At 35.9% G+C, this 110,440-nt stretch overlaps 2 protein-coding genes across 2 annotated transcripts; both read left to right on the top strand.

Annotated features, from left to right (window-relative positions):
* The first annotated feature begins 38,863 nt into the window (after positions 1-38,863).
* Positions 38,864-85,871, top strand: LOC142335970 (putative Na(+)/H(+) antiporter nhx-9). The gene is made up of 6 exons (XM_075384393.1): positions 38,864-39,282; positions 47,751-47,936; positions 55,227-55,463; positions 56,137-57,351; positions 73,888-74,073; positions 84,723-85,871. Exons 1-6 carry the CDS (start codon positions 39,210-39,212, stop codon positions 85,664-85,666), a joined length of 2,841 nt encoding a protein of 946 aa, XP_075240508.1. The 5' UTR covers positions 38,864-39,209; the 3' UTR covers positions 85,667-85,871.
* Positions 85,872-89,008: 3,137 nt separating this feature from the next.
* LOC142335971 (uncharacterized) lies at positions 89,009-90,609 on the top strand. Its single transcript, XM_075384394.1, has one exon. It carries the CDS (start codon positions 89,081-89,083, stop codon positions 90,521-90,523), a length of 1,443 nt encoding a protein of 480 aa, XP_075240509.1. The 5' UTR covers positions 89,009-89,080; the 3' UTR covers positions 90,524-90,609.
* The last annotated feature ends 19,831 nt before the right edge of the window (positions 90,610-110,440 follow it).

Raw genomic sequence — 110,440 nt, forward strand, 5'->3', positions numbered from 1 at the left:
TGAACATAGGGGCTGATATGAAAATCGATCTATTCCAGCAGGACAGCCTAACAGAAAAGTAAACGAATGTTCTCATAAATCACGGTGTGGAACAAATCATTGTTGAAGCAACCCGAATTTGTGAGAAATCATCTACTCTGGTTGAGCATAAAATATAACAGAAAATTGTTTTTGAGTTGCGAAGTTATTCCAATTACTATAACCGATTACTACGCTACATCCGTCACCACGCCCTATGTAGTTTGCAGCAATCGGCCGAGGTTGCAAAAGCAACTCATTGGTTTTTTCCAAAATGAATCTGACCATAGCAGAAAGTTGCTTGATCTAGAAAGACACCTTTCTAGCATAGAGTATTATAATGTGCCAAAATTTGACATGGAATCTCTCAAAAATGTTCTTGTGTATGTCATCCAGGGTTATACAACAATAAAAACAATATTTTCTCGTATAAAAAAGTAATTTGGTTTGATAAAGAAGTTCAGCGAGCAATATAAAAAATATAGTAAATTCAAAAATTCATGAAAACAACCAAAATTCTTTCCGGAGTTCAAAAAAACCTTGGAAGTGGTCAACAGGCTAGTCGCTAATAAGAAACGCCAGTATAATAACAATTTCATCAAAAGTCAATATCTTTCGAGACATCAACGCAATAACCGGTGACCAGGTAGAGAGCGAGCAAATATCACTTCGGGTCAAAGGTGGTGCTACTGTTGATGAAGGTGGCACCGTAGCCGATTTGTTCAATGAGTATTTCACGACCATTGCTGGCAATAAACTAGAAAAATCTGATCAGCCTTGAAGGAATTTAGTTTCTCACCAGACGTATATTCAATGTTTTTTTCCAGTGGGGGATGAAGAGGAAGAGAAAATAGTTTACGCATTTAATCCTAATAAATCAACTGGATTCGACGGTATCTCTGTAAAGAAAATAAAGAAATTTATGCTTCCGGTAGTTTTGCCAACTTAAGTAGACTAATAAGTAGGTCATTTTTCCTAGAAATATTTCCAGATTGTCTCACAGAAGCACGAGTAACTCCGCTTTTCAAAAAAAGCTCAATGTTTGAGGTGAGCGGTTATCGACCAGATTCAATCTTGCCTGTTAGTAGCAAAGTTTTCGAATGAGCTATGTATACCGGACTGTATAGCTATATGAACAAAAAACTCAATGAAAAACAATTCGGTTTTCGAACTAGATTTAGTACAGTATTGGCAATTGCAGAGATAGTTGGGAAAAAACTACGATTTAACATGTCGATCAAGCCGTTTTGTTTTTTCCATAACTTTAATAAAGCATTCGATACCGTTTATCATGATTTGATGATTGAGAAACTGGAAAACTATGGTGTAAGGGGAGTCATTTTGAGTTGGTTTTGCAGTTATTTCTTTAACCGGTAACAGACGGTGTTCATCAATGGAGCCCTTTTAGATTTCAAAGTTATCACAAATGTTGTGCTACAAGGGTCAATAGTCGGCCCCGTCCTTTCCATTATATATACGAACGACTTTTTTTTTCATAGTTGCAAATATTTGGACATGTAGATCTTTGCGGATGATACAACACCTATGTACTCTTCTCAATTTTAAGATGACAGATGCATTGGTTCTGACATTATTTGCTTGCACAACTGGATCACTTGTAATCATTTATATTTGAATGTTAAGAAATCTGAACTGAAGTGGTTCTGTCAACCACTGACGGATTTTAGGCTTCGAAAGGAAAGGTTCAAAATCTCAGATTCTGTGAAGTATCTGGGATTTCATTACAAAAAAAACGTTTCTTTTGACGTTCATGTTGATAAGGTTGCAAAAACGTTTGCCAAATTATATGTTTGCATTGGCAAGAATCAGGAAGTTTTTGAGTAGAAACTTTCTCATTTTTATTACGGTTCCTTTATCGATACGTTTGTTGGATATAGTCGTTTAATCTATGGAAGTACACAATCTTCTAAGTTAAGTCGTATCTATATTCCGGAGAGAAAACTCCTTAAAAAGTTTTCAGGAAAAAGAGAGATAATGATTCCTATCTTTCCTCAGAATCTGCTATCCCAGGTGTAATAGATTTATAAATTTTGGAATTATTGAAATTTGTTTTGAAATCGTTCAGCGCTTAATTACCTCCTTGGTATCCGAATAGCCTTTATCAGCGTGATGTGAAAGATTGCATTGCTACCAATAGCGTCTCATCTGACCTCTTCATGAAACCATGCCTGAATAAAATTTCAGATAAGAATTCGTTGACCTGGAGAGAATGCGTTCTGTTGAGTTTCTTATTAGTAATGGATTTATTGTTGATCCTGTTTGCGAGTCCAAACATCATTAAAACGTTCCGCAGATCATCTCAAGGTTTTGTTATTAAAAGAAAATTGTTGGATGCCTTGTTCTAGTATGAGTTTTGATTTCTTTCTTTCTTTCTTTCTTTTTACTAGCCTTATCTTTAACTATTGTGGGGCTTCTAGCTTCTGTGGGACTACTGCCCAGAGGAGCTCCTTTTCTACTGCTTTCGTATTTTTTAATGCACAAAAAATGTATAATGTATATCACCAGAATAAATATAATTTCTGCTTCTTCTTCTTCTCCTAAATGATCTAGCAACACGTTCACGTACATTTGGGCTTACCGTACGCTGATCAGAGAGTGGCAATACCAAAATCCGTCTGAGAATGTTTTCCGTCTTTCAAAAAAAACTCAGCTATAAATACTGTGGGAAATTAGCAAACACTGTACAATTTCATGTAAGAACTTGAAAAGAATTTTTCCAGCTGGTGATTGGAAGGCAAACATAATATTCGTCAAATCTGATGAAAAAATACATGTTGTTTTTGATAGGCGATTTCCAATGACAGAAAATTCAAAAATTTATACTCTTTTTTGTGTTGAGAGATTTTGGTTCACCAAACTATTGCGCTCTAAGTATGCAAAAGTGAAATGCTGTTTTTTGCTACACTACATTACGTTTTTGTTGGCTGCACTACATTACTTATTCAAATCATTTAATGTTAAAAATTTTGACTATCTTTCAAAAAACGATCCACAAAATACAATTTTGCAACCAGCTCGAAGATCAACCCTTCTAAGCCAATTAATTCTGTAAAATCAGTCTCGGAAACCCATCAATCGGTGCCTGTGTACACTTTCATATAACAGAATTAAAAAGAAGTGAATTAAAAACTTCACCCAGTAAGATTTTCAAACATTTAAAAAGAACATATCTGCTATCTGTGTAATATGAAAGAACGTATAACACATACTGCAAAAATTATCCTATGCAGATGAACAATGACTTGCTGCTGTGATTTTGGTTAGTGTTTGTGGTGAAATAGAGAAACAGGAAAAGCAAGTGGGGCCTCTTTCATAAGCTTAGTTTGACCATAAGCCTGAAAAACCATTAGATACTGCTCAACCGCCTTCAGGCAGACTGATAGAGGATGAAATTTTGACACTTTTGTTTTTGCAGAAACCAACAACCTCTTGATCATAGGAAGCAATTTTGAAAACGAGCGAGATTAATCTTAGTTCAAATCACTGAAATGACCTCAAAGTTCGGTTGCTTAGACTTTTTCACTGATCCTTGCGGCAATCTGGTTGAGAAGTACGTTGTATTCTTATATAGCATTTTAATACGCGAGAAACCAACGCGTGCGGCTGAGGAGCGTAAAAGATATACGCCCACTAATCATTAAGGGGGCAGACTGGAATAATGCGAAAGTATCAATTGAATTTTTTTGGTAAGCTTCGGATTAATTTCTTTTGAATTTGATGTTTCGTCTCCAAGCAAACAAAAATTCAACAGTTTAAAAATCCGGGAAAACAAAATACGCAATTCGGGCGCGATCCAGAGATAAGTGTTCGGCTGAAAACAGTCAGTGGAAATCAACATGATATGTGTTAAACTTTTGAATATTCTTATTCCACATGAGAAAAGGGCTCTGACCGACCCAATGGACGAAGCAGTGAGCCCACGCTATCAAACATCAATTTAAATTTAACCGAAATCCCATTGTATAAAAACGGGTCTTTCCATTATAGCCCCACAACCAAATAAATGTGAACTTGCCATAATAGGGAGCTACAATTTCGTGGATAGCTATAATGAGAGACTTGCGTTACGCAGGATATTAAATCTTATCTTCATCGGAATGTTTATAGCACGTGTTCCAGGAAAGTTTTTTGTAGTACGTTTTTCAGAAGGCCATGCTCCTCCCACGAAGATGCAGGAAAACAAGAGCAGACGTAAACCTTTTTTTATGGGAAATTCCAAATTTCAAGGCTAATATTTTACGATTCCAAGTCCAAGAAAACTGTTAGAATCTTTTTTGTTTAAATGCTAGAGTATTTGCTAATAAAATTAACGCCCACAAATATTTAACTCAATATTAACAGCCAAAAGCCCCTTTGTTTTGAATTCAAGGCCAGAGTTCTCATCAGTGCTAGTAGATTTGTTTCTGCATTGGCTCAGCAGTTGCAGACATGTTTTCCACCCTGACTCAAAAAAGCAAAAGTTACAATAAAAAATACAACCAGGAATATCTAGTTGTATAAATTTTTTATTAGCTAAGAAGTTGCAATCATCGTTTTATATTAAACGAAAGAATCTCTCATTCACACAACAATTCAGCAGCAAAGTGTATGATCTCTAGAGCTTAAACAAACCAATTTCTCAGCACTCTACCCTCAAAAACTCCGCAAATGAACTCTATTTCCCTTTATATGATTTAGCTGCAACATTTCCACCTCAGGTATATACACGCTAAAAAAATTGGCATCTATAAACAGCTCCATAAAAATAACTACTGCCTCAGCACGTGTCACGTTTCAATGATTGGCAAGTCAATGTTTCACTTTACTCATCAGAATTTGGCCACACTCATCGTACTGATAGCTATAGTAGTTCTACTTTGCAAATCATCCTATTTTGTGTTTACAATTTTCCATCCAACTCTAAAGCTAAATTCATTATGGACCTAAATAAGTTTCTGGAAGAAATCTCTGAAAATATTGTCTGGACTTAGTGGCTGATATGAAAATCGATCTACTCAAGCAGGACAGCCTAACAGAAAAGTAAACGAATGTTCTCATAAATCACGGTGTGGAACAAATCATTGTTGAAGCAACCCGAATATGTGAGAAATCATCTACTCTGGTTGAGCATAAAACATAACTTAAAATTGTTTTTGAGTTGCGAAGTTATTCCAATTACTATAACCGATTACTATGCTACATCCGTCACCACGCCCTATGTAGTTTGCAGCAATCGACCGAGGTTGCAAAAGCAACTCATTGGTTTTTTCCAAAATGAATCTGACCATAGCAGAGAGTTGCTTGATCTCGAAAGACACCTTTCTAGCATAGAGTATTATAATATGCCAAAATTTGACATGGAATCTCTCAAAAATGTTCTTGTGTATGTCATCCAGGGTTATACAACAATTAAAACAATATTTTCTTGAATAAAAAATTAATTTGGTTTGATAAAGAAGTTCAGCGAGCAATATAAAAAATATAGTAAATTCAAAAATTCAGGAAAACAACCAAAATTCTTTGCGGAGTTCAAAAAAACCTTGGAAGTGGTCAACAGGCTAGTCACTAATAAGAAACGCCAGTATTATAACAATTTCATCAAAAGTCAATATCTTTCGAGACATCAACGCAATAACCGGTAACCGGGTAGAGAGCGAGCAAAAATAACTTCGGGTCAAAGGTGGTGCTACTGTTGATGAAGGTGGCACCTTGGCCGATTTGTTCAATGAGTATTTCACGACCATTGCTGGCAATAAACTAGAACAATCTGATCAGCCTTGGAGGAAATTTAGTTTTTCACCAGACGTATAATTAATATTTTTTCCAGTGGCTGATGAAGAGGAAGACAAAATAGTTTACGCATTTAATCCTAATAAATCAACTGGATTCGACGGTATCTCTGCAAAGATAATAACGAAATTTATGCTTCCGGTGGTTTTGCCAACTTAAGTAGACTAATAAGTAGGACATTTTTCCTAGAAATATTTCCAGATTGTCTCACAGAAGCACGCGTAACTCCGCTTTTCGAAAAAAGCTCAATGTTTGAGGTGAGCGGTTATCGACCAGATTCAATCTTGCCTGTTAGTAGCAAAGTTTTCGAATGAGCTATGTATACCGGACTGTATAGCTATATGAACAAAAGATTCAATGAAAAACAATTCGGTTTTCGAGCTAGATTTAGTACAGTATTGGCAATTGCAGAGATAGTTGGGAAAAAAGTACGATTTAACATGTCGATCAAGCCGTTTTGTTTTTTCCATAACTTTAGTAAAGCATTCGATACCGTTTATCATGATTTGATGATTGAGAAACTGGAAAACTATGGTGTAAGGGGAGTCATTTTGAGTTGGTTTTGCAGTTATTTTTTTAACCGGTAACAGACAGTGTTCATCAATGGAGACCTCTTAGATTACAAAGTTATCACAAATGTTGTGCTACAAGGGTCAATAGTCGGCCCCGTCCTTTCCATTATATATACGAACGCCTTTTTTTCATAGTTGCAAATATTTGGACATGTAGATCTTTGCGGATGATACAACACCTTTGTACTCTTCTCAATTTTAGGATGACAGATGCATTGGTTCTGACATTGTTTGCTTGCACAACTGGATCACTTGTAATCATTTATATTTGAATGTTAAGAAATCTGAACTCAAGTGGTTCTGTAAACCACTGACGGATTTTAGGCTTCAAAAGGAAAGGTTCAAAATCTCAGATTCTGTGAAGTATCTGGGACTTCATTACAACAAAAACGTTTCTTTTGACGTTCATGTTGGTAAGGTTGCAAAAACGTTTGGTAAATCATATGTTTGCATTGGCAAGAATCAGGAAGTTTTTGAGTAGAAACTTTCTCATTTTTATTACGGTTCCTTTATCGAACCGTTTGTTGGATATAGTCGTTTAATCTATGGATGTACACAATCTTCTAATTTAAGTCGTATCTATATTCCGGAGAAAAAACTCTTTAAGGAGTTTTCAGGAAAAAGAGAGATAATGATTCCTACCTTTCCTCAGAATCTGCTATCCCAGGTGTATACGATTTATAAATTCTGGAATTATTGAAATATGTTTGAAATCGTTCAACGCTTAATTACGTACTTGGTATCCGAATAGCCTTTATCAGCGTGACGTGAAAGATTGCATTGCTACCAGGAGCGTCTCATCTGACCTCTTTAAGAACCCATGCCTGAATAAAGCTTCAGATAAGAATTCGTTGACCTGGAGAGAATGCGTTCTTTTGAGTTTCTTATTAGTAATGGATTTATTGTTGATCCTGTTTGCTAGTCCAAAAATCATTTGAACGTTCCGCAGATCATCTCAAGGTTTTGTTATTAAAAAAAATTGTTGGATGCCTTGTTCTAGTATGAGTTTTGATTTCTTTCTTTCTTTCTTTCTTTTTACTAGCCTTATCTTTAACTATTGTGGGGTTTCTAGCTTCTGTGGGACTACTGCCCAGAGGAGCTCCTTTTCTACTGCTTTCGTATTTCTTAATGCACAAAAAAATGTAAAATGTATATCACCAGAATAAATATAATTTCTTCTTCTTCTTCTCCTAAATGATCTAGCAACACGTTCACGTACATTTGGGCTTACGGTACGCTGATCAGAGAGTGGCAATACCAAAATCCGTGTGAGAATGCTTTCCGTTTTTCAATAAAAAACTCAGCTATAAATACTGTGGGAAATCAGCAAACATTGTACAATTTCAAGTAAGAACTTGAAAAGAATTTTTCCAGCTGGTGATTTGAAGGCAAACAGAAAATTCGTCAAATCTGATGAAAAAAATACATGTTGTTTTTGATAGGAGATTTCCAATGACAGAAAACTCAAAAATTTATACTCTTTTTTGTGTTGAGAGATTTTGGTTCACCAAACTATTGCGCTCTAAGTATGCAAAGTGAAATGCTGTTTTTTGCTACACTACATTACGTTTTTGTTGGCTGCACTACATTACTTATTCAAACCATTTAATGTTAAAAACGTTGACTATCTTTCAAAAACGCTGAAAGTTTTCCGATGAAAACAGTCAGTGGAAAACAACATTATATGTGTTAAACTTTTGAATATTCTTATTCCAAATGAGAAAAAGGGCTCTGACCGACCCAATGGACGAAGCAGTGAACCCACACTATCAAACATCAATTTAAATTTAACCCGAAATCGAATTGTAAAAAAACGGTTCTTTCAATTATAGCCCCACAACCAAATCAATGTGAACTTGCCATAATAGGGAGCTACAATTTCGTGGACAGCTATAATGAGAGACTTGCGTTACGCAGGATATTAAATCTTATCTTCATCGGAATGTTTATATCACGTATTCCACGAATGTTTTTTTTTGTAGTACGTGTTTCAGAAGGCCATGCTCCTCCCACAAAGATGCTGGAAAACAAGAGCAGACTTTAACTTCTTATTGCAAGTTCCAAATTTCAAGTCAAAGAAAGCTGCTAAAAAAACTTTTTTGTTCAAACGCTAGAGTATAATCAATTTGTTTATAAAATTAATGTCCGCAAATATTTAAATGAATATTAACAGCCACAAGCCCCTTTGTTTTGAATTCAAGTCCAGAGTTCTCATCGGTGCTAGTAGATTTGTTTCTGCATTGGCTAAGCAGTTGCAGACGTGTTTTCCAATATGAACTAATAAGGCAAAGTGTACAAACAAATACGACAAGAAATCTCTAGTTTAAAACTTTTTGATAAGCTAAAAAGCTGCAGCCATCCTATGATAATCAAGAAAAGAATCTCTCTATCACACATCGCTTTAGCAGCAAAGTGCATAACCTCTAGCGCTTAAGCAAGCCATTTTTTCAGCATTCTACCCTCAAAAACTCCGCAAATCAACTCTATTTTTAATATTATTTAGCTGCAACATTTCCACCACAGGTGTATATACGCAAAAAAAATGGTATCTATCAACAACTCCTTTAAAACAACTACTGCCTCAATACTTTAATTTCCTGAAAAAATAACCAACGCAATTTTAGAGGGAAACCATAGGTAAGATACCGTCAGTAGGTAAGATACCGTCTTAAAAACCATCAGTTGAACTTGACGTGAACTGTGTGAAACTTTTGAAGGGGAAAAGAGCTTTGGCCGACCCAATGGACGAAAAAGTGAATCTCCACTATCAAACATCAATTTCAATTTTCCTCAAAAACGCATTTTTGTAAACGGGTGTTTCCCATTATAGCCCCACACCCCAATCATGGAAAACATATTATAAGGCGCTATAACTTCGTGAGGGCTATAATGAGAAAGACTTGCATTACGTAGGATAGTAAATCTTATCTTCATACGAATGTTTATAGCATCTGAGATTTTTTGGACCTTTTTTCAGAGGTTCTTGTTGCTAAAAACTTCACAGATCATCTTCCAGGCTTTACTGCTACTCCCAAGATGATGCAAGAAAAAAAGCAGACATAACTTACTTATTGAAAATGCCGAATTTCAATGTTGATATTTTACATTTTCAAGTCAAATAAAATTGCTAAAAAACTGCTTTGTTTGAACGCTGGGTATAACCTATCACAGTGAACCCACACTATCAAACATCAATTTAAATTTACCTCGAAATCGCATTGTATATAAACGGGTTTTTCCATTGTAGCCCCAAAACCAAATAAAGGTGAACATGTCATAATAAGGAGCTATATTTTGGTGAATGGCTATAATGAGAGACTGGCGTTACGCAGGATAGTACAGCTTATCCTCATCGGAATGTTTATAGCGTCCGAGTATTTTTGGTCCTGTGTTTGAGATTTTTGTTGCTAAGTACTTTATGGTACGTATTCCAGAGTGCCCTGTTTCTCCCATAAAGACGGAGGAAAACGAAAGCAGACGTAATTTACTTATTAAAAATTCCGAATTTGAATGTTGATATTTTCCAATTTCCCGTGAAATAAAACTGCTAAAAACTGCTTTGTTTGAATGCTGAGTATACACTATTTGCTGCTAAAATTAACACCCACAAATATTCTGCTGAATATTAACACCCACAAGCCCCTTCAAGGCCAGAACTCTCATCATTGCTAGTAGATTTGTTTCTGCTTTGGCTCAGCAGTTGCAGACATGTATTCCAACCTAACCCAAAAAAAGCAAAAGTTACAAACAAATACAACCAGGAATATCTAGTTTTAAAAACTTTTTATTAGCTAAGAAGTTGCAATCATCGTTTTATATTAAACGAAAGAATCTCTCAATCAGACAGCAATTCAGCAGCCAAATTTTATAATCTCTAGAGTTTAAAAAAACCAATTTCTCAGCACTCTACCCTCAAAAAATCTGCAAATCAATTCTATTTTCTTTTTTATTATTTAGCTGCAACATTTCCACCACAGGTGAATATACGCTAAAACAATTGTTGGTATATATCAACAACTCCATTGAACCAACCACTGCCTCAGTTCTTTAATTGCCCCAAAAAATAACCAACGCAGTTTCTGAGGAAATCCAGATATATAGTTTCCGTTAACAACCGTCAGTTGAGCTTGACGTGAGTTCTGTTAAAATTTGAAGAGGAAAAGGGCTTTGGCCGACCCAATGGACGAAACAGTGAACACCCACTTACAAACATCAATTTCCATTTACTTCAAAAACGCATTTTTTGAACGGGTCTTTCCCATTTTATCCCCACACTCCAATCATGGTAAACATATTATAAGGCGCTATAAATTCGTGAGGGCTAAAATGAGAAAGACTTGCATTACGTAGGATAGTAAATCTTATCTTCAAACGAATGTTTATAGCATCTAAAATTTTTTGAACGTTTTTCAGAGATTCTTGTTGCCAAATACTTCACAGATCATCTTCCAGGCTTTACTGCTACTCCCAAGATGATGCAAGAAAAAAAGCAGACATAACTTACTTATTGAAAATGCCGAATTTCAATGTTGATATTTTACATTTTCAAGTCAAATAAAACTGCTAAAAAACTGCTTTGTTTGAACGCTGGGTATAACCTATCACAGTGAACCCACACTATCAAACATCAATTTAAATTTACCTCTAAATCGCATTGTATATAAACGGGTTTTTCCATTGTAGCCCCAAAACCAAATAAAGGTGAACATGTCATAATAAGGAGCTATATTTTGGTGAATGGCTATAATGAGAGACTGGCGTTACGCAGGATAGTACAGCTTATCCTCATCGGAATGTTTATAGCGTCCGAGTATTTTTGGTCCTGTGTTTGAGATTTTTGTTGCTAAGTACTTTATGGTACGTATTCCAGAGTGCCCTGTTTCTCCCATAAAGACGGAGGAAAACGAAAGCAGACGTAATTTACTTATTAAAAATTCCGAATTTGAATGTTGATATTTTCCAATTTCCCGTGAAATAAAACTGCTAAAAACTGCTTTGTTTGAATGCTGAGTATACACTATTTGCTGCTAAAATTAACACCCACAAATATTCTGCTGAATATTAACACCCACAAGCCCCTTCAAGGCCAGAACTCTCATCATTGCTAGTAGATTTGTTTCTGCTTTGGCTCAGCAGTTGCAGACATGTATTCCAACCTAACCCAAAAAAAGCAAAAGTTACAAACAAATACAACCAGGAATATCTAGTTTTAAAAACTTTTTATTAGCTAAGAAGTTGCAATCATCGTTTTATATTAAACGAAAGAATCTCTCAATCAGACAGCGATTCAGCAGCCAAATTTTATAATCTCTAGAGTTTAAAAAAACCAATTTCTCAGCACTCTACCCTCAAAAAATCTGCAAATCAATTCTATTTTCTTTTTTATTATTTAGCTGCAACATTTCCACCACAGGTGAATATACGCTAAAACAATTGTTGGTATATATCAACAACTCCATTGAACCAACCACTCCCTCAGTTCTTTAATTTCCCCAAAAAATAACCAACGCAGTTTCTGAGGAAATCCAGATATATAGTTTCCGTTAACAACCGTCAGTTGAGCTTGACGTGAGTTCTGTTAAAATTTGAAGAGGAAAAGGGCTTTGGCCGACCCAATGGACGAAACAGTGAACACCCACTTACAAACATCAATTTCCATTTACTTCAAAAACGCATTTTTTGAACGGGTCTTTCCCATTTTATCCCCACACTCCAATCATGGTAAACATATTATAAGGCGCTAAAAATTCGTGAGGGCTAAAATGAGAAAGACTTGCATTACGTAGGATAGTAAATCTTATCTTCAAACGAATGTTTATAGCATCTAAAATTTTTTGAACGTTTTTCAGAGATTCTTGTTGCCAAATACTTCACAGATCATCTTCCAGGCTTTACTGCTACTCCCAAGATGATGCAAGAAAAAAAGCAGACATAACTTACTTATTGAAAATGCCGAATTTCAATGTTGATATTTTACATTTTCAAGTCAAATAAAACTGCTAAAAAACTGCTTTGTTTGAACGCTGGGTATAACCTATCACAGTGAACCCACACTATCAAACATCAATTTAAATTTACCTCGAAATCGCATTGTATATAAACGGGTTTTTCCATTGTAGCCCCAAAACCAAATAAAGGTGAACATGTCATAATAAGGAGCTATATTTTGGTGAATGGCTATAATGAGAGACTGGCGTTACGCAGGATAGTACAGCTTAGCCTCATCGGAATGTTTATAGCGTCCGAGTATTTTTGGTCCTGTGTTTGAGATTTTTGTTGCTAAGTAATTTATGGTACGTGTTCCAGAGTGCCCTGTTTCTCCCATAAAGACGCAGGAAAACGAAAGCAGACGTAACTTACTTAGTAAAAATTCCGAATTTGAATGTTGACTTTTATCAATTTCCCGTCAAATAAAACTGCTAAAAACTGCTTTGTTTGAACGCTGAGTATACACTATTTGCTGCTAAAATTAACACCCACAAATATTCTGCTGAATATTAACACCCACAATCTCCTTTGCTTTGCCTTCAAGGCCAGAGCTCTCATCAGTGCTACTAGTTTTGTTTCTGCATTGGCTCAGCAGTTGCAGACATGTATTCCAAACTGACCCAAAAAAAGCAAAAGTTACAAACAAATACAACCAGGAACATCTAGTTGTAAAAAGTTTTTATTAGCTAAGAAGTTGCAATCATCGTTTTATATTAAACAAAAGAGTCTCTCAATCACACAACGATTCAGCGACAAAGTGTATAATCTTTAGAGCTTAAACAAACCAATTTCTCAGCACTCTACCCTCAAAAAATCCGCAAATAAACTCTATTTTCTTTTATATTATTTAGCTGCAACATTTCCACCACAGGTGAATATACGCCAAAACAATTGTTGGTATATATCAACAACTCCATTAAACCAACCACTGTCTCAGCTCTTTAATTGCCCCAAAAAATAACCAACGCAATTTCTGAGGAAATCCAGAGATATAGTTTCCGTTAAAAACCGTCAGTTGAGCTTGACGTGAATTCTGTTAAAATTTGAAGGGGAAAAGGGCTTTGGCCGACCCAATGGACGAAACAGTGAACACCCACTTACAAACATCAATTTCCATTTACCTCAAATTGCATTTTTTAAACGGGTCTTTCCCATTATATCCCCACACTCCATTCATGGTAAACATATTATAAGGCGTTATAACTTCTTGAGGGCTATAATGAGAAAGACTTGCATTACGTAGGATAGTAAATCTTATCTTCATACAAATATTCATAGCATCTGAAACTTTTTGAACGTTTTTCAGAGATTCTTGTTGCTAAGTACTTCACAGATCATCTTCCAGACTTTACTGCTACTCCCAAGAAGATGCAGGAAAAAAAGCAGACATAACTTACTTATTGAAAATTCTGAATTTCAATGTTGATATTTTACAATTTCACGTCAAATAAAACTGCTAAAAAACTGCTTTGTTTGAACGCTGGGTATAAACTATCACAGTGAACCCACACTATCAAACATAAATTTAAATTTACCTCGAAATCGCATTGTATATAAACGGGTTTTTCCATTATAGCCCCAAAACCAAATAAAGGTGAACATGCCATAAGGAGCTATATTTTGGTGGATGGCTATAATGAGAGACTTGCGTTACGCAGGATAGTACAGCTTATCCTCATCGGAATGTTTATAGCGTCCGAGTATTTTTTGTCCTGTGTTTGAGATTTTTGTTGCTAAGTACTTTATGGTACGTGTTCCAGAGTGCCCTGTTTCTCCCATAAAGATGCAGAAAAACAAAAGCAGACGTAACTTACTTATTAAAAATTCCGAATTGGAATGTTGATATTTTACAATTTTCCGTAAAAAAAAACTGCTAAAAACTGCTTTGTTTGAACGCTGAGTATATACTATTTGCTGCTAAAATTAACACCCACAAATATTCTGCTGAATATTAACACCCACAAGCCCCTTTGCTTTGCCTTCAAGGCCAGAGCTCTCATCAGTGCTAGTAGATTTGCTTCTGCATTGGCTCAGCAGTTGCAGACATGTATTCCAACCTGACCCGAAAAAATCAAAATTTCCAAACAAATACGACGAAAAATATCTGTATGTAAAAACTTCTTTTTGCTAAGAAGTTGCAGCCTTCGTTTTTTATTAAAGGAAAAAATCTCTCAATCACACACCAAATCAGAATCAAAACTTATAAGATGGAAAACACGAGCAGACCTAAATTACTTATTAAAAATCCCAAATTTCAATGTTGACATTTTCTAAATTTTTGTCAAATAAAGATTACATTTTCACGCCAAAGAGAACTTCTAAAACCTGCTTCGTTTAAACGCTAATGTATACATTATATGCTGCCAAAAATAACACCCACAAGCGCCTTTGCTTTGATGTCAAGTCCAGAGTTCTTATCAGTGCTAGCAGTTTTTGCATTGGCTAAGCAGTTGCAAAAATTTATTTTAATTTCAACCTCAAACAAAACAAGAAACTAATTTTTTTTCAATCGCACACCCATTTCGCAGCAAATAGTGTATGTTTTCTAGCGCTTAAAAAACCAATTTCTCAGCACTCTATCCTCAAAAATCCCGCAAATCATCTCTACTTCCCCTTCTAACTTTTAGCTGCAACGTTTCCACCAATGGGGTATACGCTAAAAAATCTGCATCTATCAACAACTCCAAAACACCAACTACTGCTCCAGCACCTGTATCATTTCAATGATAAGGCAAATCAACGCTTCACGTTACCGATAACATATCAGAATCTAGCCACAAATCCCGTGACATTCAGTTTTGAGAAATAGAATTTTGAGAATAATCTCACAGAGTTATGCACAAAGCCATTTCTTTCCGTAGTTACAACAAAGGACGCTGAAAATTTTAAGTTTAGAAGACTGTTTATCCAGAGTAGAAGAAAGCTGCAACAATTTTGATTCCTAAATCATCTAGCGAGACATTCTTGTACCATCGGTCTTTGCTTGCGTCGATCAAAGAGGTGCAACAACAAAAACGATTCGAGGTGATGTCCTGTTGTCCAATCAGCTGACGCAAAGCAAGCATAGGAGAAGACCTCCCGTCTCTCAATACAATTATACGCCATAAATGCTGTGGGCAACCAGCAAACTTTGTCCGCTTTTAGGTAAGAACTTGAAAAGTATATCTCTTGCTGGTGATTGGAAGGCAAACAAACATTTCGTCGAATCTGATGAAGAAAATCAGGTTGATATTGGTAGCAGATTTTCTAATGACAGAAAATACAAAAATCTACACTCTATTGGATTACCAAACTATTGCGCTTTAAGTATGCAAAAGTGAAATGCTGTTTTTTGGCTACACTAAATCACGTTTTTGCTGGCTATATTACATTACTTATTCTAATCATTTATTGTTGAAAAATGTTGACTGGTTATTTTAAAAGTGACCCACAAAAAGAGAAATTTGCAACCAATTTGAAGATCAATCCTTCCATGCCAATTAACTTTAAAAAATCATTCTCGGAAATCTATCAATCGTCACCTGTATACACGTTCATATAACCAAATTACAAAAAAGTGAATTACAAACTGCACATATTAAGATTTCCAAAGATTTAAAAAGAAAATATCAGCTATTTGTGTAACATTAGAGAACATATAACACATACTGGATTAATTTTCTTATGAAGAGAGACAATTACTTGGTGCTAGGACTTCAATTAGTGTCTATGTCGAACTAGAGAAGAAGGGAAAACTTGGTGGGGCCTCGTTCATAATCTAAAGTTGAGCAACAGCTTAAAAAAATTATTAAATACTGTTCAGCCATGCCATATTTGAAAACGAGTGAAACCAATCTTACGTCATCAGCTTACGTCATTTCAATCAGCTTACGTCATTTCGGCGCTTAGTCTTTTTCGCGGATCTTTGCGGCGATCTGTTTGAGAACTATAAGTTGTATTCTTATCTGGAATCTTAATACGCGAGAAACTAACGCCTGCACCTGAGGAGCGTAAAAGATATACGCGCATTAATCACTTAGGGAGCAGAATGGAAAAATGCGAATGCACCAGTTGATTTTTTTTGTTAAGCTACGGATTATTTTGACTGGAAAATGGCTCTGATTAACTCGATGGAAGAAACAGTGAACCCCCACTAACAAACATGAATTTAAACTTACCTGAAAAATGCATTGTACTGAAATGGGTCTTTCCCATTATATTCCTACAACCAAATTATGATGAACATGCCAAAATAAGGAGCTATAATTTTTTGGGGGGCTATAATGAGAGACTTGCGTTACGTAGGATAGTAAATCTCATCTTCATCCGAATGTTTATAGCGTCCGAGTATTTTAAAACTGTTTTTCTAAATTTAAGTTCAGCTGAAAAACGCATTGTACTTAAATGGGTCGTTTCATTATAGCCCCACAACAAAATCATGGTGAACACCCCATAATAAGGAGCTATAACATCGTGGGGGATATAATGAGCGACTTGCGTTACGTAGGAGAGTAAATCTTATCTTCATCGAAATGTTTATATCATCAGAGTATTTTGTGGTATTTTCTTTCAGAGATTTTTGTTGATAAATAATTCATAGTACGTGTTGCAGACAGACCTGCTCCTCACATGAAGATGGAGGAAAACAAGAGCAGACGCAACCTACTTGTTACAAATCCCGAATTTCAATGTTGGTGTTTTACAATTTCAAGTCAAAGAATACTGCTAAAAATCTGTTTTATTTAAACGCTTGTGTATACACTATTTGCTCCTAAAAATAAAACCAACAAGTTTTCTGCTGAATACTAACACCCACAAGCCCCTTTGCTTTGAATTCAAAACCAGAGTTCTCATCAGTGCTAGTTGATTTGTTTCTGATTTGGCTAAACAGTTGCGGACATTTATTTTATTTTCAACCGTCAACAAATCAAAAAGCCAAATTTGCGAATAAATACGACGAGTGGCTTCTAGTTGTCAAAACTTTTTCATTAGCTAAGAAGATTCAGCCATCATTTCATATTCAAGGTAAAATTCTCTCGATCGCACACCCATTTAGCATCAAAAAGTGTATATTCTCTAGCGCTTCAACGAGTCAATTTCTCAGAGTTCTACCCTCAAAAATCCCGCAAATCATCTTTACTTCCCCTTTCAACTTTTAGCTGCAACATTTCCATTATTACTCGGAAATCATACAAATCATATATGACCTAGTATGATTACAAGGAAAAAAATTTTTTTGTTCTTATAGAATGGCTGCAATGATCCTGTTTTTCTGGTGTCAGTTGTTTAGGCCGTATTAAATTAAGCTTATTAGTATAAAGTTTGATATTTTGTATGATCCTTGTATGACTACTAGGAAATCATACAAATCATATTTGACCTAGTATGATTACTAGGAATCATATATGACCTAGTATGACTACTACGAAATTTGTATGATGAGCAACCCGGGGGAGAATGCTTTCCGTCTCTCACTACAAATTTCCGCCATAACTGCTGTGGACAATCAGCAAACACTGTACACATTTAGTTTAGAAAATAAAAATTATTTTTCCTGCTGGTGATTGGAAGGCAACCAAAAATGTCGTCGAATCTGATGAAGAACTCAGGTTGGTTTTGGTGACAGATTTTCCAATGACAGAAAAAACAAAAACGTGTACTCTTCCTTGTGTTAACAGATATTGGATCAGCAAACTATTCTGCTCTAAGTACGCAGAAGTGAAATGCTATTATTTGGCTACACTACATTACGTTTTTGGTGGCTACATTAGATTACTTTTTCAAATCATTTAATGTTGAAAACTGTTGACTAGGTTTCAAAAAACGATCTTTAAAATACAATTTTGCAACCAGCTCGAAGATCAACCCTTCCATGCCAATTAATTCTGTAAAATCTTTCTCGGAAACCTATCAATCGGTGCCTGTATGCACGTTCATTTAACAGAATTACAAAAAAGTGAATTACAAAATTCACATATAAAGGTTTTCAAAGATTAAAAAAGAACATATCAGCTATTTGTAAAATCATTCTCGAAAATTTCGGCACCCGTATACACGTTAAAACAACAAAATTACAAAAAAAATGAAAGACAAACTTCACACAAGAAGATTTTCAAAGATTAAGAAGGAACATATCAGCTATTTGTGTAACATTAGAGAAGAGATAACATACTGGAGCAATTTTCTTATGCAGAGAAACAATTAGTTGGTGCTAGGATTTCGGTTAATATCTAAGTTAAACAAAAAAGAAGGGAAATCTGGAGGGACCTCGTTCATAAGCTTAAGTTGAGTGTAAGCTCAAAAAATAATTAAACACCGTTCAGCTGCCTTTTCAGTTGCAAGTGCTAATTGTTCTTTAATAGAATTAAAAGACATTTCTTGTTTCTCTAAATGATTTTTTAGATATCTTAATTAGATCTCTAAGACGATGACATCACTGATCATGAGTAAGAACAAATTTGCCATAAATATGTACCTATCAAACTCAGGATGTGAGTTCTTTTAGAATTTTTGGAAGTGAAAGTAAAGAAATTGTTACTGTTTGACTTTAAAAAAGTGATATGCTTGTTTGTTTCATTTTTTATATCGTGTAATCAGTTTTTGTTGATTGATTGTTATATATATTAAATCCTGAAAAAAATGTTTAAGGTTGCCAGATAATTGTAGACAAGCTTTACGTGATTTGTTTATGTTCTCAAACAAACAACCAAAATTTCAACTCTTAAATGATCATTTTGTTTCCAGGCCAATTAGCGTTCAGCTAAAGCCTTTTCAAATTCCGTCGAAATTTTGTTTCCAGGCCAATTAGTGTTCAGCTAAAGCCTTTTCCAATTCCGTCAATGTTGAGACAAATCTAATTCATAATGGCTAAAACAATATTTTTTTCCAAGTTTAGTAGTAACCTGTTTCAATTTGACTGTAATGTAAATTTTGTTGAATAGTTTCTATCAGTTTGTCTATCTTTTTCTAGCTTTAATGGGCGACATCTTTTATGCTGAGCATGATACAGCGCGCAGGGCATTGCCTTTAATACAAGATCCCAGTTTGGATTGTGAAGTCATTTTTCAGTTGCAAAGGCTTTTTATTCTCTAAAAAATTGAAAATTTGTTTCCTGGAGTTTTGTCTATCTGAAATTTTGTATATCTTGTTCTGATGTCTCGGAAGATGACGTAATTGATCAAGAATGAAAATAATTTTGCTATTATTGTGTACTTATTTCATTAATGGCCTGAGTTTTTTTTCGAAATTTCAGAAGTGAAAGTGGAAAAATTGGCACTAATTCAGTTCGAAGTAGTGATATGTTTGTTTGTTTGTATATTTATATAGTGTGTTCAGTTTTTGATAATTGATTTTTATTTAATTTAGATTCTGAAATGAAACTGTTCCGGGGTGATCAATATTTAGAGACAAAGTTTTTATTGTTTGCTTGTGTTCTCAGGCCAAAGACCACAATTTCAACTCTTAGAAAAACTACTTGTTTCCAAGCCTTTTAGTGTTCAGCTGAAGCTATTTCAAATTCTGTCAAATTTTGCTGTTCAATTCAAAGATCCGCTACAGCAAGTATGAGATAGAGTAGTTATATATAGAGTAATTTATTGTATTAAAAGCGATTTTCAATACAAATCTATTTTAAAATGACTAAATTGAAATGTTATTTCTCAAGTTTAGAAGTAGCCTGTTTCAATTTGACTGTAAGGTAAATTAAATAAGTTCTATCAGATGGTCTATATTTTTCCGGCTTTCTTGGGCGCCATATGTTGTGCTGAGCATGATGCAATGCGCAGTACGTTGACTTTAATAGATGATTCCATTATGGATTGTAAAGTCAATTTTAAGTTGCAAGTGTTATTCATTCTTTAATAGAACAAAAAATTGTTTTTGTGTATTTGTCTTTATGAACTTTTGAATATATTGTTTAGATGTCTCAGACAGTGACATAATTATAAATGAGCGGTAATAAATTTGTTTTAAATATCCACTTATCTCATTCAAGGTGTGAGTTTTTTTTTAGACTTTTGGGAAGTGAATGTACAAAAATTGGTACTGTTTCAGTTTAAAATAGTGATGTGCTTGTTTGTTTGAGTTTTTAGATAGTGTGTTCAGTTTTTGCTTATCGATTTTTGTATAGTTTGAATCCTAAAAATGTTTATTTTTGCCAGATAATTGTACACAAGCTGTATATGATTTTCTTGTGTTCTCAGGCCAACAACAACAATTTCAACTTGGAAAAAAAAACATTTTGTTTCCATGCCATCTGGTGTTCAGTTAAAGTCTTTTTAAAAAGCTTCAAAAAATGCTGTTCAATAAAAAAAATCCACCACAATAAGTATAAGAGACTGTGGACTCTTCCTTTACTGTATTGACCGGTAATATCAAGGCAAATCTAATTGAAAAATGACAAAAAGAAGTATGATTATTTAGTAGTCCGTTTCAATAGGACTGTAATGAATTTTTTTGAAAAGTTTCTATCAGATTGTCCATGGTTTTCCAGCTTTCAAGGGCGCCATGTTTTATGCTGAGCATAAAACAGCGCGCAGTGGTTTTTCTTTAATACATGATTCAAATTTGGATTGTAAAGTCAAATTTCAGTTGCAAGTCTTTTTTTTAATCAGTAGTATTAAAAGATGTTTCTTGTGTCTTTGCAAATTTGAAATTTTGGTTATCTTTTTTAGATGTCTCAAACGATGACAAAATTGATCATGACTGAAAAAATTTGCTATTAATTTGTACTTATCTCAATAAAGGTGTGAGTTCTTTTAGAATTTTGGGAACTGAAGGTGGAAAAATTGGCACTGTTCAGTTTGAAGTAGTGATATGCTTGCTTTTTTGAGTTTTTAAATAGTGTGTTCAGTTTTTGTGAATTAATTTTTATGTAGTTTGGTTTCTAAAATAAAATTGCTTAAAGTTGCCAGATAATTTTAGACAAATTTTTTTCCAGATTTTATTGTGCAATGTTTTTTGCTGCGCATAATTGAGCGCGCAGTGCTATGTCATTAAAAAATAGTTCCAGTTCGGATTGTAAGATCATTTTTCAGTTGCAATTACTATTTGTTCTTTAAAAGAATTAAAAGTTGTTTCCTGTGCATTTGTCTTTACGAATATTTGAATATCTTGTTTAGATGTCTCAGACGATGAAAAAATTGATCATGAGTGAGAACAATATTACTATAAAAAAGATTTTGTCTTATTCAAGATGTGAGTTGTTTTAGAATTCTGGGAAGTGAATGCAAAAAAATTGGTGCTGTATCAGAATAAAGTAGTGATTTGCTTGCCTAATAGAGTTTTTAGATCGTGTGTTCAGCTTTGTAAATTGGTTTTTACATAGAATGAGTCCTAAAATAAAATTTTTATTGCTCCACATAATTGTAGACAAGCGTTATATAACTTTTTTTGGTGTTCTCAAGCCAACCACCACAATGTCAACTCTTAAAAAACATTTTGTTTCGATGCCATTTAGTGTTCAGCTAAAGCCTTTTTAAATTGAGTCAAAAAGTGCTGTTCAATCAAAAGATCCAGCACAGCAAGTATAAGAGACTGTGGACTCTTCTTTTTCTATATTGACCTGCAATGTCAAGGCAAACCTAATTGAAAATGACTAAAACAATATTTTATTTTTCAAATTTGGAAGTAACCTGTTTCAATTTGACTGTAATGAATTTTATTGAATAGTTTCTATCAGTATGTCTAAAATAAAGTACAAAAAAAATTGCTATTAATTTGTACTTTATTTCAATAAATGTGTGTTCTTTTAGAATTTTTGGAATTGAAGGTGGAAAAATTGCTTTTTTGAGTTTTTAAATAGTGTGCTCACTTTTTGTGAATTAATTTTTATGTAGTTTGGTTTCTAAAATAAAATTGTTTAAAGTTGCCAGATAATTTTAGATAGATTTTTTAGATTCTTTAAAAAATAGTTCCAGTTTGGATTGTAAGATCACTTTTCAGTTGCAATTACTTTGTTCTTTAAAAGAATTAAAAGTTGTTTCCTGTGCATTTGGCTTTACCAATATTTGAATATCTTGTTTAGATGTCTCAGACGATGAAATAATTGATCATGAGTGAGAATAATATTATCATCAAAATGATTTTATCTGATTCAAGATGTGAGTTGTTTTAGTATTTTGGGAAGTGAATGCAAAAAAATTTGGTATTGTTTCAGTATAAAGTAGTGATTTGCTTGCCTAATAGAGTTTTTAGATCGTGTGTTCAGCTTTGTAACTTGATTTTTAAATAGAATGAGTCCTAAAAAAAAAATTTTTATTGCTCCACATAATTGTAGACAAGCGTTATATGACTTTTTTGTGTGTTCTCAAGCCAGCCACCACAATGTCAACTTTAAAAAAACATTTTGTTTATATAGCATTTAGTGTTCAGCTAAAGCCTTCTTAAATTGGGTAAAAAAATGCTTTTCAATCAAAAGATCCAGCACAGCAAGTATAGGAGACTGTGGACTCTTCCTGTTCTATATTGACCTGCAATGTCAAGGCAAATCTAATTTAAAATGACTACAACATTTTTTTTTCAAATTTAGAAGTAACCTGTTTCAATTTGACTGTAATTAATTTAATTGAATATCTTCTATCAGAATGTCTATCATTTTTTAGTTTTCTGGGGCGCCATTTTTTATGATGTGCATAATACAGCGCGCAGTGCGCCGCCTGTATTACATGATTCCAGTTTGGATTGTAAAGTCAATTTTCAATTGCAAAGGCTATTTGTTCTTTAATAGAAATAAAATGTTCTTCCTGGATGTTTGTCCATATGAATTTTTTTGTTATATTACTTAGATGTCTCAGACGATGACGTGTTAGAACATGAGCAGAAATAAATTTGCTGTTACATTGTACTTTTCTCATTAAAAGTGTGAGTTCTTTAGAATTATGGGAATTGAAAGTAAAAAAAAGGGTACTGTTTCAGTTTAAAGTAGTGATATGCTTGTTTGAGTTTTTAGGTCGTGTGTTCAGATTTTGCTTATCGATTTTTATATAGTTTAAATCCTAAAAAAATGTTTATTGTCGCCAGATAATTGTGCACAAGCTGTATATGATTTGCTTGTGTTCTCAGGCCAACAACAACAATTTCAACTCTTAAAAAACATTTTGATTCCATGGCATTTAGTGTTCAGCTAAAGCTTTTTCAAATTGCTTTAAAAAATGCTGTTCAATCAAAAAATCCAGCACAGCAAGTATAAGAGACTGTGGACTCTTGATTGATTGTGTTAAACGGTAATTTCAGGTCAATTATATTAAAAGACTAAACTAAAAATTTATTTTTTGAGTTGAGAAGAAGCCTGTTTCAATTTAACTGTAATGTGAATTTTGTTGAAGGGTTTCTATCAGAATGTCTATCTTTTTCTAGCTTTCATGGGCGCCATGTTTTATGCTGAGCATAATACAGAGCACAGTGCGTTGCCTTTATTACATGATTCCAGTTTGGGTTGTAAAGTCAATTTTCAATTGGAAATGCTATTTGTTCTTTATTATATTTAATTCATAAATTTTCAATTGGAAATGCTATTTGTTCTTTATTATATTTAATTCCACAGTTATTCATTAGGCCATTTTTGCCGTATCTACAATGAAGGACGCTGGAAATATTGAGTTCAGTGAAAGCATCGTTTAGAACAAAGAAAAAAGTGGCAAGGTTGTAGTTCCAACGCGATTTTGTTTTACGGTCGAGCAGTGTTCGCGTTAATCAAAGAAAGGCAGTACCCAAATCGATTCAAGAAAATGCCACATGTCCCAATCAACTGACGCCCATTAAGACTTAGCGGCTGATTTTCCGCTCTCGAAACCGACGTTCGCCATATATGCAAAGGGCAATCATCAAAACCTGCATGCTTTTTGGTTAGAATTTTAAACCGTTTTTCCTGTTTGTGATTGCAAAACACAAGAGAAATCCAGTGAAACTGATGAAGACGTAGAGATTGATCCTGGTGGTACATTTTTAATTGACAAAAACAAAGGTACAATATAATCAGAATACTGCTTTTGTTGAAAAGTATTTGATCACCCAACTTCCATTTTTCGAAGTAAGTGAAAAAAAAGAAGTTTCGTCCAAATTTTTAAAATTTCCTTCTTTATCCATGGCGTTCCCAGTAAATTTTGACAATATCAAAGATATTAAGTTGCCAGATAAAATTGAGAAGCACAGTTCTGTTGGTTGAACAGAACAACAAAATTCAACAATTTTTAAAAAAAGTTGTCTTCCAAAATTTCCAAACTAAGCTGGCTCGCATGCAGTGGGATCTGCTGCCCAGCAATTTTATCTCAAAAGATCAGTTTAAAGACACGCATGACAAATGCATTGCTTTTCCAAGCAAATTCTTGTTAGAACTGCTAAGTGGGCATGTATTTCTACGCCCCCATGAGCACATGCTATTTTTTTGCACTTATAACGTTTCAATGAACGGGCATTTTAAAGCGTCACGTTACCTTATAACACATGAGAATCTGGCCACACATCCCCTGACAATGAGCTTTCGTGAGAAAAAATCTGTGAGAAAAACCTAACACAGTTATTCACCAAGGATGGCAAGATTTTGAAGTGTTATAGGTAACGTCACGCGTTAATATGCCCTTTCATTGAAACCTTACAAGTGCAATGCAAGGCAAGTGCTACGAGGCAATAGTTGATGTTATGGAGCTGTTAATAGATTCCAAATTTTTGCGCAAATACAATTGTTGAAAAAATGCTGTAGTTTTACCGTACAATGAGAAATAGAGTTGGTTGGCGGAAGATTCGATGGTAGACTGATGAGAAATGCCTAGTGTAAGCGCTAACGAATATGTTTTAGCTGATAAATTTGCGCGCGATTAACAGATTCTTTTGCTGGAATTTAAACCGATGGATGCAACTTCTTAGCGGTTGCAGAAGTTTTGCCACCAGATTTTCCTTGTCATATTTGTTTGTTACTTTGCTTTTTTGGGTTGGTTCACGCCAAATATGACCTGTTTGCTCTTTCTTGCAACAGTGTTGTGTTCAATTTAAAAGTCCAAATGTAACAATTGTTCTTTCCAAGATGTTACTCTACTATTGCAAGATTTTTTGAGGGCTTACTTTACCTATTGATAAAAATGCTCCCTGAGTGTTAATGCAGATTTTGAATGCTCTATCAGTTAACTAGTCTTTAAAATAATTAATTCAGACTAAAAACACCCAACAGGTTCTAATTTATAAAAAATTTTGTAGCGTTTTTTGTTCCAACTAGGAAGCTGGTGCGATTGACATTTTTTTTCACCTTTCATGGTTGCCATGTTCCATGCTGCATATAATACAGCGCGCAATTTCAGGACAATTCTAATTTTAAACGACTAAGCTAATATTTTATTTTTCGAGTTTATAAGAAGCCTGTTTCAATTTGAATTTAATGTAAATTTTGTTTAATAGTATCCATCAGATTGTCTATTTTTTCCAGCTTTCATGGAGGCCATGTTTTCCTGCGCATAATACAGCTAGGAGTGGATTTTAATAAACGTTTCCAATTTTGAGCATAAAGTTTGTATTTCAGTTGCAAGTGCTATTTGTTCCATAATAGAATTAAAAGATGTTTCTTGTGTGTTTTTTTTAATATGAAGTCTTGGATATCTTGTTTAGATGTCTCAGACGATGACATAATTGATCATGAGTGGGAACAAATTTGCTATTAATTTGTACTTGTCTCATTAAAAGTGTGAGTTCTTTTAGAATTTTGGGAATTGAAAGTGAAAATTGGTTACTGTTTCAGTTTAAAGTAGTGATATGCTTGTTTGTTTAATTTTTTATATCATGTGTTCAGTTTTTGATAATTGATTTTTATTTAATTTTAATTTCTAAGAAAAACTGTTTACCGTTACCAGATATTTTCAGACAATTTTTAATAAATTGTTCGTGGTCTCTGGGCAGCGACGTTAATTTCAACTGGTAATATAAAATACTCTTTTAATCAATAGATGACAACACTGACCAAAAGCTTCATCAAGCATCTTAACTGTCACTGCGAGTATAAGGTGGAAAAAAAGGGTAGAGTTAATAAAAATTCAAAATGAACAGCGACGTGAACAAGTCATTCACTCAAAAGTGTAGCGAAAACCGCAGTTTGCTTGACATGTCCGGGCGAATTGGCCTTGCTAACGCAACTGTAACACCAAACAACTACGAAATTCTTTACTTGAATTAAAAACTACCAACTACAATCGTAGCCAAAGAAACCGTTTTTCTCAACATTTTTGAATATTACCAAAAGTAAAAGTAACAATGATCAAATGACAAGAAATGTGGCTTAACTTTAATAGCTATCAGAAAATCAAAAACAATTTTCGTTTCTGTACCAACGGAAAAAATAAATAACGCGAAAAATTTTTTGTGCATGACAAAACGAAATTTGCCAAATCTCCGCAAGAGGGACAAATAGGGTTAGGACAAATTCGGAATTATCCTAAAAAAAACAAGGCAAAAATTGAAAAATCCGGAATAGGAGTGTTTTAAATAAATTAATAACAGCTGTAAATCTGAGTTGTAAATAGGCTAAATATTGTACAAAAGAAATTTTTTTCTGTTTAATTTTTAAAAATCGTGCCTTAAAATGTTTAAATTGTGGTATCAGACAAATGAAAATACATATTCATTTTACCCTTCAACAATTTCTGAATCAGTTAAACCTGACGATGAACGTAAAGTTCAAAAACGTTTTTTTTAAACATCAGAAGTAATTTTAATTTGACAAACTTTTTTTTACCTTATTTACTTTGTCAATTCTTCAGGAACAGAGCCTAAGGAAGGGCTAACTGCAAAATATTTTCAGTGTTTTAGCTGAAAACTTTCTAACTGCAAAAGTTTTCAGCGTTTTAGCGGTTATGAATTTTGTAAATTTACTGAGATGGTGCATATTTTGGCTGCAAGCTGGCTTCACCACGTTGTAAATAGGCTCCCATATTTATGCGAAAAGCAGTTTTTAGGGGCACTGACTTCAGTTTCTGGATTCTCCTTCAAAAAAACTGAATTAAGAACGCAAGAAATCTTCTTAAGAAGGGCACCTGAGATAAAAGAAAGTTTTGGTAGCTTGGCACGATCTGATAAATAATACGATCTCACGTCACAGGTCAAACAACTACCAATACCAAAGTGTGTTGGATATGATAACGTTCCTGAGATCAAAGACCACTTCAGTGCTATTGTTTACTGCAGACTGAGAGGCACAGAAGACATTTTTCAGGAGCTGCCTAAGCCTGAGATACTAGTGCTAAGCGTAACGAAGCATCTAATTTTGCAGACAAAAAAGAAGACGCAGCCAGATAGGTAATGCGAGCTGCTTCGGGAAGCTGGATTGGAGATTAAGACCCTGGAGACAGTTTTAGGCCATCAATACAATTTAAGAGGGCTGCTCAGGAGAGGAAAAGGCAAGAACTTGGGCAAAAGGCAGAGGAAAGCTAGAGAAGTAGCTCCTGAACAATTGGATTTCTTTGCCCCCTGTCGTTGAAATTCTTCGAGGTAGCATTAGGCGTGAAATAAGGATTCACTCCGCACTGGTTCAAAATAGTCTTAGTGAAAAACTTGATAAACTGTCAGAAAGATCACTGCTGAATGGCTCCCATAGTAATGTTGTGATGATGGATGACGGTGAACTTCCGAAGTTTGTACTTGACATCCTGTCGTTGGGACCTAAACACCCTGGGAGAGATATTTTGAAAGAGGAAAATTTCCTAGCAGATGTTGACAAACTTGTAAGTTAATTACGCAAGAACAAAACGGAGGTTGAGAAGCTTTGTGACATTGAGATGTCCGCAAAATGGTGTTCAAAAAAGATGCGACAAACACCAATGGAGAGGGGCCAAAAAACTGCATGATTACCTAAAAGCCAAGGCTAAACACGCGCGATTAATATAGGGGCAGCAACTCACGCTAAAATAATAGTTCAAATCAAATTTTTGACCTGGGAAAGATAAATAGGGCAATAAACTTTTTGTGCAAAACAAAACGAAATTTGCAAAACCGCCACATGAGGGATACATAGGATAAGGAAAAATTCCGAATTATCCTAGAAATGTAAAAACATGGCCGAAATCGAGAAGTCCGAAAATTGATTAACAGCAGAAAATATGATTTGCAAACAACCTTAATATTGTATAAAAGAAAAAATTTTCGATTTACTTTTAGATATTTCCTAGAAATGTTTAAATTGGTATCAGACAAATCTAAATACATATTCATTTTCTCATTCAACAGTTAGTGAAAAAGTTTTTGAACTGACGATGAACGTGATGTTTGAAAACGTTTAATTTTGATATCAGAAGTAATTTTAATTTGACAAATTGGTTTCTTTTTCATTAACGAAATATAATGGTAGTTACATTTTTCTGCCGTGAATTCAGTCACCCGCTCTATCTCTGTTGGTGAAAATCTGTTGGATCAGGCAGAATGTTGTTTGGATTTGTACGTATTGCAGCAATCAGCAGACAGAGGAGCAGTTTGAAGGGACCAATTTCTTGAAAAATCATGTGGATGACATTATCTGTACGGTTCGTGGTGACCCAGAAAAGTGATTATAATTTGCAAATTCATTATACAAAAACCTGCAATGTACCTTAGAAAAGTGAATATGGAAGGAGACTTGGCTTTTCTTGATATCAACGTAAAATGTGATTACCAAAAGTAATTTCAACTGTCATTGGTATCAAAAACCAACTGACACCGGAATAATACTGAATATTGCGCAGCTGTGCACCACTTCAGTATAAGAAAAATGTGAGTCAAGAAACGGTTCACAGGGTTTTCAATGCAACCTGTAATTGGTTGGCCTTCGATTAGGCGCTTGAAAAGAATAAAACATGCTGGACCAAAAATCAGTATTCAGATGAATGGCTTTCAAAAATAATGAACCAGACTTTAAAAAGAATAATGATTGGCAGTAAAGATCAACTGAAAACAACACCAAAAAAGCATCAAAAAAGCAAGACTAGATCTCATGATAAGCCAAAAATCTTTTTTACAAAATAGAGGCAACCTTACTCAAAACTTTGCAAACAAATTGAAACTATGCAACTTGCAAGTGGTGTTCATAACGTAAAAATTAAGATCATGCCTCCCAACCCTAAAATCCTTTTTTGATAGAGACCTGAAATTCTACGTGCTATATGAGATAAAATGTAATGGCTGCGGATTCTTCTATGTTGCAAATTATACTAAAAACAAAAAACATGGCAAAAATTGAAAAATCCGGAATAGGAGTGTTTTCAAAGAAATTAATAACAGCTGCAAATCTGAGTTGTAAATAGGCTAAATATTGTACAAAAGAAATTTTTTTCTGTTTAATTTTTAAAAATCGTGCCTTAAAATGTTTAAATTGTGGTATCAGACAAATGAAAATACATATTCATTTTATCCTTCAACAATTTCTGAATCAGTTAAACCTGACGATGAACGTAAAGTTCAAAAACGTTTTTTTAAAACATCAGAAGTAATTTTAATTTGACAAACTTTTTTTTACCCTATTTACTTTGTCAATTCTTTAGGAACAGAGCCTAAGGAAGGGCTAACTGCAAAATATTACGCCATCAATAAAATCTGAGAGGGCTGCTCAGTAGAGGATAAGGAAAGAACTTGGGCAAAAGGCAGAGGAAAGCTAGAGAAGTAGCTCCTGAACATTTGGGTTTCTTTGCCCCTTGTCGTTGAGCTTCTTCGTGGTATGTGCTTGCCCCTGCCAAACTCGTTGCTCAGGTATATTTTGATAAAGTCAAACTGATACGAACTCTTTCTTGAAAATCCTAAAAAAGGTCACTACCGCAATTACCGAATTTTAACTTAATTCATTAACAATGATATCATTCCGGTTGTTTTTGAGGTTTTGCGTTCCAAAATTTTTGTGAACAAGTTGCGCACAGTTTTCAATCAAAACTCGAGAAAATAGAAATAAACCGTGCGGAAAAAAGCCGTAAAATGTTCAGGTAAAAACTAGAAGCAGATAGGAATAAATTTAGGGAAAAGGTGTGACCAGAACTGATGCTATTCTTGGTTAGCAGCATTAGGCGTGAAATAAGGAGTCACTGCGCAATGGTTCAAAACAGACTTAATGAAAAACAAATGAACGGTCAGAGAGACCACTGCGGAATGGCTACCATTGTAATGTTGTGATAATGGATAAAATTTTTACTTGACATCCTGTCGTTGGGACCTAAACACCCTGGGAGAGACTTGTTGAAAGAGGTAAAATTTCTTTGCAGATGTTGACAAAATTGTGAATTAGGCAAGAATAAAACGAAGGTTGGGAGGACTTGTGAAATTGAGGTGTCCGCTAAATGGTATTCAAAAAATATGCGCCAAACACCGATGGATAGAGGGGCCAAAAAACTGCATGATTACCTAAAAGCCAAGACTAAACACACGCGATTATTATAGCGGGCAGCAATTCACGCTAAGATAATAGTTCAAATCATATATTTGACCTGGGAAAGATAAATGGGGCAAAAAACTTTTGTGCAAAACAAAACGAATTTTGGAAAATCTTTACATGAGGGATACTAAGGATAGGGGAAGTTTCGGAATTACCCCAGAAATACAAAGACGTGGCCAAAATCGAAATATTCGAAAATTGATAACAGCTGAAAATATGAGGTGCAAACAAGCTAAATATTGTATAAAAGAGAAAATTTTCGATATACTGTTTTAGATAGTTCCTAAAAATGTTTAAATTGGTATCAAACAAATGTAAATACTTATTCATTTCCTCCTTCAACAATTTGTGAAATAATTTTTGACCTGACGATGAACTTAAATTTGAAAAAGTTCCTTATAAATATCAGAAGTATTTTTAATTTGACAAATTGGTTTGTTTTTTCATTAATGAACAAAACGGTAGTTACGTTTTTCTGCCGTGAATTGCAGTCACCCTCTCTGGTGGTGAAAAACTTTAAATGGATCAGTTTCAAGAAATCAATGGAGCACAAGATTAAAATGTGATCAAAAATGAAAAACTAATATAACAGCATTCAACAACTGATGAAGCAGGAGCAAATTAGGGGCAGGATTCATACAATGCTCAGATCAACAGGTTCTCAACAGGCATGGCTTTATGGTCAAGCAAAGGTACATTAAAAAAAATAGATTCCAGCGACCTGTTCTTTCGATACCTGGTAGCAATTATGAAAACTTGAACAGAATTCTGGCACTGTTTTTTGGGAAAATATCAGGCGCAAGCATTGACACCAACAGGCAGGGTGCTAGAAAAGATTTAGAGTTAATCTCTCTTGAAAATAACAAGCAAATAGTATCTCATGAAATAAAATTTGTACGACAACGTGCCATTTGCAGAGGCTATAGAAATTTCTCTAATAGAACTCTAATTAAGCAACCTAGCTCCAGAAATCCTAAGGTCTGCAATGAAAAATCTGTTAAGGCTAGCGATGGCAAATGTTCCTTTTAAATGAGACGGCATCTGGTATCTAAAATCAGATGGTCTAGTTATGGGTGCATCACTGGCTAAAAAACTAGCAGACGTGTGGATGAAATTGTTTGAAATTGTTCGCTTTAAAAACCAGGGCTTAGTGAAATCTCTAGATCTAATCAAAATGGGAATTGCAAAGACTGCCAACGGGGAGTGACTTTCAGACAAAACGGAGTAGAATTTGAGTCATGCACAAATTGGTTTTGTGCAAAATGACAAAAGATAACAAATGAGGAATTCGCCAACATGCAGAATGTTGTTTGGATTTGTATGTATTGCAGCAATCAGCAGACAGAAAAGCAGTTTGAGGGGACCAATTTCTTGAAAAATCATGTGGATGACATTATCTGTACGGTTCGTGGTGACACAGACAAATGATTATAATTTGCAAATTCATTATACAAAAACCTGCAATGTACCTTAGAAAAGTGAATATGGAAGGAGACTTGGCTTTTCTTGATATCAACGTAAAATGTGATTACCAAAAGTAATTTCAACTGTCATTGGTATCAAAAACCAACTGACACCGGAATAATACTGAATATTGCGCAGCTGTGCACCACTTCAGTATAAAAAAAATGTGAGTCAAGGAACGGTTCACATGGTTTCAATGCAACATATAATTGGTTGGCCTTCAATTAGGCGCTTGAAAAGAATAAATTATGCTGCACCAAAAATCAGTATTCAGATGAATGGGCTTCAAAAATAATGAACCAGACTTTAAAAAGAATAATGATTGGCAGTAAAGATCAACTGAAAACAACACCAAAAAAGCATCAAAAAGCAAGACTAGATCTCAAGATCAACCAAAAATCTTTTTACAAAATAGAGGCAACCTTTCGCAAAACATTGCAACCAAATTGAAACAACTATGCAACTTGCAAGTGGTGTTCATAGCGTGAAAATTAAGATCATGCCTCCCCCACCTCAAAATCTACTTTCGATTGAGACCTGAAATTCCACTTGCTATATGAGATAACATGTAACCGCTGCGGATTCATCTATGTTGGGCAGGCAAGCCGACTTGATACCACTAAGTTGTCAGAACTTCAAAAAAGGATTCACCGGTTAGCCAAGATCTTGTTGAATGTAGTGGCTCGACGCATCACATTTAATGGAAAATTCTGGATGACTGTCCCACAGTAGAGAATCTCATGGTTATCGAAGCTATAGACATCAGCAAGTTGAAGCCGAGACTAAACACACGCCATGAATATAGGGGCGGCAACTCACGCTAAAATAATAGTTCAAATCATAATGTTGATCTGGAAAAGATAAAGAGGGCAAAAAACTTTTTCTGCGAAACAAAACGAAATTTTTAAAACCTCCACGTGAGGGATAACTAGGTTTGGGGAAATTCGGAGTTACCCTAGAAATAAAAACGTGGACGAAATCGAAAAATCCGGAAATTGATGACGTCTGAAGATATGAGGTGCAAATATTGTATAAAAGAGAAAATTTTCGATATACTTTTTTGGATAGTTCCTAGAAATGTTTAAATTGGTATCAAACAAATGTAAATACTTATTCATTTCCTCCTTCAACAATTTGTGAAATAATTTTTGACCTGACGATGAATGTAAAATTCGAAAACGTTTATTTTAAATATCAAAAGTATTTTTAATTTGACAAATTGGTTTCTTTTACATCAATGAACTGTAATGGTAGTTACGTATTTATGCCGTGCCATTGAGTCACCCTCTCTCTCCCTGGTGGTGAAAATCTTTAAATGAATTCCTGTGGCAGCTCTTTGTTATCAGTAATAGTGTAACATTTTCTGGAGTCCTAAAAATGAATATAACCAACTAAAACGCAATGACATCTGAGGGTAATGAGGACCAAGTTTTTCTGTAGTACGAACCCAATTACATTTTTTGGCAGTTTTTTTGTGCAAAATGAAGTTTTGGGTATTTCTATTGAAGTCGTAAAAAATTAATTAATCAATATTTTGACGAAACGCTTTCGATCTCATACTGAAGTAATGGCAACGCATTTAGTCATCATAATGCATTAAAGAACTCTTTTTCAGTCTTTGTCCCGATATTAGGAATAGAGACCTCTTTTAGCCCTTGTCGCAATATTATGCATTAAAGACCTCTTTTTCAACGTCTCAATCAGCTTGCCTATCCAAACTATTTGAAGAACTTCTATTTGATTAAGTCTACTAAAATGGCCAATCTCACCTAAATCAATAACTATTCTGTTTTCATTAATATAGATCTGTTGTTTTGGATTCAGTAGCCAAACTTCATAGAATATACAAATATCTCAACCGAAAAGGTCTGACGCAAAAACTGCCTAAGAAAACTTTAGAGCAAACGTTTTGGAGGTACGCTACTCAGTCTTATGGAGCTAAAGATATCAATATGTCAAATTCAGTGGGGAAAATTTTTTGAATGTGTGGGAACTATTGGTGTCACCAAGGGATCTGTATTGGGTCCATTATCGAAATCATTTCAATATGTGGTCTCACCAAAACTGTAAAGGAAAAGTTTCAAATGTGATTAAGTGGAATTAAATGATTGTGATTTTCTATCAGATCAAACCGATCGAAGTCTATTCCAACGGTGCCTTATGGTGCCCAAAAGTGAACTTAGCATTTGTATACAATAGCGAAAACAAAAACGAACCACCTAAGACAAACGGTTCTACGGTAAAACTGTTAGTCTCTCAAAACTACTTAGGTTTTGATAAACTCAACTCAAATAAAGCAATAAGCTCTCTGCTCAATCCGACGTAGTCATCTAGATTTTGCTTGCTTACGAGTGGACTAAATGATTATACCGACTGTAATGCTCCAGTAGTGGCTCCAAGGTTTTAATGCACAACTTATTGTTTATATCAATCTCTAAAGGCAACTATATTATCAATGACAGCTATTTCTTTCAATCAACTGACAACAACAGATTTAAGGAGCAAATCAAAAAGAAAAGAAAGGATAGTCAATATATACACGCAATTCCTTAGGAAACGATTTATGGAGAACGACCCCTGTTCCTGGAGAGTTTGCTGCTTATGTACGAACTGTAACATCCACACAAAGCTCATCTAACTGACGAAGAAGGGTGTGGACCACGCGTGGATGAATTCCAGAAGCCTTCTCTACTACTACTACACACCAAGTGAGTGAATCGAGCAGCTTGTTCCTCAGAACCTACTTGAGAGCAATGTAAGGTTTCTTTATCGAAGCCAAGTTCCTAGTCAATCACATATGAATAGCAGCTGGAGAGGAAATCTTTCAATAAAGTTTCTTTCAATAAACCGCACTCCAGCTCAAATTCAGAGAGACCTGCATTTCATCGAAAACAAGGTTAGCTCGAACAAGATCGAGTTTGCCTTGGACAAATGTGCCAAAGTCACACTCCGTGGTGATGATCACTCCTTCAATCTCCGGTGTAGTGCTGAATAATGAAAACTAAATTAGAGATTTAGGAATCCTAGTGATCTCAGACCTGAAATGGAACACCCACATCAACAAACGGATAGCTAAAGCAAACAGCGTCCTTTTTTACGCCGAAGAAACATTGCCTACAATGTGAGCATGTGAGTTAAAACATGCCTTTACAAATCGCTGATACTGCCAATTCTCCTTTATCGCATTCAATGCATATATTTGTCAAAGTCAAATGTTTCCATCTTGGAGAAGTTTCGAAAGTAGTGAATTGGATCTGCGGAACTGGCTCATGCATTCAACAGATCAGAATGCTGAATATATATACTCCCGCTACCGATGTACATACAGTCGCTAAACTTGTTGCTACTTTCACAGCTCTCAAACGAACCACAAAACAGCATCGAGCTACTACAAACGCAGGATATGTTATCACAATCGAATGAACTGTTCAAATTGCCAAAGACTAGGACAGAAAAAATGCGAAAAGAATTCGTCTTCCGAACATCTCGACTGGCCAACAAAGTAAGCCACTTGATTGATTTCAGCTCATCGACTGGACTCAAGAAACGAATTATACAGCTCCTCTGGAAATTCGTGGAGACGAAATTCAACGAAAACAACACCTGCACCTGGCAGCTCGCATGCGACTGCCAAAACTGCAGAGAAAAGTGGACAATTTTCTAAACTGAATGCATTGGATAAATGCCCTTCAGCTTTGCTGTAAAGACTTTACAACAACAAAAATCCAAAGTGACCTCATTATTCTGTACTAGAATTACTCTGAGGAGTACAGGAAATTGCATTTGGATAATAACTTCTTCTGAGGTTAGTGTAATCCAAGTGGAAAACTGAAAAGTTCAAACTGTAATGCATTATTTGGTTGCAAATCATTGAGAACAATAATCCCTTGGGCCATTTTAGAAAGCCCACCTGCTGAATCAAAAAGGTGCAGGTGAGAGCTGCAAAGCTTGTGCGATATATCGGTTCTGTACCGTACTAGAAAGAAGGACACCTTGATAATTTTACCATGAAAAATAGGTGAGCACGAGTGATCGATATTTAAGATCTTATCGAAGAAATGGATCCCAAAGCTTGCAAAGGGAGGTATAACAGAATTGACTCAGAAGCCGAGATTGGAGATGAGGATTTTTTCTTCTCAGTCAAAAACGCAAAAATGGGTTGATCTACGGCCAGATGTCACCGGAAGGAATAGTTTGGATATTTTGATGTAAAGATTAGATCAACGGAAAATTTCAAAGCGCTCGTGATAGGGAAAAGGCTCCCGATTGAGGAGTTCATCTACATAGAAGGAGGATAAGATCAGAAACTTTTAACTGAACTGAAACAGAGAATTGGAATAATTGATTGCCATTAAATTGGAGGCCAAGAACCAAAGCAATCAATTATTCTTATTTGGCATTATATCATATCTAAGGACAAAAATCAGCTTTGCTCTCCTAAGGAGTTTCATCCTCTGAATTAGAGGATCAAGGACACTTTGGTGGCGTGAAATCATTTTATCGATAGATTTGAACAATACGAAATGCTTTATGAAGATGTTAGGGAAAATTAAGGGAAATGCTTACGGCAATTGGGGGGGGGGGGGGGGGGCTATAATCGCGAAGACTGCAATTTTGATTTTGGCGCTTTGCGTTATTTTCTTCCTGCTATGACTGCCAACATTGTATTTTATAGGGATAACCATCGATGGGAAGAGAAAGGTTTGGTCAGTAAAGTTGTACGCCAGTGTACTTTGTTCTTCGTAAATTCGTGTAAGCAAAGGTTTCCTCGTACAAAGAACCTTAACATATTATAATTTATTTACCAATCTTGTTCAGATCTCGGATCAATCCCACTATAGCTCACAAAGAAATTATAGCCACCCATAATTGTATATTTACGGGCTATAAGTTGAACAAACAGACATCTCTGTAAGATGTGTTCAGAAATCTCTGTAAGATGTTGAGAACCATGTGCGTTGGTAACCGATTTATTAATAGCGTGTGCCTTAAAGTTGAACTTATTTTAAAGAAACAATCAAAAGGGAAACAGGGGGTATGATCCACGCAATAGACGTAATAATGAGCCCCCACTATGAAACATCACAGCAGCGTATTTAATTTTTACCAAAGACGCATTGTATTTTAAACTTGCAGCATTAAGCTAGGCTCTAGTTCAAAAGTGTCAAAAATAAAGTGAAATATTAGGTTGACTCATAACGTTGAAATAAGCAAACGTTTCAAAATCCATTAGACAGATTTAAGAGGTCAAAGTTCATTTTAAAACATGTAGGGAAAATGATGAAGCTTGATAGAAGAGGGATTGACATTCAAATTACCAAGTTAATGCCCAATTGAATGTTTTTGAGGTTTTCGAACATTCGGTTGTTTCAACTTCATGGGAGAGACTATCATATCCCATAAAGTTGAAATAAGCGAACGTTTCAAAAATTGACATCGTTCGAAGCTCAACTTTGATGTAGAAAAAAAGATGGGATATTGATTTATTGGCTGCATATTATTCGCACACCCTGGATGCACGTGCCATATTTTTTATAACGATTTACTTTGTAATGACACGTGCTCCGTAACAGGGGGAGGGGGGTGCATAATGTACTGGGAGAACTGATGAAATTGAGATAAAGGAAAAACATTGGTTCTCAATTGCATTTTGTGACGTTTTTCGAACGTTTATTTCAACTTTATGGGGCAGACTATAAATTGAGTGTTGTGTTCAGTGAGAATTGAGATATGTGGATTATTTTCCTAGATAAGTGGATTATTTCCCTACCTAATACTCATTGACAAAAGAACGCACAAAGTGCAATTTTACATGCTAAGTTGCCTGTTTTTTGCAATTGCGTTTTAAAACTTAGAGGGAGAAAATGTGATAAAAGTGTGATATCGTGACAACTCTTTTTCTTGTGAGATTTAGATGGCGTTGATCAACTTTACATTAGACTACACTCCTTGACAAAATTAAACGCACAAAATGCTGTTTTAACTGCTTGTTTTAGAAGCCATTTTTAGTCAACAAAATTTGAATTTATTTTTTTTATTTCAATCGACGCATAATCATCAGAATTTGAGCAGATCTATTCAAATCTGTTCAACTTGCTCTAGCCTCCATTTTTAAACAGGATTTTGTACTGTGATTTCAACAGCTTTATGAGCAAGTTGAACAGATTTAACGCGTGACTCAAAATACAGCGGTTTATGGAAAACTGACCAGCTTCTATCTTGAATTCTTCTGTAATTTATCAGTTTATCCAAAAAATAGATATGTTCAAATTCTGATGATTATGCGTCGATTGATATAAAATTTAAAAGAAACTGCCTGTTGACTAAAAATGGCGTCTAAAACAGGCAGTTTAGCATGTGAAATAGCATTTTGTACGTTTAATTTTGTCAAGGAGTGTAGTCCAATGTAAAGTTGATCCAGGCCATCCAAATCTCACAAGAAAAAATAATTGTCATGCTATCACTTTTTGATCACTTTTTCTCCCTCTAATTATTAACGAAAATTTGCAAACTCAATCATAGTTGAACAAACGTGAAAATATATCATATTTTGAGACCACTTTCTTGTTACTGTGAAACTTTAGATTGGAATTTCTTGTAAATGGACATTGTGTTTTATCTGAATTTCAAAGCTAGGCGAGAGGACTGGTTTAGGGGATCGGATAAATGACATAAAAATTGTTTTCAAATTGTGATTTTAAGTTGGAGTAATCTTGCATCAAAAGCTGAATTTTTACTTTGTTAAAATAGGGGGTGCTAACTTACTTTTGCCGTTCAGTATATATGACTTGATTCTTGTTCCAGATTCAGAATGGTTGGATATAACTAACAACTACGCATGCTCTGTGTTTCATTTATCTTGCCCCTCAAGTCAAATGCTGTCAACTTAAATTATTTGATGGCTTATGCATGCTCCGACAGCCTCTGTAAAATTTGCCCATGGCATACAGCAATAACATAAGAGAAGTCAGTCAATGACGTGAAAACATTCGAGTTGATTTTTCTGATGCAAGTGATGCTGAAGGAGCTGCAGAATGAGTGATGATACGAGAACAGTCGTTAATCTGTCAAACTTTGGTCTCTATAACTTCTCAGCATTTAAGAAAGGTTGGTTCGAGTACGTTTACTTGTGCAGGATCTGTTGTATATCCATATATGACTTTCAACTTCAATCGTCGTTGCAATTTGATCGCGTTAATTTATAAAGTGTTAAGGAAATTGGAGCAGCAAGCCGCGGACTACGTAGAAACATCAAAAATATAAACAGTGATTGAAACAAGTGGAATATTATATTTTAAAAATGCCGCCCTTTTCCAATACAAAACGCTAGATTGTTTGTTAACTGTAGTAAAATGCGATACAAAAATCCTAACACTCATGACAGGGAAAAAGTTGAAAGCTTGCCATTTTTCTTTTCCAAATGGAATGTATGCGAGGCCGGCTGGTTTTCTTAGTAAAATTTTCACTTTTTGCTTACATATAGTAGAGAAAAACGAGAAACACCATGGCCCTTGAGGCTAATTTTGAGTTTTATGAATACTTCAAATATTTTTAATAGCCGCACAGCGATAGCTGGGGCTATTATTGGCCTTCTCTTGGTTTTTTACAATTCAAAGAATTTGAATTGTATTGGGGCGCTGTCTTTTTTTTTAAGATCTGTTCACACATTTTCATGATTTTTGAAGTCAAATTGGAGTGGTGATTTTGGTCTTGCCGATACAGGAAATGGAGCGAAAAAGCGAGTGGTTTTGCGGCGTGAATTTTTTTCGCTCTAAATTTAAAGTAGAGTAAGAAAACGGTGTTTGAACAAGAATTCGTTTTCTCGCTAGTGGTTTTTTGTTCACATGTGGCAATTTCACTTTGATTTTTACTGGTTTTTTTTCGTTTTTTTTTGGATCGGATTTTTTTCTAAATGGTTTTTCCAATCCATTCACAGCTCATTCTAGGCCTAGTTTTTGTTTGAATTAAATTTTCATTTCTCGCTATTGGTTTTTTGTTCACATGCGGCATTTTGACATTGATTTTCTGTTTTTTTTCTTATTTTTTGATCTGATTTTTTTAAAAATGGTTTTTTCAATTCACTCATAGTCCATTCGTGGTCTAGTTTTTCTGTTTAGTCAATGAAAATTCTTTGAATTGTACGTCAGGACTTGTCCTGCTATGTTTTTTTATTTCGTCGTCATGATTTTTGTTACGACCATATGACGTCACAGCCATTTTTTGTTCATTCGTTCATGCAATTTCAACTGAATTGCATGTGTGACGTCGTTTTTCGCTCTTAGTGGAGCGAATTTTTTTGTTCATGCGCGTGACTAAATTTTTGGTCAAACTTGACTTACCTCACTCTCAAAAATGACTTCCTCACTTTGAAATTGACTTTTTTTTTACTTTAATTCAAAGAGATAAGGTCAAATGGGTGTGTGTCACTCTAAATGAAGGTTATTTGAGAGCAGCTATTAGAGGCAGCAAAAACTTATACAGATTTTTAATCAAAATATAACAGATCAGCCTTCAATGAAAAGACGAATTTTTTTGGTCTGTCTTTTTTATTGTTTTGAGACTGCCGATCTACGAATCTATTGCGGCTATTTTCGGCTATTATATTAATATATATTGCGGCTATTATATTGCGGCTATTATATTAATTATACAGTTTCTTGAAAAAATGTTATGAAAATGTAGAATTATAAGTATCTTCGATTATACAAATTTGATTAAAAATGGAACTTTTCCTTAGTATTCAAAAGATAGAAACTGAAAAACACAACGTTTCTACTTTTAACGGGCTCTTTCTAGTTTTATTACCAAATTTATGATGAGCTGCTCTCAAACGAAGTTTAAAGCAATTATATTAGTCCTGTGGTCTTTCTGCGATTTATTGCTTGGCCAATTTTTTGTCTGGCCCATTTGACTTTTCGTCCTCAAAGACGGGAGAAACAAGTAGCACCCAGCGTGCATTATGTGGCCTTGCTGCTCCCTTAGAGCCTTACGCCATACTAGTCTCATTGCATGCGGCCGGCCGAAACTGTATTTGAAGACAAATTAATGGTGTGAAGGGTGGTTCTGAATCTTGAAGTTTGACTCACACTAAACCCCGCAACCGCTCGCCTCCATCTTTCTCCAGCTGGCGATTTGAACCCCCTAGTTATTTGAGCCCCCTCCCAACCCTACCCCACCCTCATCACTTGGCCTACATCCTCAATGCAGGACCCCCGACTCCACTCTCCCCCACTGATGCTAGCATCCCTAAGCACGAGCTGGATACTACCGAAGCCAACCGCTTGCTGGTCGTTTGATGAGCGTGATTCACTCGACGTTGCTTGCTGTAACCAAAACAAATGTTATCGAACATGAGAATCGAAAAAAAGGATTCAACTTCTTCCGTTTTCTGTGAAATATTGAATGAACTTTTGACATATATTAACATGTTTTCTTCAAATGACTCAAAAATAATGGAATCATCAATTTACAGTGTCGAACTGTGTGAGATAATGAACATACGAAAAGGTCAACATTTCATTAAGAAAATTGCGAAGAAGTTTAATTTCACACTTACTCTGATTTGTCGCAATTTTATTTCTTTGATTGGTGTACAAAGTAAAAAGTTTTTTTAAAGGTAAGGCATAGGCATAGGGATGAAAATGAAAGACAACTTGACAAAATTATCAAGTCTGATTTTATAATTTCTCGTTATTTGGTAATTTATTTTATGAAATTTTAACTGGACCTTGAGTGAAATTTATGGGTAAAGATCTGATCAGTCGAGCATATTTTATATAAGAGAAAATTTAGATGAGAAAAAGACCGGTACTTATCGTTTTGCTACTTCTAGTGTATAAACTGATTGCTGCATTTTCATTGCTCTCGATTGAGAAGCAATTAGTGTAACCGTGGTTTTTTGTGCAATTTTTTTGCTTGACCATTTTTGCGTTTTTCTTCTAGATTAATCTTTGACTTCTCAGGTGACTTGTCACGCACTTCTTGATTTGAAGTGATTTCAGTTGCTCTCACTCCGAAATAAAGTTTGTTGTTCAAACATAACCGATTGTTAGAGATACAATGACTAGGCCCTGATAGCCGAGTTGTTAATGCCTCTGTCGAGGTGATGGGACTCAGGAGGTTGGGGTGTTAGACCTATAGCAGTCTGATGTTTTTGCACCCATAAAGAAAAATTGATGCCAGTGATTGCTCTTTCTGAAACTTTCTGAAACCGCTTTGTTTTGCTAAGTAATTATCAATGCACATGGTCAGTCGTGGTTTTACATATTTTAAAATATCAAATTTAGGGTTTGATTTTTTTCAGTTTTTGTATTAAAGAATGTAAAATCATGGTTGCTCTGGAAAAAGTGCCTGAATTTTACCTTTGCAAAACTGATAGTCAAATGAGTTTTTCCTCTCAGAACAAAGATTAATATTTGACAAGCTTGAAACGTATGATGAAACATCCAGTGTAACGTACAGTCTCGTACAAGCCGTCTTCTTGTTCTACTTGCAAACAGTTGCTACAATCAATTGATCAGCTGGACTGATAGTGACTGTATGCACTTGCGGAAATTTGAGTTCTGTTTTTACCGTTTCTTCAATTTTTGATCCGCTCACTTAATTTTTCAGATACATTTGTAAATGTTTCTAGATTTAGTGTTTTGTTCAGTCAATGAAAAGGCATTTTCAATTAATTGTTATTATGGACTGCATTAAAACTACATCTATTAAGACGACATTCTGTTCTATCCTTAAGAATCGAGCGATTTGGCCCTTTTTGGACTTTTGACGTAAAAAGCGTTGCTTTTTACGTCAAAATATAACTTGGCCAAGATCATGAAGAGTAGTGTAAAGATCATGAAATCTCAACATGCACTTCTATCAACTGTCAGGTTCTACCCTACTTCTGATGTTCAGTATAGATTACTGTCTCTAATTTTTATGGAGAATTTCCACTGTACATGTTTGGACGAGGAATTGGCAAAGAATGAATTGAGGCGATAGTTGTATCGTTTTTGGGGTTGCATCGCAAAAAGTCTTACTATAGGAAAATTTCTGCCATCTGTGTTAAGTATTTAGATCTCTTTGGCAGAAAAAAGAGTTTGAAATTTATATTCTCTCTATGCACCAAAGCACCGGATTTCGTGAGTTGCAATTAATGATATCAATTGAGGTTTGGCATGGCGCCAATGCTTGCAGGACCCTTAATGCCTTGAAGTTATTTTTGATGTTAATATTTTTTTGTAATTGAATTTTTTAGCTGACCTGCAATGACCGCCTCATATAATGGAAACCTATCCCAAGTTAGCTTTTGAAACGGTTACTTCTAGCCATAAGTTAATTATGTGTATGCAAACAACAATTTTTATCTTATGGAAGGATGAGCTCTGCAAAAGTTCTTCTCTTCTGTACTTGGCGGTTAATTGTACGCTCAGTCAATCAATCTTTTGATTATCTTGATTGGCAAAAGCTAAAGAGTGGCGAAACAGTTTTTGTAGAACTTTCCTTGTACATGTTTAACCGTGCCCGATAACTATAGTTCTGCAGAGCAAGAATTAGTTCTCTGCTGTTGCTTTGATTGACAGACGACGTGTAATTAAATTATGACTTTGACCTTTCCAAACGGGAAAAAAGTAGCGCCCAGTGGGCATTAAGTTTCATTAGAGACCCTAAGCTTTAAGAGTATATCAAGTGCGTACAGTGGTGCAGCTGCCGGGAAGGCCTGAATTCAAGATAATAAGTTCATTTTCTGACACCAAAATGGGGCAATTTTTCACGTTTTTGTCATTTTCCGATTTTATCAGTTTTAAATTGAAGTTTGTCAAAATTGATAAAGGTTTTTTTTCAAGACATAATTACTATTTATGGCCATTTTAGGAGCTATAGGGCTTGGTACTGCCAACATAAACTCGCAAAATGATAATAATTTGCAATATTTTTTGAGATTTTGAAAATTTGCAATTTATGAGTTTTCCAGGCTCAGGTGCTATTGGAGGCCCTAAGCTGGCTTTAGTAGTCTCTGAAGTGCTTAGAGTGCTCAACGTGCTGAGAAGGCCTAAATTAAAGGTGAGAAGGTTAATTTCTGTAGTTTTGATTCCAAAAAGGTTCAATTTTTCATCATTTTTTGTTCGCGTTTTTTTGTTGAATACGTATCACAAGAACGTTTTAAGAGCTCATTAAGCCGCCTTGCAAGCCCTAATTGTTATTTCTGTCTGTTTTATGCTCTGTAATTTGGTAATGCAAATTTGAGTTTTTTGTTCTTTCGGGGCCAATGAAGCATTTTTCGAGCTTGAAGTTTGTTTACTGGATGATCTCTACACACGATGGGATCTCACGAAGTATTTTTAAGTGATATAGCTGCTAAATTTGTGGACATTAGTGTCAGGAACTTGAGCAAATTTATGTAGTTCTTGTTAATTTTATAATTGACGTTTTTTCTTATAGTTCTTGCTTCTGTTTGCCTCTTTTGTGCAGCAAGATCTCTGCTAGCATGCATGTAAAATTCTATAAAGATTTTAGCAGGAGACATCTGGTTTCGAAGATTAACATATGAAGAATTGGAAAATTTTGCGATGATTTTTCTTTGTGTTTGACTGAGCTCAAGTACTTGAGGTTGGTGTTGTGTCTGTGCAGGAACTTTAACATTACATTCTGTGTTAAAAATTTTGAAGGTAGAAGCTTTGTTAGATCTTGGTTTCCAACACTTTAGCTTTCAACACCCTGATCCTAAAAGTATATACACTTTGAAAGCTATTATTTCTGTTTCTCTGAATTTCAGATCCTACTTTTATGTTTCTGGCAATACTCAATTTGTCTAATAGTCAGGTACAGTGATTTTTAGTATATCATGAAATTGTTTGGATTGTGTTTCAGGACTTGGCCGGGTGTGTTTAATTGCTCTCAAACGAAGTTTATAGCAATTATATTAGTCCTGTCGGTCCTTTTTTAATGCCATTTTTCGCTTGACCGATTTCTCGTCTGACGCTTTTGACTTTTCGTCCTCAAAAACGAGATAAACAGGTAGCGCCCAGCAGGCATTAAGTGCTCCTAGAGCCTTTCAGCTCTGTTTTAGCTCAAACTGTTTTGGAGACTTAAACTTATGGTGTGAAGGGCGGTTCTTAGAGTTTGAAGACACCCCCACTGTTGACCCCCCCCCCCACTATTGCCCCCATCCCCCCGCCACCACGTTGTTGCACCCACCCCACTGTTGCCAACCCCATCCCTCACCATCAGCCCCCCGGTGCACCCCCAGCCCTTCCCCCGTGGCTACGTTCGAACAACCGATCGCTAAAAACCCGCAATTTTATACTAATTTTCACAATTTTTTCCAAGCTTTATGAAAGTTTGTCATTTTTTGAGATTTTTAGGTTCTAGGTGTCAAGGAGTTTTATAATAGGTTACTGCATAGCTTCTAGTGGTAGTGGAATGGTTTCAGCATTTGAACATCACGAAATATAGCATTTTCTTGACAAAAAGTGCACATTTTTTCAATTTTTTGACATTTATTTTTCATTATTCACGTCTTTCCAGACGCACTGGCCAGAAAACGTCCTTATGGGTTTGATAATAAGTTACTGAACAAATATTGTTTGCCATGGTTTAGTTTTCAATTTTTGAATGACAAACTTTTTATAAAACTTTTTTTTATAAAACTTTCATAGTTTTCAAGTTTTTTGAAAATATTTGTCAGTTTTTAGGTTTCTCTGGCCTCAAAGGCCAAGGAACCTCCTCTAGGGCTTGACGATAGGTTACTGTAAAGTTTCTAATTGTAATGGAATGCTTGTCAAGATTTCAACACCACAAATTTTAGCATTTTTTATTCAAAATTTGCTATTTTCGATATTTTGACCTTTATTGTCTTTATTTAGGTTTTTCAGCCTAACAGAAAATCTCCGTTAGGGTTTGATAATAAGTTACGGGAAAATGTTTTTTAGTCATGGATTAGTTTTCAACTTTTATTATCACAATTTTTAGCAGTTTTTTATGCAACTTGCAATTTTTTACAAGATTTTTGAAGTTTTTTGTCATCTTTAGGCTTATCCAGCCTCAAGAGCCACATACTTTCCTCTACGAATTGATTATAGGCTAATTCATGGCTTCTAAATGTAATGGGATGTTTTTCAAGATTTTTGTATCAGCAATTTTTAAGAAAAAGTTTGCAAATTTTTTTTTAAAGTTTCTTGAATCTTTTTAAATTTCTGTCGTTTTTTCTGGCTCCAGGGTCCTAGGGCTTGATAATAAGCTGTAGCATAGTTTATAGGACTAATGTAATGGGTATCAATCTTTTAATGACTCCAGCTTTTGCAGTTTTTTGATAAATTTTATTTTTTTTTCAAATTTTCGAAACTATTGTCATGTTCCAAATTTATGGTTCTTTATGAGCCAGTGAAACTATTAAAAGCTTGAAATAGGGATAATGGATAATCTTTTGAGTCAATGAATTGGTTTTGAACATTTTAATATCTTGAAATTTTGCAACATTTTAAAATTTGCAATTGTTTTCAAAGTTTTTGACTTTCTGTCCTTTTCCGAGTTTAACGATCATTTCTGGGCAACGAAGCTTTTCAAGTCTTTCAGATAGGTTACTTGATATAACTCCAGAGACAAAAAAATATTTAGAACATTTTCACTGCAAAATCTGGAAGCTTTTTAAAAATTTTTTCAATATTTTGCAAATTTTTAAAATATCAAGTCGAATCAAGCTAGAGCCAGCCTCACTGAACCCTGGCTAGCTACTGACAAAGCCAACCGCTCGCCTGTTGTTTGAGAGCAATTCGCCCGACGTTAATCGGTTATGTTTTTTATTTCGTCGAATAAAAATTTGTTTTTTAAACCTCTTTTTTGCCGCTTTTTCGACATCTTGCTCGAACTCTTTTTGACTTCTCTAGGCTAGTTCCATTCTTTACGCATTCTGCTCAAAGTTCTTTGAAACAGCAGTTGCACAGCAAGGCAATCTAGAGTGAACATAATCAGTATGGAAAAACGAAATCAAAAATAGAAGCGGGATTAACCCATGAAGCTCAATTTTAGATGCCGGCTACTTGAAGTTTGTTCTTTATTACCGGTCTTAATTACCACCTCTAATACTCATTGGTTTTGATGCCCCGTTGTCCTATAATCCTCTCAATAATAAACTGCAATATGTCGGACTGCGAAATGAAACCAAATTAGATCGCGCTTTAAGAATGTTTTACAACAATCTGTATTTCATTTTTTGTTTTTCATTCCCAATCGGGGTTACGGGAATCAATGGCTTGTATTTTTCGGCAATCTGCAGGGTTTGTTTGCAATTAAGACGTTTCGATTATACAAAATCTAATTATAAATAGTAACTGAGGCCTGAATTTGGTTTTTCATGCAGCTTACCATCAATGTGTTGCTTGTTGGCTCTGATTTTTTTTTTTGTAATTATCAGTTTGCGATCAGATTTTTCTGCTTTTTGTGTGTTTCTATGTTTTTGAGTTTTTAAATGTTAAATTTGCCTTTTAATCTTTGCTTCTTTGTAATTGGGTGAATACTTCGACAGTTGGCACTTGCCAACTTGAAACAAGGAATTAGTTGAGGTTAGCGTTTGGTCGCACTTTACATTTCAGGGCAGCATAAGCAAGTGCACCGATACCACCCACAATGGGAATACATCATTCTGAATTTCGACGAGGTGAAGGTGCCGCTGTTGGTTACCATATTTCTTCTGGTAGCTGGAGGCATGAAAACCATTTTCCACTTATCAGGAAAGCTGATCAAAATTGTTCCCGAAAGCTGCTTGCTGGTGATACTTGGTGAGACTTTGTTTATGAACAAACATATGTTTTTGATATGCGAAAAATATGTAATCGAAAGTCTTCGAATGTGCCCTATTTGATTGATACCTTTATTTTAATTACGCTCAAACGCAGTTTGTAACAAGTATTTGTTAGCAAATGAATCTTAGCGGCCCGAGGGACTTAGTGCCCAGACACGAGGGCGCTTGGGCCCGAGTGCTGAGCACCAGGCCCGAGGGGGGCTAAGATTTATGTGCTAACTTATTTAGAGAACCAAAGGGTACGAAGGGGGTTAAACTTTAATTATAATTGAAATTGAGAGTACAGTTTTGCAAATTATTAAACGAGAAGTTTTCGTCACCTTATCTGTAACACCCTATCAGAAACTTATTCACAAACATTTCCAAAGCTAATCAAAAGGTTGCTGGGAAAAGGGGTTGGTGGGGGGGGGAGGGGGTGGGGGTTCGAGAGTATTTGGAGAAGCCTTTTAAAAGTTGTGAATAAGCCAAATGTTTCTGTTTCCAAGGCGAGGCAAGTGCTTTCGTTTCAGGTTTTGATGGGTAATGTCAAAAGTATTAGTGAGTTTGGCCTCACCGCCAAAAATTATGTTTCCTTACTGCAAGCGGGCAGCTAAGTTAGGGCCGCAAAACTTAGCATTCCTTTTTTGCACGTGCCTCCAAGTTTTTAGCGACCAAAAAATTCGTACCCTGGGTTCTCTAATTATAATAGTCCTGTTAAAACGGAATTAACAGGTTGAGCATGGAAGGCATTAAGTTGCTAAGCAGTTCTCTCAGAACCTTACTCCCTAATAATCTCTAAGTATGCGATTTTTGGAAACTTTGAGGTGATATAAGTTCTTGGCGTGAAGGGCGGTTCCCCCATTCCCCTTTTCATCTCACCTCACCCACCCTCTTCAACCTCATTTCCACCCGTAACCCAGCACGTTTGAGGACTCGTGGATTGAAGTGCGGTGCTCCCTCACTCTTTGGTCCCCCTCCCGCCCTGTTGCCCCCTTTTCCACATTCCTCCAGAAATCCAGTACGCTCGCCCCCACCCCCATGCTCACCCCACCACGTCAATTAAACAGATTCACTACGCCGCATGTAGCTACTGATGAAAACAACCGATCGCCAGTTGTTTGAGAGCAATTCCCCCAACGTAAGTCGGTTATTGTTTATTGTTTGTTAACGCTCTGTTTAACAGCTTTGACCGTTAATTTCAATGACTTCTTTTCTATTTAGCACATTACAGCTAATTTGCGTAATCAAGGGCGCGTAAAAGTCTTGTGCCCACTAAGCGTGAGATCTGAAACCGCAGCTCTCGGCTTCCTGATGAAACCAATTTTGATTTCTACCTCCATTTCCAAAGTTAATTTCATTGAACTGCTTCTTGAAGGTTAGGTTTTGAGGTGTAATTTATCTTGCCTCATAACAGTTTTTGAATTTATAAGGTGCCAAAAAACTTATTTTTGGCCTTCTCTTTTTTACAATTAAAAAAATTGAATTGTATTGGGGCTGTCTTTTTTACGACTCGAAGAGGCGTTATGGTTTTCTGTCATTTCTGCTTTTGGGTCAATTGCGTGACTTTTCTCTTTCAAAAAAAGTGACTTCTGAACTCACTTATGGAACTTTAAATTTTATGAACATTCACTAATTAAATGTCAATAGTGTGCATCTAAGTAGTGCCAAACTTATTTGCCCTAATTCCTGACTAAGTGTCTTGAGTTTTAATATCGAATAATAACTTTTAAAAAGGTCCATTGGGGCTTTTTCCTTGTAGAGCAGATGTGTTTCATAAAAATGACAGTCCGACTCAAACCCAAAAATTCTAGTGGTCTTTTAAAAAGCTTGTGGTCGATCTGTCAATCTTATTTCTTTAGTTGTTTCAATTCATGGTAGGCCACAAGCGTCTATCGCGGCTATTTTCCGGCAATCTGGCGGCTATGTTTTTTTTTAAAAAGTGAGAAAGGAAACCGGAAAGTCAGGGAGTGAAAAAAGTTTTAAAAATTTATTTCGCTAATCAATTTCGAAGAGCAGAGAAAAGAGAGTGGTTATTTCCTTCGTGCCTTTTTTTGAAAGAGCGAGAGATGTAGGTGTAAAAAAATTTTCATTGAGCAAATGAAATTTTTTTGTTCGTGTTTCTTTTTGAAGCTGTTTATTTTTGGTTTTAAGTTTGTTATGTTGTCTGATGGCTTATTGTAGACAAAAGTAATAATATTCAGCCTGTTTTAATACCTTTTTGTAAAATTTTTTTCGTAAATAACGGGAATTTAACACTAATTTGAGGGTTTTTCAACCATATTACTGATTTAGTCTACTTTTGCAATTTTTAACCCACAGTATCATTTTATTTAATTAATGGTAAATGAAGTAAATCGTCATGTTTCTAAGCTCTGTTTACTACAAAGGATACAAGTATCTTTTGCTACTAAGTTCTCTTTCTATAAAATTTGACAAAAAACGAGAAATTTTACACAACTTTTTTCATTCTGATTTCTCCTTTGTTCGAATTAAAATTGTCTGGAAGCTCATTAAAGCTTAGCTTTTTTGTAGTTAGAATACTAGTTTTCATTACATGAAACAACGTTTTGTTTGTATTTGTACTTGTTTTATATGAAAATTAAATTGAATTTTACTAATTTTTCATGTTAATTTTTTTGCCGAAATTTTTGTTTTTCTACTTAAACTTATTGTTCTCTCTGCATTGATTCGTTCTGCGTTGAGATGTTAGCTAATTGAAAAGTCAGTTTTTTGAGGTATACGACTTCGAGTGGATTCTGGACTTCTTCTGGCCATATTTTTTTAATGATCTGTTCACACATTTTCTTGATTTTTGAAAGCAAATTGTAGTGATAATTGTAGTAACAGGAATTGGGGCAAAAGGGCCGGTAGTTTTTTTCGCGACCTTTATAATTTTTTCACTCTTATTTTAATTTAGAGTGAGAAAATTGTTTGAACAAAACTTTGCTTTCTTGCTTGTTGTTTTTTGTTCACATGCGGCAATTTTTCTTCGATTTTAGCCGTTTTTGTGATGGGATTTTTTTCAAAATGGTTTACCCAATCCGTTCATAGTCCATTATTAGTGTAGGTTTTTTGTTTGGTCAAGGAAAATTCTTCGAATTTTTTCGGGACTTGTCATGCTGTTTTTTGATGTCTTCAAGATTTTTGTTGCGACCATGTGACGTCACAATCGCTTCAAATCTGCCTTTTGTTTAGTCGTACTTGCATTTTGAACTGAATTGCGTGCGTGACGTAAGTTTTCACTTATAACGGAAAGAGTTTGTTCTTTCGGTTGATTAAACTTTTGGTCACACGTGACTTACCTCACTCTTTAATGCGACTTCACTCTGAAATTCAGTTTTCTGTACTTTAATTCCAACAGACAAGGTCAAGTAAATGCGTGTCACTCTAATTGAAAGGTATTTGAGAGCAATTATTTGGAGCAACAATATATTTTGCAGATTCCTAATTAAAATATAACAACTCAGCATTTAATAAAAATTCTCTAGTCTGTTTCTTTTACTATCTTTTTGAGACTGCAGATCTACGAAGCTATTGCGGCTATTATCTGGCCACCTGCCAGCTATGTTCAATCTTTTTTAATTGCTCTTGAACGAAGATTGAAGCAATTAATGAAAACGTGTGTGTCTCTATGCGAAATTGTCGCATGGCCGTTTTCTCCTAGATCATTTGTGATTTCAATTCTCTGGTGGCTTTTACGCGCTTGTCGAATTAATTTTTTCATGATATAAATTGTTTTAGCTCAAAAATTGAACCTGTTGCTAAAACAAAAGCGATTGCAAGATAAAATTGCACAAGGGGCTGATTGCCCAGTTGTTAATGCTTCAGTCTAGCATGCCTGAGATAGATGGTTCGAGGCCATCCCTAGACAGTTTTTTGCACCCATGAAGAAAATTTTATTACAACCCATCCGAATTAAACTGCGCCGCCTGTCCTTTTGAGAGCATTTTGTCCGATGTTAGTCGGTTTATGTTTTTTTTATCAGTTCTAATTAGAGTTTGTTTTCGAAGTTTCCAAATTTTGAGGATAGAAAATTCAACTTGATGTCAAACTCAAAGATTTATGCTCATCTATTTGTATTCAAAGCTTGTATGAATTCCAGGTGCTTTTTGCTGATGAGGAAAATGTCTGCTGTACAAATTAAGAAAAAAGCACGTGAATAAACCCATAATTTTGATTTTTGTGTAAACCAATTTACCAGATTTTTGTTTAATTTAAGCTTCGTTTATTAATATATTTAGTCTCGAGTTCTGATTGAAAACTCGCCTCGATTGCTCGTCGAATTTTGGTTTCGGATTATGAGGAAATGTTTCTTTTGTGATAAATTGACACTGTTTTCAAAGCTTTGAAATGAGACTTTCGGCAATTTTAAAATTTTTGTTTGCCCTTATTTTCAAAAATACTCAAATAGCATCGGAAAGAGATCTTGAATGTCCATAAAAGAGTTCTTGAATAATCATTTGACTGTTTGTCGAAAAATGCGCAATGAACTGGCCGTCAGGGTGCAGTTGTCTTAGAGGAGTACTGGGCTTTAAGACACGGAATGTTGGAAATTTCCTTGAAATTAAAAAAACTGGCATTTTAAAATTAAAAAAAAAACTGAATGTGCTCCCTTGAGGAAATGTTTCTTTTTTGTGATATATTGACACCGTTTTCAAAGCTTTAAAATGAGAATTTCAGCAGTTGCTTCGCATACCTATTTACCCCCGCATACCTAGTTAGACAAGCCCCTCATTAAGACAAGGTTTACCAAATATCAACCCATCGGTCGTCGTTCTGAGCTCAATTTTAAAAAAGATGTGTATTTTCTATCGAAGCTTGACCTCGGCCTGTAATAATTTTTTAGACAGAGAGGAAAAATTTAAGCTACCATCTAATTGGCTGTTTGTAATGCTTTCATGTTCATTTTAAAATTTTGTTTGATGCGTTTTCAAGCTCTGTGTGCGATGTTTCATGAATGGTTGCTAGCCTCATTCTGTATTATGGAGTGGGCGCATCTCAGAAAGACTACAACTTGGATTCTAATTCTTTCTTTTACCTTCTGCTGCCACCAATTGTATTTGATGCTGGATACTTTATGCCCAACTGAGCCTTCTTCCAGAACCTGGGCACTATTGTTGTACGCTGTGATTGGGACTCTGTGGAACACGTTCTTCATTGGCATTATAATGTGGGCGTGTGACGCTTTAGGCAAATGATTGTGTCCTCCTAGTTTTTCAAGAAAGAAAAATTTCATTATATTAGATAATAAATTTTTGAATTTTAAGTTTACCGATGGAAAAGATGAGCGAGATCACAGGTCTTCTTTTCAGTATGCCGAATATTGTAACACGAGAATTTGATTTATCATAAGAGAGCAGTGAGGGTGTAAGAGGGATCAAAAAATGGAGGCGATGAAAACAATCTTAAGCAATTAGTTGACTAAGGAAAAATGTTTTTAATAGCCGCCCTCGTCTTCTCAGCCGGCTATTATAGCGCTCCGATTTTTTTTTACAGTTCAAAGAATTTGAATTGTATTGGGGCGCTGTCTTTTTTTAAGATCTGTTCACACATTATCATGATTTTTGAAGTCAAATTGGAGTAGTGGTTTTGGTCACGCCGAAAAAGGAGCTAAAAAGTGGTCACACGTGACTTACCTCACTCTTTAATGCGACTTCACTCTGAAATTCAGTTTTCTGTACTTTAATTCCAACAGTCAAGGTCAAGTAAATGCGTGTCACTCTAATTGAAAGGTATTTGAGAGCAATTATTTGGAGCAACATTATATTTTGCAGATTCCTAATTAAAATATAACAACTCAGCATTTAATAAAAATTCTCTAGTCTGTTTCTTTTACTATCTTTTTGAGACTGCAGATCTACGAAGCTATTGCGGCTATTATCTGGCCACCTGCCAGCTATGTTCAATCTTTTTTAATTGCTCTTGAACGAAGATTGAAGCAATTAATGAAAACGTGTGTGTCTTCATGCGAAATTGTCGCATGGCCGTTTTCTCCTAGCTCATTTGTGATTTCAATTCTCTGGTGGCTTTTACGCGCTTGTCGAATTAATTTTTTCATGATATAAATTGTTTTAGCTCAAAAATTGAACCTGTTGCTAAAACAAAAGCTATTGCAAGATAAAATTGCACAAGGGGCTGATTGCCCAGTTGTTAATGCTTCAGTCTAGCATGCCTGAGATAGATGGTTCGAGGCCATCCCTAGACAGTTTTTTGCACCCATGAAGAAAATTTTATTACAACCCATCTGAATTAAACTGCGCCGCCTGTCCTTTTGAGAGCAATTTGTCCAATGTTAGTCGGTTTATGTTTTTTTTATCAGTTCTAATTAGAGTTTGTTTTCGAAGTTTCCAAATTTTGAGGATAGAAAATTCAACTTGATGTCAAACTCAAAGATTTATGCTCATCTTTTTGTATTCAAAGCTTGTATGAATTCCATGTGCTTTTTGCTGATGAGGAAAATGTCTGCTGTACAAATTAAGAAAAAAACACGTGAATAAACCCATAATTTTGATTTTTGTGTAAACCAATTTACCAGATTTTTGTTTAATTTAAGCTTCGTTTATTAATATATTTAGTCTCGAGTTCTGATTGAAAACTCGCCTCGATTGCTCGTCGAATTTTGGTTTCTGATTATGAGGAAATGTTTCTTTTGTGATAAATTGACACTGTTTTCAAAGCTTTGAAATGAGACTTTCGGCAATTTTAAAACTTTTGTTTGCCCTTATTTTCAAAAATACTCAAATAGCATCGGAAAGAGATCTTGAATGTCCATAAAAGAGTTCTTGAATAATCATTTGACTGTTTGTCGAAAAATGCGCAATGAACTGGCCGTCAGGGTGCAGTTGTCTTAGAGGAGTACTGGGCTTTCAGACACGGAATGTTGGAAATTTCCTTGAAATTAAAAAAAAACTGGCTTTTTTTTGAATTACTGAATGTGCTCCCTTGAGGAAATGTTTCTTTTTTGTGATATATTGACACCGTTTTCAAAGCTTTAAAATGAGAATTTCAGCAGTTGCTTCGCATACCTATTTACCCCCGCATACCTAGTTAGACAAGCCCCTCATTAAGACAAGGTTTACCAAATATCAACCCATCGGTCGTCGTTCTGAGGGCAATTTTAAAAAAGATGTGTATTTTCTATCGAAGCTTGACCTCGGCCTGTAATAATTTTTTAGACAGAGAAGAAAAATTTAAGCTACCATCTAATTGGCTGTTTGTAATGCTTTCATGTTCATTTTAAAATTTTGTTTGATGCGTTTTCAAGCTCTTACTGTGTGCGATGTTTCAGGAATGGTTGCTAGCCTCATTCTGTATTATGGAGTGGGCGCATCTCAGAAAGACTACAACTTGGATTCTAATTCTTTCTTTTACCTTCTGCTGCCACCAATTGTATTTGATGCTGGATACTTTATGCCCAACAGAGCCTTCTTCCAGAACCTGGGCACTATTCTGTTGTACGCTGTGATTGGGACTCTGTGGAACACTTTCTTCATTGGCATTATAATGTGGGCGTGTGACGCTTTAGGCAAATGATCGTGTCCTCCTAATTTTTCAAGAAAGAAAAATTTCATTATATTAGATGTTTACCGATGGAAAAGATGAGCGAGATCACAGGTCTTCTTTTCAGTATGCCATAATATTGTAATCGAATGAATTTTATTTATCGTAAGAGAGCAGTGAGGGTGTAAGAGGGATCAAAAATGGAGGCGATGAAAACAATCATTAGCAATAAGTTGACTAAGGAAAAATGTTTTTGTAATTTTCTGCTTAAAAGTCGTGACATGATTTTACACTGTATTGCATGGACACAAAGAGAGCTGATTTTAGTCTTTATATGCTGGTTGGAATTTCCATTGAATGAGAAAACTGAACATTCGTTTTAGCTGCAACACATTTCGAATTCTATTGAATCATATTACGGTATTGCAATTATGTAAGTATGCCCATTATGGATACATTGGTTTTATATATAAACATTTAAAGAATTGTTATATTTCTGATATTTCTGAAAATGCTTCGTACTTATATGAATTTTTAAAGAGGCAGTTTGAATCTTATAATTTTTGCCTTTTTAAAAAGTTAGAGCTTTTTTTAGCATGGCGAGAAAGACGTCTGTTCACGCCCCTTTCGCTCTTTAATTGTTATGCGAGAGCTATTTTGTACCGTTTTTGTTGAGGACATTTTCAATGGCTTGCCAGGATTGTTTGACGTGACATGTGGTATGTTGAAAATTTTGACTTTTGCGGCGCTAATTTCAGCAGTTGATCCAGTCGCAGTTCTGGCTGTATTCGAAGAGATACACGTGAACGAAACTTTACACATTTTGGTGTTTGGCGAATCGTTGCTTAACGATGCTGTGACGGTAGTTCTTTATCACATGATGGAAGCTTTTACGGAAATCGGCGCTGAACGTTTGAAAACTGTGGACATATTTGCTGGAATTGCAAGTTTCTTTTTTGTTTCCTGTGGAGGAACCCTGATCGGGATACTTTTTGGCTTGTTCACAGCTTACGTGACCAAGTTTACAGATCGAGCTAGAGTAATTGAGCCCGTTTTTGTGTTCTCATCTGGTTATTTGGCCTACCTGTGCGCTGAAATATTCCATTTCTCGGGGATTTTGTCTTTGACGTTTTGCGGCATTACAATGTCGCAATACGTTGATGAGAATTTATCCCATCACAGCAATGTTACGTTCAGATATTTCCTCAAAATGATGTCAGTGGTTTCAGAAGCTATCATTTTCGTGTTTCTTGGCTTGTCAACAACGGAAGCCTTACGACATCTAGATTTGATGTTTGTTATAGTTGCTCTTGTTTTGTGTTTGTTCGTGAGATTTGCCGGCGTGTACTGTCTTACTGCGTTAGCTAACAGGTTTAGAGTCGATAGACTGAATAAAAGTCAGCAGTTTATTATGGCGTATGGTGGAATCAGAGGTGGTGTGGCATTCTGCTTGGCGGTATTATTGGATGAACAAGTGTTTGGCGAAAAAGTGAAAGGAATCTTTGTTTCTACGACCATTATTGTGGTATTCTTCACTGTCTTCATCCAAGGAATGACGATAAAGCCGCTAGTTCAGGCATTTAGAATCAAGACTCAGAACTTGGAGGATGTGAAAATATTTGAAACAATGACTGACCGAGTAATTGATCACGTTATGTCCGGAATTGAGGATATGGTTGGGCGTCGAGGCGAAAATTGGATACGTGTTCATTATGAGAAGATTAACAGCAAACATCTACAGCCGAGGCTTTTGCGGCAGAAGCCCATGACCTCAGAATTGAACATGATGCGAGCATTTTCAAAGCTCAATATTCAGGAAACTGTCAAGTACGTTCAAAGCCATCAAAACATGTTTTTGACGCCTACGCTAAGTCACAGAACCTTATCCGTCATCAGAGATTACTCGACAAAATGTAAGTACCCCGATTGTCCTTACTATATAATGTTGAATTCTAATCATGTAGGTTGATGGATTACAGCAGCAAATCTAATGGCGTTAATCCCCGATGTTATTTAATTTCTTTCTTGTTTGGTAAATGGATAGCTGGACTGGAGTATGTCGACTGGATATTAAAAAGTTATATCCCGGTGAATTTAAGTTCACACGACGCATTTCATATTCACTCGAAAGTTTTTGCAACTTTGAGTCCTACTCGTTTTTGCGCCATTTTTTATCTAACCGATTTCACTCTCCGATTGAATATTTCTCCCTGACTTCTTTTTGCGGTTTATCTAGGTGGTACTCACTCAGTAGTTTGAGCTGCTTAGTTCAATTGGTGAGAACTAGGCTTCATTTTTTGATGATGTGTCAGCTGTTCGCAGCACCGTCTTTCATAATTTTGTAAGTAATTTGCTCTCGGACAAAGTTTCATTCAGTTTTTGTCGTCGTGTGGTTTTTAATTGCTCTCAACGAAGTTTGTAGCAATTATATTAGTCCGGTTGGTCTTTCTTAATGTGATTTTTCGCTTGACCAATTTTTCGTCTGACCCATTTGACTTTTCGTCCTCACAAACGGGATAAACAGGTAGCGCCCAGCGGGCATTAAGTTCTCTTACAGCCTTTCAGCTCACTAGTCTCCAAGTATGCGATTCACAGAATTTGTTTTGGAGACTTGTACTTATGGTGTGGAGGGCTGTTCATAGAGGTTGACCCCCCCCCCCCTCAGTTCACCCCCAATCCCCGTCTCTGCACATCGTTCATGCCGTAAGGGTCCCCGTGCAGTCAAAGACCCCCTGCCACCCCCCCCCCCCCACCACTTGCCCACTGTGCACTAGCCCCTCGCATGCTTTACTCACATCACGGCCCTTCACTTAAGCTGACCTCACTAAACCGTAGATAGCTACTGACGAAGTCACCCGCTCGCCGGTCGTTTGAGAGCAATTCGCCAGACGTTAGTCGGTTATGTTTTACGTTTTTAAGCAAAGTTTTTGTCAAGTGGTGATGCTGTACTACTAAGAGTCAAATGAAAAGTGCGTCGATTTTATGTAAACCGATCTATAATCTTAGTAACAATATTTTCACCGCTTCGACCAGCTAGGTGAGGATTGAAGCGGACTCAAATTAAATTGAGCACATGTCAGTTGTTCGAGAGCAACTCATCCAACACTGGTTGGTTGTTTATTGTTTTGTCTATAAAAGTTTGTGTTCTGTTCAGTACAGCTCAAAAGCGTTAAGTATGCTTCAGGAAAATGAGAAAAAGTGAGAAACGAAAGTGAGAAAGAAAGGAAAATGAGTAAAGAAAGTGAGGAACGAAAGTGAGAATAGAAGGCGAAAAAAGAAAGTGGCAAACAGAAAGAAAAGAAAGTGAGGAAAGAAGGCGATAAAAGAAAGTGAGAAGCAAAAGTGAGAAATGAAAGTGAGAAAGGAAAGAGAGGTGAAAGTGACAAAAAGAAGGCGAGAAGAGGAAGTGAGAAACGAAAGAGAAAAAGTGAAAAGAAAATGAGAGAAGGTACGAAAAGAAAGTGAGAATCGAAGGCGAGAAAAGAAAGTGACAGACAGAAAGAGAGAAGAAGGCGAGAAAATATAGTGAGAAACAAAAGTTTGAAACGAAAGTTTGAAACGAAAACGAGAAAAAGTGAGAAAGGACAATAAGAGTGACAAAAAGAGGGCGAGAAGAGAAAGTGAGAAACGAAAGTTAGAAACGAAAGAGAGAAAAGAAAGAGAAAAAGGCGAGAAAAGAAAGTGACAAACGAAAGAGAAAAGAAAGCGAGAAAAGAAACTTACAAAAAGAAAACGAGGAAAGAAAAAATGAGAAAAGGAAATGAGAAAAGAAAGCCAGAAAAGAAAGTGAGAATGCAGAGTAAGAAAAGAAAGAGATAAGAAGGCGAGAAGGAAAAAAAGAGAAGAAGGTAGGAAATGAAAGTGAGCAAAGAATGAACATAAAGAGATAAGAAATTGAGAACAGAAAAGGCAAAAGGAAAACGAGAAAAGAGAAAAGTGTTATAGAAGTGAGGCAAGAGAGAGAACAGAATGTGAAAAATGAAGACAAAAGAAAATGAGAAAAGAAAAGAATGGCAAGCGAAAATAGAGAAACGAAACAAAAGAGCTATGGCATATTTGGCTTGTTTTCGAATTGAAAACTATAAAAATCTTGCTGCTTTGTCAATTTTCTTTGCAAAACCTCAGCAGACAGCATACACTTAAAGACTTGAAAAGAACAGAGTCTAGATAATTGGGTTTATATCAGTAGAGTTGCTTAATCACTCATCTAAATTTTCTGTAATCAGGTTAATCTGCAGTTTTAGTGATCTTCATGGGAATAGCTTTTTTATCAAAAGGAGAGCTGTCAGGCTTAATTCGGCCATCAACAGGACCCGGTGTCTGTCTTTGAACTCAAGAGTCATCCGCACATGTTACAACGCTCGCTCTAACTGGCAACGGTCAGTACAGATTAGGAGCTTAAACATGTTGGTATACCATTTTCGATTTCCTTTAAAGTATATATAAAAAACGAAATTAATAGGCAAAGTTTTTTGCATGGTAACAATTGCTTTTACATGAAATCAAACAAGCTTTTCTGTTTAAACTATGTGCAATCAATTTCCATTTCCCAATTACGTTTTCCTATAAGTTCCGTTTAAGTTTTTGTTTTTTATTGTCCTGGAGCATACTTCAAAACTTGTGTGCCATTCTGAACAGAAAACTGTTTTGTGGACAAAAACCTGTTTTGTGGACAAAAAACTAACATTGGATGAATTGCTCTCAATTTATTGAAGAGCGAATCATTCGCAAAATGTTTTTCCATTCATTTGCAACAACTTACATGCATAAATCACTCGATTTGGAAAATTTTTGCGTCAATGTTTTAAATGTTTTCTCTTCATTGAAGTCAAATTCGCTGCTGACTTCAATCACCTGGCTAGAGCAGTAAAGGGAGCAAATGTGCGAGTGCGTTTGGTTCAATATTTTTCAAAGTTTTTAGTGGAGTGAGAATATGGCGTTTGAGCAATTTCCGGGTTTTCAGATGGATTATTTTCTCTGCTTGGTCGAATGTGAGAAATGGTGACAAATGGAAGCGATATAAGTGCGAGAAAAAAAAGAAAGGAGTAAAGAGAAAAGAAAGCGAAAATAGAGCAAATAAAGAAAAAAGCTGTAGGAAATATTTTTGAACGGCTTAAAATTATACTTTATTTGCAATGGCGAAAACCTGGAAGTTACAGCACTCAAAATTCGAACGCAATGAAAAATTTAGCTCGAACATTTTGCATGTTATTGGATTCAAAAGTTTCAAAATCTTGCTTTTTGGTCAGTTTTTTTGCTAAACCTCAGCAGACAGGATACACTTTCAAGACTTGAAAATAACATAATAAGATTTTTAACAGTAAAATTGTTTAAACATTTTCTCCTTCCTCTAACTCGTCGTTCATCAGATTAACCATTACTAGTAATTTTTATGGGAACAGCCTTTTTTATCCAAAGGAGAGCTGTCAAGCTTAATTCTGCTATCAACAGTAGGATTTTGGGTCGGTCATAAGCAACGTCCGCATATGTTTTGCAGTGATAAAATCAATTGCCGCCCATTGAATTTGGAGAAATTTTTTCAATTCTCGAATTGTGTTCCTGACAGTTGGCTTCAATTTGTTCATCTAGGGGCAATTTCTTAATTCTGCTCTTCTTTTTTGACGATTCATTCTGTCATCAGACCTGCCACTTTTCGATTGACAGACATACTAACTCAACGACATTTGTCACGATTGAATAGCACAAAAATTGCTTCTCAAACCGTTGATTTTCAGATTTGAAGCTTTGCTGCAGTCTGGTTATCGGCAAAGCAGTCATTTGGAAAACAGTCAGTTTCGAGAAGAAGCGTTACTTCAAGTGAAGAAAATAAGCGTAAGAAAGTTGACCTCATTTTTCAAGTAAATTTTACGATTATGTTCTGAGACGAGTGAAAAATCTCAGACGGTTTAGATGTGCCCGCCTTGTTTACTTTTGATCACCAATGGATCTTTCTTACCTAATCGTCGGCCATCTTGGATGTGCAAAATTCATTGCACCAGGAATGACAATATATAAAAAGAGCAATCAGCAATGCAGAAACGCAACGAAAAGGTTAAAGCGAAGGATAAAATGAATCGTCTGATTCAGTCGTTAAAGTCGACGCATTAAAAATTTTCGGTTTGAAGGCAACGGCTCAAGGTCACGCGCACACACACAAACACTTACCCACCATCTTACTTTCACGAGTACACACACAAACACAGACGTACGCGGTCAGGTTACATGTTTTAACACCGCATAAGAGAACGTTCGAAAACGAATTGAACGTTTGAAAAAGGAGCGTAAATTTGAAAACTAAGCAAATGTTCGAAAACGGAGTGAACATCCGGAAACCGAGAAGTGAATTTGAATACAAAAAGACGCAAAAGACTGCTACAATCCCTAACTTCCACTGGATGAGAACACCTCCCGTTCCGTCACCGTAGAGCAACTCATTCCGCTTCTCAACCCATAGACATAGGCTCAAATCTGATTTGTGCTTTTTGATTTCTATGAACATGTTCAAGGGGGTGTTAAAACATGTACCGATTAGGAGCTTTTACATGGTGGTAAAGCATTTTCGGTTTCATTCAGTATAGATTTAAATTGAAATTGAAAGTGAATGATTTTTGCAAGGAAACAAACAATCGAGTGTACATGAAATCAAACAAGCCTTTTGTTTTTACTATGAGCAATCAATTTTCATGTGCCAAATCTGTTTTGGATTAATTTCGTTTAGGTTTTTGTTTTCATTGTCCTGGAGCTTGCTCCAAATTTTTGTTACATACTGAACACAAAACAGTTTTGTTGACAAAAAATATAAATCTACCGGTATTGGATGATGGATGTTCTTCCTTTCATTTTCAGCAACTTACACTGCATAAATCACTTGATTTGGAAAGCTATTGCGGCAATGTTTTTAAATGTTTGTTTTTTCTCTTCATTGAAGTCAAATTAGCTTTTGACTCCAATCACGTTGCTAGAGCAGTAAAGGGAGCAAATGTGCGAGCGAATTTGAGTCAATATTTGCAGAGTTATAAGTGGAGTGAGAAATTGGCGTTTGAGCGAACTTCTGGTTCTTCAGATGGATTATTTTCTCTGCTTGCGTCGATTGTGAGAAATGCTGATAAATGAAAGCGATAAAAGGGCTAGAGAAAAAAGAAAGGACTAAGAGAAAAGAAAGCGAAAATAGAGAAAATAAAAAAAGCTGTTGTAAATATTTTGAACGGCTTAAAATTGTGCATTTTAATTCGCAATGGCAAAAACCTAGAAAACAGAGCAGTCAAAATTTGAACGCAATGAAAAAGTGAGCTCCAAGACTTCGCATGTTTTTGCATTCAAAACTCTATCAAAATCTTGCTTCTTAATGTTTTTTTGTAAGACCTCAGCAGACGCGTTCAAGACATGGAGATAACATAATTATTTTGGTTTCTATCAGTAGAGTTGCTTAATCATTTTTACCCTCCTTTAACTTGTCTTTCATCAGGTTAACCTCCACAATTTTAGTATTCTTTTTGGGAATTGCCTTCTTTTATGCAAAGGAAAGCTGCCAGGCCTAATTCGGCTATCAGCAGCAGGATTTGTGGTCCGTCGTCGAACACAAGAGACGTCCACACAGGTTTTTACAACTGTCTGACTGGCATTGGGTACAAATCTAATCTTATTGTTTCCGTCGTCGGAACTCGATGCGATCCGTGCATGTCACTTTTTGACTTTTTCCAGTTTCTTCAACATCGTGGCTAAAACTAAACAGATGTATAAGTCAAAAGGAAAGAAAATAAGATACTTCGAGCAACAATCCTTTGGATTCATCTGGCAGAAGTTTAGCAAAAAGTTACTCACTTTTCAAGAGGGTAGATGATTTATTTTCTCTTGCTGTGCCTTTTTTCGTCGACCTCCTTTCTGCGGACTCGACATTCACCGCCATGGGGGTGCTGTTGTCCTCGTTCTACATGTCGAGCAGATTTTGATAACAGAAATATCAGGATCCACGTTTGGATTGATAAATTTAGTTGCTGCCTTTTTGAACTTTTGAAATTTCCTGCATTGTGTTTCTGACAGTTACCTTCAATTTGTTTAGCTAGGGGAAAATTCTGCTCTCCTTTTTGAAGGTTCGTTCTGTCATCAGAGCTTCCACTTATCGACTGACAGACGGACTAACTAAACGACATTTGTAACCGTTGAATAGCAAAAATAATTTGATGCTCGAACTTTTGATTTTCAGATTTGAAGCTTTGCTGCGGTCGGGTGATCGTCAAAGCAGTCATTTGGAAAAATGTCATTTTAGAGAGGAAACCGTTACTTTATGCGGAGAAAATAAGCGTAAAAAAGTTGCACTTTTTTTAAACTGAATTTTTACATACACGCACACCCGTAATGTGGTTGTCCTCATTCAGTGCTCAAACTCCATGCAATGTTTAAATTCTTTTAGGGCAATGCCTCAAGGTCACACACGCACCCACACTATCTCATCTCACACACAAGTACGCGCATGCACAACCACGTACACGGTCAGGTTAAGATAACACACACACAAGACCCAAACAGACGCAAAGGACTGCTACTATTCCAAAATTCCGCTGGATGAGAACGCTTCCCGTTCCGTCATCGTAGAGCAACTCATTCCGCTTCTCAACCCATAGACTCCAATTTGTGCTTTTTGATTTCTATGAACATGTTCAAGTGGGTGTTAAAACATGAACCGATTAGGAGCTTTTACATTGATTCTCCAACTTCTGACTCACTTAACAACAGGATATCGTTTCTCATCGGACCTGGATAAGATTCGAGCCCGTCGCTTCATGACTTGAGGAGCATGTTTCTCCACTTTCTTCATCTTTGTGGCTTAAACTAAAGAAAGGCATCGATAAGTCGGAAGGAAAAATACATACCATAATTCGAACAACAATCATTTGTATTCATCTCGTAGAAGTTTAGCGAACGGTTAATCCTTTTTCAAGAGGGTAGATGACTTCCCCTTGTATCACTGTGCCTTTAATCGTCCACCTTCTTTTCCTACTGCAGACTCGAGTTTAGCCGCTATAGGGTTGCTTACGTCCTCGTCCTTCATGTCGAGCAGATTTTTGATAACAGAGCTATCAGGATCCACGTTTGGAGTGATAAAAGTCTTTGCCGCCCCATAGCCGGAGTTTTTTTTTCAATTCCTGCATTGTGTTCTTGACATTCCCCCTCAATGTGTTTACCTAGGGGCAATTTTTCGAATTCTGCGCTCATTTTGTTAAGATTCATTCTGTCATCGGCTTCCATTTTTCGACAGACAGACAGACAGAGTAACTCAACGACATTTCTAGCCGTTGAATTGCAAACATAAATTGCTGCTTTAACTTTTTAATTTCAGATTTGAAGCTCTGCTGCAGTCTTGTTATCGTCAAAGCAGTCATTTGGAAAACAGTCAATTTTGAGAGAAATCCGTTATTTTAAACGAAGAAATTAGGCGTCAAAAAATTACACGTTTTTTTCAACTGATTTTTTTTTCATATACGCACACCCGGAAGCATACAATCGTTGTCCTGATTCACCGCTTAAACTCCATGCAATAGTTATCTTCAGTCTTGGTCAACGGCGCAAGCTCACGCACACACCCACCCACACACACACACACATGTAAACGGTCAGGTTAAGATAACACACACACAAGACCCACACAGACGCAAAGGACTGCTACAATCCCGAACATCCACCTGTTTCGTACCCGTTGACCAACTCATTCTGCTTCCCAACCCATAGACATGGGCTCAAGTCCGATTTTTGTTTTATGGTTTTTTCGAACATCATGTTGAAGGGTGGTGGTGTTAAGACATGTATAGACTGGAAGGTTAAACATGGTGGTATAGCATTTTCGATTTCGTTTAATATATATATATATATATTTATATATATATATATATATATATATATTTAAAAAATGAAATTCATAGGAAACGATTTTAGCAAGGTAACAAACAATTACTTTTACGTCAAATCAAACAAGCTTTTTTGTTTAACAATCTTCATATTCCAAATCCATTTCACAATACATTTTGTTCAGGTTTTTTTGTCCTTGAGAATACTTCAAAATTTTTGGTGCCATACTGAACACAAAAACATCTTTGTGAAAAAGCTACCATATGGATGAATTGCTCTCGAATAACTTAAGAGTGAATCATTCACAGAATACTCTTATTCATTTGCAACAACTTACACTGCATAAAGCTATTGCAGCAATGTTTTTAAGTGTTTGTTTTTTCTCTTCATTAAAGTCAAATTAGCTTGCTTTCTTTAATCACTTGTCTGGAACAGTAAAGGGAGCAAATGAGTGAGTGGGTTTGAGTCAATATTTTTCTTAAAAGTTGTAAGTGGAGTGAGAATTTGGCGTTACCATGAACTTCCGGTTCTTTAGATGGATTATTTTTCTGCTTGCGTCGATTGTGAGAAATGCTGACAAATGAAGGCGATAAAAGGGCAAGAGAAAAAAGAAAGGACTAAGAGAGAAAAGAAAGCGAAAATAGAGAAAATAAAGAAAAAAGCTGTGGAAAATATTTTTGAACGGCTTAAAATTGTGCTTTATTTGCAAAGGCGAAAACCTGGAAGTTACAGCACTCAAAATTCGAACGCAATGAAAAATTTAGCTCGAACATTTTGCATGTTATTGGATTCAAAAGTCTCAAAATCTTGCTTTTTGGTCAGTTTTTTTCAAGACCTCAGCAGACAGGATACACTTTCAAGACTTGAAATTAACATAATAAGATTTTTATCAGTAAAGTTGGGTAATCATTTTCTCCTTCCTCTAACTCGTCTTTCTTCGGATTAACCACATTTTTAGTAATCTTTATGGGGAAGCCTTTTTTATCCAAAAGAAAGCTGCCAGACTTAATTCGGCTATCAACAGCAGGATGTGGGGTCCGTCTTTCAACAAAAGTATCGTCCGCACAGGTTTTCACAACGGCCTGATTGGCAACAGTCAAAATTTTTTTCTTATCGTTTCCCTCGTATGAACTGGATACGATCCGTGCACGTCCCTTCTCGACTTGAGGAGCATGCTTCTTTTTCTTATATTTCGTGGTCGAAAGTAAAATAAGAGCAGATCGATAAGTCAGAAGGAAAGAACATACCATACTTCGATCAACAATCTTCTGGGTCTATCGGAGAAATATTTAGCGAAAAGCGAATCACTTAAGAGGATATCGTTTCTCTCATCGGACCTGGATAAGATTCGAGCCCGTCGCTTCATGACTTGAGGAGCATGTTTCTCCACTTTCTTCATCTTTGTGGCTTAAACTAAAGAAAGGCATCGATAAGGCGAAGGAAGAATACATACCATAATTCGAACAACAATCATCTGTATCCATCTGGAAGTTTAGCGAATGGTAAATTTTTTTTCAAGAGGGTAGATGACTTCCCTTTGTCTCACTGTGCCTTTTATCGTCCACGTTTTTTCCCTACTTCAGACTCGACTTTGGCCGCTATAGGGGTGCGTACGTCCTCGTCCTTCATGTCGAGCAGATTTTTGATAGAATTATCAGAATCCACGTTTGGAGTGATGAAAATGTTTGCCGCCCCATAGCCGGAGTTTTTTTCAATTCCTGCATTGTGTTCCTGACAGTCCCCCTCAATTTGTTTACCTAGGGCAATTTTCGAATTCTGCACTCATTTTGTTAAGATTCATTGTGTCATCAGCTTCCTTTTTTCGACAGACAGAGTAACTCAACGACATCTCTAACCGTTGAATTGCAAACATAAATTGCTGCTTAAACTTTTTAATTTCAGATTTAAAGCTTTGCTGCATATTTGTTATTGGCAAAGCAGTCATTTGCAAAACAGTCAATTTCGAGAGGAAACCGTTACTTTAAACGAGAAAAAATTGTTAAAAATTAGAGCAGATTTTTTCAACTAAATTTTGATTAAGGCCTGAAACATTGAAAAAACTTCAGACGTTAAGACCAGTTCAGATCTGCCCACCCTGTTTACTTTTGATGACCAATGGATGTTTCTTACCTAATTTGTGGCCTTCTTGGATATGCGAAAATCAGTTCACTAGGATTAAAAATGTAAAAAGAGCAATAAGTAATGCATAAAGGCAATGCAATGGTTAAAGTCAAGGATAAAAATCCTTGGCCTAATTGAGTTGATAAACTCGATTTAATGGTTAAATTCAGTTAAGTTCAATGACTAAAGGTCACACAAACAAGCACTATCCCGCACACACAATTACCAACACACGGGGTCAGGTTAAGAAAACGTTCGAATGGAATCCAACGTTTGAAAAAAGAGCGAAAGTTCAAAAACTAAACGAACGTTCGAAAACCAAGTGAACATCCCAAAACCGAAAAGAGCTTTTGAATGCCTGCGTGCACACGCATGCATGTTTAAACTATGTGCAATCAATCTTCATATTCCAAATCCGTTTCCCAATAAATTTTGTTCAGGTTTTTTTTTGTCCTGGAGCATACTTCAAAATTTTTGTGCCATACTGAACACAAAAACAGTTGTGTGGAAAAAAGCTACCATATGGAAGAATTGCTCTCGGTTAACTCAAGAGTGAATCATTCGCAGATTGTTCTTATTCATTTGCAGCAACTTACACTGCATAAAGCTATTGCAGCAATGTTTTTAAGTGTTTGTTTTTTCTCTTAATTAAACTCAAATTAGCCTGGTGTCTTTAATCACGTGACTGGAACATTAAAGGAAGCAAATGAGTGAGGAGGTTTGAGTCAATATTTTTCGTCAAAGTTTTAATGTGAGTGAGAAATTGGCGTTTGAGTGAACTTCCGGTTCTTCAGATCGATTATTTTCTCTGCTTGCGTCTAATGGGAGAAATGATGACCAATGAAAGCGATGAAATGGTAAGAGAAAAAAAAGAAAGGACTAAAGAGCGAAAAGAAAGCAAATGCCGTGGCAATTATTTTGAACGGCTTAATATTGTGCTTTTTAATTCGCAATGGCAAAAATCTAGAAGTTACAGCACTCAAAATTCGAACGCAATGACAAGGTTAGCTCGAACATTTTGCATGCTATTGGATTCAAAAGTTTCAAAATCTTGCTCGTTGGTCAGTTTTTTGCAAAACCTCAGCAGACAGGATACACTTTCAAGACTTGAAAATAACGTAATAAGATTTTTAACAGTAAAGTTGTTTAAAAATTTTCTCCTTCCTCTAACTCGTCGTTCATCAGATTAACCACATGTTCAGTAATCTTTATGGGATGAACCTTTTTTATCAACAGGAAAGCTGCCAAACTTAATTCGGCTATCAACAGCAGGATGTGGGGTCCGTCTTTCAACAAAAGAATCGTCCGCACAGGTTTTTACAACGGTCTGATTGGCAAGTCAAAAATTTTTTCTGATCGTTTCCCTCGTCTGAATTGGATACGATCCGTGCACGTCCCTTCTTGACTTGAGGAGCATGCTTCACTTTCCTATACTTCTTGGTCGAAAGTAAAATAAGAGCAGATCGATAAGTCAGAAGGAAAGAACATACCATACTTTGATCAACAATCTTCTGGATCCTTCGGAGAAATATTTAGCGAAAAGCGACTCACTTAACAAAACGTTATCGTTTCTCTCATTGGACCTGGATAAGATTCGAGCCCGTCGCTTCATGACTTGAGAAGCATGTTTCCCCACATTCTTCATCTTTGTGGCTTAAAATAAAGAAAGGCATCGATAAGTCGAAAGGAAAAATACATACCATAATTCGAACAACAATCATTTGTATCCATCTGGTAGAAGTTTAGCGAACGGTTAATCCTTTTTCAAGAGGGTAGATGACTTCCCCTTGTATCACTGTGCCTTTAATCGTCCACCTTCTTTTCCTACTGCAGACTCGAGTTTAGCCGCTATAGGGGTGCTTACGTCCTCGTCCTTCATGTCGAGCAGATTTTTGATAACAGAGTTATCAGGATCCACGTTTGGAGTGATAAAAGTATTTGCCGCCCCATAGCCGGAGTTTTTTTTCAATTCCTGCATTGTGTTCTTGACATTCCACCTCAATGTGTTTACCTAGGGGCAATTTTCGAATTCTGTGCTCATTTTGTTAAGATTCGTTCTGTCATCAGCTTCCATTTTTCGACAGACGGACAGAGTAACTCAACGACATTTCTAACCGTTGAATTGGAAACAAAATTGCTGCTTTAATTTTTAATTTCAGATTTAAAGCTCTGCTGCAGTCTTGTTATCGGCAATGCAGTCATTTGCAAAACAATCAATTTCGAGAGGAAACCGTTACTTTAAACGATAAAAAATTGTTAAAAGGTCGAGCAGATTTTTTCAACTAAATTTTGATTAGGGTCTGAGACATTGAAAAAACTTCAGACGTTAAGAACAGTTCAGATCTGCCAGTCTGTTTATTTTTGATCACCAACGGATGTTTCTTACCTAATCTGTGGCCTTCTTGGATATGCGAAAATCAGATCACTAGGAACAAAATGTAAAAAGAGCAATAAGTAATGCATAAAGGCAATGCAATGGTTAAAGTCAAGGATAAAAATCATTGGCTTGATTGAGTTGATAAACTCGATTTAATGGTTAAATTCAGTTAAGATCAATGGCTAAAGGTCACACAAACAAGCACTATCTCGCACACACAACACACACGCGCGTACGCGGTCAGGTTAAGAAAACGTTCGAAAGGAATCCAACGTTTGAAAAAAGAGCGAAAGTTCGAAAACTAAGCAAACGTTCGAAAACGAAATGAACATCCCAAAACCGAAAAGAGCATTTGAATGCCTACGTGCACACGCATGCATGCATGCTCAGGCGCTCTCACACAGGATTGCATACATAAACACACAAGACCCACATGTACACAAAGGACTGCGAAAATCCAAAACTTCCACTGGTGAGAACACCTCCCGTTCTGTCCCCGTAGCTCAACTCAATCCGCTTCTCAACCCATAGATCTGAGTTCAAATCCAGTTTCTTGTGTTGCTTTCTGTGAAAAGCATGTTTAAGAGCTGTTAAAACACGTATAGATTGGGAGCTTAAACATAGTGATATAGCATTTTCTATTTACGTTTTTTATAAAGATTTAAAATGAAATTGATAGGGAATGTTTTTTTAAGGTAACAAACAATAGACTGTACATGAAGTCAAACAAGCCATATTTGTTTAAACTGTGTGCAGTCAATTTTCTTATTCCAAATCCCTTTTCCTCTAATTTTTGTTTAGGTTTTTGTTTTTTGTTGTCCTGGGCCCAAAATAGTTTTGTGGATAAAAATAAAAAAGCTTCTAATATCGGTTAAATTGCTCTCGAATTCCTGAAGAGTGAAGCTTTCACAGAGCGGTTTTCCTGTTTTTTGTAACAACTTACAGTGTATCAAATCTTTGGATTTGGAGGTTTCGTCAACGGGCACCTAGAGCTTTTGTTGAATTCGACACTTCCTTGTCATAAAATTGAGTGTTTTTTTTTAACCTTTTTTATATGTTTTGTTATCACTTAATATGAATAATTACTATTGGTTGCTCACAATATTTATATGAATCTATTCAGTTGTTTGAGTTCGTATCTAGTGGTTTTCTTGACGTTGATTCTATTTCTTCCGAAATTTTTCACGATTTTCGCGTGTAATGTGTTGAATTTTTATTGTCTGATCTTTTAATCTCATTAGGGACAGGTCTCAAAGGTTGCCAATAAAGATTTTTCATTACATTTAATTTTTTCAGTTCAAATCTAATGTTCTCTATGACCTTGATACTAATTGTTCTGAAGAATTGTTATCGAAGTTTTAAGTTCTGCGACTTCTGTTGTTCAGTTGTGTTTGATAACTTATTGTCAATAATGGCAGGTATCATCTGTGGATAAATATGGCTAATAAACTGCGTTAATTGGTTGTTCTTTTTTAATGCTCTCTGACTTATACGCTGTTCATTTTGTTATTGCTTTTTTGAGTTTTGCTACCATTTGTTGCACTTATAACTTATCACCTAATCTCATTAATGACATGTTTCATTGGGTGCTAATGACGAACAAGTAAATCTTTTTAGTATCTTGAGTATGTAGGAGAACCGTTCAATGATTTTAACAAATTGTTTTCAAAAATAAAAGGTCGTTTTTTAGTATTGTATGTTTCCTTTGTGGCCTCATTAATGCAATGTCAAAATTGACAATTCGCAATACTGACCTTATGTTGCGCCATAATTGTGGTCCTCTTATTGGTTCCAACTCTTAGCTAGCTTTTTCCTGATGACTGGGATGTGGTTTGTTTTTGAAACGTTTTTTTCGAGTTTTTAAATCTTGCCTTCTCTTTTTAGATAGTAGAATTGCTAAAAAGGTATATTTTGACCTAGCTCTCAAAATTTAGTATGGTTAAGATTTTTTATATGTAGTTATGAGGTTTACGTAATATGACGCCCAATGATTAACTGACTTTTGCCAATTTCTTTAGTTTTTGCTCTTTTGCTTTGTCTGCTTTAGTCACAAGGTTGTTGTATGTGTTCCCATTTTAAATGATTCCTAAGCAGTTTTGTTCTTTTTTGATCACATGGGGTTATACCCTTAGTTGACTGTCTGAGTTTGAGATTGCTATAAAAATGTTAATTTCAGCTCATAAGTTTGACTCGTGACTTACTTCACTCACTGTTATTGTTTGTAAGTTAACTCATTGAATTACGCAATGCAGTGAATACCGTCAATGTCAAAAGAGCAAAATTATAAGAAACGGGATTAACCGATAACACTGTTTGACACTTAGAATAATTCACTCAATTCCTATCTCTTCTTTCTTTTCTTTTTATTTGCTCTCTTCAAGCAATCCTTGCAAACATTTTGATGTTTCTTTTTGCAAATTTTTTGTTGAACCTTTGTCGATTTTCAAGTGAATTTTGCGCCCTTTACTTTTTGATATGCATGGTCTAAATTTCTCTCTCATTCTCGAATGTCCACCGCTGGACTCAAGTGGTGGCATTTCACTACTAGAAGGCAAATGAAAAAAAGCAAAAAAACTGGTGTACTTTTGCACTTTTTTTTAAGTATTTTTAGTGATATAGAATAATTTGAAGCCTTCTTACTGATTTTAGTTACTCTACACCCCCCGCACATGACCTAAGGAGACTGCAATAGATTCTAGCTGACCACTAGTCGTTAGAGAGAAATTCTTTGAACATAGGTCGGCTATGTTTTCTTGCAATCCCGATTTCGTCAAGCGAGTCGAGGACGGCTACTTTCCTACAATTTGACGGCTGTTCCGCCTGGTTTCTTTGCAGGTCAAAATCATAGCTAGAGGAAACATTAAAAAGTTTTAGTAACTGCTCCCGAAGGATGTTTGAATCAGATAATGTAAACGTGTGTCTTTTTTATGCAACATCTTTTGTGTGTTTTGCTTGAACGTTTTCTTGTACCTTTTTGATCTCATTTTTCACGCCTCACTTTTTGATTCTTTTCTGAGTGATTTACATTGGAAGCATTCCGAAATTAAGTCTGTTGCTTGAATAAAACGTATTTTGAGCGGTGGACATTCATAACCCGATAGTTTAGAGGGAAGTGTCCCCGACTCTTATCCGAGAGGTCGCGTCGCGGCGTTGAGCCGCTACCCAGTCGGAAATTTTTGCACCTTAAAATTTTTTAAGCTTTTACCGAAATGTTTGCCTCGGTAGGCGTTCGAGAGCAATTCGTCGGACGTTAGTCGGTTAATGTTCTCGTTTTTGCAGATGCAATTTTGTAAAAACATCTGACTATATAAGAGTTCGGTCAGCAATATTTTTCTGGTAATTAATTTAACTTTTGCAGGAAGCAAAACAAATTTGTCTTGCGTTTTACATACCTGAAGAAATGCAACTTAAGACAAATTTGTTTTGCTTCCTGCAAAAGTTAAATTAATTACCAGAAAAATATTGCTGACCGAACTCTTATATAGTCAGAGGTTTTTACAAAATTGCATCTGCAAAAACGAGAACATTAACCGACTAACGTCCGACGAATTGCTCTCGAACGCCTACCGAGGCAAACATTTTGATAAAAGCTTAAAAAATTTTAATGTGCAAAAATTTCCGACTGGGGAGCGGCTCAAAGCCGCGACGCGACCTCTTGGATAAGAGTCGGGGACATTTCCCTCTAAGCTATACGGGTTATGAATTTCCACCCCTCAAAATAGGTTCTATTCAAGCAACAGCCTTAATTTCGGAATGCTTCCAATGTAAATGCATTTCCAATGCATTTCTTCAGGTATGTAAAACGCAAGTTTATGAAATGGGTTTGAGCAGTTATTGCATGCAAAGAGGGTGCAGTTATTGCATAATACATGCATAGAGGGTTAATTATGTCGTTTGCTGGTTATTTTGTAAAGTCTACCGTGTTTCAACTGACGTTGGTTGTCAGTTATTCTGCAAACACTTTACTTGTTCTAAAACAAAGTTTGAAGAAGATCGAGTTTGAATTATATAATACAAGAGAAGGAAAACCGGGTCAAACTAATTGAGGAATTCGGTAAAATTTTGCAAGCTTCACATACGTGAAAATGTTATGTTTGCGACTGTTCAGATGACTACGGGGACACGTTGTATACAGACACGTACTTGGACTTGCCGAAAGGACTGAAGCGTCGTCACCATCTGTTCTCGAATCAGAAGTTATTGGAAGACGCTAAGCTTCATCGTGCGACAATGGAAAGTCCCTTCAAACGAATTTCACGCATTATCCCCAGTGGTGGACAGGAACGAACCAGTGGTAAAAGTAACATTTTGCTCTTAAACAAAATAAAGATTGTCGATCGAGAACATGCGGGTAAGAATATTGCAGGTTTTGAAGAATAATTTTTACTGGTATAAGATGAAGTTCTAGCCATTCTAATCAATTTTGACCATCAGGTGTTAAGTTATTAGCTGTCAGATATTGATGCTAAGATGAAATAGTCCGATAGTCATGTTATAGGGATGAGATTGCTGCCTTAATTTTTTTCTGATTCGGATAACGTAGAATATTTATGCAATTGGGTTTATCGAATGTCTTCCGTTTGATTGAGCAGATGAAATTTTCTAAGAAGCTTGTGTTTTCTCGAAGTATTTAAGGGACAGTTAACGAAATTGTTAATTGATCTCAAACAAAGTTTGTGGCAATTTTATGAGTCCTGTCGTCTTTTTTTCGTTTGAACAATTTTTGGTCTGACCCTTTCGAAATAAACAGGTACCGCCATTAAGTTCTTTTATAGTCTTTGGGTTAATCAGGCTCTGAGTATGCGAGTCACCGAAAGTGTTTTGGAGACATGAATTCATGGTGTGAATGGTGGTTCTTAGAATTTACTTAAATGTTTCCTCAACACCGCTTTCAAAATTATTAGCGAATTTTAAACTTTGCTGTATGCGTTGCTCATTTTTAATTGCTCTTGAACGAAGTTCATAGCAATTATTGCAAACATATGTGTCTTTTTATGCAAAATTTACGCTTGACAATTTTGACTTTTCGAGTGACTTTTACGCCCTTAACTTTTTGCTTTTCGCGTGAGCTAAAATTCTCTCTCAATCACAATTTCAAGCAACTGAACTCAATTGGCGGCAATTTAATTTTTAAAGTCAAATGAAAAGTGCGCCGAAACTGGTGCAATTTTTTCACTTTAAATGTTAATAGTTGTATATGTTAACCTCTAATGTGATCGTTTGAAGCCCACTATTGAACTTCTGGATCTATTCTGTTTTGCCCCCCCCCCCCCCAGTGTTTTTTACGCCCCCCAATTCAATTACAAATTATATGTTGTTATATAGCCCGTTACTATGTAAGAAAATAGCACGTGCGACTGGGGGGGGGGGGGCGTAGAGAATATAAACTCACTAAGGTGTGGGGCCAAAACAGAATAGATCCTAATTCCCTCCCCCCCCCCCCCCCCTGAGTGAAGCAGGCTGTAATTGATTACAGCTCCCACTAGTCGTTCGAGAGCAATTCTTCCGACGTTTAGTCTGATATATTTTGTCTTCTGAATTAGTCTTATTAAGTGCAATTCTCATCGGTTGCTAATGAGGCATAATTAATCGAATTAATAATTCTAGGGGCTAGTGGCTTTTCACTCGATTTGACACTTTCTTTTCAAAAAGTATTTGCGAACTTATGACTTCTGCCTCTGTCGCCATTGACACACCAATAAATATAAGTCGCTTGAATTCGTGTCAGTGGCTTTCAAGACTCAATTTTTTTGAAAAAAAATTGTATGATTTTTGGTTTCTACCCACGTTTTTCTTTCTTTTGGTCTTTTCGTTTATTCTCGATTATAACAGTTCTTATTGGCATTAGATCTGTTTATATAGCGGAGTAATTTTGATCATTTTATCGGCTCTTGTGTTTGCTATTTTTTATTACTTAGATGCCAATTTTTTTGATCATTTTTTTATTTTTCAATTATCTTATTTGGTTTTCTTTGTCCTTTTTTCACCTGATGGAACTAAAAAGATGTTTCTTGACTTTAATTTTTTTGTTTTTGTTTTTTCGCCTTCTTTTTCTTAGTCTCGCGTTGATTTGGGAAATGTTTTTGGATGGCAGTTGATAGCTATTTTGCGAGAATAATCATGGTCGGATATCTTGCGAGAATAATCATGGTCGGATATTTTGCGAGAATAATCATGTTCGGATAATCAATGGAATTGGTAAGATTTTTATTTTTGGTCAATGTTTTTCATTGTTTACCGAGAAGCCGGCTAATTCTGTCTGAATACGCTTATTACCTATAGTTAACTAGATCATCTTATTGTTTCTGATGCTTTTGTCATTACTAGCCTTCGGAAGGAAACATATTTTTTAATAATTGGTTTAGTTTTAACTTTGAATCACGTTTTTCTTATTACATAAGGCATGGTTTTCACTGTTGACTTCCGAATAACTTCGCTCACTGTTTCAAGTAAATGGAATTGAATATATTGACTTAGTGAATTCAATTATGAATGTTCCTGACAGTTTACGGCTTATTGGTATTATTTAGTCCAAACACTTTGTATAAGCAAGACATCGCACATAATATATCACACATCGCATGTACAATATCACATCAAACAAATATATTGCAAGAATCTTTTGTTTTGATTGGCCTACGAGGGAATGCTAGCCGTGAATTTGTAGGAGTTCTCATGCACGCAGAGCGTACCCCTGTCCTGTGCATCCCATTGTGTTCCACGTCTGGTATTAGTTTGCTGTTGCCTTGTATTTCTCTTCTCAATCTGCAGATGTTGTCTATCACTCTTGCACCTCCGTCTTAGAACATCACAAAACCTGGCTCCCTGATCACAAGAGCCGTTTTGGTGACTGGTTCGATGAGTGTTGTAGCCATGCTTCTCCAGAAGGCCTTTGGTCAGGTCCACACATTTGTCATGCCTCTTGATTCTTGCACCCCAGCTTGGAAATACTTGAATGTGCCCAAAGGTTTCTCGTCTCTCCCACAAGCGTCACATGATGGGTCCTGTCCACTGTGTCACCTGTGCATTCTGGTCTTTGTTGTCATAAGGTTGGCTGATATTCGTAACTGCGGTGAAGGTGGAGCCTGTCATGAAGTGTGCCGGTGATCAAGATCTCATGGCCCCCATACTGTCCGGAGTCTGTCCATTTACTGTTGTCCCTGTACCCGAGTCGCAGTTCCTTCAAGCTGTGGGTAGTCACACCGTCGATGCAAAGCCTTGCTTTCTTCATGGCTTCCTTCAGTCTCGCGAAGAACCCTGCCTGCCATCTCATGGACACCATTGGGAACCTCTTGAGTAAGACGGGTATGCCATCTCCTTGGGGGTGTCTTTTGGACAAACGATGAGTACCAACTATTGACAGAGACCCGGGATAAATTACGTCTTCAGAATTCAGATGCTCTGCTGTGGTTTGCATGGTGCCTTTTTCAGATAGTCAAGCTTTTTAAGCTTCTGGATGCAGGTTACCGTTGTGCCGCCTGGCCACGCTACTTGGCCCAGCTACTTGGAGGAGGACCTTGCTGTCATTATAGGGATGCTACCTGCCTTGTTGTAGAACCTGATGTTCACTACGATCTCTTGGCCACGCCAAGGGTCGGGCACTTGACCAAGGGTCCGCGAGTCCACACCAATGGTAGGAACACCCTGGGGAGCGCCCGCTGTTGTGACCCCTTCACCTTGTGAATGAACACTGTGCATCTAGCTAGGAGCCATTCTGGTAGATGTTTTGCCGGTAGCCAAAGGTTCAAGTCAGGAGACCACCCTTTTTAAAGGGAATACCCGCCAGTGTCTTTTTGCTGATTCTGGCTGGTACAGTGGCCCTTCATCATGGTCTTCAGTTGTCTTCACTTCCTGGATGTTATTGGAGTTAACAGCCTTTCACCTTGTCATTGGTGTGGCTGTCGCACAGAGCTGCAGTTCGCGAGTAATTCTGGCGGGATATTGGCCCTTATTGCTGTTTTTAACTAAATCCTTAGTAGCGTTTGTATAATAATAATAAAAAAGATACAATAGTGTGACTGCCTATCCACAATTTGCTTGTGGTGCGGTAACTTTTCTGCATCTTCGCCATTGCAGGTGACACGCGGTTAGCTACCTCTACTAATCTTTCCCACAGGGCAATCACTTTTAGGTCCGTGGTGTTCTTACTGCAGTGGAAAATGTGATTAATTCATGCGGTGCTACTTCACATTTGGGACAGTGGTTATCAACAGTGGGACAGTGTAGCAAATCCTACTCAAGTAAGAGTTCAGCAGGGGGTAGCATCCAGTTCTAAGTTGTGCCAATCGGATACGCGCAATTCGTCCACTGCTGTCTTTGGTGGAGTTCTGCCTAGTTCCTTGCTGTATTTGTTCAACTGAGTGTGGACAGTTTTTCAGTGAAAGCTTTTGAGCGCATTTTTGTATTCTTTGCGATTTATTTGCTGTTTAATAGCCGCGTCCTCAATTCTAGGCGGCTATTATAGCGATCCTAATTTTTACAATTCAAAGAATTTGAATTGTATTGGTGCGCTGTGTTTTTTTTTTAAGATGTGTTCACACATTTTTCAATGACTTTGATCTTTCAAAACGGGATAAACAGGTAAAGCCCAGCGGGCATTAAGTTTCATTAGAGGCCCAAAGTGGGATTTAGTAGTCCTTCAAGTGCGTATAGTGGTGCAGCTGCTGGGATGGTCTTAATTTAAGGTTAAAAGGTCATTTTTAGGAGTTTTTCGGCTCAAAATGGTGCAATTTTTCATGTTTTTTGTGACTTTTTGAGATATTTGTTTGATTAGTCTTAAGTTGAAGTTTTTAAAAGCTGATGAAGGCCTTTTGCGAAACAAAATTGCTTGTTATGACCATTTTATGAGCTATATGTCGTGGTACTACAAACACAAACACACAAAATGATACTAATTTTTGCAATTTTTTTCAGGTTTTTTGAAAATTTCTGACATTTTTTGAGTTTTTTAGCCCTAGGTGTCATGAAACCTCCTCTAGGGTTTGATAAAGAATTTGATGATAGATTACTGCACAGTTTTTAGTGGTAATTGAAAGGTTTTCAACTTTTTGACATCATGAATTTTAGCATTTTTTAACAAAAGTTGCAAATTTTTCAATTTTTTTGACGTATTTACTGTCATCATTCAAGTTATTTGAGTCCCAGGGGCAAGAAAACCTCATTAGTGGTTTCATAATAAGGATTGAAAAATTTTTAGTTGCCATGGAATAGTTTTCAACTTTTGAATATCACAAATTTTAGCAAATTTTTTGAACAAATTTGCATTTTTTTTTCAGGTTTTTGAAAATTTTCATCATTTTTTTCAGTTTTTCCAGTTTCAGGGACGGGGCAATCTCCTTTTAGGTTTGTTAATAGGGCACTGCATAGTTTCTAGTAACAAGGGAATGCTTTTCATTTTTTAATGTCTCGAATTTTAGCATTTTTTGATAAGATCTTCAATTTTTTTTTAATGTTTCCTAAAGTTTTTGTCAGTTTTTGATACTCGTTCATTCTCATTTGCATGAAAACCAATTCCACGTTCTGATAAAAGGTTATTGCATAGTTTTTAGTTTCCATGGAGTTGTTTTCAACAATTTAACCTTTCGACTTTTAGAAACTTTTTGATAGAGTTTGCAATTTTTTTCAAGTTTTTAAAAACGTTTGTACTTTATTTATTTTTTCTTGCCTCAGTAGCCAGGTAACCGCATCCAGTTTTTGACAGTATGTTATTAAATAGTTGCTAGGGGGCAATTGAATGGCTTTCAACATTTTAATAGAACGAATTTCTATTTTTTGAAGTTTGAAATGTTTTCTAAAAGTTATTGCCTATCGACCTATGAGCCAATGAATTTTTTAAAGCTTGGAATTGGGTTACTGGATAGCCTCTAGAGACACAGAAATGTTTCTGAAGATATTTATATCACGATTTTCAGCAACATTTCAATAATTTGCAATTGATTTCGTTTTCTAAAATTTTTTGGTCATTTTCGAGTTAATCGATCTTCAAAGGCCAATGAATATTTTTCAGGTCTTGCAGATATAATACTGGACCGATTTCAAAAACAAAAATTGGTTTTGAACATATTTTTGTAATAGGTGTTTTTAAAGGGAAAAAATTTTGCCTTAGGTTTAAAAGCTTCGAGAGTTTTAGCAATGAGTTTGTTTTTGTTTAGTTTTGATTCTTTTAGTCTCTCAATTCATTGATGATTTTTGCGTTCTGGCTGGTATTGTTCAATTGATCTGCTGGTCAAGTAGAGGACGTCTGAGTTTGTCATTCAATTCTTTGAATTGTATTTCAGGACTTGTCCTGCTATGTTTTTTTACTTCGTCTAACAGATTTTTGTTTCGTCTTACCGTGACTTCTTGGAATTGTCTTTTTCAATGACTTACCGCACTCAAAAAAATGACTTCTGAGCTCACTTATGAAACTTCAAATTTTATGAACATTTTCTTATTTAAGGTCAATAGTGTGCATCTAAGTAGTGCCAAACATATGCCCTAATTCTTGAATATTAGAGTCTTGAGCTTTTGATTTTGAATATTACTTTTGGGATCTTTTCCGTTTGTGCCCCCCCCAAATATTGCAAGCGCATCTGGGGGGTGCAAATAATATGCGCCCACTAAGCTGAGGGGGCACAAACGGAAAAGATCCTAATTTTGAAAAGCCCTTTTAGGGCTTTCTCCTTTAGAGCTTATGTATGTCATAAAAATGACAGTCCGAAGCTAACCCAAAAAGTCCAGTGGTCTATTAAAGGACTGGTGGTCGATCTGTCTATTTTATTTCTATAGTTGTTTCAATTCATGTAACGCCACAAACGTTTCATGCAGTAGCAATGGCGAGTTCAATGCTTTTATCTAGTCCTTTCTTTTTGTGTCTCTTAGCTTTTTCATTTACTTTTAAGCATTCTCCCCCATTCCCGGCTTTCTCATTGTTCTTAGTATATTTCTTTTCTGTTTTTCATTTTTCTTGGGGTGTGGAGTGAATTGTTGGTTAAACTTGCGCAGTTTTTTGGATCATGGTGAGTAGTCTGCGTTCTGTCAAAGAATATGGCTGTTTGCAGGTGGTTTAGTGTTACTTGATGAAAGTCCTTTTACTGTGCTCCAGATTTTAGAGCAGTTACTTCTGTGACTAAGTGTTTGTAAAAACTCTTCACCATTTTTTGCACTTTTGACTTTGAATGAGTTTATTTCAATGTTTATTTCATGACATAATTGTGTATTCTGGGGTACCCAGGATATTTTCTCTGAATTTCATTTTTTTGAGAAAGCTTTATTACTTCGCTGTGTGAATTAGCAAACTCTGATTCAGTTATTCATTTTGGGATATGCATGCCAGCCTTGGCATTGACAGCTTTCCTTAAGGTAGTTTCCTCGTATTTGAATTTTTTGACCATTGTTTTTTTTCGGTTTTAGTTAAATGTTGTCCTTAAAGCTTGCCCAGTCAGTTTTGCAGAAGTTGATGAATGTTCTTTGTGGTTTTGTGGTTTTCTTTATGTGATGGCTTCGCAGGTGGTGGGTACAACTTTTGGTAAAGGGTCTGAACCTAATGCGTACTCTGAACCTGGTTCGCCATTCCTTGTTCCTTGCTATTCGTGATATGGCACGACTGATGTCTGGCTAGCTTTCACAAGAATCAGTTACTCTTGTGGTCGCTGAGAATTGAAAGATTAGAGAGGTCTATTTCACTTGCAATTTTGTTTTCTGTCTTCCGGTAGCTTTGAGTGCCAGAGAGGGCTATGAGCATTGAAATCCCCGACAATAATGCAGTCATCTAACTCAATTAGTTTACTGACTGAAGTCTTGTATGATAGCTAGTAAAGTTTGTTCGTAGGTTTTCACTAGTTTGATGTTATTGCTATCTTCGGTGAGTTTTATGGCTTGGACTTCTAGGTGTTAGTCAGAAGTCTTAAGTTTGATTTCCTGGAACTGAATTTGTCCTTCGCGATAAAAGCTAGGCCTCCACCTTTGTCTTTATTCTCTTGGACTATGCGGTAGCTAGGTGGGCTTATGAGGTTAGATTTTTCATTGAGGTTGGTCTCCTGGATGGCAGCTGTTTGGATGTTCTTCTGCATCCACTCAATGATGTCATAGTTTTTGTTTGAGACCATTACAATTCATTTGAAGGTTGTTGGGGTGTGTGTTGTTGTGAGCATATTGATTCCATTTGCTATGATGCGAAATAGCACATGCCCTTGGGGCTGGGGTTGGTCTGCACATCTATGGCCTTCGACTTGGTCTCTGTTCTGGTTCAGCTGCCTCTGACCTGTCTTAGCGCCTGCATCAGTGCTATAAACTTTTGGTTCTTCCTAAGGCCCTTGAACGAGTTCGCTGATCCGTGAGGGAAAAGTCCAAAGAGCTGCTCAATCGGTTGCTTCTAAAATGGGAGATGGCAAAGGGCATACACTACACATTAGAAGCAACAGAATGAGCTGCTCTTCAGACTCCTCCCTCACAAATCAACCCTAACCTTGCATTAGGTCTTCTGTTGCCTAACCATCCTGTCTTCTGGGCTCGATGCCACCTGCCTTCGGATCGTAATTACCTGAGTGCCTGCTTCTAGTGTGTAGGGAGAACCGACTATGTCCTTTAAAGGGTCCCGCGGCACAGATTGTGCAACATCTGTTGGGTGCTGTTGCTTGGCAACTTGAGGGTTCCAGATTCTGGTCCGTGGCCGCCTATACACCCGTGGATGTCGTTGTCTGTGATTCCCGTCTTGTGTGCTCCGATGCTGCTTAGACCAAGCTAACTCCTATGGGAGCCTGTGCGCAGTGTCATAGGTCAAAATTGAGGGCACGTCTCGATAACTACTGGTGCCCAAATTATCCAGTCCGGCGGAACCCGCAACATTTGTCTTTCGTGTTTAATTGCTCTCAAACGAAATTTGTAGTAATTATATTAGTCCTGTCGGTCTTTTTAATGAGATTTTTCGCTTGACCGATCTTTCGTCTGACGCAGTTGACTTTTCCGTGCAGCCAACCCCCCCCCCCCCCCGCTGCGCTCACCTTACCGTTCAATTAAACTAAAGCTGGCCTCACTTAACCATGTCTAGCTACTGTCGAAGCCAACTGCTCACCGGTCGTTTGAGAGCAATTCGCCCGACGCTAGTGGGTTATGTTTTTGTTATAGGACTACTGTACCGATGTACAGACTTTGGTTGACCATGGTCAACACAATTCACTGAGGAGCCTTTTTCGGATACTGCTCCGCAACTTGGTTTTTGGTGTTTCTCTTTCCACAGAGTTGTTAATTGCTCTCAAACGAAATCTGTGGCAATTATATTAGTCTTGTCTTCTTTTTGCATTTTTTCGCTGGACCGATTTTTCATCTGACCAACGGGATAAACAGGTGGCTGTTCTAAGTTCTCTTAAAGCCTTACGCCTTACCAGACTCCAAGAATGGGATTCACCAAAACTGTTTTGAGGAGACAGTTTCATGATAGGAAGGGCGGATCTTAATCTTTAAATTGGTCTTCCCACCCCCACTCCCTCCCCCAGTCTCTGATATTGCTCCGAAACCGTAGTTTTTGGTGGTTTTCCTTCCACATAGAGTATTTCTTGGTTGTACCCCAGAAAGGTGGTTTGGTGAGTGGTTTTCGTTCACTGAGAAAGCTGTAAAGTTTTCAGACTTTGACCATCTCTGGGACTATCAATGTTGTGCTTCAACCAAAACTGTTTTGAGGGAACAATTTCTTGGTGCGAAGGGCGGTTCTTACTCTTGAAAGTTTGACGACCCCCCCCCCCCCTCTCAATCACCCCTCCCCCCACCACTCACATCCCCAGTCCATCCTCCTCTACCTGACGCCCCCCCCCCCCCTCATAGCGTAACACCCCCCCCCCCCCCCCGTACTCCGCTCAGCTCCTCCGCCCCCAATACTACCATTTCTGAGCTTTGAGACCCAGCTGGGTACTACCGAAGCCAACCGCTTGCGGGTCGTTTGAGAACAATTCGCCTGACGTAAGTGGAATATGTTTTAGAGGTGGAAATGACCATCGAGTCTAAATTTTCTGTTTCAGTCTCAACGTAGGTCAGTGGGGCCAACGGTGGCTATTTTCTGGTAACCTGCCACCTTTATTTAGCAATTTAGTAGCACTCCAGTTTATGTAAGTGGGTTTCATGCATTTTTAATACAAATACATGACTTTGCAACTGAATAGACTGGTAAAACACGAGGGAAATAAGTTGAGATATTTACATGAGATCATCTAGTGAAATAAAGTGCAGTTGATCAGAGTAGGACTGGCAGGTTTTCAATCAAAATAGTTTCCACCCTCCGTGTGATGCCCATAATGATAGCACTCCTAAGCGCCAGTTGGCTACTACCGAAGCCAGCCATTCGTGGTCGTTTGAGAGCAATTCGCCCGATGTTAGTCATGACTAACGTCGGGGCGAATTGCTCTCAAACGACCACGAATGGTTGGATTAAGTAGTAGCCAGCTGGGCCTTAAAGATGCTAGCATTAGAGGCATCACACAGAGGGTTAAAACTGTTTTCCTTGAAACCTGGCAGTCATGCTGTGATCCCCTGCACTTTATTTGCCTAGATGATCTCATGTAAACTCATCTTAATTCCCTCGCGTTTTAGCAGTCTATTCAGTTGCAAAGTCATGTATTTGTATTAAAACTGCATGAAAATCACTTACATAAACTGGAGTGCTACTAAATTGCTAAACATAGCTGGCAGGTTGCCAGAAAATAACCCATAAATGGACCATAAAATGTTCCATCGGTGGGAAAAACATCGAAAACGTGCTGATCTGCCTAAGCTACCAATTTCATGTAAAATCTTGAAAATCATACCAAAGATTATTTCTTCTTACAAACCATAGGACTTCTTACAAACCATATCACGGTCATCCCAGGCAGTGATGTTCAATGTATGCGAATAATTGAAAAAGATGTGTAGTTTGTTTCTTGAAACCTTAGTTTACGCTTTATTTAATAGTGTAAAAGTCTTTGTATTTTATAGGTACCAACCAGACACCTTCAAGAGCAAATAGTGGTGAAGCACTTCATCACATGCAAAGCTATACCTCGCTTAGACATATGATCAATTCAAAGTTACACAAGAAAAGTTCTGGCGGTCTTCATGGGCTGACAGCTAGCAGCAGTGATCAAAGGTATTCTGCAACACGTCCGAGTTCAAAACAAGCTCGTTCAAAACGGCTCTCGGGAACCGATAACGTTGGCGAACAGGTAGAGCTGAGCGCTGTCATGTCGAAGGATCATAGCTCTGAGTCTAGCAGTGGAGGACTTCACATGAAGTATCCTAGAATCTCAAAGACTGATGTGCAAATAGAGATGGAAAATGGAGATATTGTAGTTTCTGAAAGCGATGAAGAGTGGAGTATAGCGGAGGAGGAGGAAGATCTCGATTCTGTCTCTTCTCTTTCGTCGAATCCAGCTGCTGTTGAATCGTATCTGCCTTGGAAAGAGTCCGTTGCAACGATGGATGAAGCTGCACGCTCTCAGAAAATCTTGATACCCCCGGGTCGCACGTCTTCCTTACGTGCTTGGGATCGTGAGCTGCCGAAGCGCGTTCGCCTGGCTTCGTCGCGGAGTTCGCGTTCAAAGCGAAAGAGATTGAAACAACCAGGCAGAGCTTTGAGTCGTCTCTACGGACTGCCTGACAGCAGATCGATAGAAACCTCCAAAGAGAGAAGTGCTGGTAGGTCTTCCAGTACAATGCCATCAACGAGAAGTTTCATGTCTTCCGCGAGACCTGAATCTAAAGTGACCTTCAACCCTTCCATCCAAGAATATCCAAGTGAGGAGTCAAAGAATTCCAGGATCACTCCATCGCAGGCTGAGAGCTCTGGCAATGAACTGAAGGTGCTCGTAGACGACCGGGAAACGAATATGAACAGCGAGGCTATTAATGTCGACTCAGGTGGTGCCAGCTCTAAACTATAGGCTGTAAAGGCAACAGCTTTTATGAGAAATATTAAATTCGTCAAACACTTGCGTTGCTCGTCATTGGGAAGTTGATTGCTGAATTATGTAAAACTTTGTTCATATCATTTCAAAACTTGAAATATCGAATACTTAAAGTAAATGTTAATGGATAACTTATATTAGCCTCTTGTGTGCTAATTAATTGAAATCGATATCTGTTGAACGCGTTTTAATAGCTTTCCAACAAGGTTCTAGCAGTGTTACCTGTTTAATTGCTCCCGAACCAACTGTGAAGCAATTATTGTAAGCGTCTTGGTCTTTTTTATGCAAAATGTTTGCTTGATCATTTTGACTTTCGGAGTGACTTTTGCGAGCTTGACTTTTTTGGTATGCGTGATCTAAATTTCTCTTATTCACAAGTGTCCGCAGCTGAACTCAAGTCGTTATCATGCCCGAGTTTTTGCACACAAATATTTCTAAGCTACACCCCTAAATTAAATTGCCCCGCCTGTCTGTCGAGAGCAATTAATCCGACGCTAGTCGGTTTATGTTTTTTTACGAAATACCATTGTGTGAAGAAATAAGATTCGAATCCACACAGCTGCTTAATGTGGTTAGAAATAGATCTTTCGTCTGAGAGGAATTTTCTTGACGTCAGTTTGCCATAATGGTGTTGTTTTCATGCCCTAACCCTAACCGTGTTCCGGAAATTTCACGTTTATCTTGAACGTGACGTTCTTAAAAATACAAATTTTTCTGTGGGTGTTTATTTAAATCCTCTCACAAATTTATATGAATTAGGACAATATTCACTTTATCAATTGCTCTCAAACGAAGCATTATTTTATATTAATCATTTATATTTTCTGGAAAAGTTGTCATCAAAAATTATAGGTATCTTCGATTATACAAGTTTGATTGAAAATAGAAAATTTCCTTATAAAGTAATCAGAAGATAGAAACTGAAAAAGAAAACGCTTCTACCTTTCACTGCCTCTGTTTCTTCGTATCAATAAATTTATGCTTTTAATTGCTCTGAAACATAGTTTGTAGCAATTATATTTGTCCTGTGGTCTTTTGCTATGCGATTTTTCGCTTGACCGATTTTTTGTCTGACCCTCTTAACTTTTCGTCCTCAAAAACGTGATGAACAGGTAAAGCCCGGAGAGCATCAATGGCTGTTAGAGTCCCTAATGGTATTCAGAATTTCCTAGCGGAAATTATGTTTCTAGTAGCTGATGTGAAATTTTCATCTATTTGGAATGAATTGTATAATTTTTGCTGAAAATTGATCGAAATAAATCAAATTTTGAAATTTCCTGGCGATTTTTGTGTGCTTTTTTTTACTTTGTTGTTCGGTTGTTGTTTTGAATTTATTATTATAGCTGCGAAGCTGTAAGCTGAGCGAAGCTATATTGCGGTGCTCTGGGTTTTTTTTGTTTCGTCTGACGCTCTTTTTTCGTTTTACATTTGTTCACACAGCAAAGCTGAAAAAGTCAAATTTTCTGAATGACTTCTTCCTCTCACTAACGGCATTTGCGCGCGTGACGTCATTTCTCACTCGCTTTAGCAAAAGTTTTTAGGTTATTTGCGTGATTAGATTTTGATCATACGTGACTTACCTCACTCAATAAAATGACTTTTGCACTTTAAAACTTAATTTTAGTTTGAATTTGTTCAAGGTCAAAGGAACTCATTTGTGCAGTAAAGGTCCTTAATAAGAGGCTTCTGCGGAATGAATTTTAACAAGCTTTATTAATTTATCCCTGAATGTTTTTTAGCTTAGTTTTTTGAGCGGCGTCGATTTTTTTTTCAATTTAGATCTGTATCTGTTTCTATCTCTTATATGGCATGCAGGTCTATTCTTTCGCAGCTATTCCGGCAATCTGCCGGCTATGTTATTGGTGGTTGCACCCTTTTTTTTACAAAGAGACACATTGAGCGTGGAGAAGACAGTACATCAATTTTGTTTCGAGAACAATTTAAGCGATGCTATAATTGTCAGAGAATTTGGTAGAAAATAAATGCAAAATAAATATATCATCCTTTGAATTTGCTTTATGCTTTTCCTTTATACAGTGTTTTTCTCGGTATCCATTACTTTTCTTGCTTTTCCTAATTTTAAGCAATTCATTGTTTTAACAGAAAAGTTCACAAGGCCTGCCGAGATTATTTGATTTGTAGTCGCAACGTGCGGAAATTTATAAAGAGTTCAGAGCACGTTTTGTTCTTGTTATTTATTTTTCATTTTTTGAATTGAGAAAGATAAAAACACTTGAAACAAATTTTCAAATTATAGAATATTCAAATGAATCGTTGGCCTGGTCTAAGCTACATTTAATTTCTTCCCGGTTCTGAAATCTTTCGGCTACATTTTCTTTTCTATTAAATTTATTTTTGTTCTTTTTGCAACAGCTACAGTTTTCCCGTTTGACTTCTGATTAACATTTTACGCAATATAGTGAAAGTAGTTAAGGTCAAATAGTAAATTCAGAAGAAATTGGATTAACCGTGGAAGCCGGACATTCCGTCCTACTGCATTGTGTTATAAAAGATTATTAGAAGAGCAAATGCTAATTAGCTTTAATATTAAGCTGAATGGCCTGAACTTAAGAAGCCGAATTCTGTCTATTTTTATCACTTTCTTTTTCTGTTTCAGTCGCAATGTATGTAATGGAGTCAACGGCAGCTATTTTCCAGCAATTTTTCGACTATGTTTAGTTATTATGTCGCACCATGTTTATTCGTTTTATTAAGACTCTTTTGACTAGTTCGAAAATATGGCTGATTATAAGCAAATTCCGTCCATTTGGCTAGATTGTAAAGTTTTGTTTTTGCATTTTAATTGCTCCAAATCAAAGCGTGCAGCAATTTTTCGGATCGTGGATGTCTTTTTAATAGTCGGTTTATAGTGTTTTTTCGTGCGACCGATGTGACTTTTGGTCCTCCAGTACAGGATTTTGGATTTACCGGTTGTCCGAGAGCAATTATTCCGACGGTAGTCGTGAGTTATGTTTTGTAATTTTTACCGGTCAAAATGTCCTTGGTGATAACAATTATCTATCTGTACGCCGGCTCCATTTAATATACGAATTTCAGTATTGGAGAGAGAAAACTGTTCAGACTCTCCTGGAAATATTTTGCTATACCTCTTTCTGTTGTGACGAAACAAGACTTTTTGTATAAGATTTTAGATCAACTCTCTAGAAATTTTTAATGTCCACTAACTAATCATTGCTATCAACTCGTTCTCTAATAGATATTGTAGCTAATCTGATTTGAGAAATTTAAGTGCAGGATCTTCGTAATGACAGTTTTTACCTTCAAAGTCATCAGAACGCAAAATCGTGGAATCTTGCATTGCAACATTTGTTCTTTCAGCTGAGATATGTTTGGAGTAAAATAGTGTCTTGGATTTCAATTGGTAAAACAATGCCAGTTATTCCAATTGTGTGTCCAGTTTGCTTGAGCACAATTGTCCCTGATGACAAACTAAGTAACCCTGGATGTGGTCACGTGTTTCACACTGGATGCATTGAGGAGTGGTTCCGGGTACAGAGTAATAGGAAATGCCCACATTGCAGGATCTCATCCCGTGCCACCCAATCACAGTCCATTTACCTGCAGTTCGATGAAAATGCTTTAAACGAAACGAAGGAAAATATTTTCTCCCACAGTGACGAAGTGCAACTTGTACCTAAAACGAATTCGGAATTAGAAGCAGAGCTTGTTTCTCTCCAACGCAATTTAACCAAAATCAAATCTGAATATTCTAGTTACCAATCAAAAGTTCAGAGCGAAAAAACTCAACAAGAGCAAACTGTGTCATTTCTTAGCAATCAACTATCTAACGCTGAATCTAGCTTGGCCGACAAGAATGAACAGTTTTCAACATTGACTCGAAAATTTGGGAAAACGAAGGAATCGTTGGAACAAGCAAGGCATGACTTGACCAGAAAAGATTTCAAAGTTCAGGATTTAGAACGACAACTCAAGTCCATGCAGAGAAAGCACGATGCAGAAATTGAAAGGCCGTGCGAGGTTAGAAATTTGTTGAAGTCAAAAAGTAGCGAGATTCGAGAGCGAGTTGAGAACTATAAACACATGGGCGACCATGGAATACAGGTTTTAGCAGAGCTAACAGTCGCTTTGGACGGCGAGAAAAGGCAACTCAAAAGTGAACTTCAAAGTTTGAAAGTTGAAGTTGAAATTCTGCGCAAGTATCAAGACAAAATGTATTCGAATGTATCCCACATGAGCGACATTTTAACAACCGAGAAACAAAAGTCGTCAAAATCGTCACTGAAGCGACAAGATTCAGTTTCAAGTTGCCTTTCTTTGGACGAAACTGTAAATTATTCTTTTGAGAAAAGCACTAATCCTAAAAGGCTGTCTGACCAAAGTGTATCTGAACTGAACTCAGGAGATGATAAAGAAAATGATCTTTCATCAAATTTCAAACAGCCGTTACAAGTTGCGTCAACATCGAGCTCAAGTTCTGTTCCAACCTCGACCTCGACTGCGGGATCTAAAGATAATTCAAGTTCCGAAAATGGCGGCAAAATGAAGAGAAAAGCCTATCTGCCTGTAAACAGTGATGATGATGACATTTTAATGGAACAAACTATTTTTATGGAGTCGCCTGAGTTCAAAAATCCGTTTTCAAATGTCAAAGGAAGTCTTCTAGCAAGGAAAAGTGCAAATAGTACAGCCGTGAAATCTAAAATTAAAACAAGTGTTAGTGCATCAATGCCCTCGGTATTATCGAGTGACAGTAAGTTATCATTAAAACTGCCGAAGAGGCATTATAACGGACTTGGATTTAGCTCAGCTCCTTTGTTTAAAAAGACACCAAGTTTTCCGAAGCATAATTAGTGTGGTTTTAGTTAATATTATGTTGATAATTTGATTGATTTGTGTTTGAATTAAATTTAGGCTGCCAATAAATTGTTTTAGATTTGTTGTTTTGGACACACTTCCGTATCGGAGAGAAGGGATCGATTTTGAAACAAAATTAGCAGATTGAATCCGATGGTTGTTAAATTATTGCCTTGTAGTAGATAGAGAGCTTTGGTGCACACGTTTAAGAAGCGAAGACGAGTTGGATGGAAGTCTGGCTATAGTGAACCGGACGTTAAAAATAGTTCAACCAAGTTTACCTTCAAAACATAAAAACATAGCGGGAAGCCGAACTCAAAAGCCGAAGAAACTACTTAGAAAGTGAAGCATTACTAGAAATCTGTTAGTTCTTTCGAAAATCTCCAGAAGCTGCAACTCCAAAAACAAAAAAATTGACTGATTCCGTCTTCTTCAACCAATGACTTGCCAAATGATAGAACGGAAAACTAAAACTATGTGTAAAGATCGGGAAAAGAAAGGACGAAGTATTGAAGATTGTTAAGTTTTCAATTGAAGTTTTTAAAATTTTCTGTAAAGTTCACTAGTTGCAACGTTCCAATAAAGTTTGTCGCAATATCGTGTGGGTTTGCGTCGATAACCATAAAAATCAGAAACAAATTTGACTAAATCGTAACATAAATACAACTCAATAGTAATCAAAACGGCGATCAGGATCAGCTGAACCGGATAAACTCCCTATAAAACGTAAAGTATTCAAAAAAGAAACGCAAAAATGCGTATATAACGGCAGTCACTCAAAAACAGCTCAAAATGCATTTAGGTCCTATTTCAAGTGCACGCCAAAAAATTATTTATAAAAGCGTCGCTCCGCCATTGTTTTTCGAACCGTAAAATTATTAGTAAAGCAAAGATGAAGTCAGATAAAACCTTCAGTTTTATCTTAAAGAAGCCTGCGTTGTCCTTAGTTTCATGTTTTCGGAATTAAGTCGATGTTTTCTCTATCTCTATAGAATGAGCTCTGTAGAGAGTAGATTTGTTTTTGTTTGTTGTTTTTATATGATCATCAATAAGAATATACTTTTTCTCTAGTAAATTGCTATTCTCTATTTTATTCTCTTATCAAATCTTCGGAATGTAATCTGTATAAGTTTCTTGATGGTTAATGGAGTTGTGTTACGTAGTAAATGAACGAAGTATTGTCCAATCAGAATCGAGTATTTGAATTCGAATTTAAATGCGTATACAACGTTCTAATATACGTAGAAAGTTCCAGAAAGGTTCATTTAACCTAATTTAACGTAAATTTAATCACGGTATGTACGGATTTAGGTGGTTTTCAGCTTAATATTGTTAGGTTCTCTACACGATTGTTGACCTATTAGGAACTGATTTTGACGTCAATAACATCAGACAAAAAAAACCGGAAAGAGATCATCAAAAAATCTTGCCATCTAAGTTTCACTAGTTGATTTTCACGTCTAGCTGCTTATACGTTGTCTTATTAATCTTTACTTAAAAATACGTTGCTTTATCCCGTTTTGCAATACAAAAAAGGTTATTCAAGAACTTATCGGCCTACTGTTTCAATCAGAAGCTTACATTGGTCCCGGGCGCGACCGGCTTGTTCGATCCGAGTGTTTTGGCTAGTCTTGAGGCTAAAATTTTCAAAATTCTGACTTTCGTCAAAAATGGGACCAAATTTGCTTTTCTAATCCAACTTGCCTTAAATTTGCTGAAAGTACACACCTTAAAACTGCGGCCATTTTCTTGTTAAGCTCAAAACAGTGCTAGTTCTATTCTCTTTGTCTTTAAGAGTCTTCTGGAATTATAATCATGCCAATTTTTTCAGATTCAAACTCCAAAATTATACAAAATACTTATTTATTTTTGACTCATTTAAAATTTTTGTATAAAAATGATCCATTTCGAAACCATTTGAACAATTGAGTGTTTCGTAAGACAAGCAGCAATATCTGGGTTGATCCTAATATCATCATGGATCCTTACGATACTTAAATTTTTACTTTTCAATGGGGCCCGAACTTTTTTAAAAATAATTCAGCTATGTAAATTTTTTTTATGAGATTACTGGCGAGAAATTCAAATCAGGGCTTAATTAATGACGGATAATATTTACGAAAAACGAGTGCCGACGAGATTATTTTATCGTTTCAGAGTTAAACGTGTGGTTTTTATGGCTGTGACCAATTGTTTTCGTGAAAATTTTACGGACTTCTTGAGTTTTGCTTTCCTTTGTTGTCCTTTTTGTAGCCCAATGACTAAGTGTCCCTATTAAAAGATCCAGTTTGTTTTGATTGAGATTCAAGTGAACCTAGACAATTCTTTCTGTTGTTATCTAATGTCTGCTATCACTTTGAATATATTTGTTTGAAGAAAAAGTCGGTGACTTTTTTAACTTTGCACACTATTTTGTTTTTTTTTCTCTCTCTCAATTTCGGGCGCAGTCTCAATAACAGCAGAAGGAAACCGACTTCCTGTGGGTTATTAATTAAAGTTGGTAACAGTTTGATTTTCAAGTGATGGTTTCTTTGTTTTGATACTGCATGTATTCAAATTTTTTTTTTATTTTTGAGCGTGAGTGTGTTTTTATGAGCTCATTTTTTTTCCTTGTCGAATTATTGCATTATTGACTGGTCCAATTGAAGTAAAGCATATTAGGGAGAAAATGCACAGCGTTGGAAAAAATTGCATCTATATGTTTGTTGTTTTTGTTGAGTAGTTTTATGCTTTTTGGCTGAGACACATTTATCTGACAAAATTTTGTTTTTTTTTCGCCTCTTTCTCTTTCATTTTTTGTTGTACGCCATATACCTAATTACAACAGGTCTCAATTGCTTGCCCAGGACATATAACTAAATTTAGTTAAATATTTCAGTTTATAGCTGTTTGTTTTGATGACTTTCAATTTAACTTTTAAAAAAAAGATTGTTTCCTTTTTGTCTCCCCTAAAAAAACTATCTCCTTTTTGCTTTCATTTTCGTCAGTATATAGCTCAATCTCATAGAATCTCATAAGAAGTCTTAATTACTTTTGTTGATTTAAATATTTTTTTTTGCGCTTGGTTATATGTTGTAACTGATTGCTTCGACCATTCAGTTTCATTAAAATTGCGAGATTTATTAACTGTTCAATTTCTTGGTTTCTTTTTGTTTTCATGTCTACAAGTTCCTTTCATAAAGAAGACTATTTGATGTTAAGATGGGGAGAAAATAATGATTTACAGTTGTTGTAGGTAACGTATTGTGATTACAGTGCCTTGAACAGAGTGATGTCGTAAAAATGTTTGAAGTTTTGGCCTCTTTGTATTTGTTGTTATTTTGTGGGGTCCTGATTTAGTCTAATCCCTAACAGGCCTAATTGGCTTCCTGAAGTACTGCAACTTAATCATTCGCTTCTTATTGGAATCTTTAGTTTGTTATGACTTTTGAAAGTGTTTGTATTCAAAACCTATTTGGGTTTTTGCGCTTCGCCTTTTTTAAACAGTTTTTGATCGATTTGTGGCTCAGTCACTGTAAACACAGGACACAACCTATTTCCAGTGAGCTAATTTTTAATCTTAAAAACGGTTTTTGCTTCAAACATTTGTTTCTTGACTTTGTTACTACGAGATTTCGTAAAATGTTCTATTTGTACAGGATAATCGATATTTGTTACAATAATCGCAAGTTCCATTGGCCTTGAAAATTGGCGCAATTGAAAATTGGATAATGACTTGTCTCAATTGCTTTTGATGGAGATGTAAATGAACATTTTAGTGGTTTCAGTTGACATCTAATGACTTTAATAACTGTGAAATTAATTGTTTTCAAAAATGGAAACACTTCTTTTTTAATGAAATATAAATTATATTGTTTTGTTTAGGTTTTATCTGATGCGATATTGGTTTTCTAATGATTTTTTTATTATGGACATCGAGGTTTGGTTGTAAATAATATTGGTTGTTTGATTTTTATTATTGACCTTTTTTATGTATTTCATTGGTTGTTAATTGAACGATATGTATGTTTTTGAAAAATTTATATCTCTTCATCATTTGGGAGACAATTAAGTCATGAACGCACATAAACGAGCCTCCTTGTTTAATACCAAATCCAAAGTTACGAAGTCTTACATGCCGTCTTTTGTCTAACCAAGTCAAAACGATATGGATTCGTTGAAGGAGTTTATTTCCAAATCTAAATTGTGTTATTACTGGTGCGGGAAAATAAATTGAAACAGGCATACCCGACTATCGTAATTTGGAGGCAGATAAACTGATTAGTTGGTTCGTAAATCAAAATGTGGATGCGCTTCAGAGAAGGGCAGGATCGACGAATTTTACAGAGCTGCACGGTTGCATGCACGAGGCGGTGAGTCTGAGTTGTGCTAACATCTATTCTCGTGATTTTATCCAGCACAAGACCAAGAGAGAGAACAGTGACTTCGACTTCACAGCATTAGAGATATAACCTGATGGAGATTTTTGTTACCCGGCTGCAGTAATAATGTTTCAAAAAAAACTAAGACAGAACCAAAACGTTTTATATTTTCTTTTTGTAGTGATGTAACTAAAGAATAAATTGGAGGTTAAGATATCCAACCACTGACAGAAATTTTTGTAGCTTTTCAGACATATAAGTATTACTTTATGAAAATAACTTAAAGGTAAGAAATCATACACTCTGATTTTTGGTCACATTAACCCACCGCAAACATAATTTTTGAGACGAAAAAACATCGATATTGAAAATTTTTGGAAGATCAACCAAAAATTCGCAAAAATTGATATAGTTGTTTTGTATATCAAAAAATGATCTCTGATATAGAGAAAATTGAGAGAACATTGTACTAAATTGTTTAATTTTGAAAATTTGTGGTCAATTTTGATGCAATTCAAAAAACATTAAATCAATATCGAATATTGATAAACCGTACTTTCACGCATAAAATCGTCCAATTTACTGGATTACCGGTCCGTTCTCGAGAAATTGCAAAAAAATTGACCAAAAAAAGAAAAACATGACAAAAGTATAAATTTTTGACAAAGTTGTCAAAAATCAACTTTTACAACTAGGAGGATCGTCAATTGAGTGAAACTCAATACACACAGAAAAGTTGTGAAAAAATTCACAACCCCGGCCTATAGAAAAAATTATCGAATTCTCATAATTTTTGTCGTCGCTTGTTTATGTACCGTTTCGTCTGCGTCTTTTTTGTCCTTTCACTCTTCAATTTTCCGTGTTCAATACTTATAGGTTGCCTTATTAATCTTTACTTATAAATACGTTTCTTTATTCCGCTTTACAATACAAAAAAGGTTGAATTCAAGAATTTATCGGCCTACTTTTTCAATCAGAAGCTTACATTGGTCCCGGGCGAGATCGGCTTGTAGCCTAATTGTTGTGAAATATATATAAATGGAGCAAAGATAATCTCATTGTTCCGACCCACTTCAGTGGGGGAGGAACTATATACTCAAATGGGTTTTTTGTTCAGAAATTTTTTAGCCGTTTGATATAATCATCGTATAGAGTTGTGAGTGGTATCATTAGAAAGCCCGTCCAGCCTAGAATATGGAATTAAAAAGATTTTTTCGATATTTGTTTTCATAGGAGTTATCTAGGTTTGAAGTTTTGTGATTATTACACGTAATTCAGCTGTTTTTGTTCACATATTCGGTATTTTTTATCAATTTTTCTTCAATTTATCTAAAATTTATCTAAATTTTGAACTGTGATGTCGTTTATTTTATCTCATAAGATAGGGGAGGGTCGTTGCATTGTTCGATCCGAGTGTTTTGACTAGCATTGATGCTAAATTTTTCAAAATTCTGACATTTTTTGTCAAAAATGGGACCCATTTTTGCTTTTCTGATCCGACTTGCTTTAAATTTGCTGAAAGTAATACAACAAAGGTTGAATTCAAGAATTTATCGGCCTACTGTTGCAATCAGATGTTTACAAGTTGATCCCCAAGCGATTAAAAGCGGTGCTAAGTTTTTGGAATGATTTCCCTTAGTTTTGATGGAATTCAGTTTTCATACAAAGTTTCCTTAAAGTTTGGCTGAGTTAATTGAAATATTGGAGACTAACTTTAGAGTCAGTTTTGGTGGTAGAATTTCTTAACTGTTTCGTAAATGATACATCCATCTATTATCTTTCAAAGACATGCTAATCATTCTTTTGTTACGTAGCACAAAGCTTCGGTTTGTTTGCAGAAGTATACGGCTATGTTTTCTGTTGTCCACGTGTTCGACGTAAAAGAAGTCATGGATGACCTACATGCACGAAAAAATCGTTCATTACGCCGCAGAGGTATGCCCAAATCGTCACGGCCAACGTGCCCAATCTGTGTATCTCGTGTTCGTTTTTTCTTTGTTAATACAATAAAAAATGCAACAGTGTTGCGGAAAATAGCTACTTTAGCAAAAACAAGCAAAATTGAAGGGAATTGCGCATCCCGTGTTTGCAAATGTGTCCAAATTTTAGCCGCGAAATAAAAGTACAAGCTTTGTACCCTAATTTTTGCGGAATTTGTATCACAAATTTGCTCGATTTCTGTATCGCTTTTTTGCACGCAACGTAACTCGATTTCGTCCTATTATCCACATTTAAGACTAATTTAATGCGCGTTTTTGATCAAAAAAGTAATTATTGGAGCTTTGTTACTACTAATTGCACTTATTACAACTTTCAAAGCGTTCCTACCCCGTTCATTGAATCTACTCTAGTACATCAACTGGAAGATATGGCAGCTCATTAAAGCTATGGCGGTTAAAGCCATGGCGGTTATTGAATCTTTATTACTACTACTAGTTTTTTATTACTATTTTATTACTACTTGTTAAAGAGTATTACTTATTAAAGGGTGTTACTTAAAATCGGCCAGTCCCACATTGATATACAAAACCTTTTTTCGAGCGATTCTTTGGAAAAAAAATCAGTTTTTGTGGCGTTGGGACCTACACCATATATATAAAGTTGCTTATATTTAAATCACTTTAATGCTTTGAAAGCTTCCATGAAATATTTATTAAAGTGCTTATTACAAAATTTTAAATTACATTGCATGCTCTAAAAGCGCGCGTTGAATTCGGCTCAATTGCGGATTAGAGATACTTTTAATGCGATTAATAGATAACTAAAATGAGCGGAGATGTGTTACAAGACTTGTAACCTTTTTTACGATTTGAAAGGTTTTTTATTTCGCAAAATTGGCGAACTCCATTTTCGAAAAATAAGATACAAAAGATGTCTCCTATTTTCGTTCATTTTATGTATCTAATTTTCGAGCGAATTTTATTAAAGCGGAAATTTTGGGGTATGCCTCTGCGGTGTAATGACGACATAAAGTTGATTCAGTTGAAGGTCTTTGATTTGAAAATTAACTGATTTCATCTTCAGAGCTAGTACTTAACTAAATCTTCTCACAATTTTTTTTGTAATTTTATCTAATTTTCGAGAGAATTTTATTAAGGCGGAAATTTTAGGGTATGCCTCTGCGGTCTAATGACGACATAAAGTTGATTCAGTTGAAGGTCTTCGATTTAAAAATTAACTGATTTCATCTTCAGGGCTAGTACTTAACTAAATCTTCTCACAATTTTTTTTTTATAATTTATGATTTTGATTATAACTAAAATTATATTATTATTAAAATAATATATATGATTATGATTATAATTATGATTATGGAACACAGTTTTGTCAAAAATTTGTCTCGGTCATTACAAGAATTTTGTTGATCTTCAGAGTCTTCCGGTAATGTTTGCATTCTATCACGTTGGTTTGATTCATTAGAAGTCTGATGTTGAACTAAAAACTGAAAAACTTAATTTGATCACAGATGACTTACTTCAAACAAGTGACTTACGCTTGCTGACTCTCCTTTATTTACGGTTACAAGATTGGTCTAATAAAAGCTCAGCGCAGTACAGGATTTAAAAAACCTTTCCGTTTCTTTGATTATATAGAAACAGTTTTTCAGTTTGAGTTCTATTTGTTTTGGAACGGATCGTTTCAATGCTGATTATATTATGGCTGGTGAGTTTTGTTGAAGTGTGAATGGGCGTTGAAGGTTTTAAGTTGGTGTAAACCTTGGAATGTTTCCGGAGTCTTTCAGTTAATTGTTTAAGTTTTATTCTTCACCAGTTCGACCTAAAAGCAAAAAACTATTTCCCCACTCTTGACTTACTTCCTTAAAAATGCTTTTGAGCCCATTTACTCTCTCTCATTCAAGGATTTTAGGTTGGTATGTGGTATTCTCTTTTTGTCGTTGATAGCCGAGCGCCATATTGGAAAAAATCCGAATCTTTTCCGTTTGTAGCCCCCCCGGGCCACAATATAACTACCAACGTCGTGCAAATTGCTCTCAATCGAAGGGCGGGCGGTTGGTTTCGGTAGTAGCCAGCTGGGGCTGAGGGAGGCTAGCATTGGGGGGGGGGGCTATATCAGCTCACATCAAACAAATTGAATGAATATAAAACGCGAAGTCGCTGAGTTTTTGTAACGCTGACTGACCAATAACTCAATGATTACTCTACTGTCATCTATAGTGATTCATATATAAAATTCATTAAAATTTTATAATAATTTGACGACGTTGGCAAGAACTACGCAACTGTAGATTTATGAATTTATTGCGTCCGGGATCATGTATATAATCATTGATTGCACAGTTCACACATTTATCATCAAAAATACATTATACAACTTAAGTGCTACCCGGTGGTAGTTTAGTTTTCATTTGTTTGTGTTCGATTAATCGTCTTTGACCTGAAAAGCTTCAGAAAGTCCGATCTGAATTTCTTGCCAAACAGGATATAGATGTAAAAATTTGCTGAATTGATAAGTGCTGTAATCATTTTCATAACTCGTTGAAGTATAGCAATCAGCGCTTGGTCTCTCAGGTTTTCAACGTCCATATAGCTACGTCTTAGATACACAATTGATCCAGAAAGTAGGAGTGTGTCAAAGAGAAGAGTGACAACTATCATTTGTCTAGTTATTTCCATATCTCGACGATTTTGAGATCGCGAACGGTCGGTTTTTGAGCCTTCAGTCCTTTTTCGAGATTTCCGACCATTCAATTGTATTTTAGCAGCGGTTATAACCAAAAGAGTTGTAACTATTACAATTGGAGCTAGTGCTCCTGTTAAAAACCTGATCCGAGGAACAAATTCATAGAAATTCCGTCTAACAATGGTGTAGCTTGTGGGAACACATTTATTCAACGATGGATGTTTTCGCTCAACAAAAAGCCCCGGTAGTGATATAACAAAAGATACTAAATACAAAATGGCTGTTGAAATTATGCATACTTTTGGCTTGCCGTATTGGCGATACTTAAAAGGGAACACAACAGCTAAGCATTTGTCCAAGCTGAAAAGAACTGTCATGTAGAAAGATGCAAATGATGTAGCCCACAAAAGGAAAGCACAAGCAGAACACGTGAAATCATTGAACGTTTGAATGTAGAACCCAAACAGTAGAGGAACGCCATCTATAATTCCGTCGTAGAATACCCCCACCAAGTCAGATAGAGCAAGAGCGAACATGAAGGCTGCCCCGGATGAGATGTTGTCCCATTTGGATATGATGAGCATCGTGAACACATTGCCAATGCAGCCCAGAGTGGAGATGACAGAATTGACAATGTCCAGTCCAAACATGGCCGACACCACTCCAGGGTAGAGATCCTCCCACATTACATTCTCAAAGGAGGAATGGGCATCTGAGATGTTTTCAAATTGCTTTGATATATTTGATTCAATGATCTAAAATGTCCGATTTCAAGCGATAATTGTTCAGCTAACTTTTCGACAACCCTTATCAGCAGCAGGTTGTCAGAATTTTCATGCTCATGCACTCTGGTTTCATTCGAAAAAATTCTTCACATCGCCACCGCTTTCATTGTCTCTTTTTTTTGAAGACCTTGATTTATTATGGGACTTTGTCAACGGTAGCAATTTGATTAATGGTTACGAGAAATTTTGGTTACTAATTGATGTAGTTTGCGTAGTGGTGGATAATTAATAAGCTTTCAGTTATGGAAAATAACCGGAGAACGATTTGGGATTTTCTGAATTTGACCTTCAAGTTTAACGAGGCTAAAACATTGCGGGCAAATTTACCTTGCAGGGTCATCAGAAAATGGCCTGCAATATTATACCTCGGAGACTACCAGAACTGATTTAGCTCATTCTGATAATATATTAAACCGCAATATTTTGAACTTCTAATATGCATTTAAATTTCTGGCGATGTTTGCATGTTAGGTTTGCGTACTTGCGAAAAACATTATAAACGGTCAAATCAATCAGGTAATTTGAGGCTAGATTGATTTGCTGGTGGAATATTTGCAGAGGTGAGCTAATTTTAAAATTAACTAAATGTGAACTCCATTTTATTGTTTGTGAATTAGTTAAATGAAATTATTGTTTGGGAAAACTATCTGATTTTAAATGATTTTTAAAAATTTTTCGGTTCTATTCTGTTTCGCCCCCCTCCAGTGTTTTTTATGACCCACAGTTACAAATAGTATGTTGTCATATAGCACGTTACTATGTTAGAAAATAGCACGTGCGACTGAGGATCATAAAAGATTTATGCTCACTAAGCTGGGGTGTGGGCGAAACAGAATAGATCCAATTTTTTGCCATATATATTTTCTCAATCAAATTGTGTTGTTACTGCTGTTAAAGAAGTCACCGGCTGAAGCTGAATTTAAATTTTTTACGGTATAACAAGTGTTGTTTTCCAGCTGAATCACCAATAAAACGCAGTTTTTGAAAGTCCTCCGATATAATGAATAGCTATTTAATCTCATGGCCAACTGATATGATAAAAATAGTTTTTGTATTGAATATGACACAAGCGCATCAACGAAATTATCACAAATAGTGCTCGAAATCTCGGAATCAAACATAATGGCTCTTTAGTTTGATGAATGACGAGATTTTGATCACGGAAACAATCAAACATGCCAAGAGCTCGGTCTTTTTGATAAAACATAAAAGGAACAGTTTGAAAATCTAACTCCAGTCTGCAAAACTAGAGAATTGTTGTGTTTGTGCCGATCAAAATTTCATCCTAATCATAGAAACAAAGGAGCCTCAATATTTTATACGTTTCTAATCTTTATTGGAGTTGAATTTATCATGGAGGAAAAGAGCAGAGCTAAAATTATACAAGACAAAGGTAAAATCAGATTTAAATATGCCTCGTGACTTCGTTGAGAAAGCAATGAATTGTAAGCAGTGAATATTCAACAAATTAGCAGATTGACAAAGCAGTGTATCTGAGTGTATACATGTGCAACTTGAGCAAGCTAACCTAATTGTTCACTATATTTCAGTTGAGAAAACTCCACAAGGTTGAATACAATTTTTTTTCCTGTACTAACCGCAATTCATCTTGGAGAGTAAACAACTTCAATTTGCATTAATTTGAAAAAAAATCGTGCATATACTTTTTGCTATTTTGTAAGATCTGTCATAAATCCAGTCAATTTTAAGATTGCGAATTTGTAATTACTTAGGCTTAAGCGAGAGAAAAAGCTTTCAAGTTCATTTTTAAGTTTTCAATACTTATAACAAAATTGCACTTTGTAGAATTGCCAAAACGAGTCGAAAATGGCTTTACTCTAGATCAAAGATGCTAAAAATTTGGCGCTTCTGACTCCAACTAAAAATCAAAACTACGAATTTGGGGAAATTGTTATCTTAGGGAAAATCTTTTTTTCGACCAATCACCAGCGGTGGGCTCAAGGGTCAATTTTTACAGTTTTTTCCGTTTTCGTGAGAAATCATTTTAGTTAGTTCATTTATATAATCAATGAGTGCTATTTATACGCGGATGACACATAAATCACCAGCACTGTGGAGATTAATGCAACGGGAAAAATCTATTGAAAATGCTATTGTTAGGAGCAAGGAGAATCGGTTTAACTTCTATTTCGATGAGTTTAAAAATGAGCAATTTTCGTCACAAAAAATCGAAACATGCAGATTTCGCTTATTCCCAACAATGAAACCATCTCACAGGAGAGAGTTTTTAAAGACCTAAGCGTTTATTTTTCAGAAAATTTATCGGGAGATTATCACTTGAGTGTTTTTCTACAAAAAAGTAATCAGAAGCTTGTACAGCTACAGAGATCAACTCCAAGTGAAATGAAATTGTCAGTAAATTGTAATCTAATCAAAAATTACATATAATAGTTTGTATGTCAGTAAAAATATCGTCAGGAAAATGGAAAGACTCCAGAGACAAAGTTTAAAATGGAAACAATCAAGCAGTCATTTTACTGATAAAGAAAACAATGTTTGTTTCCAATCAGTAATTTTACTTCCAATCTCATATCAACTTGTCTTCTTGAATCTGGTGGTTTTAAAAAATTTTTGAGAAGTAAACCTCCTTTTCAGGGAGAGCATTTTTGACAATTGAGAAATGGACATCCTAAAACGCGATCTAACGAGAAAATTTTTTTATACTCAAACGATTGTAATCGCCATTGGCGATGTGATTTGTTATACCGAGTTTACAAGCTGCAATAATCCGATGTCACTGGCGCGTGATTTTCACAATTAAAATCCATCTTCACGTTGTCCCAAATTCAAAAGAAGTCGAGGCATATATTTGATTTAGCTAAGAAGAATTTTATGTACAAATATTACCCGAATGTATGGACAGTGTTTGAGAGAAATCATTTTTAATCCCCGTTAGGGACTTACTAAGCTTAGTAAAACCAAGTTTTGTCAAATTAGGGTTACATTTTTTTTACTATTGTTGCTTAATTGTTTAAATTAGCTGGTAACTTCGAGGAGGTACATAGTTTTGAAGAGAATTAGGTGGCACATGCATAGATCATATTGTAGCCCGGTACGTATAGACAGCTACTAGAGAAACAGGCGCAACCTTTGCTATTCCTAATTTTGTTTGATTAATGTGGTTTCCTTGGAATCAAAACTATAAAAGCTACAATAGTAACAAAGCGGATACACTGCGAATACAGATACAATGCTCAGAGCTAATTTGTAATATCTCAACAGATTTGCAACCATTCGAACGAACACCATGGATTAAAGCCTTTACTGTCCTCTTTTAGTCAGCGAACAACCTCTTCGAAGTCAATAGCAGGTCCGTTAATGTATAATTTTACAATGGGTTGGGACATCAAGCATTAATTCTCTCTATTTGATAATTTTCTGAGTTTTAAAAGTTTTTGCGTGGAATAAAAACATTAAAACTACTTTTTTCAAAAATTTTAGTTTTTTTGACTCATTACATTTTTTTGAAAAAAAAAATGTAAAGAATCAATGCATTGTTTTTCACAAAAGCTTTTGAGCTTTCTAAAAGCTGCATCTTGCTGGACAAACTTTTGATTTGCGAACTTCTGTAACCATTCAGAAAATATTTGATTTGAATGTTCACTATAATATTTCTTTTTAAAGAGGTCACTTAGTGATTTTAGTTCTTTAGGATTGGAAAAATGTCTGTCGACTGAAGATAAGTGGATTGATAAAAACAATTTTTTTGTCGTCGAAAAGACGCTAATCACAAACCGTAAACGAGATCAGAAAGTCATTGAGAATAATAAATATTGCAACCTTTACTTTGTATTTCGAAAAGCATTTAAAATATTGTTCTGTTTTCCATCATTTTTTTTCTGCAAATCCTAGGATAAAATTTTGTTTGTTCACATATTCGTTACTTTGGTTAGTTAGCGAGTTCAATTAAAATCATTATCACAGTCATTTTGAAAAATTTGTAGTTGAAAACTGTAATTTGCAGTCTTCATTTTTACCGAGTTTTTGCAAACCAAGTTTTCTGAAGAAAAACTTTGTCTCATGAGAACTGTGAAAAATTTGTTTGGCACTTTTGTTTAATTTTTTAAATCTTTTCTTTATTCTGTTTGGTTATAGTGAATAAAAGTTGCTGATCTGCTTACGCGTTCTGTTTAATGTAAAGCGATGCTTGCCCCGTTGAATTCTTGGATTTAGATTACCTTCCGTTGGTGCAATTTGTTTTTTTTAATTGTGTCTTGTTTTATGCAATTTGGGTAGTTCGAATCTAAGTGCGATTTCTCTTCAGTCGACTTGTACTTTTTTATGTCTATTTAAACTCACAGCAAAAACTACGTTTCGCCTTGTTTTGAATAGTTCAGCAGTAATTTTTGCTATTTGAGGGTTTATCAAGTTATTTTCCCCGAATATGTTATCCGATTACTGTTTCCGATTTAAAAATGTTGGTTTACAAATGATTAAAATATACTTTTGCAGCAGAAATGTTTGACTCTTAATTGTTGCTAACGAATAAATTTGGAGGAAATATGCAAACTTTCTCTGTTGTTGTTTTCTCTTGGTTGTTGTAAATATTGGCTGACAGATAAATCAAGCTATGCGAACTCTCAAGCTGTGGGAGTCTTCTTGAATTTTTTCTTTCGATGAAAAATGTTTTAACTTTGCAAGAATCTTTGTTGGATTTAAACTCACAGCAGCTGGCCGACATTCAAACGAAGTTCGACTTTGATTTCTTTAAGAATAGCGGTTGTCGTGTCATTACGATAACACAAAACGTTTAATCTATGTGAAATAAATTATGGTTCCTGAACCTGGTGAGGCTGATGCGATCAACAGTCCACTCATTCACAAGCATTTTCCTTTCCATCGATTTGTGCTTACAAATTTAGAATCTAGACGCCAACGTTCTGTTGGAGTACAACTTGATTTTTGAAGAATCGGGCTAGCTTGCTAATCTGGGCAAGTTTGCTAATTTATTGTTTGCTAATCTGCTCAAATCAGCAGTTACCGCAATTTTTTTGCGCCGCTTTAAATTTTTCACCAATTTTTCAAAAAAAAGAGATTTTTAATTTGGCTCCAGGAATTGTCAATTTTTAGCTTACCTCAGCAACTATCTCCATTATCAATTAAATGCGCTGAACAAATTTGGGGTTTGTTGAAATATTGAATCACAATTGTTTGCTCAAAAAAATAACGATTTGTTTGCCTAATAGAGAACGTTTTCTTTAGTTTTTTGTTTCTGAACTGTCGGCATTTTTGAGTGATCCACCCAATGAATCGAACAATCCAAATTATTTGTTTCTGACGAATAATGATGTTTATGATGTGTTTCTTTAGTTGAATGCAGTTATTACTTTTGATATTGCTTTTAGTTATAAAACAGTTATTATTTTTAGTTGTCATTCTTCCCAATCAAATTTGTTCGTTTTTCTCTTGATTTGCTGTCAGTTTTAAAAGGCTTTCTTCAACAACTCAAACAACGTTTTTAAATTTCAAAAGCTACTCAGATGTTAATTGTTTCGTCCCACCTTAGTGTCGGGAAGGAACTATATGCTATGATGGGTTTTTTGTTCAGCCGATTTTCGCCGATCGATATATTTATTTTATAGAGTTGTGATGGTATCATTAGAAAGTCTGCCAAGCGCAACATTTTCATGAGAAATGGCGACAAATATGCTCCTTTAGCTTACGTTGTTCAAATTTATCGAGAGTACAGACATAAAAACTGTGGATACAATTTTTGTTTCATATGAAGGCGTTTTAAGCTCCGGATTCTAGGCGTTCTAGAACTAAAAATTTGCCTTTCGCTAATTTAAATTGATATTCACCCAAAACTCATCATTTAATTATGACATATTGAATTTTTATTTCGCCAAATTATCCATTTCGCAACTATTTGGAACAGTTTAGTTTTTTAGGATCCGCAAAGCGATATATATATATATATATATATATATATATATATATATATATATGTTTCGGTTTTTAACATCGGCCTTTTTGAGTTCTGATGTTTGTTCTGATGTTTGGCATGAAGTTCTTTGAGGCTAACATGTAGAACCTGATTAAGAAAAGGTGAATCTTAGGGATTCAGTCGAATCTAGAGAGAGCGGAAACGTGAATAGATTCCAAAAGTGGAAATAAGTTTCCTTCATTTACCGTAAAAGTTATGTGTTTTCAACGATGAGCTTGGGTAAATTCATTTCGTGCTTTGTTATAACCTCTTATCAAAAAAAAAGTTTCATGTGTCGCTGAAGCATGGATATGGCTAGCCATATTTACAATACCTATTCAGTCCCTTTCAGGTTCGATTCCTAGTTAATAATAAAATTTTGTTTCTCAAATGCTCTATTATGGTTGAATGAAAGCTGTCAAGTCTCATTTCAGGAGTAAATTGTATTGCTAAAATAGGTTCTTTTTTTATAATTTTTCTTGACTTTTTAGACGTGGGCTCTCAATTTTCGGCTCATTTTGATGTAATTAAACTTAGAATGTCTGTGAAGCTCAATTAACGCAATCAAGCTTGCCATTGGTTGCATGGAGCTACTTGGTTACATGCAGTTGCATCCAGACTTCTCAACTTGAGCGCTTTTAGAAAACCCAAACGGCATAGCCCAAGCAAAAGGATTTTCGATGTCCTCTGTTGTCCCTGGTTCTTAGCTGCTAAGTACTCTAACAGCAGGCCCCCTTCAAAACATGGCAGCCTTGCCTCATTTGACTCTGCGATATCAACATCAGACTGATAGATTCGTAGTAATGATACGCATGGAATGGTTAAGTCAAGAAAAATTCAGAGAAACTGATTATTAGGCGTACGATGTTTGTTATCATTTCGTCATTTTTTTAAGTTTGTCTACCTGGATTCATCTCTCTTTCCCCTAATGTCATTCGCCATTTCCTAACGGCGAATTGCAGCTCTAAATCATTTTTACAGCCCAAGTTCAACTTAACGCAGGCGCCTTACTATGAATGCGACGGTCTCCTGTCGTATTGATTCTGTTTTCATTTATAAGTCTTCGCAGTAGTTCTGACTTCCATTTTAGCTTCCATCAAAATTGCATGTTAGAGAAGTGTAAAATGTATTGTTAAAATCATCAGTGTGTTTGCGTAAATCACCTACTTATTTTAGAGAAATTTAATTAAACGCTCTATGAGAAAAAAGATACTTCTGTATTATGATATATGAAGTTAGTCAGCATTGTTTAACAACTTTATTGATCGTGGTAACATTTTAAAACAGTGCTGAATGATAGTCAAACAGATCATAGAATCACACAAAGCAGAGCTTATTTTAAGTCTGGCTACATTATGATCAAAATGCTTTTTACAATGCCCAAACTAAAAATCAAAAAAATGTTTTCTGTAAAAAGAGTCAAAACTTAAATTCATGGCTATTGTCAATACACATTCCGTGGCTTTTTATAGCTTTGAACGCAAAAAATACAGTCACCTTTCATATCTTGGTTAAAAACCAAGGACAATCAGCAATTAATTGTATCCTTAATTTTCAATAAAACCGATTTTGTAAAAGATTTTAATTATGAAACTGTCATATAATATAGCATACACATCGTACACAAAAAAAGACAGCCTTGCTTCATTTGACTCTGCGATATCAACATCAGACTGATAGATTTGTAGTAATGATGCGCATGGAATGGTTATGGCGAAAAAAATTCACTGAGAATCTGATTATTAGGCGTCCAAGGTTTGTTATCATTCCGTCATTTTTTTTAGTTTGTCTACCTGGATTCATCTCTCTTTCCCTTAATCTGTATTTCACCATTTTCTACCTAACGTGGAAATGCAATTCTAAATCATTTTTACAACCCAAGTTCAATTTAATGCAGGCGCCTTACTATGAATGCGACTGTCTCCTGTGGCCTTGATTCTGTTTTCATTTATAAGTCTGCAGTAGTTCTGACTTTCATTTTGGTTCATCTAAATTGCATGTTAGAAAAGTGTAAAATGTATTGTTAAAATCATCAGTGTGTTTGCGTATATCACCTACTTATTTTAGAGAAATTTAATTAAACGCTCTATCAGAAAAAAGATACTTCTGTATTATGATATATGAAGTTAGTCAGCATTGTTTAACAACTTTGTTGATCGTGGTAACATTTTAAAACAGTGCTGAATGATAGTCAAACAGATCATAGAATCACACAAAGCAGAGCTTATTTTAAGTCTGGCTACATTATGATCAAAAAGCTTTTTACAATGCCCAAACTAAAAATCGAAAAAATGTTTTCTGTAAAAAGAGTCAAAACTTAAATTCTTGGCTATTGTCAATACACATTCCGCGGCTTTTTATAGCTTTGAACGCAAAAAATACGGTCACCTTTCATATCTTGGTTAAAAACCAAGGACAAACAGCAATTAATTGTATCCTTAATTTTCAATAGAACCGATTTTGTAAAAGATTTTAATTATGAAACTGTCATATAATATAGCATACACGTCATACACAAAAAATGACAGGACTATAGCGTCTTGGTAAAATGAAAATATTGTGACTAGATGTTTGTCAAAATGAGAGTTCTCTGACCACAATTTTTTCCTTCATTGAAGTCCCCTGACAACTAAGCATCGATACGCAAAAAGCGCAGTTGTTTAACATATTCTAGTTTCTGCGTGATACCTCATGAGCCTCATGGACAACAACAGTAAACGTATTGTATATTTTTCTTTGAGCCTGATGCGGACGAAAAAGTTGAGGCTAATTCAAGACTTTCAAAAACTAGCTAGATCTACAATAGCAGCTCGGATAGCACGGAAGCAAAATATATAGAGCAAGAGAGAGATAGAGAGAGAGGGAGAGGGAGAGAGAGAGAGAGAGAGAGAGAGAGAGGGAGAGAGAGAGAGAGAGAGAGAGAGAGAGAGCAAGAGGAAAAAGAGGAAGAGCACTAACCACAATGGGCAAAAATTGTGTGAAAAAGAGGGCAAACATCGCGCTAATTTTTGTCAATTAAACAACCAAAATTTCGTTAATTCGTGCGCAGAAAAAATTTTCCAAAGAACACGTTTGCTGCAGGCGCTCAACTAAAATTGACTGTCAGGCCCCGGATATACAACAAAGGTAAGAAATTACGAGTTCCCAATTTCCTCAAGTTCTTTCCTATTCCCTATCAAACTTTTTGTTACGATCTTTTATAAAAACGTATTCACTCTAAACTTTTTATTTCCAAATTTTATAAATTTTGTTCACTTAAACTTTTTAACACTATTTAGTATTCTGAACAAAAAAACCAATTTTAAAAATTTTTTCCAATTAATTGTTTAGGAAATGGTTCAACCGGGCGGGACTATTAATCACTTCTGTTAAAATCTCGATGATTGAAAGTTATGCAACTGATATGAAACGAAAGTTCTCGAGTTTTTCAACAGTTGACTTAGTAATTTTGTACTTCAAAAGCAGTTATGACAGAGTTCTTCCGCCACCCAGAATATAGTGGTGAGTTGGTTTTCACGTATAATTTTACGCAAACACTCCAAACTCATAACCTTTGATTTATCGAAAATTATTTTTTTGGTAACTCTATGTATAAAAAATGAAAAATTTATCCATAATTGTGAAAAAAATCAACCTGTGTTTAATCATTGCTTACTGCTTGAACATGGATTGATTAAAAAAACACTGTGTTTTTGCACTGACTTTGAGATAAACCATGGGAAGTTAAGGTAGCTACAAAAAATCAAAGTTCTATTGTTAAATTTTGAGGTGCTCGTTGTATAGTAATTATTGATCGTTGAAAAGGTAAACGTAGAATAGGTAAAATTTAAAATTAAATTAGCACCAAGAATCCCAAAAGGCAGAAACAATTTCTAAAACAAACATTTATAATAATAACCAAAACAATCAAATTAATGAAACTGAGCGAGCGTTTATCTGCCCCACTCGACAACGAATGGTTATCTTGCAATATCTTGCAAGATTCTGGCAAAATCTTGCAAGATCTTGCAAGATAACCCTTTGTCTTGCAAGAATCTTGCAAGATAACCATTCATCTTGCAAATATGCAAATAATTGGAATATGATCGAACAAGATCAAAATGAGACGCGAACATTGCTTCCCATCAATTTTTTTTACATTGTGATACATAATTACAACCAAAATAGCATCAACTTTGTT

Source organism: Convolutriloba macropyga, chromosome 3 (assembly GCF_964194025.1).
Source record: "Convolutriloba macropyga chromosome 3, txConMacr16.3, whole genome shotgun sequence".
NCBI lineage: Eukaryota > Metazoa > Xenacoelomorpha > Acoela > Convolutidae > Convolutriloba > Convolutriloba macropyga.

Bases quoted from the DNA above. Each gene is read 5' to 3' on its own strand.
- LOC142335970 (XM_075384393.1), top strand. From the start codon at position 39,210: ATGAGTGATGATACGAGAACAGTCGTTAATCTGTCAAACTTTGGTCTC. The intron at 57,352-73,887 runs GTAAGTACCCCG...GCGACTGTTCAG, and splicing joins CAGAGATTACTCGACAAAAT to ATGACTACGGGGACACGTTG. The intron at 74,074-84,722 runs GTAAAAGTAACA...TGTATTTTATAG, and splicing joins TGGACAGGAACGAACCAGTG to GTACCAACCAGACACCTTCA.
- LOC142335971 (XM_075384394.1), top strand. From the start codon at position 89,081: ATGCCAGTTATTCCAATTGTGTGTCCAGTTTGCTTGAGCACAATTGTC.